The following is a 144179-nucleotide window of genomic DNA, read 5'->3' on the forward strand; positions in this document are numbered from 1 at the left end:
AATTCTCATAGGTGAAGTCTTGCAATGACAGGGACCTGGTGCTGCGGTCTGCCAAACACTTACAATTGAGCAGTCTGGCGAGAAATGGTCTTGGCGAGGCCCCAGGTATAGGGTTTTTAGCAGGTGCGCAATGGGCACGTTCAACCACAAATGCAGGGGAGAAAGGGGCATTTGGAAACAGTTCCTCAGCCACCGCTCCACAAATGCTGCAGGGTTCTGTCCCGCAGCTCGCTCTGGTAAGCCAATCACCCTAATGTTATTACGGCGCAGGCGGTTTTCTAAGTCATAATTTTTCTGCCTGGCCTGCTCCACTTGAACTTTCAGGGAGGCTAGAGATTCAGGGACAGGTGTCAAAGTGTCCTCCAATGTGGAGATCCTAGTCTCCATTTCAACCACTCTATCCTGCAGGTTCTGTAAATCATGACGGAGGAGGCCCACATAGATTCTAATTTTCTCCATTTTGCCTGTAAGCGAGGTCTTACAGGCCTGAATCAAATGCAGGAGAGCATCACCAACCTTTTTTAGTGTGGGTTTGCGGAGTCCCTCTCCCTCCAGGTTCTCAGAGGCAGCTACAGGTGCTGCGGTCTCAGGGCTGGAGGACCGAGAAGAGGCGCGGCTGGTGCTATTTTGCTTTTCAGCGCGCACAAATTCCCGCAAGCTTTTCTGCCTCAGATTTGGACTGGGCCAGTTCGGGTCCACCTTAGGAGCCATCAGGTATCTCTTGGACCAAATTATCAGCGTTTGGGAAGCCAGGATGAGGTTAAAAGGATAAAGATTTCTAACAAGGCCTCTGTAACATGGAAAAAAGAAAAAAAAAATAGCTATCTGGTTGCTATAGGCAACTTTTCTTCTGGACAAATTTTGATAAATCTCCCCCATAGAGTCCACACTGGATGCCAGGATAGCAGTTTTACTTAGACCAGAATCCTTCAGAATATCTGATTTTCTTTAGATCTACAGCGGTTGAGCAATAATAGGCTTTCTGAACCAAGACTCTGGATCCAATTTGTCTTAATTTCTGTATCCATCACTACAGGCTAGACGAGTGGTTAAAAGGAGAACTGCAGCACAAATCTTTTAACTTTTCCTGTGCCCGGGCTTCAAAAACTAAAAGAAAAACAAACTTTAATTCGCCTTCCTACATTCCCCCGATATCTGCGTCCCGTTCCTCCGCTGCTGCTCGGCTCCCTGCTTCTTCGGCTTGGAATGTCACACTGCAGTCACCGTATTGCCGGCCGCAGCGATGTGCCACCTTGTATACCTGGAGAGAGAAGGTGACACTTGCACTTGCATTGCTCTGGTTAAGTCCAGAGGAAAGTATTTATAGTGTGGAATTTATTCCCAATATGACACTGGTTTTGCTGGATTGACTCTAATTTCTAAGACATTGGATGCGCCACAAAAAAAAAACCAGACATTTTAAAAATTCTTTGGTCTTTTAACCCCTTCATGACCCAGTCCGTTTTTTCAAATCTGACATGGGTCTCTTTAAGTGGTAATAACTTTGAACTGCTTTTACCAGGCAAAGTAATTCAGAGATTGTTTTTTCGAGACATATTGTACTTTATATTGTTGGTAAATTTTTGTTGATACATGAAGCGATTTTTGTGAAAAACTCTAAAATATTGGGAAAAATTTTTAAAAATTTAATTTCTCTATGTTTGAAACTCTCTACTTGTAAGAGAAATAGTCATGCCAAAAAAATGTAGTTATGAGTTCACATCCACAACATGTCTACTTTATGCTGGCATCATTTGTTAAACATTCCTTTACTTTTTTACGACATTAGAAGGCTTATATTATTATGAGCATTTTTTCAAATTGTCTACAAAAGTTCAAAATCAAATTTTTTTGGGGAACAATAACATTTTGAATATATATGTGTGTGTGTATATATATATATATATATATATATATATATATAAATATATATACACATATATATACACACATATATATAAGTATATATATATATATATGTGTGTATATATGTGTGTATATTTATTAAAAAACATTTTTATTGTTTATTTTATTTACTTCTCTACAATAGCTCCCCATAGTGTCTAGTGCCCAAAACATGCAGTATGCAGTACCAAGTTTTGGACATTAGGGGGTATGTTGTACAACTTAAAAAAAAAAATTTGGAGACAACGAAAGTGAAAGTAAAGCATGCCGTCGGGCACAGCGCCGGCAGCTCCGGACAGGTAAGGGACACCGGGGGAAGGGGGACACTGGGGTTTCCTAGCAGAGCAGTGTGTATGATCGGGAAACACACACCACGCTGCTTAGTATTTTTATGTGCGGAACGCTGCCATCAGCTAGTCAGATTTGACTAGCTGACAGGAGCGATCGCTGTCGGGGGGGGGGGGGGGGCGAAACCCCCCCTAGGTCCCAAGGCAAGATGTCTATCAGTGAGAGCCACCATCTTACCGGGCGCAGCACTGCACTTTTAGTGGCGGCCAATATAATACATGACGTACATGTACGTCATGGGTCGGGAAACCTTCCCTTCCATGACATACATGTATGTCATAGGTCGGGAAGGGGTTAAAGGCTGCTCACAACCTCATGGAAATTGTATTGAATGGCACTGTTTTCTGTACAATAAGTAAGCAACAAACAACGATGTTGTTCAATGTTGGTCACCAGGAGTCTTGTTGAAGACTGCAGAAGTGTCTGCCATCATCACCTTGATCCTGATGAAACATTTCTCCATGCTCTCTCTATAATCACCATTATTATCTTGAAATCTGTGTAAAAAGCTATGCAGAAAGTATATGCTTAATAAATGTGGTTACTTATAGAAGAATTAACCCCTTAAGCACGCAGCCCTTTTTCACCTTAAGGACTGAGCTCTTTTTCGCAATTCTGACCACCGTCGCTTTACGAATTAATAACGCGAAAACGCTTTTACCGAATATTCTGATTCTGAGATTGTTTTTTCATGACATATTCTACTTTATTTTGGTGGTAAATTTTCGTCGTTACTTGCATCCTTTTTTGGTGAAAAATCCCAAAATTTCATGAAAATTTTGAAAATTTTGCATTTTTCGAACTTTGAAGCTCTCTGCTTGTAAGGAAAATGGATATTCCAAATAAATTTTATTTTTCTTCACAAACACAATATGTCCACTTTATGTTGCTAAACCTGAAGGGACAGATGATACAGAACTACAACTCCCAGCATGCCTGGGCAGTCCAGGCATGCTGAGAGTTGTAGTTTGGCAACATCTGGAGGGCTACTGTTTGGGCACCACTGTAACAGTGGTCTCCAAACTGTGACCCTCCAGATGTTGCAAAACTACAACTCCCAGCATGCCCAGACAGCCTTTGGCTCTCTGGGCATGCTGGGAGTTGCAGTTTGGCCCCCCTAGTGATTGCCACAGTAAAGATCGATTTACTTTCACTTTCAATTCCCCCTCCCCCCACTGTTGATTCCCTACCTGATCAGGATCCTGCAGGCTCCAGCGAAGATCCCAGGTCCCCAGGCATCTTCTCCTGCAGGTACGGCCTCCATCTTCTTCCCAGAGCCCCTCGACATCCAGGGGCGGGCAGAACTCCGTTCTGACTAATGCCAGGGGATAGGAGTAGATCACAGCTTTGCGACCTCACTCCTATCCTTTAGGCTGATCGGGGCTGTTGCTGACAACTCCGATCAGCCCTATTTTCCGGGTGATCGGGTCACCAGAGACCCGATCAGCCCGGAATTGGAGAAAATCGCATGTCTGAATTGACATGCGATTTTCTCCGATCGCCGACATGGGGGGGTCTCAGGACCCCCCTGGGCGATGTGCCAGGGTGCCTGCTGAATGATTTCAGCAGGCATCCGGCTCCGGTCCCCAACCGGCTAGCGGTGGGGACTGGATTTCCCACGGGCGTATGTATACGCCCTCGGTCCTTAAGGACTCGGAATGCAGGGCGTATCCATACGCCCTGTGTCCTGAAGAGGTTAAAGGAAAACTGTCAGAAAAATCACCTGCACTAACCAGTGGTACTGGCTGGTAGTGCGAGTGATGCTGATTAAAATGATGCTAACCTTGCCCAAATCTGTTGCTTCGTTCGTCCGTTATCTTCCTTTTTGTGAATTTGGTAATGAGGAACAAGTGGCACGAGTGGGGTTACAAGCTTGCCTTCGGGCACTGTGATGTCAGCCCGGTTAATGAATATTCATTCCCTCCCTCCGCTTCTACACTCCCTCCCTTCTGCGCATGTGCCGCTTACTATTTAATATGGCTGCCGCCGCTGGACTAGCACTGCCTTGGAGTGGACCAAAGAAGCGGCACATGGGCAATCATTGTTTGGTTTGTTTTCACCTAACTGTACCAGACAGGAACTTCAAATGTATTTTTTTCCATAGATAATGGTGAATAGTTGATGAGGTGGATTAAAACCTGTACAGAGTAAGGGTGGGCAGTTGCATAGCAACCAATCAGATTGCATCTCATTTTTCAGTGGCCATTTTAAAAATAAAAGAAGCAATCGTCCTTTTTTTTAAAATTGAGATCTTTGGAACTTTTACATTTTTTATTGGGTAAAAATATCAGCTGTAAACTTTGTGTGAACATGGCTTAAACCTGCTTTAAAGATGCTTTATAAAAATAAAAATATATAATAGTGATAAATAATAATTAATATTTAAAAAATGTTTGTTTTATTTATATACATACATTATAATACAAGTTCTGTACAATACAAGGATGCGCTCCGTGATGGCCATAAATGTTGGCACCCCTGAATTTTTTCTGGAAAATGAAGTATTTCTCACAGAAAAGGATTGCAGTAACACATGTTTTGCTATACACCTGTTTATTCCCTTTGTGTTAATTGGAACTAAACCAAAAGATGTAGGAAAAAAAGCTAATTTGACATAATGTCACCCCAAACTCCAAAAATGGTCTGGACAAAATTATTGGCACCCTTAACTTCATGTTTGGTTGCACATCCTTTGGAAAAAATAACTGAAATCAGTTGCTTCCTATAACCATCAATAAGCTTCTTACACCTCTCAGCCGGAATTTTGGACCACTATTCCTTTGCAAACTGCTCCAGGTCTGGACTCATTGCTGGCCACTTCAGAACTCTCCAGCGCTTTGTTGCCATCCATTTCTGGGGGCTTTTTGACACGTTTGGGGTCATGGTCCTGCTGGAAGATCCAAGATCTTGGATGCAAACCCAGCTTTCTGACACTGGGCTGTACAGTGCAACCCAAAATCTGCTGGAAATCCTCAGATTTCTTGATGCCTTGCACACATTCAAGGCACCCAGTGCCAGAGGCAGCAAAATAACCCCAAAACATCATTGAACCTCCACCATATTTCACTTTAGGTACTGTGTTCTTTTCTTTGTAGGACTCATTCCATTTTCGGTAAACAGTAGAGTGATGTGCTTTACCAAAAAGCTCTATCTTGGGCTCATCTGTCCACAAGACGTTTTCCCATAAGGATTTTGTCAGCAATCACGATTCAGCGTCAATCGGATCCCAGGTGATCCAGTAAAAAAAATAGGGTGAGAGGTGCTGCCCGACACGGAACCTATCACCCTATAGCAGCAGGAGTGAGGTGGCACGCCTAATGTGGGGGTGTCCCTAACGGCACCCGCTTCGCCTCTGTTCCGGAGGGCAAGAGTGGGTAGTGGGAATGTGTACCTGGACTGGGGGCCCCCAGAGCAGAGACCGTGGCGGCGGTGGCAGGAGGATCCTGCGTGTGAGCAGCAGCAGGTGGTAAGGTTAGCCTCCTGCTGTTGCTTAGCAACAACTCCCAGCATGCACAAAAGGGTATGCTGGCAGTTGTAGTTAAGCAACAGCTAGAGGCACACTGTTGCAACTCCCAGCATGCCCTTTGATAGTTTGTGCATGCTGGGAGTTGTTATGCAATTGATGGAGGCACACTTTTTCATAACTACAACCCCCAGCATGCAAAAACTACCAAAGGGCATGCTGGGAGTTGCAGCAGTGTGCCTCCAGCTGTTGCATAACTACAACTGACAGCATGCCCTTCGGCTGTAAGTGCATGCTGAGAGTTGTAGTTTTGCAACAGCTGAAGGCACACTGGTTGCGAAACACTGAGTTAAGTGACAAACTACAACTCCCAGCATGTATGGTTTGCCACTGCATGCTGGGAATTGTAGTATTGCAACAGCTGAAGGTTTGCCCCCCCCCCCCCCCATGTGAATGTACAGGGTACATTCACATGGGCAGGGGTTTACAACGAGTTTTCTGCTGCAAGTTTGAGATGCGGCACATTTTTCTGCCGCAGCTCAAACTCCCAGTGGGAAACTCGCCATAAACCCCTGACTGTGTGAATGTACCCCAAAAACACTACACTTACACACCTTATACAGCTGGAGACACCCTATTTAGGTTTTGAATTTTATCCTTCACTCTGCTGCTATTCCTGTGAAACACCTAAAGGGTTAAACTTTCTGAATGTCATTTTGTATACTTTAAGAGGTGTAGTTTTTATAATGGGGTCATTTATGGGGTATTTATAATATAAAGGCCCCTCAAATCCACTTCAAAGCTGAACTGGTCCCTGAAAAATTATGAACTTTGAAGCCCTCTGATGTCTTCCAAAAGTAAAAACATGTCAACTTTATGATGCAAACATAAAGTAGACATATTGTATATATGAAACAATATATAATTTATTTGGAATGTCTATTTTCCTTACAAGCAGAGATCTTCAAAGTTAGAAAAATGCCAAATTAAAAAAAAATTCATGAAATTTTGGAATTTTTCACAAAGAAGTGTTAAGCCTAATTGGCTTTATTTGTGGGAGTGGCGTGGGGTATATAACCACCCCTCTCCTACAGCTAGGGGCGTATGTTACGTTGGCAGTAGTGCTCCTAGTAGTCTACCGTATTAGTTCATACGTCCTGGAGTGAGTAGTCTTGTCGTTGGTGTTTCTATCCCCCGTCCTCTACGAGGTCCGTCAGGTAAGGGCCGGCTCCCAGCTCAACCTATGTCGCCATCTCCCCTTTTACTCCCAATGCGTACATTGCTTTCTGTAGTGCAGGGTACGGCTCACCCCTGGCGGGGTCGCCATCTCGCTACACTCTCGGTCCCGGACCCTCCCGCCGGCCTTGCTGCCGCTATCGGGAGTCCCGGTTTCCCCGGGGCAACCGTGTGGCCCGGTCCCCTACCTACCTCCCGCTCCGGCCTGTGGGCGCCTGCAGGCCCGGGGTGAGGAGATCTCGTGCCGGGCCCGATGCCCCGTCCCTTGCTTTGCTCTTGCAGCGTAGTGTGGGGGTGGGGTTTTTGCGGCCCCGGCTGATGACGTCACTGCAGCTTTGTGCAGCTTTGCTTGGGGAGAAGATGGCTAGAAGGGTGGAGGAGTGTTTAAACTAGGGACTTGGGGGGAGGGAACCTACAGCAAAGAGGGGGAAGATAGTGTAGATAGAGAGGTGGGAATTATAAATGTACCTGGGGGTGGAGTGGAGGAATAGGAATAGGCTTCATAGGAAAATAAAACTTACACCCTTGAATCCCATTAACCCCAATAACATAAAGGATGGAAATGTAAAGTGTATGTTCACAAATGCCAGAAGCCTAGCAAATAAAATGGGGGAGCTTGAGGCCTTGATACTGGAGGAACATATTGATATAGTTGGGGTCAGAGACATGGCTGGACTCCTCACATGACTGGGCTGTCAATCTGCAGGGATTTACATTGTTTCGCAAGGATAGAATGAACAGAAAAGGTGGCGGAGTCTGTCTGTATGTAAGAAGTGGTATGAAAGTCAGTGTGAACGATGCCATAGTGTGTGATGATTTTGAGGAGGTGGAATCACTGTGGGTAGAATTACAAAAGGAGGGAAATACTGAAAAAATAATATTTGGGGTAATCTACAGACCCCCTAATATCACTGAAGAGATAGAAGTTCGGCTTCATAAACAAATAGAGAGGGCCGCCCGGGCAGGTACAGTGGTAATAATGGGAGATTTTAACTATCCAGATATAGATTGGGGTCGGGGGTTGGCTAAAACTACAAAGGGGCGACAATTCCTAAATTTATTGCAGGATAATTTTATGGGCCAGTTTGTGGAGGACCCAACAAGAAGTGATGCCTTGTTGGATCTGATCATTTCCAACAACGCAGAGCTGGTTGGTAATGTAACTGTGCGGGAAAACCTTGGTAATAGCGACCACAATATAGTTACTTTTGACTTAAAATGTAGAAAACAAAGACAGGCGGGGAAGGCAAAAACATATAACTTTAAAAAGGCAAACTTCCCTGGGCTGAGGGCTGCACTACAGGACATAGACTGGGGGGGGAGGTGTTGTCAAATACTGATACAGAAGGTAAATGGGACATCTTTAAATCAACTCTAAATAACTATACATCTAAATATATACCAAAGGGGAACAAATATAAACGATTAAAACTAAATCCTACATGGCTGACAAATGATGTTAAAAGAGCAATAAACAACAGAAAAATAGCCTTCAAGAAATACAAATCAGATGGGTCAGCGATAACATTTAAACAGTACAAAGAGCTTAATAAAATCTGTAAAAATGTAATAAAAACAGCAAAAATTCAAAATGAGAGACAGGTGGCCAAAGAAAGCAAAACGAATCCTAAATATTTTTTTAGATATATAAATGAAAAAAAACCAAGGACAGAGCATGTAGGACCCCTTAATAATGATAATGGGGAGGTTGTCACAGGCGATAAAGAGAAAGCGGAGCTACTGAATGGGTTCTTTAGTTCTGTATACACTATGGAAAAAGGAGCTGACATTGGCCAGGTCAGTGCTGGTAACACATCATGTAATGTACTGAACTGGCTTAATGTAGAGATGGTACAAGGTAAGTTAAGTGATATAAATGTAAGCAAATCCCCAGGGCCGGATGGACTACACCCAAGAGTTCTTAGAGAGGTAAGTTCAGTAATATCTGTACCCCTGTTCATGATATTTAGAGATTCTCTGGTGTCTGGTATTGTGCCAAGGGACTGGCGCAAGGCGAATGTGGTGCCAATCTTCAAAAAGGGCTCTAGGTCTTCCCCAGGAAACTATAGACCGGTAAGTTTAACGTGCATTGTGGGTAAATTGTTTGAAGGACTTATAAGGGATTACATACAGGAATACATAGGGGATAATTGTATTATAAGTGATAGCCAGCATGGGTTTACTAAGGATAGAAGTTGTCAAACCAATCTAATTTGCTTTTATGAAGAGGTGAGTAGAAGCCTTGACAGAGGAATGGCTGTGGATATAGTGTTTCTGGATTTTGCTAAAGCGTTTGATACTGTCCCTCATAGACGTCTGACAGGTAAGTTAAGGTCTTTGGGTTTGGATATTTTAGTTTGTAACTGGATTGAACACTGGCTCATGGATCGTACCCAGAGAGTGGTGGTCAATGATTCGTACTCTGATTGGTCCCCGGTTATTAGTGGTGTACCCCAAGGTTCTGTACTGGGACCGCTGTTGTTTTATTTATTTATCAATGATATAGAGGATGGTATTAACAGCTCTGTTTCTATCTTTGCAGATGACACCAAGCTTTGTAGCACGGTACAGTCTATAGAGGATGTGTATAGGTTACAAGATGACTTGGATAGACTAAGTGTCTGGGCATCCACTTGGCAAATGAGGTTCAATGTGGATAAATGTAAAGTTATGCATCTGGGTACTAATAACCTGCATGCGTCGTATGTCTTAGGGGGGATTAAACTGGCAGAGTCACTGGTAGAGAAGGATCTGGGTGTACTTGTAGATCACAGACTACAGAATGGCATGCAATGTCAGGCTGCTGCTTCCAAAGCCGGCAGGATATTGTCATGTATCAAAAGAGGCATGGACTCAAGGGACAGGGACATAATACTCCCCCTTTATAAAGCATTGGTACGGCCTCACCTGGAATATGCTGTTCAGTTTTGGGCACCTGTCCATAAAAGGGACACTGCGGAGTTGGAAAGAGTGCAGAGACGCGCGACTAAACTAATATGGGGCATGGAACATCTTAACTATGAGGAGCGATTAAAGGAGTTACAATTGTTAAGTCTTGAGAAGAGACGTTTAAGGGGGGGATATGATAAACGTATATAAGTATATTAATGACCCATACAAAAAAAATGGAGAAAAACTATTCCAGGTTAAACCCCCCCCCCCCCAAAGGACGAGGGGGCACTCCCTCCGTCTGGAGAAGAAAAAGTCTCAAGGGGCGACACGCCTTCTTTACCGTGAGGACTGTGAATTTATGGAACGGTCTACCTCAGGAACTGGTCACAGTAGGAACAATTAACAGCTTTAAAACAGGATTAGATACATTCATGGAACAAAATAACATTAATGCTTATGAAGACATATAAAATCCCATCCCTTCCCCAATATCGCGCCACACCCCTACCCCTTAATTCCCTGGTTGAACTTGATGGACATATGTCTTTTTTCGACCGTACTAACTATGTAACTCCCTCGGCGCTGTCTCGCATCACTCACCGAGGGGAGGGCGGCCCAGGCACGGTGCAGGGTTGTTCGTCCTCCCGCCGTGCCTCGCGCTCTTCCTTCCGTGAGCCCCCCGGCATGTCTTAGGACATGACGGGGTGCCAGGGCTTCGGGGTCCCGGCGGCTGGTGCACAAGCCGCCGGGGCCACTTCGGGCAGAGTCTCCCCCGACCCTCCACGCGGCCACTCGCTGCGCGGGCACAGGGGGGAAATCGGCGGATCAGTCCAATCTGGGGGCCTGGCGGCGGGGAAAGCGCCTCGCCGCCAGGCCCAGCCCCAATAGGAGAAAAGGGGAGGGGGGGGGGAAATTACTGTGTACTAGACGGCAGCAATGGGATACTCCTCCATGTACACCTTATAAAAAAATAAGTAATACGGTAGTCAGCCACAGTTTTTACATGTACCCACAACACGTATCTTAACGTAGATATATATGTCTCCTGATGGTTATCCTGTCAATCCCTTGCCCACTGGGCAGATGCTCACATGCACGGTGCCTAAGGGGGTTATGTGGGTGCAGGGGAAGGGGCTCGGGGGGGGGGGGAATTCCTCACTCAGGGTCGATATGTCACTCCGTTTCTTTCACAAGTGCTTGTGGGGGGGTCTCCTCACGGCCAAACCGCACACAGAGCACACCCCCGTGCAGTATCGCAACAGCAGACCAATAATGCTTGCACTTACTTCTCCAGATTGTTGTTGGTTTCCAAAGCCCCCACAAGTGGCTTTCCTCTTTCAGCTTTCAGCTCCAGATATAAAAAAAAAAAAACTACGATGATGGTTAAAAGAAATATGTACACTCATATGTATGTACTTCACGAAACATGCACCCATTGATTCATGTTATCTCACCACTTGTATGATTCCACTGTTACTCGTGCACACACTGACGCTGCTACTGACACGTCTTCAGAGCCTGGCGCGTCCTCTCACCCAAGTTCCTCAGGTCTGATTCGCGTCAGTCGGGGTCCTGGTGAAGTCTGTTGTCCCTGACTCCGCTTCAGTGCAATACACATAGGCAGCGGGTCAACCATTTAGCTGACACGTCTTCAGTGGGGGCCCCTGCGTATGTTGTTCTGACTCTTCTTCAGCGCAACAGCATACACTTAGTCTCATCATTTCTACACTGCATACATCATGTCAGGCACTCAGCTGCCACCCTTCTCTCCAGTTCTTTCTAATATTTCCCTGTGTATCCCCTCAGCTGAGAGTCGGGTCGCACTAATACAGGCTCCCTATCTTTCCACAGCTTGGGATTCAACAGGTCAGTGTCTCAAATCCATCAGCTAGGACCACTCAGGCGCCAATACTGTTCTCACCAGTCATAATTTGTGTTTTTCACCTGCACCCATATCTGTCCCGGACAGGTGTCGACTGGTTTGTCGCAGCCTTTGGACATTGAGGACGCCCTCTCCGTCCCTGAAACCCCAGCTAGGGCTTCAGACCGGGGCAGCACGACCTCCTACCGTTCCTGGACTATCTCCAGGCTGATGCAGGAACTCAGGAGCAGGGGTATCCCCTTCCCGGCCACAGCAAGAAAAGGGGAGCTGTTCAGTCTGCTGAATACAGACCAAGCCCCCCCCTGGCAGGGCAAGACACAGCTATGGCACAGTCTTCCAGCACCTCTCAGCTGCATACCATGATGAGCCAGGTCCTCTCTTCAGTATTCGGGTTCCAGGCCAAACTGGAGGAGATGGAACACTCCAGGGCCACGGACATAGTCCCAGTCCCAGCAGTTCCCGTGGCTTCTACCTCTCAGGCTCCGCCTTCAGGTATGCTTTAGCCTCCTCCAAATGTCACACCTGCTCATTTCATACCGGCAGCAATTAAGAAAGACATTCTGGAAGGGAAGGATGTCAATCTGGCCCTGTTGCTAATAGCCACAACCGATGTAAATGACACTAAAACTGTTGCTTGTGGCGAGCTGGCGGTCACTTTCAAGAGCAAAGACGGCAAGCTCAACAGGAAGCAACAACGGCAAGCTCAACGGTCGTGTCTGACCTGATACAGGCTGAGCTCTCGAAAGGCTTCATGATCGGCCCTTTTGATGTACCCCCTTTTCTTTGTTGGAGGGTTAGCCCGTTGGGGCTAGCCACTGGTAAATTTTCGAATAAAAAAAGGTGGTCTCCGCGCCTTACTCTACTAACATCCCCAGCATCAATGCTTTGATTCCCTCTGACCAATTCACCATGAAGTATTCCACTAATTGATCAAGCCATACAGGCTTGAACTTAGGCAAGCCTACGTGGCTTTCCAAAGCGGACATCACTGACGCTTTCAAGCTTCTCCCCATAAAACAAGATCTCTGGCAGTGGCATGGGGTGAAAGGGGCAGGTAAATATTACTTTGCCACGAAACTCACCTTCTGAGCCAAAAGCAGCCCCTGGCTTTTCGATCAGTTAGCCACGGCTCTCCACTGGGCCCTTCAGCACGTTTCCAGCTGTCAATATACCATACACTATTTAGACGATTTTTTTCTGCTGGAACACTGATTGTAGCCCCTCAAACCTCAGGTCCTTGCTGTCTCTGTTCGAGGAAGTCGGGGTCCCCATTTCACCCCACAAAACCGAAGGTCCGTCTATTCAGCTCACCTTTTTAGGTATTGTTCTCGACACCGAGAAAATGCAAGCCAGCCTTCCCCAGGAGAAACTGGTGAGGGTCTGCGAGGTCATCCAAAAAATTTCCAAGTGTCGTACAGTGTCCAGGGTTGAGCTTCAAAGTCTCTTAGGCATGATGGCCTTCGCAATGCGGATCATACCGCAAGGCAGATCTTTCATATCAAGACTTCTGGATTTACTCCCCTCTGTTTCAGGTCAGAGGCACGTAATACACATTGACAGTGGGACCATTTTCTAGGGAACTGGAACGGGATCTCGTTCTTTGTTACCGCAGCCACGGAAATGTCCCCTACAGTGGTATCCGATGCGTCAGCTGTCGGCTTTGCTGCCCTCCACGGTTCTCACTGGTTGGCCAGTCCCTGGCCTCAGGACATTCTAATTATTTCGGACTTTCACAAGACCTCGGCCTTATTTGAGGTCTACCCGATAGTGGCAGCTGCTGCTGTGTGGGGCAGTTCTTGGGTCAACTCCACTGTCCGCTTTATGTGCGACAACATGGCCACCGTTGAACTCTGAAACAAAGGGCATTCCAGGTCTCCGCATATAATGCAATTTGTTAGAAGGTTTGTCTGGTTGTCACTCACATACAACTTCCATTTCTTATTTGTACATATTGAAGGTAAACAGAATATAGCAGCAGATGCCTTAGTCCGAGGTAACGTGAACATATTCTTTCAGGTACGCCCAGAGGCAGACTAAGTCGGGGCACCAGTTCCCGTAATGCAGTACCTACTGATGTATTAGCCAACTTCATTTCCGTAGTGAACTCTCTTATCAGACAGTCCTTAGCACCCAGCACCAAACAAGCTTATGACGCAGCTCTAGTCTCTTTCTCTTCTTTTATGCACAAACAAGGTCTTCCTGCCACTATTTCGGTGCACTCCTCCCTAGCTTATGTTGGTTTCTGCCACTTTTCTCTTCACCTTTCCCAAAACACCATCAAGTTACACTTAGCAGGTCTCCAACATCACAGGTCTCTCGCCCATCCGGAGGCACTTTCACTACTGTCAGCTCACCCTATCAAGGCAGCACTCAAAGGCATTTTTGTCCTGTCACGTCCCAAGCCTTCCACTCACGCACCAGTCACTGGGGAACTCTTCCGGTCCATGTCCTCTCTCCTCACCCTTTCGGTTTTCAACTCAGCACTGTTGTCAAAGTGGCTATTTACCTAGCCTTCTACGGTTTCTTAAGGCCAGGTGAATTCACACGCTGCGGTACAAGGTCACGTGGTCTCCTCATGAGCCAACTCTCACCACACGGGTCAAGTTTCGCTCTTTCACTACCCTCCACTAAAACATGCAGATGGGGAGCCACCATACGTTGCTTCCCCACTTTTCATCAATGGTGTCCGGTTGCTACACTCTCACAGCTTCTCCCCACTCTTTCTGGTCGCCCGCCGACAGCCCTCTACCGGTAAATGGTCTAGCACTTTCCTCCTCACAATTTACTAAATATGTGCGCACCTTAGTCAGCATCCTGGGCCACGATCCCACTTGCATATCAGGTCACTCCTTCAGGATAGGGGCAGCCTCAGCGGCTTCTAAACACAATACTCCAGCTCATGTCATCAAGAAGCTGGGACGCTGGAACTCGGCCTGCTTCAACCGCTACGTCCCAGATCCATCCACTGAGATGGCACATGTATTTAAAGTGTTGGCTTTGTAAATTCAAATAAAATAGAGGTGCACCCTACTCCTGACTCTTTGCCCTCTATAGGCGTGCCCACGTTCGCGGTATTTGGGCACACCTCATTCGCTAGCTTTACTTCCTTCTTAGGTCCTCTTGGATGACCCACAGTCCCAGGTCAGTAAGTACAGTCAATTATATTTGTTCCACAGGTCTCACTCTTTGAGCCATGACCACAAACATAATTTTGGCTTTATAATGTGACGATGTTGAAGTAAATATGACCTTTTTGAACCCTATCATTAAATTTTTTTTGAAAGGCAACATGAGTATAAAAAGTGCTTTCAGGGTCCATGTTTGACACTTTGGGGGCGGTATGTGAAACGCGTATGAGGGAGTCGGTTTTACTGTGTGATGTTTGTTCATTTTTGATACGGAGAAAATAAAGCTGCAAATCTTATATCTGGTGTCGGATCATCGTTTGTTCTTCTGCATTGAATATCAGCACTTTGCCGAGTGTGGACCCGCGCACAGAAACTGGTGGAGGTGAGCTGCACGGAATAATTACCTTGTCTACTAAAATGAATATACAGTATAGATCACCATTTGTAATTCTAGATTAACTTTTATTTACACTCACATGCTGCAGATTTCATGTTGTGTAATTAATAGACATAAATAGGTGAAACTAGCTTCAAATCTGCAGCAGATCCTTTACATGTGAACATACCTTTAGAGTGCGTGTATTTTGCTGCAGCTGATTATGCTACCTATTGATTTTAATAGGTGGCAAATTCTACCATAAAACCTGCATGTGTGAACGTAGCCTAAGAGTAGATATTCTGCTGCAGAATGTATGCCAAATGCAGAATTAGGAACTCTAACAACTTCCTTTATGTTTTCCCTTTCAGCTGGATCCACTTCTGCCTTGGCTCATTTTCTGCTGCAGAATATCTGCAATGTGTGGTGCTACCCTTAGGGTAAGTTCATCGGGGGGGGGGAGGGATTTGCTTGCGAACATGCAGTTTAAATGGGGGGGGGGGGGTCGGGCTCTGCGCAGCAGATCTTTGTCAGCAGAATTTCTGCTGTGGAAAATTCACCGTTGGCCCCATTAAATTCAATTTGCAGCAGGAGACACTCTGCTGAAGATCTGCTGTAGACTCACAGTAGGAAACATGCTGTGGGTTCGCAAGCACATCTGCCCGTGTGAACGTTACCTTATTCACACGTACAGGATCAGCTGATTTTGCTACCCATTAAAAGGGGTACTCCGGTGAAAAACTTTTTTTTTTTTTAAATCCACTGGTGCCAGAAAGTTAAACAGATTTGTAAATTACTTCTATTAAAAAAATCTTAATCCTTGCTGTACTTAGCTGCTGAATACTACAGCGGAAATTCTTTTCTTTTTGAAACACAGAACTGTCTGCTGACATCACGAGCACAGTGCTCTCTGCTGACATCTCTGTCCATTTTATGAACTGTCCAGAACAGCATATGTTTGCTATGGGGATTTCCTTTTACTCTGGACAGTTCCTAAAAATGGACAGAGATGTCAGCAGAGAGCACTGTGCTCATGATGTCAGCAGACAGCTCTGTGTTTCAAACGGAAAAGAATTTCCACTGTAGTATTCAGCAGCTAATAAGTACAGGAAGGATTAAGATTTTTTAATAGAAGTAATTTACTAATCTGTTCAACTTTCTGACACCAGTTGATTTAAAAAAAAAAAAAAAAAAAAAAAGTTTTTCACCAGAGTACCCCTTTAACTTCAATTGGTAGCATAATCAGCTGCAGAAAATGTGCAGCAGATCCAGTACGTGTGAATGTAGCTTTAGGATGTATTCACATATAAAGTATCCTGAGCATATTTGATGTGCAGGATTTGAAGCTTAAGATTTTATGATGTGTTCAGTCATTTAGTTTACTTAAAAATCTGCAGCTTCAAATCCTGCGCAACAAATATGCGCCGGATACTGTATGTGTGAATGCATCCTTAGGGTACGGTCCCATGTACACAGCCTATTTTAACGCTGCGCCTCTGGAAGTTTTGACTGGCACACATAGGGATACCCGGCAGCAGCCCTGTGTGTTCAGTGAGGTTTGGAGGTGGGGCACTGCTTGTGATGCGTGGCCCAGCCTCAAAACCTCAGATAAAACTGCAGATTTATTGCAGTGTTCAATCCTCTAATTTACGTTAATATCTGCAGAAAATCCATATTGTGTGAATACACCCTGAAGAGATGGTTGGCTTACGTAATTTACATAACTTCCGTTGACATTAATGTGAATTGTGTATTCGGCGTAGCCCAGTAAATAAGGAATTTTTTTTCCGTCACTAGACATACAGTGTCATTTCTTTATTTCAGCCATCCATGTGTTTTATGACTGTCATGTGATCACAAGCCTGACAAAAAAAGCCTTCGTTTTTTTCCTCCTTACCTTTAAAAAAATCATAACCCTTTCAATTTTGCACCTAAAAATCCATATGATGGCTTATTTTTTTGCGCCACCAATTTTACTTTGAAATTACGTCAGTCATTTTACCCAAAAATCTACGGTGAAACGAAAAAAAATAAATAATTGTGCGACAAAATTGAAGAAAAACAAAATTTTTTACATTTTGGGGGCTTCCGTTTCTACGTAGTACATTTTTCAGTAAAAATGACATCTTATCTTTATTCTGTAGGTCCATATGATTAAAATGATCCCCTACTTATATAGGTTTGATTTTGTCGTACTTCTGGAAAAAATAACTACATGCAGAAAAACGTATATGTTTAAAATTGTCATCTTCTGACCCCTACAACTTTTTTATTTTTCCGCGTACGGGGTAGTAGGGGTGGGTTAAATACACTATTTTGGACTTTTGGAATTTTTTTGCGCACACACCATTGACCGTGCAGTTTAATTAACTATATATTTTTATAATTCAGACATTTCCACACACGGCGATACCACGTTTATTTTTAAATGGGAAAAGGGAGTGATTCAAACTTTTATTAGGGAAGGGGTTAAATGATATTTATTCACTTTTTTTTTGCAGTGTTATAGTTCCCATAGGGGGCTATAACACTGCACACACTGATCTTTTACATTGATCAATGGTTTCTCATAGGAAACCATTGATCAATGATTCTGCCACTTGATTGCTCATGTCTGGATCTCAGGCACAGAGCAGTCATTCGGTGATCGGACACCAGGAGGAAATTAAGGGGACCCTCCTCATGTCTTACAGCTCTTCGGAATACCGCAATTTTGCCGCGGTGATCCTGAACAGCCCCCTGAGCTAACCGGCAATGTTTTACTTTCACTTTAGACACGGCGTTCAACTTTGAACACCACATCTAAAGGGTTAATAGCGCGCAGTGCCATGTGTTATTAGCTACGGGTCCCGGCCGTTGCTAGGTTCCAGGCCTGACACTCTGTGGCCCTGCGTTATAGAACGGGAGCGGACTCAAGACGTATAGGTACGCCCCGAGTCCTTAAAGGGGAACTCCGGTGGTTAACGTGTTTTTCCGTTTGTGACTTACCCTATTTGTTTTTTTCATTTCTATTCTTGTTGTTTAGCCTACCCTATTTCCATTCTTTGTTGTCTTTTTATCCCCCACTTTGTTTTCCTATCTTTGCTTCTATTTCCTGTTTTTTGCTGTGCTGAAAACTACAAATCCCAGCATGCCACATGCCTTGCTGGTTTGGGGTGGCTCCTTTTTTTTTTTTTGTTTGTTTGTTCTACCCTTTATCCATCCTACTATTTTCCTGGGTCAGCCCCCTTATACACTGTCATACACACACACAAAAGGGACTACAACTCCCAGCATGTGTCATTCAGGAGTCTTCAGTCTGTGGTATAACACCAGCATGCTGCCTCTGTAGTCTCCTGGGGGTTGTAGTTCACCATATCTCTGTAGGGCATACACCAGTGTTTCCCAACCAGGATGCCTCCAAGTGTTGCAAAACTACAACTCCCAGCATGCCCTGACAGCCTTTGGGCATGCTAGGAGTTATAGTTTTGCAACAGCTGGAGGCATAATGGTTGGAAAACACTGGTTTAACATGATGTGTATGCTGAATAGGCATGAACAGTGTTTCCCAACCAGTGTACCTCCAGCTGTTGCAAATCTACAACTCCCAGCATGCCCAAAGTCTGTCAGGGCATGCTGGGAGTTGTAGTTTTGCAACAGCTGGAGGCACACTGGTTTGTAAACACTAGCATACACACACACACACACACACACACACACACACACACAACAGGGACTACAACTGCCAGCATGTGTCATTCAGGAGTCCCCCCTCCCCCTTCACATATAGGGGGAGATTTATCAAAACCTGTGCAGAGGAAAACTTTCCCAGTTGCCCATGGCAACCAATCAGCTTGCTGCTTTCATTTTTATGAAGGCCTGTGAAAAATGAAAGCAGCAATCTGATTGGTTGCTATGGGCAACTGGGAAAGTTTTTCTCTGCACAGGTTATTATAAATCTCCCCCATAGAGATCATTCCCAGTATGAGATTTATCCCCCTGCAGTTCATACATCCCCAGCCCCTGCACCTTCTCATCCTCCCCTTCAGATAACACTTATCTTCTCTGTGAGATCCTTCTCCTGTGCAGACCTGCGTCCTTAGAATACAGAGCAGGGGGAGGGGAGATGTGGGGCGTGGCTTATTTCTCTTGCAGACAGAGAGAGGGGGAAAAAAAAAAGCTGTGACATCTTGTCCACAACAGACTCAGAACTGTGGACAACAGTAAAAGAAAACCCTCTGAACTACAGAACTTCCTGCCCAACAAACAGGTAAGAAAAATACATACATGCTGCCAAAATATATAACACATGTATATTGCAAAAAAACTAAACTTACAAAGAAGATGCCATATAGTAAAAAAAAAAATAACCACCGGAGTACCCCTTTAAGGGGTTTAGGACACTGGGATTTCTCATTTTCACACTTTTGTTTTCTCCTCCTCGCCTTCTAGTCATAACGCTTTCAATTTTCCACCTACAGACTTATATGAGGAATTTTGCAATTTTTTGGGGCTTCCATTTCTACACTGTGCACTTTTCGGTAAAACTGACATTTATTTTGTAGGTCCATATAATTACAATGATACCCAATGTAATAAGGTTTTGTTTTACAACTTATAACAAAAAAAATGTTTTGCATGAAAATTAGTATGCTTAAAATTGCTATTTTCTGATGCCTATAAATTATTTTTCTCTATACAAGGCTGCACGAGGGCTTATTTTTTTTGCCTTGGGATCTGTAGTTTTTATCTGCTCCATTATGTTGTCATAGTAACATAGTTCATGAGGTTGAAAAAAGACCAGAGTCCATCAAGTTCAACCTATATCCCTACTGAGTTAATCCAGAGGAAGGCAAAAAACCCTCATACTAGAGGTAAAAATTCCTTCCCGACTTAAAATATGGCATCAGAATAGATCCCTGGATCAACCTTCTGTCCCTATAAATCTAATATACATAACCAGCAATGTTATTACTCTCCAAAAATGCATCCAGACTAGAGATGAGCGAACTTACAGTAAATTCGATTCGTCACGAACTTCTCGGCTCGGCAGTTGCTGACTTATCCTGCATAAATTAGTTCAGCTTTCAGGTGCTCCGGTGGGCTGGAAAAGGTGAATACAGTCCTAGGAGACTCTTTCCTAGGACTGTATCCACCTTTTCCAGCCCACCGGAGCACCTGAAAGCTGAACTAATTTATGCAGGATAAGTCAGCAACTGCCGAGCCGAGAAGTTCGTGACGAATCAAATTTACTGTAAGTTCGCTCATCTCTAATCCAGACCCGTTTTGAACTCTTTTACAGAGTTCACCATGACCACTTCCTCCGGAAGAGAATTCCACAGTCTCGCTGCTCTTACAGTAAAGAACCCCCGTCTGTGCTGGTGTAGAAACCTTCTTTCCTATAGACGCAGAGGATGACCCCTTGTTATAGATACAGTTCTGGGTATAAATAGATCATGGGAGAGATCTCTGTACTGCCCCCTGATATATTTATCCCCTTAAGGACCAGAGCTTTTTTGCACATCTGGCCACTGTCACCTTAAACATTAATAACTCTGGAATGCTTTTAGTTATCATTCTGATTCCGAGATTGTTTTTTCGTGACATATTCTACTTTAACATAGTAGTAAATTTTTGTCGATACTTGCATCCTTTCTTGGTGAAAAATCTGTAAATTTGATAAAAAATTTGAACATTTTGCATTTTTTCTAACTTTGAAGCTCTCTGCTTGTAAGGAAAATGGATATTACAAATAAAAAAAATTTGGATTCACATATACAATATAACTACTTTATGTTTGCATCATAAAATTTATGAGTTTTTACTTTTGGAAGACATCAGAGGGCTTCAAAGTTCAGCAGCAATTTTCCAATTTTTCACAAAATTTTCGAACTCGATATTTTTCAGGGACCAGTTCAGGTTTGAAGTGGATTTGAAGAGTCTTCATATTAGAAATACCCCATAAATGACCCCATTATAAAAACTGCACCCCCAAAGTATCCAAAATGACATTCAGTCAGTGTTATAACCCTTTAGGTGTTTCACAGGAATAGCAGCAAAGTGAAGGAGAAAATTCTAAAATCTTAATTTTTTACACTCACATGTTCTTGTAGACCAATTTTTTTTAAGTGGTAAAAGGAGAAAATGTTTACTGGTATTTGTAGCCCAATTTCTCTCGAATAAGCACATACCTCATATGTCTATGTAAAGTGTTCGGCGGGCGCAGTAGAGGGCTCAGAAGGGAAGGAGCGACAAGAGGATTTTGGAGAGAACATTTTTCTGAAATGGTTTTTGGGGGGCATGTTGCATTTAGGAAGCCCCTATGGTGCCAGAACAGCAAAACCCCCCCCACATGGCATACTATTTTGGAAACTAGACCCCTCGGGGAACGTAACAAGGGGTTAAGTGAACCTTTATACCCCACAGGTGTTTCATGACTTTTGTGTGTATATATATATATATCACATCCAGCTGTTGCAAAACTAAAACTCCCAGCATGCGCTGACAGACTGTACATGCGGAGAGTTTTAGTCTTGCAACAGCTGTAGGCACACTGGTTATGTATCACTGAGTTTGTGACCTTACTCAGTGTTTCACAACCAGTGTGCCTCCAGCTTTTGCAAAACTACAACTCCCAGCATGTACGGTGCATGGTGTACAGTGACTGCTGAGAGTTGTAGTTTGCAACAGCTGGAGGCACACCGGTCGTGAAACACTGAGTTAGGTAAAAAAAAAAAAAACTGTTTCACAACCATTGTGCCTTCAGCTGTTGCAAAACTACAACTCCCAGCAGTCACCGACAGCCAACGGGCATGCTGGGAGTTGTAGTTATGCAATCAGCAGATGCACTTTAGCTGTTTGTGCAAGCTGGGAGTTGTAGTTATACAACAGCTGAAGGTACACTTTTCCATAGAAAAAATGTGCCTCCAGCTGTTGCAAAACTATAAGTCCCAGCATGCCCATAAGGGAATGCTGGGACTTGTGGTTGTCTGCCTCCTGCTGTTGCATAACTACAGCTCCCAGCATGCCCTTTTTGCATGCTGGGAGCTGCTGCTAAGCAACAGCAGGAGGCTGTCACACCTCCTACTGCTGCTCCGGGACACAGGTCAGTCCCTCGCCGCCGCTCCTGGGGCCCCGATCCCAACATTGACGCCGGGGATCGGGGTCCCCAGCTCCCGGGATCATCTTCCCGCACCCGATCACGTCCTCCGGAAGAGGGGCGGAGCGGGTTGCGGGAGTGACACCCGCAGCAGGTGCCACGATTGGTCGGCCGGTAAACCGGCCGACGAATCAGGGCGATCGTTAGGTGAATTGTCCAGCGATCTGCGGCCATCGCCGACATGGGGGGACATAATGACCCCCCTGGGCGATATGCCGCGATGCCTGCTGAACGATTTCAGCAGGCATCCGGCTCCGGTCCCCAACCGGATAGCGGTGGGGGACCGGAATTCCCACGGGCGTATGGATACGCCCTCGGTCCTTAAGGACTCGGAATGCAGGGCGTATCCATACGCCCTATGTCCTCAAGAGGTTATACATAGTTATTAGGTCGCCCCTAAGCCTTTTTTCTAAACTAAATAACCCTAATTCTGATAATCTTTCTGGGTACTGTAGTCCTCCCATTCCCCTTATTACTCTGGTTGCCTGTCTTTGAACCCTCTCCAGCTCCACAATATCTTTCTTGTACACTGGTGCCCAGTACTGTACACAGTATTCCATGTGTGGTCTGACTAGTGATTTATACAGCGGCAGAATTATTTCCTTGTCGTGGGCATCTATGCCCCTATTGATGCACCCCATGATTTTATTAGCCTTGGCAGCAGCTGCCCGACACTGGTCACTACAGCTAAATTTACTGTTAACTAAGACTCCTAAGTCCTTTTCTATGTCAGTCGTCCCAAGTGTTCTCCCATTTAATACATAACCCCAGCCCGGATTTTCCTCCCCATGTGCATTACCTTACATTTATCAGTGTTGAACCTCATTTGCCACTTCCCAGCCCAAACCTCTAACCTATCCAGATCCAGTTGTAACAGTGCACTATCCTCTATTGTGTTTACCGCTTTACAAAGTTTAGTATAATCTGCAAAGATTGTTACTTTACTATTCAACCCCTCTACAGGGTCATTAATAAATATATTAAACAGAACTTTTTGATTACTTTAATAATTTTTTTTCTATATGAAGTGACAAAAAATCTGCAATTCTGGACTTGGTATCTATTTTGTGTTTATGCCATTGAACGTACGGTTCCATTAACATTATATTTTCATAGTTATGACATTTCCACAAGCCGCGATACCACAGGTTTATTTTTGTATACATTATTTTATTTGAAAAATGGGGAAAAAGGGGGAGGGGTGGGATTGATTCAAACTTATATTAGGGATGGGACTTCTTCACATTTATTAAAAGGAAAACGAATGATTTTGCTGCCAGATTGCAGATCCATCACTGAAATCACTTGATGCAGCCTACATTTCCCATGAAGAGACTGAGTGGGGTGTTTTTCCACTAAACATGTTCATCCAATCAAACAGCTAGTGCTGGTGGTCACCTAGATGAACCTCTTAGACTATTATCCCACTTAAGGACAAAAGGGTTTTTTCATTTTTTTGCACTTTCGTTTTTTTCCTTCTCTCCTAAAAATCATAACACTTAATTTTTCACCTACAGACCCACATGAGGGATTGTTTTTTTGCACCACCAATTTTACTTTGTAACGACATCAATCATTTCACCACAAAATCTATGGCGAAATAAAAAAAAATAAAAAAAAAATATTTGTGGGCCAAAAAAAAAAACAAAAAAAAAAAACAAACACCATTTTGCAACTTTCGTGGGCTCCTGTTTCTACACAGTGCATCGTGTAGGTCCAAACGGTCACAAGGATAAACGCATTTACATAGAATTATTTTTTTAAAGTAGTAAAAATAAAACCTAACTACATGCACCAAATTTAGTATGTTTAAAATTGTCATTTTATGACCTCTATAGTTTTTATTTTTCCGTATACAGGGATCTTTGGCTCATTTTTGGCACCGTGGTCTGAAGTTTTTATCAGTACCATTTTTGTTTTGATGGGACTTTTTGATAACTTTTTATGCAATTTTGGATTTTGGTATTTTTTTGTGTACGCCATTGACTGTGCAGTTTAATTAACGTTATATTTTTATAGTTTGGAAATTTTTTCCAAATGGAAAAGGGGGGGGGGGGGGGCGGATTCAAACTTTTAGGGTCAAAGGGGTACTCCAGTGGAAAACATTTTTTAAATCAACTGGTGCCAGAAAGTTAAACAGATTTGTAAATTACTTCTATTAAAAAATCTGCTGACATCATGACCACAGTGCTCTCTGCTGACATCTCTGTCCATTTTAAAAACTGTCCAGAGTAGGAGAAAATCTCCATAGCAAACATTTGCTGCTCTGGACAGTTCCTAAAACGGACAGAGATGTCAGCAGAGAGCACTGTGTTCCCAAAATAAATAAATAAATAAACCACACTTCCTCTGTACAGACCCTAAAAAGTACAGGAAAGATTATGATTTTTTAATAGAAGTAATTTAAAAATCTGTTTAACTTTCTGGCACCAGTTTATTCAAAAAAGAAAAAAAGTTTTCCACGGGATACCCCTTTAACTCACATTTGTTAACTTTTTTGTTTTACATGCAATCTTCTAATTGCATACACTGTTCACTCGATCAATGCTCTGCTGCTCCACCCTGCAGAGCCTGGCTGGAGCATCAGACCAAAGATCAGATTGCGAGGAGGGCCCTCCCGCCAGCCTCTAAGCTGATCGGTAAAACTGCGGTGGTCCCGATCAGCTCCGCTTAGTTGCCAGCATAGATTTCTTTTCTAGGGGTTAATGCCGGGATCACCAGGATCATTGATGTCTGTTATGAGCCACGGATCCCGGCAGCTGATAGCAGTCGGGACCACCCCACTATGACGCAGGGTCAAGTCGTGACCCGGCATCATAGAAGGGAAGCGGGATGAAGGCATACAGGTATGCCCTTCGTCCTTAACGTGTTAAGTAACTCTACATGCAGTTTTATCCCTGTCTTATTTGTTTTATTAAAGAAATCTTGCCATGAGGGGAAAGTGATTTCACCTATAATCACAAGTGAGGTCTTTTATAAACATCTGAAACTTCTGGGCTGTGTTCACACGTTACATACTGTGTAGGAACAGCACCTTTTGCACATTGATTTTGGAAAAAAAGAAACGTAATGTGTGAACAAAGCCTTAAGAGAGAAGTATAACTACTAGATATCCTGATGACAGAGATTAGGGCTGGGTGGTATACCGGTTCATAACGAAATTTGTGCACTGCACGATATGAAATGTTTCCCCATACCGCAATACCGGTTGGGCCCCTCCCCCTCGGGAATGCATGAGTTATCAACCCAGCACTGCACTGTCCCCAACTAATCATATGTGACCCGCGACCGCTGTTCTGCCGCCGCCCCCCCATTAATTATCAGCCCAGCACTGCACTGTCCCCATCGAGGTAAATACTCACATATCACCCGCAAGCGCTGCCCTCCTAGTCCTCCTGTTTGTTGCGGGCCGCCGGCTCTGACACTCTATACTGTATGCTGTATCCCTATGCCGGGGCTGCAAAAGATAAACAAAATAAACTAATTCACCTTCCCCGTCGGTCCAGACCAGCTCCCTGGGGACTGTAACATCGGACAGCCGTCAGCCTATCACCGGCCGCAGCGATGTTCCGCTTCGGCCAGTGATAGGTTGAGCCCACTGTCATTTAAGCAGCAGGCTGGCTTCTTAGGCTGAACCCACTGTCATGTAAGAAGCAGGCTGGCTTCTTACACGACAGTGGGCTCAGCCTATCACCGGCCGAGGCGGAACATTGCTGTGGCCGGTGATAGGCTGATGGCTGTCCGACGTTCCAGTCCCCAGGAAGAGCGTGAGGCTGACGTACGAACGTGCAATAAAGTTTATTTTGTTTATCTTTTGCAGTCCAGGCATAGGGATACAGCATATAGTATAGAGTGTCAGCGCCGGCAGTCCGCAACAAACAGGAGAACGAGGAGGGCAGAACTTGCGGGTGACATGTGAGTATTTACCCTGATGGGGACAGCGCAGTGCTGGGCTGATAATTTTGGGGGGATACAGTTATATACCGTGGAACCGCCATAAGTTACAAAAATACTGTGATACACATATTTGGTCATACCGCCCAGCCCTAATAGAGATGTACGGAGTATATATAGGGAGTGGAGGGATCTGAGAGCTAGTAAGAGGGAGATCTGGTAGGTAACATAGGTAATTCACAGGAAGTCAGATCTGATATGTTCTCACACACTGAAGAGGTATTCCGGCCAAAGACATCTTATCCCCTACCCAAAGGATAGGGGATAAGATGTCCGATTGCGGTGGGGCCCGGAGCTGGGACCCCCGCGATCTCCGTGCAGCACCCGCATTCTATGCTGAGATGCAGCTCCAGTCTCAGAAACCTCTGTGTCTTTGGGACTTGAGATGTGACGTCCTGCCACGCCCCCTCCATTCATGACTATGGGAGGGGGCATGACGGCCGTCAGGCTAGTGAACACATGACCATGGTACTGTAATGACACACATAGATGCAGCTGCAATGGAATAAAAAAACAGAGCTGTAGGTCTAGTGACAGCAAGTGTGCATGATATGGGGCAAAAAAACTAAAACAAACGCCCACACAAAAAATTCAATTAGCTGACAAATAAGCATTTGCTTGTATGGAGGCCGATTGTTGGCTCTATTATATGTACAGATTGAAAAATGATCTGTAAAAAGGGCCATATGTCCCTTTTGAAGTTTTGCGCTTAACACCTTCCACCATTTTCATAGCCCATCTTTGGGTATCTTATTACCTGGACCTGTTGGTAATGTTTACATGTAGTTTACAGACCATTCATAGTGTATAGCAGAGAAAGACAACAGCAGCCTATTATACAGTTTCAATGTTTAATACAGTTAACAATTAAAAAATGCTTTGAAAAGCTACCTGTATGTTAAATTAATTGTTAAAATAGAGTCTGAGGTCATGTTGTGTCTTTACAATGAACTATGATCACACACGCACATTCACACCCTTCCGAGTGAAGAATTCAAACAAGTGATATGTATAATACAAGAAAGAAAACCATTGCCAAGATGGAATAAAATTCTTAAAAGCACATTTTATAGTATGGCTTGTCTGACAGGAAATGGTCGGCAACCCTTAGCTTTCCAAGGCCAAACATGCCCTAAAAATGTTAGTCTTAATTCCTAGCTTGTGTAAAATACTTAATGACTGGTGGAATGAATAAAAGGTGCAAAGGGGTAGAGGGGACTACACAGTATCCAGCGAACAAGGCACAGCCCTGTCCTCTGAGAAATAAGCCCTTATTTCCAGGATATTCGGGACAGCCTCACAATATAAATGGCGAAAGAAAAGCGGGTGAAGAGTTGTCATTCAGAAACACATTCATACCTAGGGCTATGTGGAACTTTGTGTTCTATGACCATCAATGGTAAAAAAATTTGATGTTTTTGTGCATTATCTTAAACCACCCCACAAACCACACACTAACAACTGCAAGACAAACCCAGTCTCTAGAAAACCCCTATAGCATTGATCCTTTCAAGACCAATGCCCAACTGGCATTAAGACTTTCTACTGTGCAAACTGGCACCATTGTTTCTCAAGGCTGGAGTGTTGATTACCATCAGCCTTATTTCAGTACAATGTAGTAATGGATATATAGATTATGTGATGGATAATAGGATTATGTTTCTTTAGTAAATGGGGGTATAAATCATACATATTTAATCTTCATTTTCCCTTTGGTCAACACTTCATGACTAATTCTGACCCTAGATTGCCATTTAAAGACATTGGCCCTGATTTACTAAAACCCGAGTGTTTAATGTGGAGTCTCTCTTTTTACTCTTTTTCCCCCGATTTACTAATCTGTTGCACAAAATGTATTCTGTCCTGACAGGCAGTATTGCAAAGATGATTACAGAAACATTCAATTAAAGATAGGAAAGTGAGAATCAAACACACAGAACATATTAAGATTTATGGGTCAAAAAGAATTTTAAAAAGTTGCACACAATGTAACATGTTGAAAGGCTGCAGTAACTCAGCCATCTGTCTCTGTAAATTCAGACTACATTAGCGCTACATTAGGGTATGTTCCATGTTGGGGGCAATAGTAGAGGGGCTGAGGGATTGATCACACTGGGTCTCACTTCTGAGACCCGATCAGAAGTTATTAAGCAGGGGAGTGGGCCGCATGCTCCTCCCCAGCGACGTACAGTGTACTTTTACTTATTTCCCATCGCGAGCCCTGAATGGCCGCTACTGAGGAGCCAATCAGGGCTCCCAGCGGGGTTTTCAAATAGAAGCGCTGCGGTGGGGAAAGATCTATAGAATCGCTGGGAGGGAATCTTTATATCTTTCTCCACTATTTGAAAACCCCACTGGGAGCCCTGAATGGCTCCTCAGTACCGGCCATTCAGGGCTCCCGGTGGGGAATAAAAAAATGAAAGTAAACAGTACACTGTACATGGCTGGGAAGCGGAGTATGCAGTCCGCTCCCCCTGCTTAATAAATTCTGATCGGATCTCAAAAGTGAGACCCACTGCGATCAATCCCTCAGGCCCTGTTCCATGATGGGGGTAGGATTCACTCGGTTTTGAGTAATTTCCCGACAGCTCAGAGCGGTCTGTTTTTGGTGAAGCAAAATTGACATGTTTTCCTGTGAGTTTTTCATCATACTCTGATTGGGGTTTTCCTCCAACAAAAACACGCCCCTTTTTTGGCTAACCCCGCCCATTTTGACAGGTTAAAAAAAACAAGGAATGAGGGTATTTTGTGTCGGGAAATTGTGTCGCACAAAGTGTTGCATGGGCTATGAGACACAAATTTCAGCGCACAACCTGAGCGAGAGAGAGTCGGGTTGACGTTAGTAAATCAGGGCCATTCATGATTTTGGGAGTAAGAATACAGTTTTAAAGATGACCTGTCAGCTCTCCTGACAACTGCTTTAGTAAATACAGCACTTCCTATAAAACAATGCAGAGACATTTTTTTTTTTTTTCGAACTCTGTACTGTTCTAGTCCTGTGTTATTCCTCCAGGAAATGTACAAGTAAATTCCCCACTGGGGGTTACCAAGCCATTTGTCAGTAGGGCATGGAACAACATAGTCTAACACTGTCAAAATCAGGTAACGACTCAGTTCTCAAATCATTTCCAGAAGTAGTAACACAAAGTACTAAGATGCCCCACAATTGTTATTTTATAGGAAAAACAAATTACTAAAGCAGGCACTTGGGTTTGAAAGAAAATTTCAACACAGAAAAAGAGACCCAGACCTCCAGAAATTTACCTGAACTAATGCAAATTGTCAAAAAGCTTACAAAAATGACCAGAAGGATCATGACAGATGCAAAAGCTTTGTCACATAGGTAAGGGGGATCTCTTATTCCTGCACCTGACCGGCTGTTAAGAGTCTCCAGATTAAACTTGCTTGGTAGCTAACCAGCTTTGTTTTCAAGTGGTGGTGGCAATCTTTTAGCTCCATCAAAACTGCAGAATACTGAGAGGAAACTTGTCAATTTGTCATGTTATCATATCAATTTAACATGTTATCCAATCTAAGCCTCTAAACAAGACTATGACCTGACTACCAACTATACAGCCAAAACAGTCATCCCCATTGTAGGGCATTGTGGGAGTGCAAGGTAAATAATGTCTTATCTATTAAAATCTTGCTTGGTAAGCCTATGGTTTCACCCTAGCTGGTGATCTGTAAAAACCAGATTGTAATATCCCAGGACATTATATCGACACATGCAGTCAGCCAATGGCAGGTGCTCAGTTCATATGTAGTGAGTTTATGAAAGGCCTAAAAATAGCTTCCTACATGGAGTAAATGATCTATCAAAGGACATTTTATTGTTCAAGTGAATGAAAATGTTCATTGTCTTGTCTAGCTGGAAACACTGATTAAAAAAAAATAAAACATGAACATCTCATTGCAAGTGAACTAAGTGACCCTAAGAAACGGCTGTTTAAGAACCAATAAAGGCAAGTTATAAAGTCATTCTATAAACCTCAAAATAGTATACATCAGGTCCTTTGCAGCAGCCACCTCAATTGCCAGTCAGATAGGTCAGTGAAGTTGAAATTTCATTTGCTGCTCCAAACTCCAGTGGAAATGATATTGTGTACCTATTGCGTAAGAATATCACAGCTCTGCATTAAACTTCAGAGGATATGGTGAAGTAGTTGTGTGAGCAGTACATGCCAACTCCTCAACAACAGTGCAATATCAAATATTTCTAAGACTGTTTTTGCCTTGCATTAATAGTGTATGGAGTTGAAAGCCAGAACGATAACTTCCCGCAATTCCCTTAAATGTCATTCGTGCCCTCAGGTAGAGTCCGAGCCCTCTGTTTCGATGGCAGCAGTTCCCACGGCCTCCCGGATGAAAGGGAGGCGCCAAGAGGGGGGCCAACGCAGGAAGACTGGGGGTCTGAGGGTGTAGAGAGTGGAAAAGTGCTGCCCCCAGAATGAAGGGGCGAGGCGCAGGAGCCCATCCGGACTGGACTTCAGGTCTTGGGGATGAGTGAGAGAGGGGAGCACGGAGTCAGACAGAGGGAGGGGCTCTCTGTAACAACCAAAATGGAAAGGGAGAAAAATAAAAAAGGGTAAGGGAAGAGGGAGACAAGAAAAATAAAATGAAAAAGTTATACAGGTTCTTAATACTGGGGGGATAAAATGGAGGTGAAAAAATTAACGTTTAAAAATGGAGATGCAAGAGCCCAAATGACCATGGATGGAAACACAGGACGGGCTGAGGAGAGGTGAACATGGAATGCACAAGTGATGCACATGGAAAGAGAACAAAAGAAAGGTTATTAGGCCTTCCCCAACAAAAACTTATAAAGATTTCACAATAACATAATATGCTATGAGGGGAGGGGGTGGCCTACACCAAAAGGTTTACAGAAATCCAACCGAAATCTAGACTTCATAGGACCTCTAGATATAAGGCTGTTCTTGGGGCGCAAAATACTTTTACCATGCTGATACAGTGGAAACTCACTCTAATGCAATGTGGCATCTCATACACTGCAGTTGGAGAGACAAATGAATAACCTGTTCAAAGGATAAAACAGGCTGTCCACCCAAAAACCTTACATTTCTCAAAGGGACGTACTATCAAACAAATAGAGAATCACTTTTAATCCCATAGGTGAACAGAAGGAGTAATGGTAAATGGTCATAAACTGCATCATGTAAGGGAAAAGGGTAGAGTCTGTCAGTGAGAGGAAGGTGGTGGATCTGCTTTATCAGGATTACTGGTGCAGACAAAAGCTGAAGAGCCAGCTACCTGGACACCATGGAACTTGAGTGAGACTGGCTAGAGGTGGTGGTGGCAGCACTGAGTTGTGAGAAACCACTATGGCTCGATTCTAGGCTGGTCATTGAACCCCTGAAAAAGAGAAAGGAGAAAAAAAAATGTCAGATAAGACAAAACTGCAGAACAAATTGTCACTTATTTTAGTGTAAGTTCAAATGTCAGATAGGATCTACATTTTGGGGCAGATCCCCTACATGTGAATGGGGTTTTAATAGAAAATTTCTAAATATATTGGCAGTTGTGTGAAAAACTTGCAGAACAAATAACAGGAATGTAATAGAAACTCCAAGGACTATCCCCACTGAATGACAACAAGTCTACTCCTAGGGCATCTGCTGTAGATTTCTGACATGGAAATTGATTTAAAGGGATGCACCCTAGAGTGCTAAGCACTATATGGCATTTTCATGTAATAGGTAACAAGATTTTTAAATTGTTTGCTTACAGCTAGTTTAAGCCCCTCCCCCGACCATCTCTCGTCAAGTAAATGGGGCGAAGCTGCAAAAAAAAATTAAATACCTGAAATCATCAGAGCCAATGATCTCTGTGTAGTACATGACTTTGCACTTGTGTGAGGACACTTGTAAGGAGGCGAGTACATCATCCACACGTGGGAGGCTGCTGGTGGCACAGGCTGGCATGCCATGAAATTTCCATTGCAGGATGTAGAAACCCGGCCAGCGGGTCACATGAGAACCCTGTAAAAAGGGAAATGTTTAAAAGGAAAACTCATCTGTTCACCCACACTAAACCCAATACACTTTTATATAGTGTGGGTGAACAGGAGATCGATGAGGATTTAATTGGTTAAAGGGGTACTCCGGTGAAAAACTTTTTTTTTTTTTTTTAATCAACTGGTGCCAGAAAGTTAAACAGATTTGTAAATTACTTCTATAAAAAAATCTTAATCCTTCCTGTACTTATTAGCTGCTGAATACTACAGTGGAAATTCTTTTCTGTTTGAAACACAGAGCTGTCTGCTGACATAACGAGCACAGTGCTCTCTGCTGACATCTCTGTCCATTTTTAGGAACTGTCCAGAGTAAAAGGAAATCCCCATAGCAAACATATGCTGTTCTGGACAGTTCCGAAAATGGACAGAGATGTCAGCAGAGAGCACTGTGCTCATGATGTCAGCAGACAGCTCTGTGTTTCAAAAAGAAAAGAATTTCCGCTGTAGTATTCAGCAGCTAATAAGTACAGGAAGGATTAAGATTTTTTAATAGAAGTAATTTACAAATCTGTTTAACTTTCTGGCACCAGTTGATTAAAAAAAATAAAAATAAAAAACAGTTTTTCACCGGAGTACCCCTTTAAATACTTTCCTGCACTCCAGAGATCGGTACCGGTGAAGATCTTCTATCTTCAGTGAATTGCGAGCTGGGGACAGGCCCGCCGTCTCAATATGAATATTCATTGCTGCGGGTCACGTGAGTGTTCAGTCGGCGCACCGCTCACATAACCCGCGGCAATGAATATTAATATTGAGCCGGCGGGCCCGCCTCCAGCATGCAATTCACTGAAGATGGAAGAAGATCTTCGGAGGGACAAATCTCCGGAGTGCAGGATAGTATTTAACCCAGTTTCCTGCTCACCCACACTATAACCCAGTGTACTGGGTTTAATGTAGGTGAACAGATGACCGTTTTGCTTTAAGGATGTGGGCAAATTCGGGAAAAAGACTAAAGGAATCCCCAAGTTACCTGCACGCTCTCTCCCTCCTTGCAAGTCAGTGGAGACTCTACCATGCTGTAATCTCGTCCCAGTTGCCAGGCCTTATCAATCAATTGCACATTGTTGCATACAGGAGATGAAATACCATGAGCTCCGAGTGTATCTTTTTTGGGAACCTGTGGTGCCCTCTTAGAGTGATAGATATTAAAAATAATGTCTCCTTTACACACATCAAAGTCCCAGGTGATTACAGAAGAGGCATCTACTATCTGAATCATTATCTAAATAGGAAAACACAATGAACACATTATTAATCCGTATGTACAAACCTGATTGCGCAGGCACTTAATAGTTTCGGGGAGTATACGGTGTTATCAGGTTCCTGGTTTACCATTCATAACAGCTTCCTTTGTGTAACCCCTTAAGGACCCCTATTTGCAATTTCTTTTTTTTCCTCCTCACCTTTTAAAAATCATAACCCTTTTAATTTTGCACCTAATAAATCCTTTTTTCGCCATCAATTCTACTTTGTAGTGACATTAGTAATTTTACCCAAAAATCTACGGCAAAACGAAAAAAAATTTATAAATCACTGTGCGACGAAATAGAAGGAAAAAACGTCATTTTGTAAATTTTGGGGGCTTCCGTCTCTACACAGTACATTTTTTGGTAAAAATGACACCTTCTCTTTATTCTGTAGGTCCATACAATTAAAATGATACCCTACTTATATAGGTTTGATTTTGTCGTAACTCTGGGAAAAAATCATAACTACATGCAGGAAAATGTATACGTTTAAAATTGTCATCTTCTGACCCTTTAACTTTTTTATTTTTCTGCGTTTGGGGCGGTATGAGGGCTCATTTTTTGCGCCGTGATCTGAAGTTTTTATCGGTACCATTTTTATATTGATCGGACTTTTTGAATCTCAGGCTTGGAGCAATCAATCGCCGATCGGACGCGCCAGAGGAAGGTGAGAGACCCTCCGCTACAGTCCTAGCTGATCGGGACACCACATTTTCACTGCAGTGGTCCCGATCAGCCCCAATGAGCAGCCGGGAAGGTTTTACTTTTGTTTTAGACGCGGCGTTCAAAGTTGCAAAGAGTTAATTCTAAACCGCAATCTCTGCCGCGCGCTATTAGCCCCGGGTCCCGGCTTCAGTTACATGCCAGGACCGACCCAATATGGCACGCGGTCACCGCGCGTTATATCGCGGGAGCTGGCCACGGATGTAAATTTATGTCCGTGGCCATTAAGGGGTTAATAAGTGTGTTCTCAGCCTCACTGCCACTTTGCTCCAAGCCTAATTTTCGTTTACCACTTGCATTTATGTTCATGGCCACATTGCAATTATACACCAATCCTTATAAGCATTTTTAATATTTATTGTTGCCATAAATTATGTATTTTCATTGTTTGCACTGGCACTATACTGTATGTGTATTTAAAATACATTTTCTTGACTGATTACAGGAGGTTTCCGGACCCTCAGATGTAGCAGCAATATACAGAGCAGTTTAACATGTGGATCCAGCACTTTCTGTGAAACCAGAAACCTGCAGAGTTTGACTATTTGTCTGTGTCTTCTAGCTCCACTTCATCTTCCAAACCCCTCCCCTCCCAATAGACTTCTATGGAAAGTGTAATCTCTTTACAACTGAAAACCTGTCTTCATTCTGCAGAAAGCAGAAGTTCCTTAGTGTAGAGCACATACATGAAGTGGGAGGAGGAAAGAAACCTTGTGAGTGCAGAAGGAAGTATATTTCTCTGATAGGATGCATTACAGAGTTTCTTATAATCACTTTTAAGTACTATTGATTACTGCAAAAGTTGTCTGAAATGGTGGTTACACTTTGTAAATAACAGTAGTACACAACTTGCCCTACCTCGTGTGGTGCCCCCTTAAAGACACTGGCTGACTGGTAAATGGTCTCTGTCCACAATTTAAGGTCCTCACTTTCAAGTTCTTCTGGAGTCCTGTATAGGGCTTTGGGAACCAGCCCACCTTCGGAAACTTCACACTGTAAGTCAGTGTTTGACAGGTCAGCCGATCATACTTTGCAGTGTGACTATGCACAGGCAGTACATAATGGACCTTAATTTATCAAAATGTGTGAGGAAAAACAGGAGAGATTTTGCCAGAGCGACCAATTGTAGCTCAGTATATGTATGTATGTATGTATGTATGTATGTATGATATATATCTATATATATCTATCTATATCTTAAGCTCTGGTTATAAAAAATAAAAACACACCTCAGCTGTGATTGGTTATAGGCACTCTCTCTCTCTAGTTTTCTTCTCACACAGTTTGATACATCAGGCCCAATTCCTGTAATTCTTTGGATGGTCCCTTTCTTACTCACCAAGCACTCTCCACCAAGGAAATCAGGAATTATTTCCTTGTCAATATAATCGATTAACCCTCCAGGCCCTTGATAGTCATTGCCAGCATAAATAAGGAATTTCTTTCTAGTATTCTCATCTATAAAGGGACTAACCTGAAAAATGAGAAGACCACCATATATTAATGCAAAAGAAAGTAAACAAAAAAAAGGAAGGAAAATAATACTTTGTAAAGAAAAAAAATACCAGTGTCCACAAGACTGGAAATACTCTAGGAGCCCTCAATATCAAGAGTCGTCCCAGCGTCTCTGGATAGTTGGCCTCCACCACTTCAATGATCCGGAGTAAGGCTTTGACTCCTGGCCGCCATAAATGCCTCATATTCAGCCCCTCTAAATCCACCAAACATGTCCAGGAGCTAAATAAAATGAAATTATACAAACATTTAGCAAACTTATCACAGCACAAATTATTTCAATCTATATGCGAGAAACCAGGTCATCTAGAATAGGGTCAGAAAGATAGTCCATAATATGTATGATTTGTTTTTCTTTCAATTCAGGGCCTCCCACTTCCCCATTACAATTTGGCTTCTAAACCTGTGCTTCAGGGTCAAAACACCCAAGTAAATAAGTAAATTTTTCCTTGCTTTCAGCCCTTTGGTAAGTTAACACAATTTACCATTGTAAACCTGACCTGTTTTGTCGTGTTGTGCACCAGAGTGTGTCTGTGCAAAAAAAAAAAAAAAAACCTGACCAACTCTATTTTAGAAAAATCCCAGCATATTTACTATGGTTTTCACAGAAAATGAGGAGGATTTGAGCTCTGGAAAACCCTACAGCTCAGAGCAGGTGTAAAAAAAGCAAAATGTAGGAAAAAGTTCAAAATGTAGGGAAACCTTAGTGAATACTGCGGAAAAATACCTGTCGAGAATAAAAACCCACAAAGAAAATTCCACTGCACTCCAAGTAAATCAGGGCCAATAAGTGCACAATATAGCCACCTAGTGGTTATTTTCTGTAGCAGTTTATAGTATAATGCATAGCTCATAAATAGCAAAAGAAAAAAAAAAGGTAATTATATCAGCTCACCCATAAATCCACATAGAATGGTAGTGTTCCTCACAGTACATCTCAGGCTGGAAGCTTCGGGCTGTGTACTGAAGCCGTGTCTTCAGGTGAAGTCGTTATGGCATAACAAGGAAAATAGTCCGGCTCCCACGTAGATAAAATAGAGTACTTCATTATTCCAAAATTTAAATCCAAAACACACAATGAATTAAAAGTACGTGTACAGAACGAAACGCCCCCCTGGGGGGCGTTTAGTTCTGTACACATCTACTTTTAATTCATTGTGTGTTTTGGATTATAATTTTGGAATAATAAAGTACTCTATTTTATCTACGTGGGAGCCGGACTATTTTCCTTGTTATGCCAAAAAGAAAAAAAATGGCCATAAAGAGCTATACTAGTGACCATATAGCCTCCTAAAAGACAGCATGGGGTGCAGTCAGCTGATGAATTGCACAGCAGAACAATGATAGTGATCAGAGGACCGATGCTGACAGATAAGAGACTACTTATCCATTAGACCAAATTCACTCGGGACAGATTTGCTGAAGGTTTTACCTGTGGATATGTGCAGGTAAAGCCCTCTGTAGGGCAAGTTGTATTTTAACCAATCGTATCTCTAGGCTGTTGAGTTTTTCTGCAAACTTAAAGAGACCTGCGTTGCAGGATGTCAATTTGCGTTAATGAGTAATGGGGAATTTGCACTAAATTGTAAAAATTTTACATTTCTGCCGTATGTTACATGCAGATCCGCCGCAAAAGCTCCATGTTAAGATCTCCTACTTGCGTTATCCACCATAAGGTGATTTTAGTAGTTACCTGCCAGACAGTAATGGACATGCTTAGGAAGGATCTGCGCTTGTCTTGAGGCTAAATGGCTATGTTGTGTGATTATCATAACGTTGTGGCTCTCTTTTTGTGAGCTGGGTATTTCCTGTTTGAGTTGTTCTAAAAAACTACACATCCCATAGTTCCTTGAAGTGTGAGGTCACTTTCCTCCCTCTCACATCAGTCACACCACCCAATGAAACACAAATCAGCTGCATTCCATTTAAAACACCAGTGTTTTCTAACCAGGGTGCCTAAAGCTGTTGCAAAAATATAATTAGTTGCATAATCTCTTCCACCCAGCGGTTGCTCCACCTATTGAAGCAGGACAGGCTCCCTTTGCCCACCTGACTAGTGAGGTCATGTCTTGGCCGCACTGCAACCTGGGAAAACCTGATACCCGAGTAATTTAGTATGTTAAAAATAAATAGTGGGGTGCATATCACAGAAGAATTGTGAGAACACCATCACACTCAGGTACAGACACTATATTATGAACTACACAAACTTTCTCGGAGGATCCATTGGGGGACACAGACCGTGGGTATATGGTCTTGCCGCTAAGAGGCGCTGACACTAGGCAAACAAAAAAAGTTCGGCCCCTCCTGGCAGGATATACCCCACCTACTGACAGGAGCTAATCAGTTTAGTCCTAAAGCAATAGGAGGCAACTGACAACAAAAGAACAAATACCAGCAGAAGTGCAAGGGAAACCGACAAAAAAAAATTAACAACCCTTCGCACAAACCAACGAAACTAGTACCCAAACCATGGGTGGGCGCTGTGTCCCCCAATGGATCCTCCGAAAAAGATTTTACAGTAAGCATAAAAAATCTACATTTCTCGTTCGGAACCATTGGGGGACACAGACCGTGGGACGTACCAAAGCAGTCCCCAGGGTGGGAAGCAAAAACCAAACAACTCAAAATCCAGCAGAGGATGAAGCCACTGCCACCTGCAACACCTTGCGGCCCAACTGGCGTCAGCCGATGCAAAAGTATGCACTTGGTAGAACTTGGTGAAAGTATGTAAGGACGACGAGGTGGCCCCTTACAAACCTGCATAGCCGAAGCCCTATTGCGGAGAGCCCAAGAGGCCCCCACAGAACGCGTGGCGTGTGCAGACACCCGAAAAGGAGGAATCTTGCCCTTGCGACGGTATGATTCTGAAATGGGCGAGCGAATCCACTGAGAGATGGTCACCCTGGAAGCCGGAAGACCCCTGCGACTTCCCTCAGTGATCACAAAAAAAGAGTCACCCTGCCGAAAAGAGGAGGCGACCGAAAGGTAGATCCGGACAGCCCTGACCACATCAAGGGTGTGAAGAGAACGTTCCCTGGCATTGGCAGGGGAGGGACAAAAAGAAGGAAGAACAATCTCTTCGTTCAAATGAAAAGAAACCACTTTGGGCAAAAAAGGAGGTGGACGAAACACCACCTTGTCCTGATGAAGGACCAAAAGAGGGGAACGGCAGGAAAGAGACGCCAACTCAGAGACCCGCCTAATAGAAGTGATCGCAGTGAGGAAGGCGACCTTCCACAAAAGAATACAAAGAGAGGCCTCCCTAAGTGGTTCAAATGGAGCCTCTCTCAAAGCTCCAAACACAAGATTGAGATCCCACGGAGGAGTAGGAGACCTGAAAGGTGGAGCTTGATGTGCCACACCCTGCAAAAAGGTGCGGACATGGGAATTAGAGGCCAACTGTCGTTGGAAAAGAATAGAGAGCTGATACCTGACCCTTCAGGGAACTGAGTCAAAGACTGATCCAGCCCCAACTGTAAAAAAGCGAGAAGGCACGGAAAAGAAAACATCACCGGAGACAAGTCCTGCGGTTCGCGCGAGTGAAAATAAGTCTTCCAGGTACGGTAGTAAATCCTGGAAGAAGAAGGTTTCCGCGCCCGCAGCATGATACGAATAACCTCGGAAGAGAACCATCGGGCCCTCAATACTGCGGTTTCAACCGCCACGCCGTCAAATGCAGCAAAAGTAAGTTGGGGTGGCAAAGAGGACCCTGAGAAAGATCGGACCGCAGCGGAAGACACAGTGGTACGTCTTTGACCAGCCAAATTACGACGGCGTACCACGCGCGTCTGGGCCAATCTGGAGCCACCAGAATGGCTGGAACGCAATCCGCCTTGAGTTTCCTCAGAACCCTGCATAGGAGGGAAAGGTGCGGAAACAGGTAAGGGAGATTAAAAGACGACCACGGGATGACCAGAGCATCAACCGCCATGGCCTGTGGGTCCCGGGACTTTGCTACAGAGGAGAATCTTGGAGACCTCCTCCATCGCTGAGCGACTCCGAGTACCGCCTGGGCGATTGATGTATGCAACAGCCGTCGCGTTGTCCGACTGGACACGGACCGGCCGACCCTGCAAGAGAATCTCCCAGTGAAGGAGGCAAAGAAAAATTGCCCGAAGCTCCAGGAGATTGATGGGAAGGCAGGCTTCCTGGGGCAACCAGCGACCCTGGACAGTCCGGTCCCGGAACACACCTCCCCAACCCAGGAGACTCGCATCGGTAGTGACAATCTGCCACTGAAGAGGGAGAAAAGACCTCCCCAGAAGAAGGGGGAATGGAGTCACCAAAGCAGGGAACGCCAGAGGCAAAAGTATTCGACGGTCCAGGGACAAAGGAGATTTGTCCCACCTGGCCATGATGGCTAGTTGGAGAGCCAGATAATGGAACTGGGTGAAGGGGACAATCCGGCCCAAGACCTCAATACAGAAACGAAAATCGGAAACAGGAAAGGGCGTCGCAGGCGACGAACCCCCAACTGTAGAGAGCGCCTTTTGTCCAAAAGAAGACAGACCCAGGCTGCCGCTGTGTCGAAAAGGAGACGCAGGAAAATCAGAGACTGGGAGGGAGATAGATGTGACTTCTCCCAGTTGATCACCCAGCCGAAGGAGGTCAGGGTCTGCAGCGTAATCTGAAGACTCTTCAAATTCTCGGAGAGAGACTGTGCCTTGATCAAGAGATCGTCCAGGTATGGGAGGACTGAGATCCCCCGGCACCAAAGGACAGCGATGACCGCTGCCATGACTTTTGTGAAGACCCTGGGAGCCGTGGCTAGGCCAAAGGGGAGCGCCGCAAACTGAAAATGACCCTCTGGGACAGCGAAACGAAGAAAGCTCTGATGAGCCGGGAAGATAGGAATGTGAAGATAGGCATCCCGGATGTCTATCGAAGAAAGAAATTTGCCCTGGTCCATGGAGGCCACTACAGACCGGAGAGACTCCATACAAAAATGGCGGGGACGCAGATGGCGATTGAGTAACTTGAGGTCCAGGATGGGGCGAACCGAGCCCTCCTTTTTGGGTACTACAGAGGTTCGAGTAGAACCCTAAACCCCTTTCTTCCGCTGGAACTGGCACTATTACTCCCTGAGAGAGGAGAGAGCGTAGAGCAACCTAAAAGGTTTTTGGGGATGGAAACGAATTCTATCCGATAATCCCCTGAAATTACATCTCGTACCCAATGGTTCCTGGACCTGTGCCAACCAGACATCCTGAAAAAGACAGGCGACCTCCCACCCGAGAAAGTGTACGGGTGGGGGCGCCCCTTCAGGAAGAGGCGGGCTTACGGGTACCGGCTTTGGCCGAAAAGCTGCCAGATCGGTTATCCGACTTCCAAGAAGGGCGCGCCTTGAACGAGGGAGTTTTCCGAGGGGGAGGGTGCGCCTGTTTTGACGGGCGACCCGAGGCAAGCGGCCGAAAGGACGTTGCTTTCCGACGGGGGTCAGAGCGAGGAGGCTTGTTCTGCGGAAGAAAATAACTTTTACCTCCCGTAGCGTCGGAAATAAGATCATCCAAGGCAAAAGCCGAGCAGCGTGCAGATTCTAAAGCTGTGGAACAGAGAAAATCGCCAGCCTGAGAGAGCTGGAGAGCTGCATGTACCCAAGTACATGCACGTAGCCAAGTCCCCCCTGGTAACACCAGAAAGGATACCCTAGCAAAGCTGGGGAGCCCAAACAGACACCGCCTTGGCCACCCAAACGGAAGCAAAGGTGGGAAGCAAGGAGGACCCCGCTGCTTCAAAAGCGGACTTCACCAAATTTTCCACTTTCTTGTCTGCAGGATCCTTAAGTGACGTAAGGTAAGGTAGTAGATTTGGACAGGCAAGAGACCGGAGGATCAACCTTAGGTGGCACTGTCCACTTGGAAACTACGTCCTGAGGAAAGGGGAATCGGTCTTGAACCTTCTTGATTCCCTGAAATCTTCTCACCAGGTTTCCAAGCCGCATCCAACAAAGCATCAAATTCCGCATGGGAACTGAACGCCTTTGGAGTACGCCATGAGTGGCGAAAAGAGACTTCTGGATTTGAATCCAAAGGTCCAGGGTCCTCCAGCTGAAAGTCCATTTCGGACTTTGCTGAGTAAACCTCATGATCCAGAGTGGAATCTGAACAGTCGTCCGCCGCTTCCCCTAAGGAACGGGAACCTGCGGAGGTAACCCTAGACTGAGGAGAGGGGGACCTAGAACGAGGACCCGGAGAACGGCCCCTGGAACGGGAGCACCGTCTGTAAGCCGGAGAAGAAGAGCGAGACCGGCGAAAAGAGGGGCCACCTCGAGTGCGGTCTAGAGAGGTAATTGCCTTAGAATGCTTGGAAGCGCAGAAGAATAGCGCGTCAGGAGACACCGAACGCGATCCTCTGGGGGTATCCCACAGGGAGGACCGTTCTAAAGCAGAGACCACTGACTTGGATACCATAGCCAAATCAGAGATCGACTGGGTGAGGGAAGATACCCATTCCGGAGCAGGAAGGGGCCCCACGCATTCCGCCGGAACCTCAGGGACCACCGAAACCGACGGCGAGGTCAGGAGAGAGAGAGAGAGACGGCCACCCCCTAGCTCGATCCTCATTGGCTAAGAATGACCCCCAAGCGCGCGAACCAGCTGATAGGATTATCGTGACCCCTAGGTGTGCGCGCTGCAATTCCATTGGTAACCGCCGGCGGTGGGCGGAACTTAGCCACACGATTAGCCATACTATTAACCCCCAATGAGGTACCAGCATATAACCGAGGTATAAACCCGGACAAACAGAGGAGACGCCGCCCAGAGCAAGCGTCGCACGGAGCTCCAAAAGAGAAAGTAAAAACTCTGTCGGCCGCGCGAGCTCAGTGCAGAGCAGCTGCAAGAGCAGTGGCCGGCAAAGTTATGCCCCACACAAGCGAGAAGCAGTGCCGGGGAGGGAGAGGGAACTACTGTCCCGGAGCCCCGGCACTGAAAAGCAAAAAAATGAATGAATGAATGAAAACCCCAAATAAAAAATTAGCATACTCACCTCATATACATACTCACCTGAAGAAGTCTTTTTTTTATATATATATATCAACTGGCTCCAGAAAGTTAAACAGATTTGTAAATTAAGAAAAAACTATGTGGATGTGTGCAGCTCACAACTATTACGCACCGAGGTCAAACGGGGCAAGCAACTATACCTTAATTGCTAAAAAAGGAAAACCAAAAAATACAGTGTAGCCCGGACCTTCTAGGTGAGTATAAAATGGATATACGTGGATCGTGCTTCAATAATAATTATCTTTTAAAAATAAGATTTCACCACTTCTCACAGGGCCCTTGTGAGAAGAGCATACATAATAAAAGGCAACCTAACAATGTATTAGGCAATAGTATTAAAATTATACACTTGGCATAGAGTAATAGAATAAAATAGCAGAGTAAGATCTGTACCATACAAATATATTAGAAAGTTGCTCTTCTAGATGTTTAGGGTAAATATGTCCCTTTTTACATATAGTAGCAAACAGTCTGTATTATTAGAATTTGTTACCGGTCTGTGAATTGTAGCTTAGGCGGTGAGTATTGCTCCCGCAATAGCTGAGTGTCCGTGGTGTGCACAGTTCACTGTGCGGTGCTTCCAATTGTGAGCCTGGTCCAGTAGGGTCTGAGCGTGGTGGCAGTCGCTGTCGGATAAGGCGCTGGCAGGCGCCGAAGATCGTGATGGTGTCCGGGGACTGCTGGCGCTGGCGTGCGCTGGGGTTGGTATTCCTCACCGCTTCATTAGTTGGTAGACAGGACCATGTACTGGAGGGCTGGAAGTTCACCTCGTGGTGCCGGCGTGTGACGTCAGAGCCGGGATGGCTACACCAGGATAATTGCACCGGGATGGATCTGAACTGCTGAACCGGGTAGGTAGCAGAGTGAGAGCGCAAATGATGGTACAGTTCATGAAGTGTAACTGGCCATAGAATTTGGGCACAGTTCAAGTACTACTATGCCAGTAGATAACGACTAGACGCGTTTCAGGGTTGTATAGTATAACCCTTTCCTCAGTAGTCATGATAGTTGCCATAGATCATCAGTTGTTTTATATGGGCACAAATCCCACCCCTTAACACATTGATAGATAGTAATAAAAAGCATAAATGGATTCAATGGATCGGTTCACCTAGAGAGCAGTGCTAAGTATAGAGTAGTGTGTGAATTCTGTTGGAAAGTTGTAACGATGCGTTTTCCCAAACAGATGGTTTTTTTTTATATAATAAAGAGAAATAGTATTATATAACAGACAGTGTATTAGAAATAAATAAATAGGGGAATACAATAAAATACAATAAAATAAGAATGACACAAGAAAAGTAATAAAAATAATAATAAAATAAAATAAAAATAAATGTAAATAACCATAGATATAAAATAAAATTAGTTATAGTAGTCAAAATACACTGAAAATGAGAATAAAATTAAATAAAATATAAAAAAAAGAGAAAAAATGGGAATAAGAGTTTAGATATAAGGAATATAAGAATGAAAATAAGAAAAAGAAAGAAAAAGAAAAGTAAATAAAAATAAAAATAAAAGAAAAAGAAAAAGAAAGGAAAAATAAAAATAAAAATAAAATTAAAAAATAAAAAATAAATAATTGAAATAAAAATTAGTGATGGAAAATAAAAATTGTGATCGGATGAAACAAAATAAAATATAAATAAAATAAATAAATGATTATATGAAAAGATAATAGTGACATAAAATAATAATGGATAAAAGGACATCGTTGTAGATGAATCTATAGGGGATGAGGTCAGCCCATGGGATAACCCCTTGATGATCAAATAGGGGTGTTCCAATGGGCCGAGTAAATCCCCTATAAAAATCCGAAAAGTTCGAAGTTGGAGTTGAGTCCGCCAGATTCTAATGTTGCAAATTCAAATATTTTCTTGCTTTCCGCTTTGGACATTTTCAATAAGAAACTGCCCCCTCGCCAATCTTTTTTGATTAGCTGGAGACCGGTGAAGGAGAGAGAGGACATGTCACTATTATGAACTGTGGAGAAATGTGCGGACAGTGGATGTTTTAGGTTTTTGTTTTTAATATTATTAAGATGTTCAGCTATCCTCATTTTGAGGGCCCTTTTGGTTCGGCCATTATATTGCTTCTTACATCCACATTCTATAATATAAGACACCCTTTGAATTGCAAGTTATTAGATCTTCAATTTTCCATTTAAAAGTGTTAGTTTGAGAACAGATTTCTACAATATTAAAAACAAAAACCTAAAACATCCACTGTCCGCACATTTCTCCACAGTTCATAATAGTGACATGTCCTCTCTCTCCTTCACCGGTCTCCAGCTAATCAAAAAAGATTGGCGAGGGGGCAGTTTCTTATTGAAAATGTCCAAAGCGGAAAGCAAGAAAATATTTGAATTTGCAACATTAGAACCTGGCGGACTCAACTCCAACTTCAAACTTTTCGGATTTTTATAGGGGATTTACTCGGCCCATTGGAACACCCCTATTTGATCATCAAGGGGTTATCCCATGGGCTGACCTCATCCCCTATAGATTCATCTACAACGATGTCCTTTTATCCATTATTATTTTATGTCACTATTATCTTTTCATATAATCATTTATTTATTTTAATTTTATTTTTATTTATATTTTATTTTGTTTCATCCTATCACAATTTTTATTTTCCATCACTAATTTTTATTTCAATTATTTATTTTTTATTTTTTAATTTTATTTTTATTTTTATTTTTCCTTTTTCTTTTTCTTTTATTTTTATTTTTATTTACTTTTCTTTTTCTTTCTTTTTCTTATTTTCATTCTTATATTCCTTATATCTAAACTCTTATTCCCATTTTTTCTCTTTTTTTTATATTTTATTTAATTTTATTCTCATTTTCAGTGTATTTTGACTACTATAACTAATTTTATTTTATATCTATGGTTATTTACATTTATTTTTATTTTATTTTATTATTATTTTTATTACTTTTCTTGTGTCATTCTTATTTTATTGTATTTTATTGTATTCCCCTATTTATTTCTAATACACTGTCTGTTATATAATACTATTTCTCTTTATTATATAAAAAAAAAAACATCTGTTTGGGAAAACGCATCGTTACAACTTTCCAACAGAATTCACACACTACTCTATACTTAGCACTGCTCTCTAGGTGAACCGATCCATTGAATCCATTTATGCTTTTTATTACTATCTATCAATGTGTTAAGGGGTGGGATTTGTGCCCATATAAAACAACTGATGATCTATGGCAACTATCATGACTACTGAGGAAAGGGTTATACTATACAACCCTGAAACGCGTCTAGTCGTTATCTACTGGCATAGTAGTACTTGAACTGTGCCCAAATTCTATGGCCAGTTACACTTCATGAACTGTACCATCATTTGCGCTCTCACTCTGCTACCTACCCGGTTCAGCAGTTCAGATCCATCCCGGTGCAATTATCCTGGTGTAGCCATCCCGGCTCTGACGTCACACGCCGGCACCACGAGGTGAACTTCCAGCCCTCCAGTACATGGTCCTGTCTACCAACTAATGAAGCGGTGAGGAATACCAACTCCAGCGCACGCCAGCGCCAGCAGTCCCCGGACACCATCACGATCTTCGGCGCCTGCCAGCGCCTTATCCGACAGCGACTGCCACCACGCTCAGACCCTACTGGACCAGGCTCACAATTGGAAGCACCGCACAGTGAACTGTGCACACCACGGACACTCAGCTATTGCGGGAGCAATACTCACCGCCTAAGCTACAATTCACAGACCGGTAACAAATTCTAATAATACAGACTGTTTGCTACTATATGTAAAAAGGGACATATTTACCCTAAACATCTAGAAGAGCAACTTTCTAATACATTTGTATGGTACAAATCTTACTCTGCTATTTTATTCTATTACTCTATGCCAAGTGTATAATTTTAATACTATTGCCTAATACATTGTTAGGTTGCCTTTTATTATGTATGCTCTTCTCACAAGGGCCCTGTGAGAAGTGGTGAAATCTTATTTTTATAAATAAAAGATAATTATTATTGAAGCACGATCCACTTATATCCATTTTATACTCACCTAGAAGGTCCGGGCTACACTGTATTTTTTAGATTTGTAAATTACTTCTATTAAAAAAAATCTTAATCCTTTCAGTACTTATGAGCTTCTGAAGTTAAGGTTGTTCTTTTCTGTCTAAATCCTCTCTGATGAAACCTCTCGGGAAACGCCCAGTTTAGAAGCAAATTCCCATAGCAAACCTCTTCTAAACTGGGCGTTTCCTGAGACAGGTGTCATCAGAGAGGATTTAGACAGAAAAGAACAGCCTTAACTTCAGAAGCTCATAAGTACTGAAAGGATTAAGATTTTTTAATAGAAGTAATTTACAAATCTGTTTAACTTTCTGGAGCCAGTTGATTATATATATATATATATATATATATATATATATATATATATATATATATAAGTTTTTTCCTGGAATACTCCTTTAATATTAGGTTGCACAACCTTTGGAAAAAATAACTGAAATCAGTTGCTTCCTATAACCATCAATAAGCTTCTTACACCTCTCAGACGGAATGCTGGACCACTCTTCCTTTGCAAACTGCTCCAGGTCTCTTATTGGAAGGGCGCCTTTTCCAAACAGAAATTTTAAGATCTCTCCACAGGTGTTCAATGGGATTTAGATCTGGACTCATTGCTGGCCACTTCAGAACTCTCCAGCGCTTTGATGCCATCCATTTCTGGGGGCTTTTTGATGTATGTTTGGGGTCATTTTCCTGCTGGAAGACCCAAGATCTAGGACACAAACCCAGCTTTCTCACACTGGGCTGTACAGTGCGACCCAAAATCTGTTGGTAATCCCCAGATTTCATGATGCCTTGCACACATTCAAGGCACCCAGTGCCAGAGGCCGCAAAACAACCACAAAAAAAATCATTGAACCTCCACCATATTTCACTGTAGGTACTGTGTTCTTTTCTTTGTAGGCTTCGTTCCGTTTTTCGGTAAACAGTAGAATCATGGGCTTTACCAAAAAGCTCTATCTTGGTATTATCGGTCCACTAGACGTTTTCCCAGAAGGATTTTGGCTTACTCAAGTTCATTTTGACAAAATGTAGTCTTGCTTTTTTATGGGTCTCCTGCCATAGCGTTTCATTTCATTTAAATGTTGACTGATATTCAAGCCGTCCTGCAGGCTCAGGGAGCATCAGTGTCAGCGCGAACTATCTTTGAAACTTGTTTGGGGCTGCTTAGCCACCATCCGGATTATCCTGCATTGACACCTTTCATCAATTTTTCTCTTCCGTCCATGCCCAGGGAGATTAGCTACAGTGCCATGGATTGCACACTTCTTGATAATGTTGTGCACTGTGGAAAAAGGCAAATCTAGATCTCTGAAGATGGACTTGTAACCTTGAGATTGTTGATATTTTTCCACAATTTTGGTTCTCAAGTCCTCAGACAGTTCTCTGTCAGTTCTGGTGTCCATGCTTAGTGTGGCACACACACAATGCAAAGACTAAGGGAACTTTTTATCTGCTCTCAGTGTTGATTTTTATATTGCCCACACCTGTTACTTGCCCCAGGTGAGTTTAAAGGAACATCACATGCTTGAAACAATCTTATTTATCCACAATTTTGAAAAGGTGCCAATAATTTTGTCCAGCCCATTTTTGGAGGTTGGTGTGACATGTTCCAAGTTGCTATTTTTCCTCCCATTTTTCGTTTAGTTCCAGTACAAACAAAGGGGTGCCAACATTTACAGTCATGACAGTATGTGTATTAGTAATATACATTGATTAAAAAAGGTGTATATTTTTTTGGGTGAAAGAATGCTGTCCCTGCAGCTACTGCCTGTGTATCTCTATGAGGAGTCCAAATACAGGAAGTGATGGCAGAACAAGCAGGGCTCTCTGCAGGCTCCTTGCTTGTCAATCATCCTGTTTGAGCCAAGGATGTGTCACAGAGTCTCACTGCACAGAGCCCTGCTTCCACCCTCCATACTTCCTGTATTTGTACACTTCCAGAGACACACAGATAATAGCTGTAGGGACAAAAATACACACTTTTTTTTAAACAAATGTATATAACAAATATACATATAAAATTGTATTATCAACATTATATAAACATTTTTGTTGACAGGTACACTTTAAAAGCTTTTAGAACCCACAAACGGCAAAAAGGCCAGATTTACTACTGTAATGCACCAGAATTCTGGCGTAAATTTAACCAAGTAATTGGCATGCATTACTTGCACCACATATATTATGACTTTTAAACACATTTCTGTTGTGCCCCACTATGATGTGACACTGTGCACCAAAAATGTGTAAGCCAACTTAAAGCTGGTCTACGTTTACAATGTCCTTAAGAATTCGATTTTTTTTCTGTATTTGTGTGGTAATTTGCGCCACTTACCTGATGGGTCTCCCAAATATATTGGTGTTTTCTTCACATCGCCTCAGTCCTTCCTCATTAATGGATAGCACCTAATTCCAAGCAAGAAAGAAAAATAATAATGCTCATGATTTTAAAAGCAGGACTTAAATGAGAAACACACACACACCCCATACAAACATACCTGGCACAGATTTTTATAGGACCTATGATATCATTGATTTGATTTGTTTAGTGACATTAGTAGGGAATTCCAGCAGCTATCACCATGATAAGATATAACCAACTTTTCATAAAACATTTTACAGGAAACAAACAAAAAACCCTGTATTTCAGACTGACATGGCTCACAAAGATCTGATTAGTTTTTGTTCTGTGTCCTGATTGGAGAGTTTTTTTTTTTTTTTTTTGCGCTAATCAGATATATGTGAACCTTAGCTATGTGTAAGAGCCATGTAGGCCTGAAATTCATTGGCCTAAAATGTCATCATGGCAATGGATGTTGAAATCTCCTGCTGTTACATGTGGTCCCCAGCACATAGATGCTTCTGGTCTGGAGGTGCAGTGAAGCTGCTCTATGGCTAGTTCTGCTTCTTTATTGGATCCTTACTTAGAGTGGACTTTTTCACTAACTAGAATTGTACAGCATTCTAGAATTCACTAGCCTGGATATAAAAGAACCAATGCATGCAAATGATTATATGCTACTTATAAATATATTCTTAAAAGTTGTGCCCTGTTTTGCATGTTTCTGAATCCATGCTCCCCATGTTCAGCCAGCCCTCTGCCCCATCCATATGACAATCCAGTGCATAAGATGGCCGCATGCGACGATAAACATAATTCATTGGCCACCATCCTAACACAATGTGGAAAGGAAACTAGTGGAGAAGCAGTGGAGGGGGTTACATGCCTCATCACACACTCCTACTCCCACAGCCATGTAATGGGAGGGCAAACCAAAAGGACACAGTATTCAAAGCAAGGGGGCATGACTTGAGAAATATACCAAACAGAAGAAAAGAATACACAAGTAAATAGAATATATCTATCATTAACATGCATTGCTTTCTTTAGCTGTAAAGTGGCCACCTCTAAGTAATGCTCTCCAAACTGTGGCTGCCTGGTTACTGGAAATCGCCAACTCCCAGCATGCTCTAAAGTTCAGGTACACAACTTTCTAACTAAACCTGTTTCTCTTACAGATGTTGCCTCTGTGCACCAATCCTAGAGACAGAGAGCAATGGGGTGACAGATGCATAGTAAGAGCAATTGTTATATAGGGTAAAATCTGATGATTGGTTCCCTTTTAACACTTGGCAAAGCGTTATATAGGGTAAAATATTTATCCTCACCATCCCCGAGGGATGCTCCTGCCCCCGGGATGGTGAGGTTATGAAGTTATAAACTAGTCACCGTCGTGCCCGTAAGTAGTCCCCTGGGCAGGGAGCTCCTCTCACCTAGTCCCGTTCTTCAGCTGGCAGCGACGCTCCCTCTTGATTGACGGGCCGCATAATTGCTCTGCTCAGTCTGTTCAGTGAGCAGAGCCATGACACGCCCCATCAATCAAGCGGAGGGGGCGTCGCTGCCAGCCGAAGAACGGGACTAGGTGAGAGGAGCTACCTGCCCAGAGGACTACTTGGGCGCGCAGCGGTGAATAGTTTATAACTTCATATCCTCACCATCCCTGAGGGCAGGAGCATGCCTCGGGGATGGGGAGGATAAATATTTTACCCTATATAACGCTTTCTAAAGCGTTATATAGGGTAAAATCTGATGATTTGTTCCCTTTAAACTTACGATCAGGAGGTGTTGTCCACTGTGTGCTAATGTTAGGGATATCACAGTCAACTTACATGTCTGAGTAAGGACTCTTCACCAAGGGCTCTGACCAAACCTTTTGTGTCCATCTGTCCCAGCCTTAGAACGTATAATGGACGACCATCTGTAAAGGATAATAAACATATCAATGAGTCAGGGATTGCGTGTTGTGAAGAACAATTGCTCTTTCTACCTATGAAGTGGTGGAGCTCATTCTTGGCATATGTATACAAGCCCGTTTAAAAAGGGGGTATCGGGGAGGTAAAAAAAAAAAAAAATCAACAAACTCCTCTACCTTCCCCTGGAGCTCCCGATTGTGACCTTTTCAGGTCCCCTGTAGCTCCTACTGCTTCCTACTTCTGAGAAAGCTCTCACAGCTGCCTTCACTTCAATTTGAAAACCTCCTCTAATTGATAGTGGAACCTGCATGTCACCAAGTCATAATATTATATATATTTATATATATATTATATATACTCTGCTGGATATATATATATATATATATATATATATATATATATATATGCCCAGCAGAGTAACAAGAGAGGTGGATAGGGCATAGCGCGTGGATACACAGCAGTTGGGAGGAGAAACGCAGATACTAAAAGGCTTGTGAACTGAATTAAAGTACGAGGGACGGTGTCAAGCTGGCCGGCCTGAGGGGAGTTTGTTTTGTGGTGAGATCGGAGACTGCTCCCAAAAAGTATTTTTCTTTGTATTATAATTTCATAAAAAGTTTTTGCAAATGACAGGTACATTTTAAGAGATGCAACATGGCCACCATTAAAAAAAAAAAAAAAAAAAAAAGCTACATTGTTTTCGTAATTTTCAAGTTATGGAAACAGTAGCCTAGATCTTCTAGGAGTTATTGAAATGACATAGCTAGATTCTGTGGGAAAAATCAATATATATTGTATCTGTTCACTGAGCTGCAGTACCATCAGTCCATGGACATGAGGGGCGCTGATTCCAAAAGAAAGCAGACACTTTTTTCTAAACTCTTACAGCCTCTTTAAATGCTGGATCTGAATTCAGAGCTAATTTCAGGTAGGTTTTCCAATGAAGGAAATGCTCTAAATCTTCTTTTCAATAAATGAACTAATGCTACATATTATTTAACCTGTAATGTTGTAAGGCCTTATACACACACACACCACATTTTATATACATATGAAAGCTTTACAAGGTACGAACCCTTGTCGTGATGGTGCCAGCCTCCAGCATAATAATCATGCAGAACCTGTGGAGGGTTCCATGTGCTCAGTAGGTAGTCTACTTGATGCTGTTTTCGCCAGGTGAGTGATTGGCACAAGATTTCTCTAGATTTATCAATATTAAAGTCGCGGGCACGAAGGAATCTCAGAATGTGCTCATCTTTGGGAATCTAGACAAAAGGCATTAAGATTAACCAGTATTAAGACTGTATAATAAATAATAAAACCATATCCCAAAATCTTACGGGGATGCAACCATTGTGATACTTTTCTCATAAACATCATATCTGAAGTAAGCACCTACTTTGCCCTTATGAGTTTCTTGCAGCCACTGTCGCAGACGTATGAGGCAGCTCTCCTGCAACGGTGTCAGATCTCCCAAATAACGCTTAATGTAATCTGCATCCAACTTATCTAAATAGAAAAACAGCAACAGGATAAGGACTTTATGGGACACTAACAAGGTCATTCTTCTGATCCTAGTCTGAGATACAGTATCCTTTATGTGGATCCTCAAACTGTCTGCTATAAGAGTAAACCAGGAACTATAAAGAATTATCCCAAGGACACACATTGGGGGAGATTTATCAAAACCTGTCCAGAGGAAAAGTTGCTGAGTTGCCCATAGCAACCAATCAGATCGCTTCTCAGCAACTTTTACTCTGGACAGGTTTTGATAAATCTCCCCCATTATGCCTGAAACCTGAAAAGTTGTCCAATGACCAAGTAAAGATGCTATAAGTAATTTAAAGAAATGTAACCCTGCATCTAAAACGATAAATAACGGTTTTTGGAGGAAGATATGCTTCCATGGTCTCTTGATACAAAAAAAAAAAAAAAAAGAAACCAACTACAAACTGAAAAAACAAAATGATTCAGCAGTCACATCTTTCCTCTACATCTTACATATGGTAAATTAAAGTGTACTTGCCATTAGCAAAAACTTTTAATATAAATGTAGAACATAACATATGTAAATTTGTAATATACATGGGTTAAAAAAATGTGTATATTTTTGTCCCTGCAGCTATTGCCGGTCTCTCTGTAAAGAGACCAAATACAGGAAGTGAGGAGGGGGGGGGGAAGGGCTCTGTGACATGCCCCCGGCTCACACAGCAGGATGATTCACAAGCCAGGAGCCTGCACAGATCCCTGCTTGTCCTGCCCTCACTTCCTGTATTTGGTCTCCCTACAGAGACACACAGGCAATAGCTGCAGGGAGAGCATTTTCAGCCAAAAATATACACTTTTTTTTAACCAAAATTATACTACAGATTTCAATTTAGATGTTATTATCTACATTATATAAAAAGTTTTTGCCAACGACAGGTACACTTTGACAATTTGTGGGAAACAGAAGCATGGTAATGTGACTGTACCATCAGACTACTAAGGAGTTTATAGTCTGTTACTGTGAGATCACATGGATTTCCAAAGACGCTATTGATACAAATAAAAATATATTCTTAACTTTAAATTGTTAAGTACCTTAAATTTTCTACTTTAGATAAATGTGAATAATAAAATAATTGAGTGCTTATATAGTATAAGGTAAGTGGTTACATTCCCCGAATGAATTAGATCTATGTACTGCTTTAATTAAGAAACAAGCTCATCTACATCTGACTATTTATGAGCTATGCAGAACATTCAAGCTCCAACACGCACCATCTGGAGTACTGCTGAGTGCCTCTGTAGGGCTGGATGATGTGGGAGGACCATCTCTGCTACTGTGCCCATCAGCAGAAGTCATGGTAGGTATGTTTTGTGCAGGGGACACCGCATGAGTTGAGGTAGATGTCGGACTCTCTTGCAGCTGCTTGGGGGCAGGGGTCCAGCGAGGCAGCTGTGTAATGCCCTCATCCTCCATTTGCTTCAAGTAATACTCTATGATTTCTTTACCCTAAAGATTTAAACAGCTCGTCAGCTTTGTACACACTGGTGACACATTTTAACACCATAAATGCCATGACTGGTAGCCACTTGCCTTTTTGATATTGCTGGTGTACTGTTTCATTGCAATCTTCTCTACTGTGCTCTCAAAACCAAAGAATGATTTGATGTCCAGGCTAGCAGACTGTTCAAAGCAGGTCCAGTCATCATTCTCAGGATGTACCTGCGGGTTAAATGAAGAATGGTTCTTCTATACAGTTTAACACAAACGTGTATATGTGATTTAAAAATAAATAAATCTAAATGTCTAAAAAGTTTTATTCAGTTGAGGGTCTCAGTGCTGAGATCCCCACCCAATCAGGAGAATGTCAAAACATGTCAGTTGGGTTTCATTGCCGAGACCCCCACCAATCAGGAGAATGAAATGAAGATTGCAGTAGCATGCATCCCTGACTTGTTGTGATCTCCATCCTGGGGCCATCCAGAGAAGCTTACAGCAATCTCCATCCAGAGTCTCAGTAGCATAGTCCTATTGATTTGAGATAATCCTATACAACCCACTCTTGTAATGTAGGCTTGTTGAGAAATCCCAAGTGCAACTACCATATACTTACAGTGTAACAGCAATACTCATGAATTACAATACGGCTAGCAAAGGTCTCGTTGTAAGCTTCAATGTGCAGAGTGCGGTCTCGTCTGTTTAAGGAATTTTTCTGGATAAAGTATACATAGTCTACACCAGCAATCTAAAAAATAAAGAAAAATGTTTCACCGTCTACAATAATAAAATGTTTGACTGTTTAACACTTTAAGTGCCCAAGTAGGTGCAGGGGAAGTCTAACATGTGCCCTGGCTTCTGATGGCTCCATCTTAGGCTGTATTACAGCTAGAGAGAAGCTCAGGATAGTGGTTCTTGTTGTTATACAGGCTGCGAGCCATCAGAAGTAGGGTTGGGAGCTGAGAACTGCATATACTTGCAGCTGACACCTGCCGATTGTGCTTCCACAAGATTCATGGCTTTAAAACAAGATCAAGGTGCCATTTCTAGTCAGAGATAAATATGGTTAAAGTATAAGCTACATAATAGTGCTGCTTCATTTATTCCATAGATTAGAGGAGGAAGGGTGCCAGCAGGGGAGCGTCTGTAGACATAGGAGGCAGGAGTGTTATGAAGAGTCCTCCTCCTGTCTCTATCACTGTCGATCATCCCAGAGGAAGGGACAATAGACTTTTGCTCATGTTACCCCTCCCCAATCAGAGAGCATACTTTTTTCTAGAATAGGAGTGAGAGGAGGAGAACTGGATCATCATAACCTCTGCCCCAAACTGGAAGTGGGGCTAGTATAGTTTATTATTTTATATCTCCTACCATCCCCTCACCTGTATAATTTTTTAATTAGCCCAGGAAACACCAAGTACTGTATATAAAACCATGGAAGGGAGAAGCTAAAATAACTGCATTAAAGAAAAAAAAAAAAAAGGAAATCCAATACAAGAGACACAAATATATCTTTTTGCTCTCTGCAGCATGACAAATAAAATGCTGGCTGGTACCACAATGACACTCTCTTAGTAGGAGATAAATGAAGAGTATAAAGACAGGAGCAAAACAGTGACTCTAGTCCATCTGTATGTCAGCAACATAAGCCTTCCCAGACTCCTCAATGACATATGGATAACATCCTGCTGCAGCTCAGGAGACATGTATTTTACCAAGCTTACACTCATAACACCTTGTTAAAAGCTTTTAGTTTGTATAGTCAACATACACTGTTTTCAGTTGATAAAAGGGAACCCACCATCAGAGTATGTGTTGGACTAACCTTTTTGAGGAGTCGTGGAGCATCCACATCCAGTTTGCAACGTCTCTCTACCACATGTACTGCGCCATCCTCACTAAGGAACTCACTCATTATATCACTACCAACAAACATAGGAATGAGATGACAAGTGGGGAATCGACGCTGGTAGGCCTGCAGAAAGAGGAGGGGGAAGAAAACGGTAAATTCAAACAACCAAAAAAAAAGCTGAAATAATACTGTGTCCCAGCTAAGATTTAAGTTATAACTATAAGAAAACTTTGCTCAATTTTGCACAGACTATCACACCAAATCCAGCAGCCAAATTACCGGTATTGCAGAAATGTATGTGGCTTAAATATAGGAAACCACACTAACTTTTGCAGAAGTGCCATAAACAGATTCTATTCTTACTACACTGCAGAAAAGCATAGTGAAGTGTATGAAGAATTTACCCCTTTTTTTGCAGCCAGTACTTCTAAAAAGGGGATATAGGATACAAACTGAAGTTATCAGTGCCGAGTTATGCCCCTGTAAAGTTCTGCTCTTTGGTCCAAGGATTGCATTTTGAGGAGAGGCCCCTGCTGACCTATAGAACCAGGTATTTATTCTGATCGCCATATTGGTCTCGGGAAGTAATTTTTCATCTGTCATGGGGCAATTAGCATCAGCCTCATGGGAAGTTTTAGCCTCTCTCTAAATCAACACAGTAGGGTTTTAGGTTGAACTCTATGGACTTGATGTCTTTTTTTTTCTTTTAACCTTACAAACTGTGCCATACCGCACCATGGTTAAAGACTACAAAGAAAACTATGTAAATAGACCACAGGATAGGGCATAAGCAGCTAATCGTGGGAGTCTGACCGCCGGGACACTATGATCTCCAGAACAGGACCCAGCTCAGTGAGGAGCTAGTACGAAAGACAGCAAGTGCTCCATTAATTTCTATGGGAGCACCGAACAGAATAGAGTACAGCACTTTGGCATCATCGGCGCTCCCATAGAAATTAATGGAGTGTGTGCCATCTACCAGTAGTCCCCCAGCCCCGCTACTTATCTCCTTTAAACACTAAATATACTTGAAAGATTCAAAAAAATATATAGTAGACATTAAAAGAGCTTTCCATTTACATATAGTAGGTACACTTTGATCCATTCATCGCATAGCTTCGGCCTTTCTGCCATATAAAAGAAAATCTCTAAGGAAAATCAATAACCAATATTTCTCATCAAAATACCCAGTATGCAACCTTTCAGTTATAGCGTTAGCGGGGGCACATGAACATCCGTTGGAGCAGATTGATCATCCCCTCCCAAAACGAGGACCGCCCCAGAGTATGTGCCTCCGTAAGATGATACAGTCCCATCCAATAAAGTCTCACAGGTTTTAGATAAGAAAAAAGATGAAAAACTCAGTAAGCTTGCCATTATTGGCTGTATACAGGCCTGTCTTCCCTTATGACATAGTGATCTCATGGTATTGACGGTGTGGGTGTACATACAGTGGTCCAAAGTATATAACACCAGGGACAGATAGCACACCCCTGATATTTCCCAAATAAAAAAAATAAAAAAAGAGATAAGATAGCATTCAAAATACCCATGGCCTTGGAAAAAATCTATGTCACCAAATTTGTTGTCTATCCAATTGAGTCTTAACAGAGATTGCAGTCATAGTACCAGTGCTCCATGTTCCCAGAATATATTATTTGAACAAGTCCATTACTGTGCAGTTTCTATTGTACTTTTAAAACGCTCACTTGGCCATGTTCACTACAGCTACTTATTCTCCTTGACTGAATTGGGTCATAAGAGGGAACACAGCTGTACACCGCTTTGGGACATAAAAGAATAGAGGGAAAGGGGCATGTGAGATGACAGAAGGGAAAAGTCACCGACAGCTCTTGGGAAGAATATTATTGTGTAGAAGGATAGGACATTAGGCCCAGAAACTTAGAAAACCCACTGGCAATGTTAGAACTCTACACACGGTAGAATATTTCCACTGCAGATTACTAGAAACCCCCAGTAAATAAAAATGTTACCGCTGCTACATTGAAAGGGGTGAAATCCAAAACAAATGTGTAACATAACTCTGTGTCCCATAAGGAAGATGTGGATAAGAGTGCATTCACATAATACTTTTGGCATACGGCTGCCAGATATGACGGGGAAATTTAAAAACCAGTAGCCGCCATATCCCCGCCGCATCCTATTCATTTAAAATGAGCTGGTCGGAGTCAGATTGCAACTCCGGTCTGCTCATTTTTGCACCATAGTCCGTTTTGATGCCAAGCTGAAAACCGTGGTATGCTGGGATTTTCAGTATGGCAATAAAACTGATACAGTGCAAAAATGAGCAGATTGGAGTCGCAATCTGATTCCTTTGCCACCAGAGTGTGGGATACGACACTGCTGCTTAGCTCAAAAGCTGGTCTGGCACTAAACTTGTGCTAAGACTTGAAACAATCAGGAATCTTCAGCCATATTTCTCTTCATCCAAGGCAGCTGCTATAAGACTGTCAAGCTAGTTGAGGCATATTCACTTCACTCTATTGCTTGACACCAGGGCAAGACTACAATGCAGTCAATTCCTCTGGTGGAATGTTTGCAGTGTGAACAAGCCCATGGCAGTGCAAGCCCAGTGTCGCTCTCCCACCCCCTTCTGTCGAGGCATCCATACAGATGCTCAGCAAGTTCTGCGCACGAGATATATGCATTTTTTTTTTTACCCCCCCAAAAAAATGTTAGTCTAATTCAGATCTAATGTCTGAATTTTGTGCCCTTTGCTAAAAAAACGAATATAAAAAGGACCAACAGTACGAACATGTGTAAAATAAATTTATTTACGCTAAAACACGAACTGATAATGGCCATGAACACAGCTGAAATTTATGTATAAAAAAAAACCACATAAATATAAAAAAAAAACACGTATAGTGTTGCAGAAGTTGATGCTCCCAAAACACAAATGAGGGTTAAACTTCCCTGATATACAACATTACAACCTGGCTTGCCTCTATCGACACTGTATTGATTGGCTTAGGGGTGGGGAAATGTTCTCGAATACTGCATTGGAATCGGATTTGGTTCACCCATGGTCATTGGCGGGTTTATTACATACCAAATTAGGTGCTATCCCTAAGGGTATAAAGGGCTCTTGCATAGTGAGGGACACAGTGGCAGCGTGGAAGAAGGGTCGCTCGCTGATGCGACTGCCATTTTCACTTAGTAAGCATATGCCGCTATGGACCATGGCTGAATTCCCCATGGGTAGGGACAACAGCATGTTCGGAGTGTGGAGAGAGGCTGGTATTATGAAGGTCCAACACCTGTTGAGCCAGACGGAAAATAGATACTTATCCTTTGAGGAATTGTCCTCAGCCTACTCTCTTGGCCCCCGAACACTTTCTTCCATACCTACAATTAAAAGCCTTCCTGGAACCTAGATTGAGGGACTTTGCTAGAGAGAGCGTACCCAACTCATTTGACCTCTTTATAACATCAGACACAGGTTTCCACTCCCTGGCGGGACTATATAGACATTTACACAGAAGGGGGGAGGATACAACGTTTCAGTCCATGTTTCGTTATTGGGAGGAGAAGTTAGACAGGCGGGACCTAGCACTTCCCATAGTAGAGGGTTGGACGAAGGTTTGCAAGGCTGCCATTAATGAAGTTTGGAGGGAAACAGTTTAACCCCTTAAGGACTCAGGGTTTTTCAGTTTTTGCACTTTCGTTTTTTCCTCCTTACCTTTTAAAAAATCAAAACCCTTTCAATTTTCCACCTAAAAATCCATATTATGGCTTATTTTTTGCGTCGCCAATTCTACTTTGCAGTGACATTAGTCATTTTACCCAAAAATGCACTGCGAAACGGAAAAAAAAAAATCATTGTGCGACAAAATCGGAAAAAAAAGATGCCATTTTGTAACTTTTGGGGGCTTCCGTTTCTACGCAGTGCATATTTCGGTAAATTACACCTTATTATTCTGTAGGTCCATATGGTTAAAATGATACCCTACTTATATAGGTTTGATTTTGTCGTACTTCTGGAAAAAATCATAACTACATGCAGGAAAATGTATACGTTTAAAAATTTCATCTTCTGACCCCTATAACTTTTTTATTTTTCCACGTACAGGGCGGTATGAGGACTCATTTTTTGCGCCGTGATCTGAAGTTTTTATCGGTATGATTTTTGTTTTGATCTGACTTTTTGATCACTTTTTATTCATTTTTTAATGGTATAAAATGACAAAAATAAGCTTTTTTGGACTTTGGAATTCTTTTGCGCGTACGCCATTGACCGTGTGGTTTAATTAATGATATATTTTTATAGTTCGGACATTTACGCACGCGGCGATAGCACATGTTTATTTTTTTTTTTACACTTTTTTTTAGGGGAAAAGGGGGGCGATTCAAACTTTTATTAGGGAAGGGGTTAAATGACCTTTATTAACACTTTTTTTTTTTACATTTTTTTGCAGTGTTATAGGTCCCATAGGGACCTATAACACTGCACACACTGATCTCCTATGCTGATCACTGGCGTGTATTAACACGCCTGTGATCAGCGTTATCGGCGCTTGACTGCTCCTGCCTGGTTCTCAGGCATGGAGCAGTCATTCGTTGATTGGACACCGCTTTGACCGCCGCTTCTAAAGGGTTAATACTGCACATGGCTGCGATCGGCGATGTGTGGTATTAGCCGCGGGTCCCGGCCGTTGATGAGCGCAGGGACCGACGCGATATGATGCTTCATATAGCGGGAGCCGGCGCAGGACGTAAATATACATCCTGCGTCGTTAAGGGGTTAAGCTCATGCACCACGCCACGTATGGGTTCACTTTCCCTAGGACCCCTGATCGTCCAGACCGTATTGAAAATAACCCGAAGTGTCATACCTACAGGTCTGACTTAATGCATGGCCTGGTGGGATGTTCTGCTGTCAAATGCTTGTGGGTATCGCTCTTTGAGATTCTGCGGGGTAAATTACGAATCTCTGTGCTGATAGATCCGGCGCTGGTGATTCTTCATGTGTCCCGGGAGGGTAGTGACCTGACCCTTCTGATTCACTTGTTCATTTTAGTAACTAAACGATGTCTACTGGCTCATTGGCTGAAACCCTCATTGCCGTCTATTGCGGAGATTTTTCTACAAATGAAGAAATACCTATTTTTTGATGTCACTGATCTCCGACGCTCTAAAGCAAAATAGGTGAAGGCCTTTTTTAAGAAATGGAAGTCTTTTCTGACTTTCTTCTGTACAGATGACGAAATTAGGAGGGTGATGGAACAGTTTAGAGATACATCATGGTATCTTACACGCTCTATTTCAGGGACTTTGGGAAGGTTAGAATTATAGACTGTTTGTTTGGAGGGTCATTCTTCTGATCCAGGGCTGTCAGGTGCTGGTGAACCCAGACTGCGCTTATCTTTTGATATCTGATACTGTTATGTCATAGGCTTATGCTTTCTTTTCGTTTACTGGATGTCTCACGTATTGGACCGAATAATTACCATTGGGGGGATTGGGTTGCCTTGGGGTTTTCTTGGGGCAAGTGAGGGGGGTTGTTAGGAGTCTTATCGAATCTTGTTATAATGTTGTGTACAGTTTTGCATCAGATATCTACTTTTGTAATTCTCCCAGGGTATTGTCCTGGTAAATATTCCTTTATACTTGTGAAAATCAATAAAAATAGGTTTAAAAAAATAAATAAATAAACAAACAAACATGTAGCCCTAGGTATTATGACCAAGTAACAATTACTGATGTGATGGATAAAAATAAATAAAATGAGTGATTCATATAAATAAATCATGACTGATACTTGGTCATCATAATACTTAGGGCTACTTTGAGGACTGCTCCTGTCTGTTACCTATTTCTGGTCTCTGTACTATCCTGTGTTTACGCATTTTGCAGTTAACCTCAGTATTCCCTAGACAAATCTTATCGTGAGCTGCACAGCACATTCTTTCCTGTTCATTTTTATAGAGGAAATCTACTATAGCTCGCAGCTCGGGTAGACTTCTACGAGAAGGGCTCGGCAGCAGCTAAAGTGCAAGATCCATTGAAGGGGTACCCGGGCAACTAAACCCATAAGCCCATTTTCTAAATATCAGTCATTAGCTATATAGAGCAGTTTCCCTGTTTTCAGCTGTCACTTACATGCAGGGAGTGAGAGAAAGAAGTTATAATACGATCCTGCTGGTCTCTGGGCAAAGCCCTTACTGATACTAACCCCCACCCACCTGGACGACAAACACCATGTGATTTATGTCTTCACAGCCACAACTCCCCTCCCTGTGTGAGGATCTTGCTGGCAGAGCAGCCCAGTCTCCTCAGCACATAATGCTGCTCTTTTCCTGCTGTAGATCTTATCACTGATGGCTGCCATTCAGAGCATAGAATGATTTATTGATGGGGGTAAGGATTGTTTGAAAGAAAAGACTTGTACAGTGTGTGCTGCAGACTGTGTATACAACACAGCACGCACACAGATAGTAAACAATTGGCTAGCAGCCATTACACAGAGCCACACTGACTGCTGGGAGTTGAAGTCTGGGCTGCAACAAGGAAAAATAATATTGAGGCGACAACAGGGGTCACAGGAGCTGGCAAAAAGTCACATGGATAACTACTGGGGACACAGAACAGGTATTGTGGTGGCTTTGGGCATTTTTATTTTTATTAACTTTCCCGGAGCACCACTTGGAGAGCCACATACCAAATCTAACAGCAGAGAAATACATTTATTTTCCAACTGTCCCCAGCCTGCCTAATAAAATTCAAACACTAATTTTAGTGCTTGTATCAGGCAGTGGTCTGCCTGTCTAAAAAGGGACCCACCACCAATAGCTGGTGTAATATGGTCTCATTCTAAAAACTTGTCTAGACCACAGAACCCCTTTTTATTTCTGTAACTGAAGGACTTCATCTACACTTCAGTAGAGAGGGAAAAAAAGGTAATATCTTTGCATGGTGCCAAGCAGGTCACGTCCCATGTTTACTAAAAGAATTGCCATAACCTCAGTGACACTTATAGGAGAGAGTCAATGTGTTCTGCTTGTGTTCTCAGTCAGCTGAGCTTTCCCATCAGCCTCACCCACCCTGAAACTTCCTGTTGTCAGCTGAAGGATGAAGACGACAAGTTACAGAAATTTCTTCAACAAGTCTGCCAAAGCTACTTGTACATGTTAGATTAATGGTGGGATCCTAACTCGCCCCATGCTTTGTTATTGCATCAAATATCCAATGTCAGAGGAGTCCTGCATCAGCTTGTGTTACTGACTAAACATACATGTCACAGCTATCCTAAGTATAGGCGTTTAATATCTATATTCCTAAAATAAATTATAAATTATAATATTATAATTATATATATATATATATATATATATATATATATATATATATATATATATATATATATACACACACACAAAAAAAAACTTTAAACTTCTTAATGACATGGCCCATTTTGGCCTTGAGGACACAATAAATTTTCATATTTGCGCCTTTGTTTTTTTCCCCTACTCTCCTAAGAAGCTTAAACTTTTTTTCCCCACCTACAGACCCATATGAGGGCGTGATTTTTGTGCAGCCAATTGTACTTTGTAATAACACCTTTCAACATACCATAAAACGTACCGTGAAACCAAACTATTTGTGGGTGGACAACTGCAATTTGGGGGGGGGGGGGGGTTGGTTTTACACAGTGCACTTTATGGTAAAAATGACATAGTAACATAGGGGGAGATTTATCAAAGCCTGTATAGAGGAAGAGTGGTGCAGTTGCCCCTAGCAACCAATAAGCTCGCTTCTTTCATTTTTCACAGGCCTCTTTAAAAATGAAAGAAGCGATCTGATTGGTTGCTATGGGCAACTGCACCACTCTCCATCTACACAGGTTTTGATAAATCTCCCCCATAGTTCATAAGGTTGAAAAAAAAAAAAAAGACCAGAGTCCATCAAGTTTATCCTATATCCCTAATGAGTCCCTACTGAGTTGATCCAGAGGAAGGCAAAAAAACCCTCATACTAGAGGTAAAAATTCCTTCCCGACTCCAAATATGGCATCAGAATAAATCTCTGGATCAACGTTCTGTCCCTTAAATCTAGTATAGGTGACCAGAGATTATATTATTCTCCAAAAATGCATCCAAACCCCTTTTTTGAACTCTTTTACGGAGTTCACCATGACCACCTCCTCAGGCAGAGAATACCACAGTCTCACTGCTCTTACAGTAAAGAACCCCCCCCCCCCCCCCCCCCCGTGTCTGTGCTGGTGTAGAAACCTTTTTTCCTCTAAACGTAGAGGATGCCCCCCCTTGTTATCGATACAGTCCTGGGTTTAATAGATCATGGGAGCGATCACCGTACAGTCCCCTGATATATTTATACATAGTTATTAGGTCTCCCCTAAGCCGCCTTTTTTCTAAACTAAACAACCCTAATTCTGATAATCTTTCTGGGTACTGTTGTCCTCCCATTCCCCGTATTACTCTGGTTGCCCGTCTTTGAACCCTCTCCAGCTCCACTATATCTTTCTTGTACACTGGTGCCCAGTACTGTACACAGTATTCCATGTGTGGTCTGACTAGTGATTTGTACAGCAGTAAAATTATTTCCTTGTCATGGGCATCTATGCCCCTATTGATGCACCCCATGATTTTATTTGCCTTGGCAGCAGCTGCCCGACACTGGTCACTACAGCTAAATTTACTGTTAACTAAGACTCCCAAGTCCTTTTCCACGTCAGTCGTCCCAAGTGTGCTCCCATTTAATACATAATCTCAGCCCGGATTTTTCCTCCCCATGTGCATCTCCTTACATTTATCAGTGTTGAACCTCATCTGCCACTTCCCAGCCCAAACCTCCAACCTATCCAGATCCATTTGTAACAGTGCACTGTCCTCTATAGTGTTTACCACTTTACAGAGTTTAGTATCATCTGCAAAGATTGCTACTTTACTATTCAACCCCTCTACAAGGTCATTAATGAATATATTAAATAGGACAGGACCCAAGACGGACCCCTGTGGTACCCCACTAGTAACAGTCACCCAATCAGAATAAGTACCATTAATAACCACTCTGTTTCCCATCACTGAGCCAGTTACTTACCCACTTACACACATTCTCCCCCAGTCCAATCCTTTTAATTTTATGCACCAATCTTATGCGGCCCCATATCAAACGCTTTGGAAAAATCCACGATTGCCCCTGGTCCAGTCTGGAGCTCACCTCCTCATAAAAGCTGATCAGGTTAGTTTAAACAGGACCGATTTATTCTGTAGGTCAATATGATTAAAACAATACCCAATTAATATATAGTTTTTCTATTATTGTACTGCTTTAAACAAACTTTTTTACAAAATTGGTATGCATAAAATTGTCCTTTTCTGGCCCCTAGAACTGTATTTTTCCATATATGGAGATGTATGAGGGCTCATTTATTGCGACGCGATCAGTAGGTTTTTTTTGTAAAACTGCAAAATAAGTATAAATTTAATTTTTTTTATTAGGGATGGGGATTTTTATATAATTTTAGAGATTTTTTTAATTTACACTTTTTAAGTCCCCATTGGAGACTTCTAGATGCAATCATAAGATTACATTCACTGTAAAATGCTATGCCTATGGCATAGCACTACACAGGGGGATCAGCGATCCACTGATATAGCCTGGCTAAGCCAGACTGCATCAGTGACTCGGCGGCAGGTAAGGGGACCCTCCTCTACCATTTTAGCTCATCATACCCCTATGATCACATTACAGGGGTGTGATGAGCACCACTGAGCAAACGGCAACCTTTTCACTTTAGATGCCTTTAGGCATTGATCACTGTGTCCAAACGGTTAATGATGTCGTTAGCAGTGAACGTCTGGCTACTGACAGTAGCAGACACTTACTGCTCGTGCGTCAAAGGGCAAGGGTATATATCTGTATGCCAGATTTCCCTAATGGATTAAAAGCATCTGTAATTCTAAATCTGTCTGGTTTTTGTTATATTTTCTTTGCTCTCACTGCTGTTAAAGGAGTATTTCAGGAATTTTATTTGACTGTGCTACAGTAGCTGTAAAGTTATTGTAGTTCATAATGAAGTGTGCTTACCAATGTGATACGGTCTTCTGTGATTTTCGCCCCAATATTTATTTTTAGCAGCATATAAAATGACTCAGGATTTTCCAGGTTGCTGTGCGGCCGAAACAAGACATCACTAGTCAGGTTTGCAAAAGGAGGCTGTCCTGCTTCAACGGGTGGGAGAGAGATAATTCGGCAACTAAATGTATTTTTGCAACAGCTGAAAGCACCCTGGTTAGAAAACACTGGTCTTTTGAATGGAATTCCGCTCATTTGTGCTTTAGTGGGTGGGGTGGCTGATGTGTGGGAAGAAACAGGCAACTATGGGATGTGTAGCTTGAGAGAACAAACCCTAACAGAAAATACCCAGTTCACAAAGAGATAGCCATCTCCTCTCCCTAAAGTGTTATTAGTGTAGGAAGGCTGGGGACAGTAACAAATTTAATAATTCCACTAACCCCTTTAATGTTGGAAAGAGACCATGACATAGTTAGGGGTAAGAAAATAAACAAAAAAGGGGGCCGCTGCTGGCACTGCTCCTGGTGGAAAAGAAGCTCTGTAGACTCTTCTCAGTGTTTAAAAGTGGTTTATTGGTAGCACAAAAGCAACGCGTTTCTGGTCCGAACTGGACCCTTCGTCTGGCAAAGTGCACAAGAGGAAAGAACGTTTCACCATTACAGACAGATTCTTTACTGTAAGAGTAGTGAGACTATGGTACTCTCTGCCAAGTGATGTTTTGATGTCTGACTCATAAATAAGTTTAAGGGGGGCCTCTAGATGTTTTTCTGAAAAAAAAAAAAAATTTAAATTATGGATTCTAGACTTGTGAATAGAACAGTGATCCAGGGATTAATTCATATTGCCATATTCCCTTGGATCAACTCAGTAAGGCTTTAGTGTGCATTTGGACTTTTTATTGAAATTTATTTATTTTTTTTTTTAAGAGAAGAAAAAAAAAAAATCACACTTTTTACGTCCAAGTCTTGTTCTTTTATAGATTGTATAGACACAAGCCTTTATTTCCAGATGATACTATCCCGACTCCTGATCTTTTATGTTTCAATAATTGCTCTTTGATTACGTGTATATCATTACTAACACCTTTAAACTAGATATGTTTATCGTATTTATGTTTTGTATGTATGAACGTATTTTAAGCTGTAATTATTCTGTTGACACCATCCCGCCTTACCCCTTGATCAGGAGACGTTGGCTTGCAGGTAACGCAATCTTCAGTGCCATTTTTTCCTCTGTGCTCTACATTGTTTCACTGTATCTACAGGCTCCTAGCCTTAGCATACCAGTTTAGACACTGCTGGCCTGCAGCCCAAGATTCTCTATGTAGCCTAGAAATAGGGGTGATAGGCATTCAAGGTGTACACCAGGTGACAATCCATATTTATTTGGAGCCTCTCTATGCCCACAGAATTACAGAAGGCACTGTCCTCTTTTCTTTTGCTTCTTTGATAGGGAAGGCTTGAATTTACAGTTCATTCGATGTGTGGATCCTCTGGAGGAGGCAGAAAGCATCACAGAATGCAGGTACACAGCCCAGGCTCTCTCCCTCTTTTCTGCACACAGCATTGGCCAAGTCTCACTTCCTACTTTTTGTGTTTCTTCCTGGTCTGTTACTACAGACATTTTCCCTATCAGGGATTGGACAGCAGACTGCAGATATGTGAAACACATATTGGCACTTTATGGCTTTTTTTTCTGGAGTAATTTTTTAAGTGAAACTAAGTGATCTACAAATGTGTTAGTCTGAGGTTTTTTGATAGAACAGTGACTAAGTAAAAGCATATACTGAAGTGGAAGCTATATAGGGCGTGTATAGAAGCGGGTATTTATAAAACATATCCATGTCAAAATTTTCATAAAGCAGCAGAGTCAAGCAAAAAAACTGAAAAAAGTCATTAGATAAGAATTTACACATAGTATGCATAAACCATTTAGTAAAAGTCTTGAGCGCTTTATTAGTAAATTAATCTATATTCTTAGTATAAAGCTGTATTTCAATAAAACAACTTATAATTGTCTGATTTGCAAATGCATGAACATGATAACATTAGCAATAATAGACCAGACAAGAATCCTGAGACATCAGAACAGCACCGATAAGATGATTTCACACTGTGGGTCACGCCAAAACACATGGGTCATGTGACCTCGTCCATTACTAAATAAATGCTCTATGTCCTGGCTCTCAGGAAGCTCAGAGGAAAGTGAGAACACAATGTCCTGGTAAGGGCTCGCAAAGCAGCTGACACACACACACTGGTCTCAGACAAACCCAGCCTCCTACATTCCACTTCCTGAGCCACCCACAAACATTAACAGCATCTGAAGACTTTCCAGTCACTACGAGGAATCAATCGCACATAATGTAAATTTACGTCATGTTTCAGGGTAAAAAACACATTTCTTCAATGCTGTATGTAAGGCCAATATGGCTCCTGAACAACAGTATGAAAATGGGCCAACATCCCTATCACAGAAACCAAGGCATGCAATGTGCATACACCACATATCGGAGACAACAGGATCCGCATACTAAGTTATATGTGCACATCCAGAATTCTTCTGACAAAGAGAACTTAAACGCTTCTGGAATGTGGGGCAACTGGAAAGCATCCATTGTTCCGTCAGTCCCTGGTGATATAAGAATGACTGCACACATTAATAGAATACTAAACTAAAGCCTTGCATTATTCATTTCTCTGTTAAATTAAACACAGATAATGCATTAACACAAGAAGCCGTAAACTTAAACAATGGTACATAGACAAGTTATTTCACATAAGGCACCAAAACCATGTAACCATTATGCTTTCAATTCTAAGGGTTAAAATGGCCAAAGAGACAACAACTGTGCTAACAAAACAAAAACAAAAAATAAATAAATAAAAGCTTAATACATATAGTGTGGCAGTTAACTGCAAAAGGTCAGACCCTGTCCTAGCATCCTACACAGAAAATTAACTTGTATAAATTATAACCCAATGAAGCTATGACTTGCCTACCTTTTAGAATGAACCAAGTCTATATGCCCTATTTAGATATACTCACACTACAGGAAAGTGGAAGAGTGTGGTTTGGTTATTTGCTTGAATTACCACCCAAAGTAGGGAGCAGCTGCAAAATACAGATTCTTGGTAAGGAGGGCTTGTTCACATAGCAGTTGTGCTCTGGTAAATGGGGCTCCAGGGATGCAGACAGCTGCAGAATGTAATACCTGTAATCAGGGCTGTGGAGTCAGAGTCTGGCTAAATTTTGGGTACCTGGAGTCGGCAAACAATGCACCGACTCCTACTAAATTTAGATTGGAATAAAAAAATAAAAAAAACAAGTTTAAATGTCCCAATTCACAAAAAGTTATAATTAATGACTTCTCTACTTTAAGAATAAAGACAAATGCATGCAGTGCCTCACATAACCGCAAAATGAACACGTTAAGTGACCGTGAAGAAGCATGCTTTTCATGTGCTTTACTATATGGCACGCAACGCACAATTAGGAGCGGCAATACTTATACTTTCCATAGTGTTGTGTTCTGCTGTTACAGGGAACCCATGAGTAACCTAGCCTCTCACTGATAAGGGATTAAATAAATATGTTTTTTGCAGGACTAGAGACACTTGCATAAGTGAAGGGAATGGAGGGTCAATAGTTCAAGAATGAAGCTGTAAACCATTGGAAAAACTGCTGCCATTCAGCTAAGGCTATAAAAACTTGTAAACTCGATTGTTAGCTTAAAGGGGTACTCCGCCCCTAGACATCTTATCCCTTATCCAAAGCATAGGGGATAAGATGTCAGATCGCCGGGGTCCTGCTGCTGGGGACCCCCAGGATTGCCGCTGCGGCACCGCGCTATCGTTACTGCACAGAGAGAGTTCGCTCTGTGCGTAATGACGGGCGATACAGGGGCCGGAGCATCGTTATGTCACGGCTCTGCCCCTCGTGATGTCACAGCCAGCCCCCTCAATACAAGTCTATGGGAGGGGCGTGGTGGTCGTCATGCCCTCTGCCATAGACTTGCATTAAGGGGACGGGCCATGACGTCACAAGGGGTGGAGCCATGACGTCACGCTGCTCTGTCCCCTGTATCGCCCGTCATTACGCACAGAGCAAACTCGGGACCCCGGCGATCTGACATCTTATCCCTTATCCTTTGGATAGGGGATAAGATGTCTAGGGGCGGAGTACCCCTTTAAACTTTAAACATGACTATGGGATTCTACTAGGGAAATAATAAATGCCCCTTCCTGGATCCACCCACTGCCCTATCTTCAGCAGCAGATCAGAACACAAACTGTTCAATACAGTAGACTGTTGGCTTCCCAGCCAGTAGTCCTGTTGTAATGACATCTTCCTTTCCTTCAAGGAATGTATAAAATATATTCGCATATTAATACAGAGGAGTCGGGGAGTTGGAAGTACAGATAACTCCAGAGTCGGAACATTTATCTACCGACTCCACAGCCCTGCATGTAATACTCCAGCTCTCCTGTAGAGGCCACTGCTGGAGAAGTGTGCAGCTGCTCACCTCTTTCCCTGGCAATTACAGGTGATCAGTGAAGATTTCAGTTGCGGGATCCTTAGCGATCAACTGACTGCCAGTGGGTCTTCCTTTCCATTTTTATGTAGTAAACAGAACAACTCTTATGCCTTTGAATACAGCTAAACAGCAATAACACTTACAATATAAATGAATAAAAAAGTGGTACTGTTTCTGCAAGCAAAAACAAAACTGAGTGTGTATGTATGTATATGTGTGTGTGTATATGTATGTATGTATATGTGTGTGTGTATATGTATGTATGTATGTATGTATATATATGTGTGTGTGTGTATGAGTGTGTGTGTGTGTGTGTGTGTGTGTGTGTGTGTGTAGTAAATTAACTGTGCATACAAGGGTAATTTTAAAATAAAAAATAAAAAGAAATTTAACGGAAAGAAAAATGTGGACATAATCAGAATCTGTTTTAAGAGGCAGCACATTTCTCTGACACCTAAAAGTACAGCGTATATGAAAATCCGATTGCTAAAGCTGCAGGGGATTTTCCTGGCAAATTACAGGAAAAAGCCTTGCAGTCTCAAACCCAAGTGAAAAGCTTTGCAAATCTACTTTCCTGGCTGTGCGCTGGATTTACATGACATCAAAGCAGGCAGATCTTGGATGTAGACCCTAAAGTCCTGTATTATTTTGAGCTGGGACAGAAATAACTTGGCTGTAGTAGATGCAGGAATCACATACACCGGGTGCTCAGTATTAGTAGTCTCCCAGGAAATTCTAATACATCCAAGTAAATACCATATACATTAATAAAAGCAGCCTAGCAAATGTGCGGAACGGCTTCATTCAGAGTACATGCTGAGAGTGAACATCACCTCCACGATGGGAGGACATGCTTCATTTATAGATTTCTATCATATGATGAGTAACTTACAGCCATAATTAACTCAAAGCTGTATTTATACACCCGGACGGGCGACTGGTATTTCTGCACCATGGTGACTGGGTCTTGTGGAACGTCAGGAACCTGCAGCGGGAGAAAAACAGATCAATGCAATATAAGAAAGCCTTGATGTAACATGTTCTTATACCTGTAAATAGCATTAAAGGACTATTCTTATCAATAATAGTGGTCATGAACCGGGACCCCCTATTGGTAAAGGACCCACAGTACCAGTAAAACCATGTAGATCCCTCACAGATTTTACAGTTTTAAAAAGGTCAGGCCTATTCAGGACAACTACAGGAGACACAACTGTTTAAAGATGCTTGCTTATACCGACATAGGGTATGCCCATACACACACACACTATTACCTTAAATGGGCACTGTCACCAACTAAATTTTTTGATATGTTGTGGTACTTATGTACTACATCATCTCTAATATACTTTTATTATTTTTTTTTTTATTAAAATGCTTTAATTTACATTTGAAAACCGGCCACTAGGGGTCTCCCTCCTAGTGGCCAGCTGCAGTCTGGCGTGACGTCACGCCTGAAAAAGGACTGATGCGGCCGGGCATTGGTCCTTTTTCATTCAGCCTGCGCTCGCTCCCTGCCTGTCAATCAGACAGACAGGGAGCGAGCGCATTGGCTCCCCGGCCACTGGCTGGGAGGCCACTCCTCCCGCACATCGCCGCCGCACGCCCGCTGCCGGACTCTGCAGTAAGTGTAATGAGGGAACGGGGTGTGCGGGAGGAGGGTTTGTGATGGAGGGAACGGGGTATGGCGCGGGGGGAGGGAGACTGAGGGGACGGGCTAGCGCCACATGTAACTAATAGTTTATCTACACAGGGTGCCTCCAGCTGTTTCAATACTACAACTCCCAGCTTGCCCTGACAGCCAATAGATGTCAGGGCAAGCTGGGAGTTGTAGTGGTGAAACAGCTGGAGGCACCCTGTGTAGATGAACTAAGGGCGGAAGTCCCCCCCAGCAGGCATCAGTGACGTGGTGCCTGCTGGGGAAGTCTGCCTGGTAGTGTGCACACTGCCAGGCATACAAAAGGCATTTTTAATATAGTAAAAATAAAAATTAAAAGCAGGGAGGGGGTTAGGGATAGATTGGCAATAGGCAGGGACAGAAAAAAAAAATAGGATGGTGGGAGCTACCCTTTAACCTTTAGAAACGGATTGGAAAATACCATTACTGAGAATATAAATATAGAAGCCTTGTTGCATACATAGATAAGGCTGGGTTCACATGGTTAGAAAACCAAGTGTGACAGGTCTCACTCTTTCTATGGGATTCAGATACTAGCCAGAGTGTCACAGAGGTCAACAGATAAGCTATGTTTACTTGGCACGACAAGCTATAAAACCTGCACACAGTATAACCTAGTTCAAAGGGAAAGGCATTCTCTACAAAACCCATCGATTTAGAAGAGGCTATGACATTAGGACAAGGCTGTCAGGTGGTCAGATGGGAATGTTACCTGCGATTAACCAGTGGGAAAAAAGGTTCCTGATCTGAAAGATTCAATTACACTTTACACAGTTGTCTATTCACCTGAATAGGCGCCATGCAATACCTTTTTTCTCCAGCAGAGGCTTATGTGCAGCCCTTTGATAACTGACCGCCACCTGTGGTTTCAGAATCCAGTCCCCCAGTAATTTATCTGCCTGCAGGTCCTTGTGGGGGTCAGCCAGCAGAAACACCCCTGGACACCATTCCTTTGGCAAGAGCTGACATAGCAATCAATAGAAAACAGTATCGATATGTGCTTTGGATTTCTATTTTATTCTCCCTCAAAGCGCAGCGTAGGTTGGATGATTGTTCTCTATGGAATGGTATCTCAGGTGACTAACCTGGACTCTAAAAGCAAGCAGCATTATGTTTTTGTATTTCTAGTAAAGTACATGGAGTTCTGAAAGCCCTTAATGAATGTTTCATTTCTAGCTAAAAGCTTCCGTTTCTAAATCTCAGGATTAGCGAGAGCACAACAATCCGGAAACTGCCAACCAGGGGTATATCTAGAGGTGACATAGGGCAGATATGTAACATCACACTGGTTCACCACAGCTAGAAATTCACACATGTTACTACAGAGATCAAGGTTTATAAAGCCCTGTTCACACAGCTGCAAAGTGAATGAAACTATGTCAGAACACTCACACCCAGATAGATGAATCTATACTGAAAAGTATACAAGAAAACTGACTGTATATAACACTGCTTTTTGTAGTGGTGCTTGCGGTCGCTTTCCAATTCCTCCCTAGTTTAAGGGTACATTCACACGTGCGGATTTTCGCAGCATATTTCGCTGCGGATCCACTGCTGAAGTATCCGCCGCTATATATTGCCTGTATATGTGCCTGTTCGGAGCGGCATTACGCTGCTCCGAGCAGACACACGGCGATGTGCGAGCCGCTGCGCGCATGCGCGGCGACTCGCACATCGCAGTGTCTGCCGCTCCGTGCAGGTACAGTTAAGGGCACCATACAGGAGGTCCTTCAACGGCGGATCTGCAGCGTAAAATACGCTGTAAATCCACACGTGTGAGCGTACCCTAAAAGCTTTTGTTTGCTAATAGAGAAAAAAGTAATTGTTTACATTCAAGGGCTTCCCTAGTAAAGTATTATATTAACCCCCTAATGCAACAGGGCATTTTATTCTTCCTCCACTTCTTTGAGCCATAAGAGTATACACATGTACAGAATCATGCTCATATTTGAAGCTGCAAATTTTATAGTAAATTATGGAATAGGTTTAAATCTGCAGCTTCAAATCAGATACAGAGCCACATTAGGACTTTTTTCATAGGTCCAATTAGTGCTGGGCAGTATACCTGTATGAACCGGACACAGTTTTTTTTTTTCTCCCACGGTATGGATTTTTGCCCATACCACTATACCGGTCGGGCCGCTCCCCCACCCTCCGAGTCAATAAGAAAAATTAAACTTACCCGTAATGGGGGTGGTACGGGCCATCCATCCTTCCTGTAGTGTCCGGCGGCATTCCGGGTGGAGGGTGAACCGGTCCGGGCTGTCCTTCTCCGGGGGTCCTCTTCTCCACTCCGGGCAGGCTCCGGCCTAGTACGCTGCATAGACGCCGCTACGTCCGTGACGTCAGGTGTGTCACTGCGCAGCGGCGTCTAAGCACCGTTACTAGGCCGGAGCCTGCCCGTAGTGGAGAAGAGGACCCCTGGAGAAGAAGGACAGCCCAGACCGGTTCACCCTCCACCTGGAATGCCGCCGGACACTACAGGAAGGATGGATGGCCCGGCTCACCCTCCCCGGACGATCCCTGCAGCAACTGGGAAGGCGAGTCAGGGGTCTTGGATGGACAGGGGTCTGTATAATATACTATACCTACAGTAGGCCCTCCAGCTGTTGCAAAACTACAACTCCCAGCATGGCTGTCCGGGCATGCTGGGAGTAGTAGTTTTGCAACAGCTGGAGGCACCCCTAGTTGGGAAACACTGACCTATACTATACACTACTATATAGTCCAACATGCTGGGAGTAGTAGTTTTGCAACAGCTGGAGGCTGTAGGGTTGTTTGTTACATCTATTTAAAAGGGTACTCCACTGCCCCCGTGTTCAGATCATTTAGTTACAAAAGCCCATTTAGTTCCGCTACAACCAACTCAATGCAAGTCTCAATGTAAAAAAAATAAATACCGTGAAATACCGTGATACTTTAGAAAAAAAACGCGATACTCATTTTTGGTCATATCGCCCAGCACTAGGACCAATTGTACTTTGTAATGTAATCCTTCACTTTACCACTTTACCATGAAATATACTGCTAAATGAAAAGAAGAATTTGTGAAGTGAAAAAAAAATAAATAAATAAAAAAGTGTTCGGAAGGTGTGTTTGCATTTACACTGTTTACCGTGCAGTAAAAATACTTATCTGTATTCTACGGGTTGGTGTAATTACAGTACGCAGTTTGTATAGTCTATGTATTGTCTAAACTGAAAGAAAATATTTTTTATTTTTATTTTTTTTGACAACTATTTTGTCTATGTGGAGGCCCATTTCTTGCACCATAATTTATCGTTATTTTCTGTGTCAATTTTGACATTGATTAGACTTTTTGGTAGTACTCAGGGGTACTCTGGTGGAATTATTATTTTTTTTAATCAACTGGTGCCAGAAAGAAACTGATCGTAAATTACTTCTATTAAAAAATATTAATATTTCCAGCACTTCTCAGCTGCTGTATACTACAGAGGAAGTTCTTTTCTTATTGCATTTCTTTTCTGTCTGACCACAGTGCTCTCTGCTGACACCTCTGTACATGTCAGGAACTATTCAGAAGAGGAGAAGGGGCTCAGTCCATGTGGAGGCACTGGTGACCCAGGCCTAGTCTGTAGTGTACACACTGCGATACACATGGGGATATATGCAGAGCATTGCACGCTATCGCCTGTAGTACAGACACAAGGGTGCAATGCTCTGCACATACCACCATGTGTTTAGGAAAGTACAGATACAGACAATGGGGTCACCCGTTAGCAGCAGCGGGCTGGATTGGAAACATGTTGCGGGTGGGAGTGGAACAAAAACTGAGTGGGAAGGAATGGTTAGAAATCCGGCAATATTTCTTTTCAGTTAAACATTAGGACCTTTTTTTATGTATAGGTTTATTTTACTTATTCTACCCATGACAAAATAGAATAAAAACCTTATCAATAAGCGATATGTACCTCAAAACTGTATTAGTGAAAAAGTCAACTCAATCTCAAAGGAAAAATAAAAGCTATGGCTCAGAGGAGACAAAAACAAATATTAATATTGTCAAATAAAGGTTTTGCGCAAAAATAGAAAAAAAAATTAAATTAATACATTTATAAATTTGGAATCGCCATTGTAGTACTGACCCAATGAATCAAGTTAAAGGGGTGTTCCAGGGGATAAGTTTCTGATTGCAAAGAGGGTGTCTAAATTCTGGGATCCAGAGAATGGGGACCTGACTCTCCCTGTTGGATGGCGTGGCAGGTTGGCACACACTCCATTCTTGTCCCGCAAAAAAACAAGCCCTTATATGGCTACTTTGACAGTGAAATAATACAAGTTCTGACTTTTAAAAGACGAGAATGAAAACCATAAAGTAAAATCATTGTTATTAAAAGGAAAACGTGCAGGGGGGGGGGATGCTTCATTTTTCAATATATGCAAATCATTGCCGATACCGTTAACGGCAAAAATCGTGAATATCGGCCCATGATATCGGGCAAACCGATAATCGGTCGATCCCTACTTACTACACCCTTACTGCAGCTCTGCTGGAATGAAGCTGAGCTGAAGCCGGTTCCGGGTGTACACAGGAAGCCGGAACATGTCACATACAGAGCGGGGAGGAGAGGGAGATGCTGCGGGAGGGCATGAATATGCATAAGCCGGGCAGTGCTGCGGACGAGCGGCACTGATGTCACAGCGCCAGATAGAGGCAGTAAGGTGAAGATGATTTGCATATATTGAAAAATGAAGATAACGGGTGAACGGCTGGACAGATCCGGGCCTGGAAGGCATCATATTGATCAGCGCCCCCCCCCCCCCCCCCCCCGCACTACCAGTCAGTACCTCTGGTTAGTGCGGGGAGGGGGTTAGTGACAGTTTTCCTTTAAGAACTAGAATAGAATCTCCAGAATAAGATAAATCTCACCTAAAATAAAGATAAAGAGGAATGCAGAGTCCAGGACTATATGGAGGCTTCGCACATCGCTCTTGAAGGTGCAGGGTTCATGTAACACATCTGCAGAGAGAAAAAGGAGATAACATTATTGATAAGAAGGATCTCTATTCTACCAGCAGGCAGCAGCTCTCTCTCTCTTACAGGCAATCCATGTGTGGTGGAGGACTGTTCACACAGCATGCACCCTGCCCAGAACATACACACAGCTGCAGCTCCCCACCCCTACTACACACACAGCCATCTTCAGAGTATTATGTAAATTACAGAATTCCTGATCATGGCCAAAACAGCTATGTGTACAGTGAGAAAGACGTGTGGAGGCACGGGAAGATCTGCAGGGGCAGTTCACACTTGACATAAAGGAATCCATGGCACTCATTTGAGCAACGCCTTAGATATGCACATATTTAAGAGCTTAGGAGAATCCTTCAAAAGCCCATCATGGGGAGTGTCGGTAAGGGAACACAGATTTGCTTGTACAGATTATTCTCTAAAGATGGCTGATCCTTTAGGACTGCTGTCATATGACAATGCTCAGCGAAACATGGTGGGACGATCTTACTAAACTATGCATTTTCAATTGGCTTTAAGCTCAGATGTATGGGCCAGCTTAAAGAAGACCTGTGTATACACATAGGGGGAGATTTATCAAAACTTGTCCAGAGGAAAAGTTGCCCAGTTGCCCATAGCAACCAATTAGATTGCTCCTTTCATTTTTAGGAAGGCCTTTGAAAAATGAAAGCGATCTGATTGGTTTCTATGGGTAACTGGATAACTTTTTCTCTGCACAGGTTTTGGTAAATCTCCCCAATACTGTATATGTTTTGGGAGCCTTGATCTGATATAATACCTTTTATAGCATGTCGATCACCACCCCAAATCATCGGAAGGGCTAAAAAGCACTAACACTCAGATAAACCTACTATAAAAAGGAAACCTGAACCACTGGTCCTCTTTAAGGGCAGTGTCTCACTACAAATCTCATCCACACTAGAAAATCCATGTAGAAATTTACCAGCAGATTTCATAACAGTGACATCAATTTTGTGATCAGAAATGCTGCAGATTTTCACTTTTTGGGGGACATTTATCCAAACCTGTGCGGAGGAAAAGTGGAGCAGTCGCAGACGCTTTCTAGAAGAAGCAATCAGATTGGTTCAGTTGTCCACAGCAACCACTTTCCCTCTGCACAGGTTTTGATGGGGAAGCCAGTAGATTCAGTGGATTTTGCTACAGAAACACTGCGGATGTGCAGCAAAATCTGCATGATTATTAGTACGAACTAGATCAGATTAATCTGACCAACACTATTAGCATTTTAGGATATGTATTACAGCCATAGCACCAGAATCCCCAGCAGTTCTACTCATCTATATGTACATTTCTATAGAATTTAAAAGAACCAAGGGGGATCTCGTGTCCCAACCATAATAGAATGATGTAAAACTAGTCTGAAAGGAGATATCCATGATCGGAAAATACAGATATGAAGTGAATATGGATAAGACAAAAAAAGACTGGCTGCTTTCTTCTTCATACACTGCCATTTGTCCATAGGCTAAATATGGTAGCCCAGCCATATTCACGTCAATGACCAAAGCAGGAGACGGACGCAAAGGTTTGCCATTCCTATTATAAATCATTTAAAGGAGGATCTTTAGCTGCAACTTGTTTCTATGTAAAAAGGTCAAATCTGTTCCCAGCTAAATGACTGGAGCCCCTTGAAACTTGCTAAAAAAAACTGAGGCCGCTGACTGGCTGCAGTGGTCACCTGACATCCGCTGCTCCTGTAACAGGAATCAGCATAGGAATGTAGGTTAGTACGGGTACGTTCACACATACAGGATACTGCGCAGGATGTGTAACTGCCGATTAGAAGCTGTGCCCAGTCATATAGTTTACATTGAAATCTGCAGCAGAAAATCCTGTGCATCAAATCTGCACATGATCATATTAGGGACCAATGCAGCCGTCAGCCTATCACCGGCCGCAGTGATGTTCTGCCTTGGCCGGTGATAGGTTGAGCTCTGTCATGTAAGAAGCCGGCCAGAGCTCCTTACATGACAGCGAGCTCAGCCTATCACCCGCCGAGGCAGATAATTAATTCCCGAGGGGGAGGGGCCAAACGGATATTGCGGTATGGGGAAAAATTCATATCGTGCAGGACAAAAATGTCAGTATTTGGTATGAACCGATATACCGCCCAGCCCTAGATCCTATACGTGTGAAAGTACCCTGTTTTTTCAAAGATGGACACGCCTTATGGAAAGGCTGACAAAAACCTGGGCAGGCAAGTGTGTGTGTGTGTGTGTGTGTGTGTGTGGGGGGGGGGGGGGGTGTTGAGGTACTATGCCTGCAAAGAGCTATGTGAACAGAGAGAAAACAGCATCTTAGCAAGGCAGGGTTAACATCACAGAAACAGCCCTAGGCTAAGCAGTGAATGGGTTGTATCAGGAATCAGAGGGAAACCTGATTTACTTTTCAGGCACAGCATAGACCCCCTGGAGGAGGCAGACAGACCAGGTTCTCTCTCCTGCAGAAAGCACTTTTTAGGCCCCGCCCACAATTCCTGTGTTCTGTCCTGGTCTAGTGGCTGATTTTCTGGAGTAAATAAAAAGTTGGTCTCCTTTAATGCGAATTGTATTAGAACACTGCTATGAGTATAAGATTATACAATACAATACTTCACTGTGCCTCCTCCATGGAAGTGCACTGCACTCAAAGAGCGCAGTAGAGAAGGCACAATGATGTGCATCACTACATGTTCCTCCATAGGCAGCCATGTATGGACAATAATTTGGAACCGAGCAGGAGCGGAGCCAGGTGATGCAAGAAAAGGGGCCACACAGAAGCCTTGCAGTTTGTGTAAGTCAACTATTCTACTCAAAGCAGTGTTATAATAAAATGTGTGTTAAGTGACCAACCCCCCCCCCCCCCCCCCCCCAAGGGATTTACTAGTATGTTTAAAATAAATCTCTTAGGCTATTAAAATGTTAAGTTGTTTGAGATGACAATGGCCATTTAACTAGTTTTCCCATCAGTTTTCTACCATTTCATGAGAAACATATTGGGGGAGATTTATCAAAACTTGTTGAGGAAAAGTTGACCAGTTGCCCATAGCAACCAATCAGATCGCTGATTTTATCCTTCAGAGGTAAACTTTTCCTCTGCACAAGTTTTGATAAGTCTCCCCCATTGTATTTTTAAAGATAAACAGGATGCCAGTTGACTTCTTTCTCTGTTTCCTCTTGAGCCCCTGGACTGGTCTAACTAGGGCCCTAAAAATGCAGTATTTTTTGTATTCCTGTAATATAGCACTCTATTGTATTCCTTACAGTAACACACTGCAGCGGATGAGTAGTCTACAACATACTGATGGGGCTGGAGAAGTAGTGGTACTCCCTGCTGTTCTATCAGGCCCCATTCTGTTGGAACGTAACCTTCCAGCTGACGTAGACACTGAGCAGGAGCCAAGCACTAAAGTCTGGAAAGCTATTTGAAGCATACACTGAACTGAGAAGAGAGGACAGACAGGAATGCACCACCATCATTCTTAAGGTGCATTGTTTCCATCAACTCCTGGGACTTGTCCAGCCCAGCCATAAATGATATTGCCTTTGTCAATCACAACACAAAATAAGAGTTTTATAGAAATTTTAGGTTGGGACTCAGTTTCTGAGCGTGGTCTGTAAGAGTGGAACTGAAAGTTAGAAAACAGAGTTTGAAAGCAGGAGTTTGAGATCGCTGTGAGTGTTACTTTGCTTACACTGTAAGGTCTACTAAATCCCCATAACTAGAATGGCCTCCATGTTGGAAAATGTTGTCCGGTGTACATCTTGTACAATGTATGTAATCCTTGCACAGCAGTTTGAGGGTGCATATTGTTGTGCGAGTTGTTCATTTGGAAGCCCAGATCCTGGATCTAGAGGAGCGACTGGCAACATTGAGAAGCATTAACAACATGGAGAGGAGTCTCCTGCTCACTGAGCAGGTACTCTCTGGGGTAGAGGTGGGGGAGGATAGTGGGACGGAGGTTCAGGACAGTCAGGCAGTTAGCTGGGTTACAGTTAGAAAACGGGGTAGAGGGAAGAATGTCAGGGAGGCTAGTCCTGAACTGGCACACCCCAACAAGTTTGCCCGGTTGGCAGATGAGGGGGATGCCATTACAGAGCTAGCAGTACTGCAGCAGGATACCGCCTCTGACCGCCGGGTGGGGGTGGGGGGGGGGGGGGGTCTGCTCCAGTAAGGAGGGAGGGAGGAGTGCAGGGCAGGCTAGACAGGTACTGGTAGTGGGGGACTCTATTAGGGGGACAGACAGGGCAATCTGTCACAAAGACCGGGATCGCCGAACAGTGTGTTGTCTTCCTGGCGCTCGAGTTCCGCACATCGCGAATCGGGTTGACAGGTTGCTGGGTGGGGCTGGAGAGGACCCAACAGTCATGATACATATTGGCACCAATGACAAAGTAAGAGGTAGGTGGAGTGTCCTTAAAAATGATTTCAGGGACTTAGGCCGCAAGCTTAAGGCAAGGACCTACAAGGTAATATTTTCTGAAATATTACCTGTACTACAAGCCGCACCAGAGAGGCAGCGGGAGATCTGGGAGGTAAACAAGTGGCTCAGAAGCTGGTGTAGGAAGGAAGGGTTTGGGTTCATGGAGAACTGGGCCGACTTCGCTGTCGGTTACCGGCTCTACCGTAGGGACGGGCTGAACCTCAATGGGGAGGGTGCAGCTGTGCTTGGGGAGAAGATGGCTAGAAGGGTGGAGGAGTGTTTAAACTAGGGACAGGGGGGGGGGAGGGAACCTACAACATAGAGGGGGAAGATAGTGTAGATAGAGGGGGGACGGGACTTAGTAATGTACCTGGGGGTGGAGCAGAGGGGGGGGGGGGGTTAGAAAAGATAATACGGATAGGCTTCATAGCAAGAAAAAACATACACCATTGAATTGCATGATAACTAACGCCAGAAGTCTGTCCAATAAAACTGATTAACTGGAGTGGTTGATGTCTGAGGAGGATTATGACATAGTGGGTATAACAGAGATGTGGTTGGACGATAGCTGTGACTGGGCGGTCAACATACAGGGTTATAGTCTATTCAGGAAGGATCGGACAAAACGAAAAGGGGAGGAGTTTGTCTGTATGTGAAATCAAGTCTGAAGGCCGCACTGCGGGAGGATATACGGGAGGGGGGCGATAATATGGAGTCATTATGGGTAGAAATATATGGAGATTAAAAAAAAAAAATAATAATAATTCTGATAGGGGTTTGCTATAAGTCACCAAACATAATGGAAGAGTCAGAAGATCAATTATTGAGGCAAATAAACAAGGCAGCAAATCAGAATGAGGTGATAATAATGGGGAACTTTAACTATCCTGATATAAACTGGGAGACAGATCTGTGAATCTCATAAAGGAAACAGGTTTGTGAGTATAATTAACTCCTTAAGGACTCAGGGTTTTTCCACTTTCGTTTTTTCCTCCTTACCTTTTAAAAATCATAACCCTTTCAATTTTCCACCTAAAAATCCATATTATGGCTTATTTTTTGCGTCGCCAATTCTACTTCGCAGTGACATTAGTCATTTTACCCAAAAATGCACGGCGAAACGGAAAAAAAAAATCATTGTGCGACAAAATCGAAAAAAAAAACACTATTTTGTAACTTTTGGGGGCTTCCGTTTCTACGTAGTGCATATTTCGGTAAAAATTACACCTTATTCTGTAGGTCCATACGGTTAAAATGATACCCTACTTGTATAGGTTTGATTTTGTCGCACTTCTGGAAAAAATCATAACTACATGCAGGAAAATTTCTACGTTTAGAAATGTCATCTTCTGACCCCTATAACTTTTTTATTTTTCCACGTACAGGGCGGTATGTGACTCATTTTTTGCGCCGTGATCTGAAGTTTTTATCGGTATGATTTTTGTTTTGATTGGACTTTTTGATCACTTTTTATTCATTTTTTTAATGGTATAAAAAGTGACCAAAATACGCTTTTTTGGACTTTGGAATTTTTTTGCGAGTACGCCATTGACCGTGCGGTTTAATTAATGATATATTTTTATAGTTCGGACATTTACGCACGCGGCAATACCACATATGTTTATATTTTTTACACTGTTTTATTTTTTTTATGGGAAAAGGGGGGTGATTCAAACTTTTATTAGGGAAGGGGTTAAATGACCTTTAACAACACTTTTTTACATTTTTTTTGCAGTGTTATAGGTCCCATAGGGACCTATAACACTGCACACACTGATCTCCTATGCTAACTGGCGTGTATTAACACGCCTGTGATCAGCATTATCGGCGCTTGACTGCTCCTGCCTGGATCTCAGGCACGGAGCAGTCATTCGTTGATCGGACACCGAGGAGGCAGGTAAGGACCCTCCCGGTGTCCGGTCAGCTGTTCGGGACGCGGCGATTTCACTGCGGCGGTCCCGAACAGCCCGACTGAGCAGCCGGGTCACTTTCAGTTTCACTTTAGAAGAGGCGGTCAGCTTTGACCGCCGCTTCTAAAGGGTTAATACCGCATATCGCCGCGATCGGCGATGTGTGGCATTAGCCGCGGGTCCCGGCCGCTGATGCGTCGTTAAGGGGTTAAAGACAATTATCTGTCCCAAATGGTGCAGAGCCCGACCAGAGGGGGCGCCCTACTAGAATTAATATTACCAACAGACCTGACAGAGTAACTAATGTGCAGGTAAAATGACACGTGGGAAATAGTGATCATAATATTATACATTATAACTTGTTCTGCAATAAGGGAATCTCTCGAGGGGCCACAAAAACAATGAACTTTAGGAAGGCAAAGTTCGATCAACTCAGAGAAGCCCTTAACAATATAAAATGGGATAATGTCCTCAAAACAAGAATACTTGGCACTAAATGGGAGACTTTTAAAGATATCTTAAATTATCACTAAATATATACCTTATGGGAATAAAAGGGTCAGAAATAAAAGAAAACCAATATGGAGCAATAAAAACATTAAAGGGGCAATAAATGACAAAAATAAAGCATTTCAAATACTAAAACAGGACAGCAGTGAAGCAGCATTAAAAAGCTATAGAGAAAAATGTAAAATATGTTAAAAAACAAAACAAATAAAAGACGCAAAAATAAATACAGAAAGACTCATTGCCAAAGAGTAAAACTAACCCCAAAATGTTCTTTAACTATATTAATAGCAAAAAGGTCAAAAAGGAAAGTGTGGGCCCCTTAAAGGGGTACTCTGGCGATGGTGTTTTTTTTGGCATAGTTTAGTTTCTTTAGGGTCATTCCTATGCCTATGGCAAAGTTTTTCTAGCTACTTTGCATTCATTGAAAATTTACCTTTTGTTTATGCAGGAATTCTTGTTCATTGCCTTTTCCATGTGCTGGCGACCACTTTTTTTTTTCCCCCCTGTCGGCGGCCATGTTGTGTTCGTGACGTAAGGGTCTCCTTCCTCTATTTTTTTGCCCAGCCGAACCCCGCTCATGGCTCTGTTCAGTGGCTCCTGCCCAGAAACGCCCTTGCTGCAGTTTCTTGGTTGACAGGATGTACTTTGTCCAATCCTTGTTTAGAGAGTGCGGTCACGTGAACCCTGTTGTTCACGTGAACCCTGTTTTCACAGTGTAATGTTTGGTTGGCCGGCAGCCAATCGGAGGGACTTGGCACAGTCGGCCCCACCCCCTGACGCGACCGAGGGATGTGCAGGGCTGAGCTTACGTGCGGTGCTCATCCCCGCTCCCCCTGCAGCTGTCCCTGGTTCGCAGTGATCATAGCCAGGGGAAAGTTCAGAAACTGCTCATTGGTCAATGCAACAGCAACAACACAGCTAGCAAGTTAGTCTACCCAGCATGTGAGTATCACGATGCCGCCCACATAAACATCACACAAGGGCGGAACCAACTAGGGAAAAAAAAAAAAAAGGGGCTGCATTCTACATACAAACAGGGGCATGACTACAGAAAAAAAACTGCCCATAAGGGCGTACCTTCTGGAGAAGCATCAGCCCTAAAAAATAAATAAATAAGCCGACGCAAGATCTCATGGGAACTGTAGTTCCCACACACCAAAAGACAGGAAGACAGAGAGGTAAACAAAAGGCTAACTATAGAAAAACCAAAAAACGCAGCAGCAAGGACAGCAGAGACCGTAGCAAATATTACAGGTTAGCAGACTGCTCTACAACACGTGAAACAGTGAAAATGACAAATATACCGCCGGAGTACCCCTTTAAAAAATGATAAGGAAGAAATTATAAACGGGGATCAGGAAAAAGCAAATATATTAAATTCTTCTCCACTGTATTCACCGAGGAAAATGAAATGCCAGGTGAAATACAGTGTGATAAGGTAAACTCCCCAGTACAGGTCACCTGTCTAAGGCTGGGTTCACACGACGTTTTCTTAAATACGGCTCCCGTATACGGTTTGGAGGAGGGGGGCGGGGCTAAATTGTGGCGCCCGCACTCAGCCGTATTCGGGAACCGTATTTAATGCAAGTCTATGAGCCGACCGGAGTGAACCGCAGCCTCCGGTCGGCTTCGTTTTCGGCCGTATGCGGTTTCCCGACCGCAGGCAAAAACGTGGTCGACCGCGTTTTTGCCTGCGGTCGGGAAACCGCATACGGCCGAAAACGAAGCCGACCGGAGGCTGCGGTTCACTCCGGTCGGCTCATAGACTTGCATTAAATACGGTTCCCGAATACGGCTGAGTGCGGGCGCCGCGATTAAGCCCCGCCCCCCTCCTCCAAACCGTATACGGGAACCGTATTTAAGAAAACGTGGTGTGAACCCAGCCTAACCCAGGAAGAAGTACAGTGCCGCCTACAAAAAAAAAAAAAAAATCTAAATAGACAAATCACCAGGTCCTGATGGCATTCACCCCCGTGTTCTAAAGGAATTAAGTAATGTTATAGACAGACCCCTATTTTTTATATTCCGGGACTCTATAGCAACAGGGACTGTTCCCCTGGACTGCCGCATGGCAAATGTGGTACCAATATTTAAAAAGGGGACAAAAGGTGACCCCGGGAATTATAGACCTGTTAGTTTAACCTCTGTTGTATGTGAATTGTTTGAGGGTTTTCTAAGAGATGCTATTTTGGAGTATCTTGATACAAATAAATGTATGACTCCATATCAGCATGGCTTTATGAGGGATCGGTCCTGTCAAACTAACCTGATCAGCTTCTATGAGGAGGTGAGCTCCAGACTGGACCAGGGGGAATCTCTGGATGCTGTATATCTGGATTTTTCCAAAGTATTTGAAACGGTGCCACATAAAAGGATGGTGCATAAAATTAGAAGGATCGGGCTGGGGGACAATGTGTGTAAGTGGGTAAGTAACTGGCTCAGTGATAAGAAACAGAGGGTGGTTATTAATGGTAATTATTCTGATTGGGTGACTGTTACTAGTGGGGTACCACAGGGGAACGTCTTGGGTCCTGTTCTGTTTAATATATTTATTAATGACCTTGTAGAGGGGTTGAATAGTAAAGTAACAATCTTTGCAGATGATAAACTCTGTAAAGCGATAAACACAATAGAGGACAGTGCACTGTTACAACTGGATCTGGATAGGTTAGAGGTCTGGGCTGGGAAGTGGCAAATGAGGTTCAACACTGATAAATGTAAGGTAATGCACATGGGGAGGAAAAAATCAGGGCTGGGATTACGTATTAAATGGGAGAACACTTGGGACGACTGACATAGAAAAGGACTTAGGGGGTCTTGGTTAACAGTAAATTTAGCTGTAGTGACCAGTGTCAGGCAGCTGCTGCCAAGGCTAATAAAATCATGGGATGTATCAATAGGGGCATAGATGCCCATGACAAGGAAATAATGCTACCGCTGTACAAATCACTAGTCAGACCACACATGCAATACTGTGTACAGTACTGGGCACCAGTGTACAAGAAATATATAGTGGAGCTTGAGAGGGTTCAAAGACGGGCAACCAGGGTAATACGGGGAATGGGAGGACTACAGTACCCAGAAAGATTATCAGAGTTAGGGTTATTTAGTTTAGAAAAAAGGCTTAGGGGAGACCTAATAACTATGTATAAAAATATATCTGGGGACTGTACAGAGATCTCTCTCATGATCTATTTATACCCAGAACTGTATCTATAACAAGGGGGCATCCTCTACGTCTAGAGGAAAGAAGGTTTCTACACCAGCACAGACAGGGGTTCTTTACTGTAAGAGCAGTGAGACTGTGGAATTCTCTCCCGGAGGAGGTGGTCATGGTGAACTCTGTAAAAGAGTTCAAAACGGGTCTGGATGCATTTTTGGAGAGTAACAACATCGCTGGTTATGTATACCAGATTTATAGGGACAGAACGTTGATCCAGGGATTTATTCTGACTGCCATATTTGGAGTCGGGAAGGAATTTTTACCTCTAGTATGAGGTTTTTTGCCTTCATCTGGATCAACTCAGTAGGGACTCATTAGGGATATAGGTTGAACTTGATGGACTCTGGTCTTTTTTCAACCTCATGAACTATGTTACTATGTGCACTGGGAGTTTTAGTTTTTTTTGTTTTTTTTTTAAGGAGAAAGGAGATCACACGTTTAAAAATTCCTCTAAACTGTGGAAACACCTCAAATACAAAGTCTTTTAGCTGATCAAACAATTCAGGTGGGGGGGGGGGGTGTGACTTAAAGGGGTACTCCCGTGGAAAAAAAAAATTTAAGCAACTGGTGCCTGAAAGTTTAACATTTGTAAATTATATCTATTAAAAAATCTTACCGTAATCCTTCCAGTACTTTTTAGGGCTATTTACTACAGAAGAAATGCTTTTCTTTTTGGATTTCTCTGTCACGACCACAGTGCTCTCTGCTGACCTCTGCTGTCCAAACATATGCAGCTCTGGAAAGTTCCTAAAATGGACAGCAGGGGTCAGTAGAGAGCACTGTGGTCGTGACTTCTGCTCCGAAGTGAGAGAACACCATGTGCATTTGAAGCCTGAATTAGGAATTTGCATAGGGGTGGACGTTGGGAATCACTGGCGTAGAAAACCCCTAACAGGGTGCCTCCAGCTGTTGCAAAACTCCCAGCATGCTTGGACAGTCAACGGCTGTCTGGCAATACTGGGAGTTGTTGTTTTGCAACAGCTAGAGGCTCCATTTTGGAAACAGTGGGGTACCAGACGTTTTTCATTTTTATTGGGGAGGGGGGCTGTGTAGGGGTATCGTGTATATGTAGTGTTATTTACTTTTTGTTTTATTGTGTGTTAGTGTAGTGTAGTGTTTTTAGGGTACAGTTACACGGGCAGGGAATTACAGCGAATTTCCCGAAAACTTGCAGCCTGATACTCACTGTAAGCCCCTGCCCATGTGAATGTGAATGCAGTCTATCAGTGCATGCTGGTAGTTATAGTTTTGCAACAGCTGGAGGCACACGGGTTGGGAAACACCGAGTTAGGAAACAGACAATGTTTCCCAACCAGTGTGCCTCCAGTCGTTGCAAAACCACTACTCCCAAACATTCTCAGGCATGCTGGAAGTAGTAGTTCGGCAACATCTTTAGAGCTAGATGTTGCCGAACTACAACTCCCAGCATGCTTGGAGTTGTAATTTTGCAACATCTGGAGGACTACAGTTTGCAGACCACTAATCCCAATCTGTGCCCTTCCAGATGTAGCAAAACTACAACTCCCAGTATGCCAAAACTGTCCAGGCATGCTGGGAGTTGTAGTTCTGCAACATCTGAAGGGCCAAATGTTACAGAACTACAACTCCCAGCATGCCTGGACAGTAAGGGCATGCTGAGAATGTGTAGTTTTGCAAAATCTGGAAGGGCACAGTGGTCTCCAAACTGTGGACCTCCAGATGTTGCAAAACTGCAACTTCCAGCATGCCCGGACGCCAAGGGCTGTCTGGGCATGCTGGGAGTTGTAGTGTAAGGGGACCAGATGGAGCAGTCCAGATCGCTTTACGGCGGTCTGGACTGCTGTAATGGTCCCGCGCCGCCGAAGATCCACTCACCTGTCGCCACCGCCGCCGGGATCCGGGTCTTCAGGGACAAGGTAAGTATCGGGGCCGGGCCTCAGCACTCCCCCCCCCCCCGCCACCCCCCCCCCCCTGCGATTGGTCGGTTAGCTGACCGAGGAATCGCAGGGGATAGGAGGAGGTGGCAGGCTTGCCACCTCGCTCCTATACTTCAGCAGGGTCCTGGCTGTCTGTGACAACCGGGATCATGCAAAATTACCGGGCGGTCGGGTCCCAGAGGCCCGATCAGCCCGGTATCACCGCAGATAGCAGGAGCCTAAATGGCCCCCCTCAGCGTTTGCCCTGGATGCCTGCTGAACAATTTCAGCAGGCATCCGCTTCCGATCTCCGCCCTGCGAGCGGCAGAGACCGGAATGGCTCAGGACGTATGCATACGTCCTTGGTCCTTAAGTACCAGGGTCCCAAGACGTATGCATATGTCTTGGGTCCTGAACAGGTTAACAAACATATTTGGTATCGCCGCATGCGTAAATGTCCGAACTATCAAAATATAATGTTAATGAATCCGTACGGTGAATTCAAAAACATTTTTATAAAAAATTATCTAAAAGTTTTATATATGCAAATGTTGTATCTAAAAAAAAAAGTACAGATGACGGTGCAAAAAATTAGCCCTCATACCGCCCTATATACGGAAAAATGAAAGAGTTATAGTTGGTCAAAATAGGGAGATTTCAGATTACTGATTTTGTACAAAAAGTTTGATATTTTTTTTAAGCGGTACAAAAATATAAGAGTATCTAGCCATGGGTATCATTTTAATCGTATTGACCCACAGAATAAAGAACACGTCTTTTTTACCGTAAAGTGTACAGTGTGAAAACAAAACCCTCCAAAATATGCAAAATTTAGGTTGTCATTAAAATTTCCTCCCTAAAAAAAAAAAAAAAATTTTTTTTGGGTTCGCCGTACATTTAATGGTAACATGAGAGGTTTCATTACAAAGTACAATTGGTCACACAAAAAACAAGCCCTTATATGGAAATATAAAAAAGAGTTATGGATTTTAGAAGGCGAGGAGGAAAAAACGGAAACACAAAAATAAAATTGGCCTGGTCCTTAAGGTGTAAATGGGCTTGGTCATTAAGGGGTTAAACCGCACGTCAATGGCGTACACGCAAGAAAATTCCAAAGTCAAAAATAGCGTATTTCTTGTCATTTTATATCATGGAAAAAAAATTAAAATAATAAAATTAGGAAAAAATCTAAAAGTCTAATCAATACAAATGGTACCGCTAAAAAGTTAAGATTACGGTGCAAAAAATTAGCCCTCATACCGCCTCGTCTGCGGAAAAATGAAAAAAAAAGTTAGAGGTTCCAGAAGTACAACAAAATCAAACCTATATAAGTAAGGTAACATTTTAATCGTATGGACTTACAGAATAAAGGTGTAATTTTTACCAAAAAATGTGCTGCATAGAAACGGAAGCCCCCAAAACTTACAAAATAGTGTTTTTTTCTTCAACTTTGTCGTACAATTATTATAATTTTTTACGTTTCGTCGTAGATTTTTGGGTAAAATTACTAACGTCATTACAAATTAGAATTGGTGGCACAAAAAATAAGCCATCATATGGATTTTTAGGTGCAAACTTGAAAAGAGTTATGGTTTTTTTTTAAAGGAAAGGAGGAAAAAACGAAAGTGCAAAAACTGAAAGACTCCAGGTCATGAAGGGGTTAAACAAAAAAATAATTCTGTTTTATTTGTAAGTAAATTAGAAATATTTTTATTTACCATAAGGAGTGAAATAACAAAAATTAGTTTTAATGAGATCGCCCATTTAGAGTCTATTCACACGTACAGTATTCTGCGCAGATTTGATGCGCAGGATTTCAAGTTGTGTTCAGTTTACATTGAAATCTGCAGCAGAAAATCCTGCGCATCAAATCTGCACAGAATACTGTACGTGTGAATAGACCATTAAAAGGTAATCTGGTAACCTGTTGTTTTGAACCCTCAAAATGGCTGACAGACCTAATCCAGGACATGAAACATGGTAGGGAACATCATCTTCTGTTGTATAATAGGTTCTCCTTAAAGGGGTACTCCGGTGCTCAGACATCTTATCCCCTATCCAAAAGGATCGGGGATAAGATGCCTGATCGCGGGAGTCCCGCCGCTGGGGACCCCCAGGATCGTGCACGCGGCACCCCGTTTGGAATCAGTCCCCGGAGAGTATTCGTCCCGGGTCTGATTACCGGCGACCACAGGGCCGACAGCGTGTGACGTTATGCTCCGCCCCTCAATGCAAGCCTATGGGAGGGGGCGTGATAGCTGTCACGCCCCCTCCCATAGACTTGCATTGAGGGGCGGAGCGTGAGGTCACACTGGGGCGGAGGCGTGACGTCACACGCCGCCGGCCCCGTGATCGGCAGTAATCAGACTGATTACAAACGTGCCGCGTGCAAGATCCCGGGGGTCCCCAGCGGCAGGACTCCCGCGATCAGGCATCTTATCCTCTAACCTTTAGATAGGGGATAAGATGTCTAAGCACCAGAGAACCCCTTTAAAGCGTCCACCCCCAGGGCACGCACTATAGTGGTGCATTGTGACGCTACAAGATGCTGTTTTCGGGCATGAAACCTGCGTGACAGGAACTTCAGTTATGTTTTACTCCCTACATGGAAGTGTCAGCAGTTCTAAAGGCTCAAAAGTGCTGACAGAATCTCTTCAACTCTATAAAAAGACATGAATACATTTGTAGAGAATAGTTATATGTAAACTGAAAAGGTAACATCACACTATAAAGAGTAGACTCACCCCTGTATATTGGTTTATTCCTTATACGGCATCCGCATTATCTACACTAGTATTGGAAAAGCCACTCACTTCATACATGTTTAGCGCCAGTATTGGTTTGTGAGACAGAAGCCCAACCCCTGCACTTGTCGCCACCACTATTTTAATATTATATATAAATATATATATATATATATATATATATATATATATATATATATATATATTTATTTATTTTTTTACCATAACCATCTCAATTATACCCTAGGGTAGGGCTGGGCAGTATCGCCAAATATGTGTATCGCGGTATTTTTGTAACTTATGGCGGTTCCACGGTATATAATGATATTCCCCCCCCCCCCCCAAAAAAAAATTGTTATTAGCCCAGCGCTGTCCCCATCGGGGTACTACTCACCTCACCCGAAAGTGGTGCTCTCCTCGTCCACCTGTTTGTTGCGGCCACCGGCGCTGACACACTATAGCTGTATCCCTATGCCCGGGCTGCAAAAGGTAAACAAAAATAAAACTTTTACGCAAGTTCCGACATTGACCGTACGCTCTTCCTGGGGACGTGAATGTCGGACAGCCATCAGCCTATCAACAGCCGCAGTGATGTCCCGCCTCGGTCGGTGATCGGCTGAGCCCACTGTCATGTAAGAAGCCGGCTTCTTACATGACAGTGCGCTCAACCTATCACCGGCCGAGGCGGAACATCGCTGTGGCCGTTGATAGGCTGACGGCTTTCCGACATTCCATTCCCTAGGAAGGTGGTCCGCACCGACGGGAAAGGCGAGTTAAAGTTTATTTTGTTTACCTTTTGCAGCCCGGGCATAGGGATACAGTATAGAGCAGTGGTCTTCAACCTGCGGACCTCCAGATGTAGCAAAACTACAACTCCCAGCATGCCCGGACAGCCAACGGCTGTCCGGGCATGCTGGGCGTTGTAGTTTTGCTACTTCTGGAGGTTGAAGACCACTGGTATAGAGCGTCAGCGTCGGCGGCTGCAACAAACAGGAGGACGAGGAGGGCAGTGCTTGCGGGTAACATATGTGAGTAGTACCTTGATGGTGACAGCGCAGCGCTGGGCTAATAATTGGGGAGGCAGAACAGCGCTCACGGGTCATATGATTAGTTCCCCGATAAGGGGACAGCGCAGTGCTGGGCTGACCATTCATTCCCGAGGGGGAGGGGACCAACCGGTATTGCGGTACGTGTTAAAATTCATATCGTGCAGCACAAAAATGTCGGTATTCAGTATGAACCAGAATACCGCCCAGCCCTACCCTAGGGTTGTGTTTCCAAACCAGCAGATACAAATCACCTTCAGTCCTTTGTCCTAGTAACAGTGCCCTCAGAGCAAAACCCATCCAGTGTCTTCCAGTGACTTCTAATTCAAAACTGCAACCACACAAACCTAGGGCATAGATTGACAAATCCTGGGTGCCAGGACCCCATGGCATCTGAGAATTTCATCGTGTACCATGTCACCTTATGGATGGATGGGGGGAGGGGGGGGGGGGGAAGACGACCAGGCAGCACAGGGAGCAAGAGAATGGTGAGGGGGCGGTGATGTTCTACATTTAATAGAGAACGGGGCGGCAGACAATGTGTTGTCAAGCCTACACAAAGCAATCTAACTATATACACGGGATAAGTGGGTTGGTGTTAGCATTGTACTAGCTGTGCAAAATATAACTAGGAAAATTGTAAAAAAATAAATAAATAAATATAAAATACATGTTTAAACAATCATCTCTATGAGGAGCGATTAAAGGAGTTACAATTGTTTAGTCTTGAGAAGAGATGTTTAAGGGGGGATATGATAAACGTATATAAGTATATTAATGGCCCATACAAAAAATATGGAGAAAAACTGTTCCAGGTTAAACCCCCCCCAAAGGACGAGGGGGCACTCCCTCCGTCTGGAGAAGAAAAAGTTTAGTCTGAAGGGGCGACACGCCTTCTTTACCGTAAGAACTGTGAATTTATGGAACAGTCTACCTCAGGAACTGGTCACAGCAGGAAAAATTAACAGCTTTAAAACAGTTGAACTTGATGGACGTATGTCTTTTTTCAACCGTACTAACTACCGTATTTATCGGCGTATAACACGCACTTTTTAGGCTAAAATTTTTAGCCTAAAGTCTATGTGCGTGTTATACGCCGATACCACCCCAGGAAAGGCAGGGGGAGAGAGGCCGTCGCTTCCCGCTTCTCTCCCCCTGCCTTCCCTGGGGTCTAGAGCCCTGCTGCCGCCGCTTCTCTCCCCCTGGCTATCGGCGCCGCTGCCCGTTCTGTCCCCCTGACTATCGGTACCGGCGCCGATAGACAGGGGGAGAGAAGGGGCAGCGGCACCCATTGCCGGCGCCGCTGCCCCGTTGCCTCCCCCCATCCCCGGTGGCATAATTACTTGGGTCGGGTCCGCGCTGCTGTAGGCCTCCGGCGTGCGTCCCTTTCGTCGTTGCTATGCGCTGCACGGCGCATGACGTCAGCGCGCCGCGACGTGCATAGCAACGACGCAGGGGACGCACGCCGGAGGCCTGGAACAGCGCGGACCCGACCCAGGTAATTATGCCACCGAGGATGGGGGGAGGCAACGGGGCAGCGGCGCCGGCAATGGGTGCCGCTGCCCCTTCTCTCCCCCTGGCTGTCGGCGCCGGCACCCATAGTCAGGGGGACAGAACGGGCAGCGGCGCCGATAGCCAGGGGGAGAGAAGGGCCGGCAGGAGGGCTCTAGACCCCAGGGAAGGCAGGGGGAGAGAAGCGGGCAGCGACGGCCTCTCTCCCCCTGCCTTTCCTGGGGATGTATCGGGGTATACACGCGCGCACACGCACCCTCATTTTACCATGGATATTTGGGTAAAAAACTTTTTTTACCCAAATATCCTTGGTAAAATGAGGGTGCGTGTTATAGGCCGGTGCGTGGTATACCCCGATAAATACGATATATGTAACTATACTATCTCAAAACTTGAAAAATTGTGCTTTATTAAAGGGGTACTCCACCCCTAGACATCTTATCCCGGGGGTCCCGCCACTGGGGACCCCTTCATCCTACCTTGCAGCACCCACCTGTAACAGCTTCCAGAACCGCTGGAGGTCCTCAGACTAATACCATCCCGACCCCGGGGACGCAAGATCGTGATGTCACAACTCCGCCCCCGTGTGACGTCACACCCTGCCCCCTAAACGCAAGCCTATGGGAGGAGGCATGACAGCTTTCATGCCCCCTCCCATAGACTTGCGGGACCCCCTGCGATGAGACATCTTATCCCCTATCCTTTGGATAGGGGATAAGATGTCTAGGGGCGGAGTACCATTTTAATTTAAAAAAAAAATAAAAAAAATGTAAATCTTTGCTCCTAACTTTTTTTTTTTTCTCTAGCTCCTAGATTCAAAGCAAATTTGTCAAGTTGTAATATAGAGCAGGTATAATCATTATAACCGTAATGTCCCCCATGATCGATCCCTCCCGGCAAGGCAACGAGGGCGCAGACATTATCCGCAGTAAGAGTATGTTTACATGTGCGCAGATTTACCCATGTACAGGTGATGTCTATGCATCATACATCAAGAACTCTGCATGAGCTGTTTATAGCATTTACCCAGACTAGAATATTAATGACGCGAATATACGCACAACACAAAGCATCACGGAGGAGCGGTCAAGGCCACATATATGATGAGCGAGCTGCCGCCATAGGGAAAGTCAACAATTCTGAAGCATTTTAGTCCTGTGTGAACACAGCCTTAGTCAGCACGTAAACATCTGCGTAAGAAAACTTCTACATTACTATAGAACTACACATCAGAAATTCACAGATCCAAAAAATGATGACTCAATGGACAGCAGGAAATACACATACATTATGTGTGTGGGTAAATATATACACACATACATCCACACACAAACAAACATGGCCGTAAATGTTGGCACCCCTGACATTTTCTCACAGAAAAGGATTGCAGTAACACATGTTTTGCTGTACGCATGTTTATTCCCTTTGTGTGTATTGGAACTAAACAAAAAAAAAAAAAAAGGGAGAAAAAAGCTAATTGGACATAATGTCACACCAAACTCCAAAAATGGACTGGACAAAATTATTGGCACCCTTTCAAAATTGTGAAAAATAAGATAGTTTCATGGTGGATGGTGGATAAGCAGCCCCAAACAAGTTCCAAAGATATTCAAGCTGTCCAGCATCAGCGGGAACTATCCGTCAACATTTAAATGAAATGAAACGCTATGGCAGGAGACCCAGGAGGATCCCACTGCTGACACAGAGACATAAAAAGCAAGACCACATTTTGCCAAAATGAACTTGAGTAAGCCAAAATCCTTCTGGGAAGACGTCTTGTGGACAGATGAGACCAAGATAGAGCTTTTTGGTAAAGCACATGATTCTACTGTTTACCAAAAATGGAATGAGACCTACAAGGAAAAGAACACAGTACCTACAGTGAAATATGGTGGCGGTTCAAAAATTTTTTTTTGGGTTGTTTTGCTGCCTCTGGCACTGGGTGCCTTGAATGTGTACAAGACCTCATGAAATCTGAGGATTACCAACAGATTTTGGGTCGCACTTTACAGCCCAGTGTCAGAAAGCTGGGTTTGCGTCCGTGATCTTGGGTCTTCCAGCAGGACAATGACCCCAAACATACGTACAAAGCAGCCAGAAATGGATGGCAACAAAGCGCTGGAGAGTTCTGTAGTGGCAGCAATGAGTCCATTGAACACCTGTGGAGAAATCTTAAAATTGCTGTTGGGAAAAGGCGCCTTCCAATAAGAGAGACCTGGAGCATTTTGCAAAGGAAGAGAACATTCCGGCTGAGAGGTGTAAGAAGCTTATTGATGGTTATAGGAAGCGACTGGTTATGGGTGACAATTATGTGCAGCCCATTTTTGGAATTTGGTGACATTATGTCCAATTAGCTTTTTTTTTCCTCCATTTTTTGGGGGTTTAGTTCCAATTCACATAAAGGGAATAAACAAGTTACTGCAATCCTTTTCTGTGAGAAGTAAAATGTCAGGGGTGCGAACATTTACGGCCATGAGATAGAGATCTACACACACGTCTATTAATATACATTACAAATACAGTAGCTATATATGTCCGAATATGTCCACACAGGACTAACCAGATGCGGATTTCACCAATTCAATAACAAACTCGAGCATTCAGTTCACACAGAGCCGTCCGTGCAGTCCAGTGGTAAAACAAATAGCAGGCTGTATACATCTCTCCTCATGGCTCTCTTTATTACAGAACACGCACAGGCCTCTATTCACCGGCACACGTCAGTTAACGCTCACACCGGACATCACCACAACGAGCGCCGGTAACACACTCACCTTGAGACTTCCGCCCCGCCGGGCTCCGTTGCCCTGCTTCACCAGCCTCCTACACCTCAGTACTGCGCCTGCGTCGAAAGGCCAGGGTGAGACGTCAATAATTAGAATTTTCCGCTCCGCCCCCCTTACGCCTCCGTTCATTGGGCTTGGTCATGTGACGTCGGAAACATCACGCGGTGGGCGAGGCCATCGGCAGCCAGTGGCCCCTCCCCGTGAATGACGTAGCAGGTGAATTTATATGAATGAGGTTATATGTGCAGCAGGGACGCACTATATACGTGTCCGGTGTAGAGAGTGCTAGCTGGGGTGCGGCTCAGTCATGTGTATAGCAGCAAATAATACCATGCGCATGTAATATGGCCTCATATAGGTGTATGAGCCTTGTATGGCCTCCCATTATTTTAGAGCCACGTGACGAGAGTGTTGTTCAAGGCAACCAATCAGAAATCAGCTTTCACTTTTTGAACTGCCCTGGTGAAATGAAAGATTAACTGTGATTGGTTACTGTAGGCAACAAACAGTTTACCCATTGGAGCAGTGTTTTCCAGCCAGTGTAATTCCAGCTGTCTGGGCATGCTGGAAGGTGTAGTTTTGCAACAGCTGGAGGCACACAGGTTGGGAAACACTACCTTAGGATATGTTTACTCCTAACTGTATATCTTGTGGATTTTATGCTGCAGATTTTAGGAAATGTTCACAGATTCTGTCTGAGCGTCCACTTCTGAAATCCTTCGATGCTAGTACCATGCGGACCTTTGCAATGGTGTGTGTGTGTGTGTGTGTGTGTGTGTGTGTGTGTGTGTGTGTGTGTTCGAACTGTCTGCGAACATTGATCCGCAGCATATACAGGTAACATACCCTTAGGGTCACACGTACATATTTTTATACCCATTGACTTTAATAGGAAGCAAAATCCGCTGCAGAAAGTATGCAAAAAAAATAAAAAATACACATGTGAACGTACCCATAGGGCTCGTTCACACGGACGGATCCGCCGACGATGGACCCTACAGTGTTGCCTCCATCTGTGCCTGATCATAGAGGCAATCTGCCGCTAGGAGCAGACATGCTGCAATGTGCGAGTCGCCGCGCGCATCCGCAGTACACTCGCACACATTGCGGCCGCTCCCCCTGCTTTCTGAGCTAGGCAGTGAGCAGTAACAATGTGTGCACGGATAATGCGCATGGCGACTCGCTCATCGCAGTGTGTCTGCTCTTAGCGGCGGATTGCCGGTATGAGCAGGCACAGATGGAGGCAACACTGTAGGGTCCATCATCAGTGGATCCACGGCGTAAAATAAACTGCGGATCCATCCGTGTGAACGAGCCCTTAGACAGTTTTAAATGGGCTCTGTCAGATACAAAAACTTTTCATATGTTGTAAAGCATGTATAACCAATAGGTTTTGCAATTGCTTTCATTAGAAAATTTTCAGTATTTCAAACTGAAAAAGCCAGTCAAAGAACTGCTCCCCCCCCTGCCTGCTTGGACACGTACTAGTCCTGCTGTGTCCATGCATCATCACCTATGTCTCGGACACACTTCCTTGATTGACAGCTGTGACCGCAGGGCTCACATCTGGAGGAAAAATCCTCCCACTGTCAGCTTGTGTCCTGCTACTGTCAGTGAGGACATGCTGGGAGTTGTAGTTTTGCTAATGCTAGGGGAGATGTGAGCAGACAGCATACTGAGGGAGGGGCGGAGACCTGCACAGTGAGGCCACGCCCCTCCCTTTGAGAGGAATTCACACTAGTGAGCTAAATTTAAAGTAATAAAAACAATAAAGGTGCTGGACACATAAAAATTAGATGTACATGGTCAGGATTAGCTACTGAGTGATATATATAAAAAAAAAAAAAATTGTTGGATCTGATGGGTATATTTACGTCCTCTGCCGGCTCCCGCAAAGTGACCCCACGTCATATCGGGTCGGTTCAGGCGGCCATCAACGGGCCGGAACCCACGGCTAATACAGGACATCACCGATCACGTTGATGCCCTGTATTAACCCTTCAGACGTGGCGATCAGAGCTGACTGCCGCATCTGAAGCGAAAGTGAAACTATCCCGGCTGCTCAGTCGGGCTGTTCGGGACCGCCGCAGTGAAATCGCGGCGTCCCGAACAGCTTACAGGACACCGGGAGGGACCTTACCTGCCTCCTCGGTGTCCGATCGGCAAATGACTGCTCCGTGCCTGAGATCCAGGCAGGAGCAGTCAAGCGCCAATAACACTGATCACAGGCGTGTTAATACATGCCAGTGATCTGTGTAAGAGATCAGTGTGTGCAGTGTTATAGGTCCCTATGGGACCTCCAGAGGTTTCAAAACTACAACACCCAACATGTTTTGCAACATCTGGAGGTCCGCAGGTTGAAGACCACTGATGAAGGGATTGACAGGCGGTGATGATGAAGGGGGGGGGCATAATGACGAAGGCCGCAGTGGTCTTCAGCCTTCGGACCTCCAGAGGTTTCAAAACTACAACTCCCAGCATGCCTGGACAGCCGATGGCTGTCTGGGCATGCTGGGAGTTGTAGTTTTGCAACATCTGGAGGTCCGCAGGTTGAAGATCACTGATGAAGGGATTGACAGACAATGATGATGAAGGGGGGGGGATGATGACGGGTGTCTGGATGATTACATGGGAGGGATGATGTATTTCCCACCCTAGGCTTATAGTCGAGTCAATAACTTTTCCTGGGTTTTTGGGGTAAAATTAGGGGCCTCGGCTTATATTCAGGTCGGCTTATACTCGAGTATATACGGTATGTGGTATCGCCGCGTGCGTAAATGTCCAAACTATGAAAATATATAGTTAACTAAACCATACGGTCAATGGCGTACACGTAAAAAAATTACAAAGTCCAAAAAAGCGTATTTTTGGTCACATTTTATACCATTAAAAAATGTATAAAAAGTGATCAAAAAGGCCGATCAAAACAAAAATGGTACAGATAAAAACTTCAGATCACGGCGCAAAAAATGAGCCCTCATACCACCCTGTACGTGGAAAAATAAAAAGTTATAGGGGTCAGAATAGGACATTTTTAAACGTATAAATTTTCCTGCATGTAGTTATGATTTTTTCCAGAAGTGCGACAAAATCAAAACTATATAAGTAGGGGATCATTTTAACCATATGGACCTACAGAATAATGATAAAGTGTCATGTTTTCCGAAATATGCACTGCGTAGAAATAGAAGCCCCCAAAAGTTACAAAATGGCGTTTTTTCTTCGCTTTTGTCGCACAATGATTTTTTTTCCCGTTTGGCCGTGGATTTTTGGGTAAAATGACTAATGTCACTGCAAAGTAGAATTGGTGACGCAAAAAATAAGCCATAATATGGATTTTTAGGTGGCAAATTTAAAGGGTTATGATTTTTAAAAGGTAAGGAGGAAAAAACGAAAATGCAAAAACTGAAAATCCCTGAGTCCTTAAGGGGTTAAGAACTGTTATATGGTGGGACCAGGACATGACAAAGAAATTCAAACCTGCATGTGTGACCCTACCCTAATGTAGAGGTATACGACAGTATACAAATGTCCTCAGATATTTGATTCTTCGGGAAAGTTTTCTCAAAACCTGTGTAGAGGAAGAGTGGTGCATTATTCTGTGTTATAGTGTGGGTGACTAGCTGTAAAAAGAGGTGTTAATTACCGTATTTTCCGGCATATAAGACGATCCCCAACTTTTACAGTTAAAATATAGAGTTTGGGATATACTCACCGTATAAGACTACCCCTCTACCGCAATGTACGGTACCTTACCAGTGATTGGCTGGTTGTTGTATACGCAGTATCCTCGGTTTAGGTCTCTTATATTTTACGTAGAGCTCCCACACTTGTACATTATATTCCTTGTTGTATACAAAGCCTGCTTGGATTGGTCAGCTCTCCCTGCCTGCCCAGCCCTCCCTGTCTCCAAGACTATCAGAGCGGTACACATGCCTCTTTCACCCGTCTGGCCCGCCCTTGTATCCTATTACCGTACCTCCTTCTCTGCCTCTCAGATCTCGCACATGCGCCATTGTTCCCCACCACATTAGGTTGTCAGCATAGTTCCCCACATTAGGTTGTCAGCATAGTTCCCCACATTAGGTTGTCAGCATAGTTCCCCACATTAGGTTGTCAGCATAGTTCCCCACATTAGGTTGTCAGCATAGTTCCCCCACATTAGGTTGTCAGCATAGTTCCCCCACATTAGGCTGTCAGTATAGTTCCCCACATTAGGTTGTCAGTATAGATTCGCACACATTAGGTTGTCAGCATAGTTCCCCCACATTAGGTTGGCAGTATAGTTCCCCCACATTAGGTTGGCAGTATAGTTCCCCCACATTAGGTTGGCAGTATAGTTCCCCCCCCCCACATTAGGTTGGCAGTATAGTTCCCCCCACATTAGGCTGTCAGCATAGTTCCCCATTAGGTTGGCAGTATAGTTCCCCCCACATCAGGTTGGCAGTATAGCTCCCACCACATTAGGTTGGCAGTATAGTTCCCCCCAACATTAAGTTGGCAGTATAGTTCCCCCCACATTAGGTTGGCAGTATAGTTTCTCCCACATTAGGTTGGCAGTATAGTTCCCCCCACATTAGGTTGTCAGCATAGTTCCCCCACATTAGGTTGGCAGTATAGTTTCTCCCACATTAGGTTGGCAGTATAGTTCCCCCCACATTAGGTTGTCAGCATAGTTCCCCCCACATTAGGTTGGCAGCATAGTTCCCCCATATTAGGTTGGCAGTATAGTTTGCCCCACATTAGGTTGGCAGTATAGTTTCCCCCACATTAGGTTGGCAGTATAGTTTCCCCCACATTAGGTTTGCAGTATAGTTCCCCCACATTAGGCTGGCAGTATAGTTCCCCCATATTAGGTTGGCAGTATAGTTCTTCCCACATTAGGTTGGCAGTATAGTTCCCCCACATTAAGATTGCAGTATAGTCCGTCCCCCCCCACATTAGGTTGTCAGCATAGTTCCCCCCACATTAGATTGGCAGTATGGTCCCCCCACATTAGGCTGGCAGCATAGTTCCCCCCACATTAGGTAGGCAGTGGCCCCACAGACATACAACATTCAGCCATATACAGTGTATGGCTTGAGGCTGTATGCCTGTGTACTGCCCCACTTCAGTGCTCTGACCATCGCTCCTCCGGTCAGGAGTCATGATCTACTGCTGCCTGTAGGCCATAGCAGTAGGTCCTGGGACCGGAGGAGCGGTGGTCAGAGCACTGAAGATGACGTGCCGCTGGCAACTTACCATACGCACATCCTCCTCCTAGCTGCTCCTCTCCCCTACTAAGCAGAGAAGTATGAAAGACAAAAAGGGACAATGCGCCTATCTATGTGCCGTTATCCTTATTACAAGTGACAGGTGAGGAAGCGTAAGGAATGCTCTCACCTGGTGGTGTTATGCTGAGAGCATAACACCTGTTGCAGCTTGAAGGGGCCCAACTGGTGTGGGTAAGTGGAAATCCACGGTGTGCTGCCCGGATCCACCCGTCCGGCCGGACGGTCTGAGAGTATGAGAGGTAGCGGGGAAAAAGGAATCCGATCCTGGCGCTCACCCGTGCGGCAGCTGAAATCATTTCCTCAGCTGCCGCACGGGTGAGCGCCAGGATCGGATTCCTTTTTCCCCGCTACCACTCATTCTCCCCTTCTAAGGGCACACGCACGGGATGTCAGTGACGTCCCTGCGTGCGCTACCTCCTGGCGGATCCTCCGTTTTTAAAGTTAAGGCGGGGCCGCAGAACGGTAACCGGGGCATAATTTTGCCCCGAAAAGATCTTTCGGTTACACAGGGATGTCCCGAATATGACGGGGAAATTAATCTCGACCTGGACGCCCTGGGTATGGATAATCCATAACCCGGGCATCCCGGCCGACTGCAGCACCTGCCCTATAAGACGACCCCCAACTTTTAAACACATTTTCCCAGGTTAAAAAGTCATCTTTTATGCCGGAAAATAGGGTACATATTTAGGTACTATAAACGGTCTGTCTATCTATTCTATCTATCGTCTAGAAGGAAAGCAGCACTCCTAGTTGTAATGATGCATGGGTGCCTCCCTGTTGTTGATCTGGGTCAGAGATCTGAGTTAGGTATCAAAGTAGAATTTTTTTTTCACTAACCTGGAGTTCCACTGCTTGAGATATATATATATATATATAGCAACTGCACCACTCTTCCTCTACACAGGTTTTGGTAAATCTCCCCTTTGTTTTTTAAAGAAGTGTGCACATTTACATGCACATTTTACCCAAAAATCTACGAAAAAACGGGGAAAAAAATAATCACTGTGTGACAAAATTGAAGAAAAAAAAACACAATTTTGTAAATTTTGGGGGCTTCCATTTCTACGCAGTACATTTTTCTGTTAAAATGACACCTTCTCTTTATTCTGTAGGTCCATACGATTAAAATGATACCCTACTTATATAGTTTGATTTTGTCGTACTTCTGGAAAAAATCATAACTACATGCAGGAAAATTTATACATTTAAAATTGTCATCTTCTGACCCCTATAACTTTTTTATTTTTCTGCGTACGGGGCGGTATGAGGGCTAATTTTTTGCGCCGTAATCTTTTTTTAGCAGTACAATTTTTTCATGATATAAAAAGTTACCAAAAATACGCTATTTTGGATTTGGGATTTTTTTTGCGTGTACACCATTGACTGTGCAGTTTAATTAATTATATATTTTTATAATTTGAACATTTCCACATGCGGTGATACCACATATGTTAATTTTTATTTACACAGTTGTTTTTTTTTATGGGAAAAGGGGGGGTGATTTAAACTTTTATTAGGGAAGGGGTTAAATGATCTTTATACATTTTTTTTTTTGCAATGTTATAGCTCCCATAGAGGACTATAACACTGTGCACACTGATCTTTTACATTGATCTTTGCTATCCCATAGGATTTCACCATGGTGGTCCCAAACAGCCCACTGGGCTAGCCGGGGGTAGTTTAGTTTCACTTTAGATGCGGCGATCAACTTTGAACGCCACGTCTAAAGGGATAATAGCGCGCGGCACCGCGATCAGTGCTGTGCACTATTAGCCGTGGCCCCACGTTATAGAAAAGGAGCGGACTCAGGGCGTACCTTGGTCCTTAACAGGTTAAAGTGTAAAAAAAACAAATAATAATCCCTTCCCCCAATAAAAATCTAAATCGCCACTTTTTCCCCATTTCCCCCCCAGAAAGTGTAGAAAAAAAAATATAAAATTAAAACATATTTGGTATCGCCACGTGCATAAATGTCCGAGCTATCAAAATATAAGGTTAATGATCCTGTACGGTGAACAACGTAAGTGTAATGTTTTTTTTTTTAAAAAAAGGTCCAAAATTGCTGCATTTATTACATGATATTAAAAAAAAAATTATAAGTTTTATATATGCACATACGGTATAAAAAAATAAATAAATAAATCACGGCTCAAAAAAATGAGCCCTCATACCTCGGCTTATATGGAAAAGTTATAGGTTGTCAAAATAGAGGGATTTTAAACGAACTAATTTGGTTAAAAGGTTTGAGATTTTTTTAAAGCGGTACAAAAATTCAAAATGAGAGACAGGTGGCCAAAGAAAGCAAAACTAATCCTAAATATTTTTTTAGATATATAAATGCAAGAAAACCAAGGACAGAGCATGTAGGACCCCTTAATAATGATAATGGGGAGGTTGTCACGGGCGATCAAGAGAAGGCGGAGCTACTGAATGGGTTCTTTAGTTCTGTATACACTATGGAAGAAGGAGCTGACATTGGCCAGGTCAGTGCTGGTAACACATCATGTAATGTACTGAACTGGCTTAATGTAGAGATGGTACAAGGTAAGTTAAGTGATATAAATGTAAGCAAATCCCCAGGGCCAGATGGACTACACCCAAGAGTTCTTAGAGAGGTAAGTTCAGTAATATCTGTACCCCTGTTCATGATATTTAGAGATTCTCTGGTGTCTGGTATTGTGCCAAGGGACTGGCGCAAGGCGAATGTGGTGCCAATCTTCAAAAAGGGCTCTAGGTCTTCCCCAAGAAACTATAGACCGGTAAGTTTAACGTGCATTGTGGGTAAATTGTTTGAAGGACTTATAAGGGATTACATACAGGAATACATAGGGGATAATTGTATTATAAGTGATAGCCAGCATGGGTTTACTAAGGATATAAGTTGTCAAACCAATCTAATTTGCTTTCATGAAGAGGTGAGTAGAAGCCTTGACAGAGGAATGGCTGTGGATATAGTGTTTCTGGATTTTGCTAAAGCGTTTGATACTGTCCCTCAGAGACGTCTGACAGGTAAGTTAAGGTCTCTGGGTTTGGAAATTTTAGTTTGTAACTGGATTGAACACTGGCTCATGGATCGTACCCAGAGAGTGGTGGTCAATGATTCGTACTCTGATTGGTCCCCGGTTATTAGTGGTGTACCCCAAGGTTCAGTACTGGGACCGCTGTTGTTTAATTTATTTATCAATGATATAGAGGATGGTATTAACAGCTCTGTTTCTATCTTTGCAGATGACACCAAGCTTTGTAGCACGGTACAGTCTATAGAGGATGTGCATAAGTTACAAGATGACTTGGATAGACTAAGTGTCTGGGCATCCACTTGGCAAATGAGGTTCAATGTGGATAAATGTAAAGTTATGCATCTGGGTACTAATAACCTGCATGCATCGTATGTCTTAGGGGGGATTAAACTGGCAGAGTCACTGGTAGAGAAGGATCTGGGTGTACTTGTAGATCACAGACTACAGAATAGCATGCAATGTCAGGCTGCTGCTTCCAAAGCCGGCAGGATATTGTCATGTATCAAAAGAGGCATGGACTCGAGGGACAGGGACATAATACTCCCCCTTTATAAAGCATTGGTACGGCCTCACCTGGAATATGCTGTTCAGTTTTGGGCACCTGTCCATAAAAGGGACACTGCAGAGTTGGAAAGGGTGCAGAGACGCGCGACTAAACTAATATGGGGCATGGAACATCTTAGCTATGAGGAGCGATTAAAGGAGTTACAATTGTTTAGTCTTGAGAAGAGACGTTTAAGGGGGGATATGATAAACGTATATAAGTATATTAATGGCCCATACAAAAAATATGGAGAAAAACTGTTCCAGGTTAAACCCCCAAAGGACGAGGGGGCACTCCCTCCGTCTGGAGAAGAAAAAGTTTAGTCTCAAGGGGCGACACGCCTTCTTTACCGTGAGGACTGTAAATTTATTGAACGGTCTACCTCAGGAACTGGTCACAGCTGGAACAATTTACAGCTTTAAAACAGGATTAGATACATTCCTGGAACAAAATAACATTAATGCTTATGAAGAAATATAAAATCTCATCCCTTCCCCAATATCGCGCCACACCCCTACCCCTTAATTCCCTGGTTGAACTTGATGGACATATGTCTTTTTTCGACCGTACTAACTAATAACAGAAAAGTATGTAATCATGGGTATTATTTTAACCTCTTAAGGACCAAGGACGTCATGGCGTTTTCCGGTCCCTGCCGCTCGCCGGGCAGAGATCGGAACCGGATGCCTGCTGAAATCCTTCAGCAGGCATCCAGGGCAAACGCCGAGGGGGGCCATGTAGGCCCCCCATGTCGGCGATAGCCGCAAATCGCAAGGGAAATTGCCCTTGCGATCTGCGGCGATACCGGGCTGATCGGGTCTCTGCGACCCGACCGCCCGTTCATTTTGCATGATCCCGGCTGTCACAGACAGCCAGGACCATGCTAAAGTATAGGAGCGAGGTGGCAAGCCTGCCACCTCCTCCGATCCCCTGCGATTCTTCGATTAGTTAACCGACCAATCGCAGGGGGGGGGGGGGCGGTTACTTCCTCCCGCCCTGCCCGGCCCCTGAAGTTCGGAGAGGACGGGAGGAAGACAGGAGGACGCAGCGGGGGACGGGGGAGTGCTGGGGAACGGCCCCGGTACTTACCTCGTCCCTGAAGACCCGGATCCCGGCGATGAAGACGGCGGCGACAGGTGAGTGGATCTTCAGCCGCGGTCGGGCCCTTTACAGCAATGCACGTCGCCGTAAAGCTGTATTGGGACCCTGTATACTACAACTCCCAGCATGCCCAGACAGCCCTTGGCGTCTGGGCATGCTGGGAGTTGTAGTTTTGCAACATCTGGAGGTCCACAGTTTGGAGACCACTGTGCCCTTCCAGATGTTGCAAAACTACACATCCTCAGCATGCCCTTACTGTCCAGGCATGCTGGGAGTTGTAGTTCTGTAACATCTGGCCCTTCAGATGTTGCCGAACTACAACTCCCAGCATGCCTGGACAGTTTTGGCAAACTGGGAGTTGTAGTTTTGCAACATCTGGAAGGGCACAGATTGGGAACCACTGTATTAGTGGTCTGCAAACTGTAGTCCTCCAGATGTTGCAAAACTACAACTCCCAGCATGCTGGGAGTTGTAGTTCGGCAACATCTGGCTCTAAAGATGTTGCCGAACTACTACTTCCAGCATGCCTGAGAATGCTGGGAGTTGTAGTTTTGCAACAACAGGAGGCACACTGGTTGGGAAACATTGTCTGTTTCCTAACTCTGTGTTTCCCAACTCGTGTGCCTCCAGCTGTTGCAAAACTATAACTACCAGCATGCACTGTGCATGCTGGGAGTTGTAGTTTTGCAACAGCTGGAGGTTCCCCCCCCCCTGTGAATGTACAGGATACATTCACATGGGCAGGGGGTTTACAGTGAGTATCAGGCTGCAAGTTTGCAATGCCGCAAATTTTGCGCGGCAGGACAAACTCGCAGCGGGAAACTCGCTGTAATCCCCCGCCCGTGTGACTGTACCCTAAAAACACTACACTACACTAACACAAAATAAAAAGTAAAAAACACTACAAATACACATACCCCTACACAGCCCCCCTCCCCAATAAAAATGAAAAACGTCTGGTACACCACTGTTTTCAAAATGGAACCTCCAGCTGTTGCAAAACAACAACTCCCAGTATTGCCGGACAGCCGTTGACTGTCCAGGCATGCTGGGAGTTTTGCAACAGCTGGAGGCACCCTGTTTGGGAATCACTGGCGTAGAATACCCCTATGCAAATCCCTAATTCAGGCCTCAAATGCACATGGCGCTCACACTTCGGAGCCCTGTCGTATTTCAAGGCAACAGTTTAGGGTCACATATGGGGTATCGCCGTACTCGGGAGAAATTGCCTAACACATTTTGGGGGGCTTTTTCTCCTTTTACCCCTTATGAAAAGGTGAAGTTGTGGTCTACACCAGCATGTTAGTGTAAAAAAATAAATTTTTTACACTAACATGCTGGTGTTGCCCTATACTTTTCAGAGGTAAAAGGGAAAAAAGACCCCCAAAATTTGTAACGCAATTTCTCCCGACTACGGAGATACCCCATATGTGGGCGCAAAGTGCTCTGGGGGCGCACAACAAGGCCCAGAAGGGAGAGTGCACCATGTACATTTGAGGTGATTTGCACAGGGGTGGCTGATTGATACAGCGGTTTTGACAAACGCAAAAAAAACAAAACCCCACACGTGACCCCATTTCGGAAACTACACCCCTCACGGAATGTAATGAGGGGTGCAGTGAGAATTTACACCCCACTGGTGTCTGACAAATCTTTGGAACAGTGGGCTGTGCAAATTAAAAATTTCGTACAGCCCACTGTTCCAAAGATCTTACAGACACCAGTGGGGGGTAAATGCTCACTGTACCCCTTGTTATGTTCCTCAAGGGGTCTAGTTTCCAAAATGGTATGCCATGTGGTTATTTTTTGCTGTCCTGGCACCATAGGGGCTTTCTAAATGCGACATGCCCCCGAGCAAAATTTGCTCTCAAAAAGCCAAATATGACTCCTTCTCTTCTGAGCATTGTAGTTCGCCCATAGTGCACTTCAGGTCAACTTATGGGGTACCTCCATACTCAGAAGAGATGGGGGTTACAAATTTTGGGGGGTATTTTCTGCTATTAACCCTTGCATAAATGTGAAATTTGGGGGGAAACACATTTTAGTGAAATTTTTTTACATATGCAAAAGTCGTGAAACACCTGTGGGGCATTAAGGCTCACTTTATTCCTTGTTACGTTCCTCAAGGGGTCTAGTTTCCAAAATGGTATGCCATGTGTTTTTTTTTTTTTCTGTTCTGGCACCATAGGGGCTTCCTAAATGCAACATTCCCCCCAAAAAACATTTCAGAAAAACATACTCTCCAAAATCCCCTTGTCGCTCCTTCGCTTCTGAGCCCTATACTGTGCCCACCGAACAATTTACATAGACATATGAGGTATGTGCTTACTCGAGAGAAATTGGGCTTCAAATATAAGTATACATTTTCTCCTTTTACCCCTTGTAAAAATTCAAAAATTGGGTCTACAAGAACATGCGAGTGTAAAAAATGAAGATTGTGAATTTTCTCCTTCACTTTGCTTCTATTCCTGTAAAACACCTAAAGGGTTAAAATGCTGACTGAATGTCATTTTGAATACTTTGGGGGGTGCAGTTTTTGTAATGGGGTCATTTGTGGGGTATTTCTAAGATGAAGACCCTTCAAATCCACTTCAAACCTGAACTGGTCCCTGAAAAATTGTGATTTTGGAAATTTTGTAAAAAATTGGAAAATTGCTGCTGAACTTTGAAGCCCTCTTCCAAGTGTCTTCCAAAAGTAAAAACACGTAAATTTTATGATGCAAACATAAAGTGGACATATTGGATATTTGAATAAAAAAAAATGATTTGGAATATCCATTTTCCTTACAAGCAGAGAGCTTCAAAGTTAGAAAAATGCTAAATTTTCAAATTTTGCATCAAATTTGGGGATTTTTCACCAAGAAAGGATGCAAGTTACCATAAAATGTTACCACTATGTTAAAGTAGAATATGTCACGAAAAAAACACTCGGAATCAGAATAACTAAAAGCATCCAAGAGTTATTAATGCTTAAAGCGACAGTGGTCAGATGTTCAAAAAATAGCCGGGTCCTAAGGTGTAAAATGCCTGGGTCCTTAAGGGGTTAAGGCCAAAATGGGCTGTGTACTTAAGGGTGTTAATGGCAATTCTAGGATTCCAGCATCATAAAACTGTGGTTGCCCACTTACCTATCACAGTGTTTACAACGCTCCAGAAACCTGCGTGTAGTTGTTTGGTGTAGACAGCACTCACTTCCTCTGCACTTGTTTTCATAACCAAGCTTCAGAGGTCACAGCCTGAAAATCTTCACACATCAGCAGGTTTAGCAGTGCCAAATGTTCACTTACTGTACAGTGACCTCCTGGCTCTAGGCTCACAAGAGCATTTCCTTCTGCTGCACTGCGACTATGTAGAAATTACAGTAGAACTATAATAAGGGGAGGGGAGTGCTATGGGATATTATTCCTATTAGCACTTGATCATTTTCCCATAGTACTTTTACTGTAAAGAAATCAAATTCTGAACCCTCTCTAGAGGAAATCCCCTGAAAACTTGCCCGGAAGCGTCAAACAATACTTGTAAATTTCCTGTACAAACAAGAGTTTAATCTACACGAACGCCCCTACTTTATTTCTCCATGGGCACTACCAATATAATATTCATGACAAGTTAGAGGTAATAACAAACCCATATCATAAAAGAAAAAAAAATTCCCAACCTTCCCATATCGGAACACTTTTCTCCATAACAACCCTTTAAATGCTGAGTTTCAAAACAACTTTATTTGATTGCTTACGTTTTTAAAGTGTACCCATCCTTAACAAAAACTTTATATGTATTATTGTAATACTTTGGTTAAAAAGTATGTATATTTTTGGGTGAAAAATGCTGTCCCTGCAGCTGTGTGTGTCTGAGAAGACCAGATCCAGGAAGTGTGGGTGGACAAGCAGGGCTCTGTGCAGGCTCCTGGCTTGTCAATCATCCTGATGTGTGAATCGGTGGCATGTCATAGAGCCTCAGTGCACAGAACCCTGCTTGTCCACCCACACATCCTGCATTTTGTCTGCTCAAGTGACACACGCGAAATAGCTGCAGTGACAACCAGCGGTGTGGAGTCGGACGACATTTTGGGTACCTGGAATCGGCTCCTACAAAAAGTTATAATTAAGGACTTCTCTACTGTAAGAGTAAAGACCAATGCATGCAGCACCTCACGTAACCACAAAACAAACACGTTAAAGGGGTACTCCGGTGAAAAGGAGTCCTAGGAGACTCTTTCCTAGGAATGTATCCACCTTTTCCAGCCCACCGGAGCACCTGAAGGCTGAACTAATTTACGCAGGATAAGTCATCAACTGCCGAGCCGAGAAGTTCATGACGAATCGAATTTACTGTGAGTTCGCTCATCTCTATTTATAAAAAAAATGCCCCTTCCTGGATCCTCCCACTGCCCTATCTTCAGCAGCAGATCAGCACACAAAAAGGAGAAGGCAGCAGCTTCTGCCCAACTACCTCTCTGCTAGAAGAGCTTAGAAAAACTTGGTGGAACAGCTTCTTGGATACAACTGTAAGTGTTTATAAATACATAGGAGTCTGAGTCGGAACATTTATCTACCAACTCAACAGCCCTGGTGACAACACACAAATTTTGTAGAATGTAGAAAACAAATTACTCTTAGGCTAAGTTTCTACATATTTTTTTGTGGGGGGGGGGACCACAGCATTTTCCTGTGTATGTTTTTTTTTTCTTGCATTTTTGACCCCTTTGACCTTTTTCAAAATTTGTTGGGTGCCAAAAAAAAAAAAATTCAATAAATTTTGGGTTTCACTTTTTACTACTACTACTCCCAGCATGGAACAGATTGTGCAAATAGACACCCGATGCGATTGTCCCATCTATTGCAGAGAGGCTCTATACATCGCTGACATCTCTGCTCTGTACTCCGGCCAGTGATGTGAATAGAAATTCACCGCACTCATTCATATTTTCCACCCAGAGTGGGGATTGGCCAGATGGGAATAGGAGTAATTTCCCCAAATATTTGTAAACCCCCCATCTCTGAGACTGGAAATATTCCATGTGTGGACGTCAAGTGCTCTGCTGGTGTACTACAATGCTCAGAAGAGAAGGAATCACATTTGGCTTTTGAAAAGCAAATTTTGCTGAAATAGTTGTTGGAGGCATGTCCCATTTAGGAAGCCCCTATGGTGCAAGAAAAGCAAAAAAAATAAAAAGCCATACTATTTTGGAAACTACACCTCTCAAGGAACGTAAGAAGGGGTACAGTGAGCCTTAAAGTGTACCTGTCATAGTGCAAAAAATGAAAAGTGATGTTACTCAGGACCCAATCCTGATCATGTGCATATCATTTGTGTGTCTCGGACCTATATATATATATCCAGAGATATAAGCATTTATCTGCTGTGAGTTACTTTTTCATTGTGCAGACTGGAGGGGGCGTGTCTTTCTGTCTCCCTCACAGAGCAAGCCTGGGCAGTCAGCCAATCAGTACTCTTTACTCAATAACCCTTTGCTCTCTGGTTTTATGCTGTGTCATAGGAATATACTTTGAGCTTGCCTGCAGTAATCAGAAGACATTATGGCGAATTCATAACAGGATAAGATGTATAAATATAAGAATAGATCTTTATAAAAATTAGTGCAAGGATTTTTTTTAGATCAAATTACATCCCACTGGTGTTTGACAGATCTTTGGAACAATGGGCTGTGCAAATGAAAAAATGTCAGACACCTGTGGTGTGTAAATTCTCACTGCACCAGTTATTACATGAAGGGTGTAGTTTCCAAAATGGGGTCACGTTGGGGGGGGTTCTGGCACCATGGGGGCTTTGTAAATACATGTGGCCTTCCTCTGAGCATTGTAGTGCATTAGAGCACTTTACATCCACATATGGTTATGTTTTTACTCAGAAGAAATGGGTTAAAAATTGTAAAGGGCTTTCCTATTCTCCCTTGTGAAAATGTAGGGTAACACCAGCATTTTAGTGATAAAAAAAAAGTGTCTTAATTTTCACATCCAACTTTCACAAAAATTTGTCAGACACCTGTGGGGTATTAAGGCTCACTATATCCCTTGTTACATTCCGTGAGGGGTGTAGTTTCCAAAATGGGGTTACATCTGGGGTTTTGCATTTATGACAGAACCGCTGTAAAGTCAGCCACCCCTGTGCAAGTCACCAATTTAGACCTCAATTTACGTAGTGCGCCCTCAGCGCATTTAACACCCACATATGGGCATCTCCCTCAGGAGAAATTGCGTTACAAATTTCTTTGGGGCGGGTTCTTTTTCGTTTTGCCACTTGTGAAAAATAGAAGTATGAGGCAACACCTGCATGTTATTTTTACACAATTTTTTTTTTTTTTTTTTTTTAACACTAAGATGCTGGTGTAGACCCCAACTTCACCTTTTCATAAAGGGTAAAAAGGAGAAAAAGCCCCCAAAATTTGTAATGCAGTGGCTGTACAGCAATACTGGGAGTTGTTTTTAACAGCCAGAGGATCTGTTTTGTAAACTGTAACATACAAGACGTTATTGGGAACACCGTAGGGGTATATGTAGTGTTTTACATTTTATTTTGTGTAGGTGTAGTGTTTCTAGGGTACATTCACAATGAGCTTCTCACTGGGAGTTTGAGTGCAAACTTGCAGCAGAAAACTCACTGTAAACCCACAGGACTCTAAGCAGGACTCTGATGTTATTTACAGCAAGGCCAAAACAAGGGCATGCAGTCTCAAAACTGGAACCAGATACAAGAGGACACAAGATTGTCAAAAAGATTTTATTTGTAAAGCATCTTAACTCCCAAAAGGTCCCCAAATAGAGGTTAATAGATCAATTATTGCAAACAAGCTATGCATGTACAGACACCTTATATAGCACTACTGCCTTTTCAACATCAGGGAATTTTGGTATTTGACAAGTTAAGTGAATCCCACACCTGTATTCAAACCTTAAAATTCACTTCCTATATGGATTATCTTATGGGGGATGGGGTAGTCCACTCAGGCAGCATGTTACAGAGCTGGAGGAGCTAAGCAGACTGATCTAGTTGTGAGAAAATGTTCCAAAATAGCTTATATAAACCTCTGCTCATTCTGGACAAGTAGTCATGAGGGCGATCAGTGATTGACAGCCCTCTATATGCACTCAGATCCCTGTTCATCATTGCCCACTTGACTACTTAGACTAGAGTAAGCAGATATTAACTTTACTAAATGAGAAATCATTTTGGAACCTTTCCTACAACACTAATCAAGCTACTCCACTCCTCCTGCTCTATAACATGATGCCTGCAACTTTTGCAGCCCCCATAATAGAAGGCAGTGTATTAGTTTAAAAAAAACAGCTAGAAAAAACAAAAGCCAGCCTATTTATCACATAACCCTCTATATACCATGGTTTTCTTCAAGAATGTTCACACTGGAAATTCAGCACTAAATTTTTTAAGAGGAAATTCCACTTTACACCAAGCCACAATCTGTCATTTCTGTTCTGGCATCAACTTTTTCCTAACTGCCCAATGATATTTTTAGAGCATTTTCTATGACCGTTCTGATAAGGAAGAAAACACCCTACACAATGCTTCACAGGCTATGATGCACCTTTTAGAGTCAGTCACCACTCAGTCATTGAACAGACTGCACCTGGCTGTGCATTCTATAAATATATCCCACCATTGAACATTTGCAAAGTTATTCTTCAATCAGAAAAAATATAAACTCTGCAACTTGTATTACTCTGGATACACAGCAGGACTCTGAAAACGCAGAAACTTCCATCATCCTGGACTCCTGTCTAAGACTCATCTGGCTTGTCCAGAGGTGGCCCACATGGCTGCAGCATCTTCTCCATTAGGTTAAACCGCACTCTAGCCTTACTTTCATTCTCTGCCACAGAAAAGTAGTTGAGGAGGTCAAAGTGGCCCATGTAGGAGCAGTAGGAGTCCCGGTGCTGGTTCACCAGCCATTCCCACTTTGTAGTGTCCGCGTGGCCAGTGCCTATGTACTTGGACTGCAGATGCTCCAATTGGCTGTGGATGGTGTATCGGTCAGTCATGATTAAATACTACACTTGACCTGCAAAAAGAATACAGCCTATAAACAAACTACATTTATTCAGTGGACATGAAGATATATGCGGCAAACTGGTTTTTGCGCACAGCCTACACCACCTAATAGAACACGTACAAATGTGCCAGAGCACAAAGCTCTGCAGCTCACTGGTTTCTATAATTGTGAAAAATTTCAAGTCTTGCACATCACTTTGGCAAATTTTGAGCAACTGTGCAAAAAAATAAAAAAATAAAACACACCATGCAAACATGGGCAAAATCTATACTACCTCATACATTGATAAGTGTCCCCCTTAGTGCAGCCAACAGGATGAATGTGAAACAGAAAAGGGGATGAATACCACAACTACCTTGGTAAGCACAACATACACGACACCTTTAGTTTGCTGGATTCCTGCAGCCACAGGTTGACCAAGACTGACTAAGCTCCCTGAAAGGAGAAAACTAATGTGAACCCACTCATATTCAGTAAGCTTTGATTTTTTGGGTCACTCTTTCTCCTCACCTATACCCCAATACCCATATTTTGGTCTTTTGCGTTTACGCCATTAATCAGGTATGCAATTTAATAGTTTAGAGAATTACGCATGTGGCAATACCAAATGTTATTTTTTGCAGTGTTTATTTGAAAAATGGGGATTTTTTTTTTATATTTATAAATACTATTTTTCTGCCCCCCACCCCCTGGGGGCCCATCAGTAGATTGCTTACAGAGATCGCAAATACTATTGCATTTTTCCATGTAATTGGCAAATGATTGCCATGGTCTGCCAAGGCAGCCTTCTGATAACCGATCCATGGAAGCCCAAGCAGCATGGATAAGGTCCCGGGCTTCCATTACAACCTATCAGAATCCTGTTATGCAATCATAGGGTAGTGGCACCACTAGGGATGACTGTTATTTAATGTTTAACTGCAGTGATTGCCATTGATCACAGCATTTAACTAGTCAAATGAAAGAACAACCTTTGAAGTTCACATCTGATAGAGCATCTGCTGGGAATGATGCAGACCCGACATGTGGTCACGCATCATATTACATTCACCTAAACCATGACATGCATGTCATGGGTCAGGAAGGGGTTAAAGGCCAAGTTCATCCACAAACTGAAGAGAACGTTACTACATAACATGGTTTGCCTTGTGGTTTAATCCAACAGTTTGAGGGATATGCATCTGCACATTTTATGTTTGCATGTTGTGACCTGCACAGAGGGGGGCCGTATATCAATGCTGTAATCATGTATACACAAGTGACCGCCCTACTATATGGCTCAGTGCTATAGCAGCTTATTCTATTCACTGGGACTATATAAAAAGATAGTTTACATTGTTTTCACTCAATACAAGTACAGCAACCATCCACGCTCCACATTAATATAAAGGCAGCATGTTGGTCAACAATACAGAGATCTCCCAAGACTGGTCAAGGGTTCCCTGCGCCATGTCAACCGTTTTATTTTGCATCCCAAACTGAAGGAAGTTTCCAAAAGATTAGAGTCCCCTTAAATCATGGGATGCATGGTACCACAACCAAACCAAGACTAAACAAAGGAAGTAGCCATATCAGAGGACTTACCTTGGCCAAACACGTACTAAAACTAGTGTAGTGTATTCACCTGAAAGAGGAAAAATAAGATTAACTTAATGGAACCTACTGTACATTCACGACAACAAGTAGCATTCAGAGCTAGGAAACAGGCAAAGAATACCACATAGGAAGAACAGTAAGTTTTACCATGGTGCCTGTTGTCCACAGATAACTGAGGACTATGCACAATGGTCCAGTACAGTGACCCCCCCCCCGACCTACAATCATTTCAACATACGATGGCCTCTCAGAGGCCATCGCATGTTGAAGGCAGCATCAACATACGATGCTTTTGTATGTCAGGCCATGGCATAAATGGCTATCCGGCAGCGCAGACTGCTGCAGCTGCTGCTGGATAGCCGTTTACGGTGCCCCGTGTGCTCCCCTACCTGTCCTCGGGGCTCCGGCACGTCCTCTTCAGGGTCCCCTGCATCGTCGGCGCTCTCCATCAACGTCATCACGACGCTGCACACGCCGTCCCGTCATCCAATAGGAGCGGCGTGATTGCGGCAACTGAGAGCGCGGATGCCGGGGAAGCAGAGACCTTGCCGGAGAGTCGGGGACACCCCATAGACATGGCGACAGCGATGGGGGGGGGGGGGGGGGGGGGGGGGAGACATTTAGGGCACCGGTCCGGAGCTGCAGGGGCACAAGTATAACCTCCAATACCAGTGGTCTTCAACCTGCAGGCCTCCAGATGTTGCAAAACTACAACTCCAAGCATGCCCAGACAGCCGTTGGCTGCTGGGTGTTGTAGCTTTGCAACATCTGGAGGTCCGCAGGTTGAAGACCACTGTCCTATACTTTACACGGATCCCTCAACATGATGGTTTCAACAAACAATGGTTCATTTGGAACGGATTACCATCGTATGTTGAATGACCACTGTATTACCGACCGGAGACAAGTGTATTTTTAAGTTTAGACCAATCATAGCTCAGCTTCCATCTCATTGCTTTGGTAAAATAAAAGATGGGCGCTGGTTACTACCAGTACACCCTGGTCCCTTTACCGATGCTTGTGAAGCGTGTTAGCAGGTAGGGCCCAGAAATAATGCCAGGCCAATGCCCAGCATTAAACTTTTAGACACCACAACCAAAGTTAGAGCCTAAAATGTGGAGTTAACGATCCCAGCAGCACAGGGTTCCGATCAGTGGATGGCAGGAGGGCTCTTACCTGTGACCCTGCCATCTGATCAGTCCTCTGCTGCTCCAGGAAGCTTCAGCAGCAGAAGATGGGCCCCTATAGGGACTTAAAAAAACCTTTATAAAAAGCTACAAACTCCTGTACACAAGGATATCACTAACCCTAGTAAACACAAGATAACATCCTCTTAAGTGTAAAGTGCACTGCATAACACTCCCCACACCATTTGTCTTTACATTTAAAACCCTCACATGGCTTTTAGGAGGAAAAGAACAAAACAGACTGTGTGCACAAGACTAAGACTTACTCTCTTGCAAACTGGTTATTACAAGGCATCATGGGATTTGTAGTCTGCTACAAGCCTAATAAAGAGTCCGCTATTGATCACAGCTTATTAAAACGATACTAAACCCCCACAGCCCCCGTTATATCAATGCCCCGCCACAATGGAAGAGGGCAAACCATGACTGTGCGCAGTATCATACATGAGCATAAGACACTAGGAGATGCCCACACCTGTTACTGCCCGGGGACTCCCCGGGAGTTTTCTCTAGGTCCGAGCGGGGCCGCCAAGTACCACAACCAGGAGCCGTAACCCAGACCACACAACAGACACACACACAACTGACCATTACCTTATCCGCTGCAAACACACGTGTAACTGCAAAATGGCGGCGCCGGACTCTCGCTTATGAGCGAGGCTTTTCCTACGTCATCACGTAGACTCACGCAGCAACCAATCGTCGAGCGGCTGTTAGTAGCGCATGCGTGAACATTCACCAGTTGACGTCAGTTGTGCCGCTTGTTCTTACATGGCGCGGGAGCTGAGTCACGTGGTTGAGAAGAGGGCGGGCTTCAAGCTGTATGTGTAGGCCAAAGCGCCTCCAGCTGTTGCTAAACTACAGTAGTTTTGCTGGGAGTTGTAGTTTAGCAACAGCTGGAGGCGCTCTGGTTGGGAAACACTAGAGAAGGCATAGGCCGTGGACATGACAAATAAAAAGGAGCACATACAACCTTTGCCTTTCAGGCATGTTGGGAGTTGTAGTTTGCAACAGCCTCAGAATGAGGACTGCGTTAGGCCAGTGTTTCCCAAGCAGTGTACCGACAGCTGTTGTAAAACTCACTGTGCAGACTTCAGCCCCCTCCTTCATTATGCTGTCTGCTCACATCTCCCCTAGGGTGAGCAATACTACAACTCCCAGCATGCACTGACAGTGAGGACATGCTGTGAGTTGTAGTTTTGCTAATGCTAGGGGAGATGTGAGCAGACAGATGCTGACATCTCCCCATAGCATTAGCAAAACTATAACTCTCAGCATGTCCTCACTGTCAGGGCATGCTGGGAGTTGTAGTATTGCTAACCCTAGGGGAGATGTGAGTGGCAGGCGGGCAGAGAAGTGAGCTGCAGTAAAGTGAGAGGCGTACTAACTACTCCGGGCGGACGTGTACGTAGCGGCGGATATACATGTAAGCGGCGTCGAGCAAACAAGCGGCAGTGATGGCCGGATAAGTGAGCGGCGGCAGCAGCGGGGGCTCATATACAGTCATGGCGTAAATGTTGGCACCCCTGAAAGTTTTCAAGAAAATGAAGTATTTCTCACAGAAAAGGATTGCAGTAACACATGTTTTGCTATACACATTTATTCCCTTTGTGTGTATTGGAACTAAACCAAAAAGGGAGGAAAAAAAGCTAATTGGACATAATGTCACACCAAACTCCAAAAATGGTCTGGACAAAATTATTGGCACCTTTAACTTAATATTTGGTAGCACACCCTTTGGAAAAAATAACTGAAATCAGTCACTTCCTATAACCATCGATAAGCTTCTTACACCTCTCAGCCGGAATCACTCTTCCTTTGCAAACTGCTCCAGGTCTCTCTCAGAACTCTCTTAGGCTCTCAGAACTCTCCAGCGCTTTGTTGCCATCCATTTCTGGGGGCTTTTTGACATATGTTTGGGGTCCTTGTCCTGTGGGAAGACCCAAGATCTCGGAATCAAACCCAGCTTTCTGATACTGGGCTGTATAGTGCGACCCAAAATCCATTGATAATCCTCAGATTTCATTATGCTTTGCACACATTCAAGGCACCCAGTGCCAGAGGCAGCAAAACAACCCCAAAACATCATTGAACCTCCACCACATTTCACTGTAGGTACTGTGTTCTTCTCTTTGTAGGCCTCATTCCATTTTCGGTAAACAGTAGAATGATGTGCTTTACCAAAAAGCTCTATCTTGGTCTCATCTGTCCACAAGACATTTTCCCAGAAGGATTTTGGCTTACTCAAGTTCATTTTGGTAAAATGTAGTCTTGCTTTTTATGTCTCTGTGTCAGCAGTGGGATCCTCCTGGGTCTCCTGCCATAGCGTTTCTTTTAATTTAAATGTTGACGGATAGCCCGCGCTGACACTGATGCTCCATGAGCCTGCAGGACAGCTTGAATATCTTTGGAATTTGTTTGGGGCTGCTTATCCACCATCCGGACTATCCTGCATTGACACCTTTCCTCAATTTTTCTCTTCTGTCCATGCCCAGGGAGATTAGCTACAGTGCCATGGGTTGCAAACTTCTTGATAATGTTGCGCACTGTGGACAAATCTAGATCTCTGGAGACGGACTTGTAACCTTGAGATTGTTGATATTTTCCACAATTTTGGTTCTCAAGTCCTCAGACAGTTCTCTTCCCCCTCTTTCTGTTGTCCATGCTTAGTGTGGCACACACAGACACACAATGCAAAGACTAGGTGAACTTCTCTCCTTTTTATCTGCTTTGAGGTGTGATTTTTATATTGTCCAAACCTGTTACTTGCCCCAGGTGTGTTTAAAGGAGAATCACATGCTTGAAACAATCTTATTTATCCACAATTTTGAAAGGGGGCCAATAATTTTGTCCAGACCATTTTTGGAGTTTGGTGTGACATTATGTCCAATTTTCTTTGTTTCCTCCCTTTTTTGGTTTAATTCCAATACACACAAAGGGAATAAACATGTGTAAAGCAAAACATGTGTTACTGCAATTCTTTTCTGTGAGAAATACTTAATTTTCTTGAAAACTTTCAGGGGTGCCAACATTTACTGACATGACTGCATATAAATATAGACGTGGCGCTCCGCATCAGCCGACATCAGCTGTTTTCTCTGTGTACTCCTAGCATCAGTGATGAAGGAAACAGCTGATGTGGATCTCTGGTGTGGGGAAAACTCCCGCTGGTCTTTACTTACCCTTTGCTCGCTCCCAGCGACTGTGCCTTCCTACAGGCAGTGACAGGCTGGGAGCGAGCACAGCATAGCCGTATCCAGAGTGTCCACGCATCATCACGACACTGCCTCTGGACTCAATGGTGTCCCAGCAGGTATGGGGACCCCTTGTGGCCAGTTTTTTAAGCCATGATTTCTATAAAAAAATAAATATAATTTTCTTATGAAGTATATTAGGCTTGTCACGTGTATTCTGCCTGTAACAGCTTCTAAACAGTGCCTAAGCTGGCGCTCAAGCAGGGATATATAAACTCACACATAAACACACATGAACTGCACAAACGTAACTTTGAATACCTGTATCAACTAGGGGTGTCCCAATACTGGTATGATACCAGTGCTGATACCAGACATTTGCACAAGTACTTGTACTCCTGCAAACAGGGTCAGCTCAGGCAAAATATGCTGCCCTCTTGGTGGGGGGGGGGGGGGGGGGGAGGAGGCTTTGTCTGCCGCAAGAAAGTTACAACCAGCATCCAAACCACTCGCTCAGCCAGCATGGGGCATGTCAAAGGGCGGGCCAATGGGCAGTCAAGAGGGCGGCCAAATTAGCTTTTGCCTAGGGTGGCAAAAATCCTTGCACCAGCACTGCCTGCGAATGTCCCCCATACCCATCCTGATACCTGCAGACCTTAAAACAAATAAAAATCCCTCTTACCTTTCCTGCACTCAGGGCCGCCATCAGGGGGGTACAACCCATACACCTGTAAGGGGCCCGGAGCCTCAGGGAGGTCCGGCCGGCCCTCGACCTTTTTTTGTGTGCGTGTCAGTGAGTGAATGTCACCCTCTGGCAGCTGGGGGCCCGAACACACATGCTGTCACTCTCTGGAAGTCTGTAGGGCGCCGCTGCTGCACATACCGTCAATTGTCCTGTCATTCATTCATCCAGGGAACCGCTCCGGCCCTATAAGAGCAGCGCAGAGGCTGCCTGGGAGAATAGACGTGCAACGTCACTTCATACTGAGAGAGAGGAGCGGAGCAGAGGGGGATGTGCCGCTTCCTATGTTGGTGCGTGTAAAGCCTGCAGGCAGGTCCTGACTGTTATCTTCTTACTGGTATGATTTTCTATATTATCTTCTCCTCTTCCGACAGCATTTATCTCTCCTATCCCATCATCAGTCATCATAGAAGTGAGGGGGGATTATATACATGTGAGGGGGATCATATACATGTGAGGGGGGATTATATACATATGACGGGGGATTATATACATGTGAGGAGGGATTATATACATGTGAGGGGGGATTATATACATGTGAGGAGGGATTATATACATGTGAGGAGGGATTATATACATGTGAGGGGGGATTATATACATGTGAGGGGGGATTATATACATGTGAGGAGGTGATTATATACATGTGTGGAGGGATTATATACATGTGAGGGGGGATTATATACATGTGAGGGGGGATTATATACATGTGAGGAGGGGATTATATACATGTGAGGGGGGATTATATACCTGTGAGGAGGGGATTATATACATGTGAGGAGGGGATTATATACATGTGAGGGGGGATTATATACATGTGAGGGGGGATTATATACATAGTTACATAGTTAGTACAGTTGAAAAAAGACATACGTCCATCAAGTTCAACCAGGGAATTGAAGGGTGGGGTGTGGCGCGATATTGGGGAAGGGATGGGATTTTATATTTCTTCATAAGCATTAATGTTATTTTGTTCCAGGAATGTATCTAATCCTGTTTTAAAGCTGTTAATTGTTCCTGCTGTGACCAGTTCCTGAGGTAGACTGTTCCATAAATTCACAGTTCTCATGGTAAAGAAGGCGTGTCGCCCCTTGAGACTAAACTTTTTCTTCTCCAGACGGAGGGAGTGCCCCCTCGTCCTTTGGGGGGTTTAACCTGGAACAGTTTTTCTCCATATTTTTTGTATGGGCCATTAATATACTTATATACGTTTATCATATCCCCCCTTAAACGTCTCTTCTCAAGACTAAACAATTGTAACTCCTTTAATCGCTCCTCATAGCTAAGATGTTCCATGCCCCATATTAGTTTAGTTGCGCGTCTCTGCACCCTTTCCAACTCCGCAGTGTCCCTTTTATGAACAGGCGACCAAAACTGAACAGCATATTCCAGGTGAGGCCGTACCAATGCTTTATAAAGGGGGAGTATTATGTTCCTGTCCCTCGAGTCCATGCCTCTTTTTATACATGACAATATCCTGCCGGCTTTGGAAGCAGCAGCCTGACATTGCATGCTATTCTGTAGTCTGTGATCTACAAGTACACCCAGATCCTTCTCTACCAGTTACTCTGCCAGTTTAATCCCCCCTAAGACATACGATGCATGCAGGTTATTAGTACCCAGATGCATAACTTTACATTTATCCACATTGAACCTCATTTGCCAAGTGGATGCCCAGACACTTAGTCTATCCAAGACATCTTGTAACCTATACACATCCTCTATAGACTGTACCGTGCTACAAAGCTTGGTGTCATCTGCAAAGATAGAAACAGAGCTGTTAATGCCATCCTCTATATCATTGATAAATAAATTAAACAACAGCGGGCCGAGTACTGAACCTTGGGGTACACCACTAATTACCGGGGACCAATCAGAGTACGAATCATTGACCACCACTCTCTGGGTACGATCCATGAGCCAGTGTTCAATCCAGTTACAAACTAAAATTTCCAAACCCAAAGACCTTAACTTACCTGTCAGACGTCTATGAGGGACAGTATCAAACGCTTTAGCAAAATCCAGGAACACTATATCCACAGCCATTCCTCTGTCAAGGCTTCTACTCACCTCTTCATAAAAGCAAATTAGATTGGTTTGACAACTTCTATCCTTAGTAAACCCATGCTGGCTATCACTTATAATACAATTATCCCCTATGTATTCCTGTATGTAATCCCGTATAAGTCCTTCAAACAATTTACCCACAATGCACGTTAAATTTACCAGTCTATAGTTTCCTGGGGAAGACCTAGAGACCTTCTTGAAGATTGGCACCACATTTGCCTTGCGCCAGTCCCTTGGCACAATACCAGACACCAGTGAATCTCTAAATATCATGAACAAGGGTACAGATATTACTGAACTTACCTCTCTAAGAACTCTTGGGTGCAATCCATCTGGCCCTGGAGATTTGCTTACATTTATATTACTTAACTTACCTTGTACCATTTCTACATTAAGCCAGTTCAGTACATTACATGATGTGTTACCAGCACTGACCTGGCCAATGTCAGCTCCTTCTTCCATAGTGTATACAGAACTAAAGAACCCATTCAGTAGCTCCGCTTTCTCTTGATCGCCCGTGACAACCTCCCCATTATCATTATTAAGGGGTCCTACATGCTCTGTCCTTGTTTTTTTTTGCATTTATATATCTAAAAATATTTAGGATTAGTTTTGCTTTCTTTGGCCACCTGTCTCTCATTTTGAATTTTTGCTGTTTTTATTACATTTTTACAGATTTTATTAAGCTCTTTGTACTGTTTAAATGTTATAGCTGACCCATCAGATTTGTATTTTTTGAAGGCTATTTTTCTGTTGTTTATTGCCCTTTTAACATCATTTGTCAGCCATGTAGGATTTAGTTTTAATCGTTTATATTTGTTCCCCTTTGGTATATATTTAGCTGTATAGTTATTTAGAGTTGATTTAACCCCTTCAGGACCAAGCCCATTTTGGCCTTAAGGACCAGAGCGTTTTTTGCACATCTGACCACTGTCACTTTAAACATTAATAACTCTGGAATGCTTTTAGTTATCATTCTGATTCCGAGATTGTTTTTTCGTGACATATTCTACTTTAACATGGTGGTAAATTTTTGTGGTAACTTGCATCCTTTCTTGGTGAAAAATCCTAAAATTTGATGAAAAATTTGAAAATTTTGCATTTTTCTAACTTTGAAGCTCTCTGCTTGTAAGGAAAATGTATATTACAAATAAAAAAAAAATTTTATTCACATATACAATATGTCTACTTTATGTTTGCATCATAAAAGTGATGAGTTTTTACTTTTGGAAGACACCAGAGGGCTTCAAAGTTCAGCAGCAATTTTCCAATTTTTCACAAAATTTTCAAACTCACTATTTTTCAGGGACCAGTTCAGGTTTGAAGTGGATTTGAAGGGTCTTCTTATTAGAAATACCCCACAAAAGACCCCATTATAAAAACTGCACCCCCCAAAGTATTCAAAATGACATTCAGTCATCATTTTAACCCTTTAGGTGTTTCACAGGAATAGAAGCAAAGTGAAGGAGAAAATTCACAATCTTCATTTTTTACACTCGCATGTTCTTGTAGACCCAATTTTTAAATTTTTACAAGGGGTAAAAGGAGAAAATGTATACTTATCTTTGTAGCCCAATTTCTCTTGAGTAAGCACATACCTCATATGTGTATGTAAAGTGTTGGGCGGGCGCAGTAGAGGGCTCAGAAGGGAAAGAGCGACAAGGGGATTTTGGAGAGTACGTTTTTCTGAAATGGTTTTTGGGGGCATGTTGCATTTAGGAAGCCCTTATGGTGCCAGAACAGCAAAAAACCCTCACATGGCATACCATTTTGGAAACTAGACCCCTTGAGGTACGTAACAAGGAATAAAGTGAGCCTTAATACCCCACAGGTGTTTCACGACTTTTGCATATGTAAAAAAAAATATTTTTTTTTCACTAAAATGTGTGTTTCCCCCCAAATTTCACATTTTTCCAAGGGTTAATAGCAGGAAATACCCCCCAATATTTGTAACCCCTTCTCTTCTGAGAATGGAGGTACCCCATAAGTTGACCTGAAGTGCACTATGGGTGAACTACAATGCTCAGAAGAGAAGGAGTCATATTTGGCTTTTTGAGAGCAAATTTTGCTCGGGGGGCATGTCGCATTTAGGAAGCCCCTATGGTGCCAGAACAGCAAAAAATACCCACATGGCATACCATTTTGGAAACTAGACCCCTTGAGGAATGTAATAAGGAATAAAGTGAGCCTTATTACCCCACAGGTGTTTCATGACTTTTGCATATGTAAAAAAAAAAAAAATAATTTCCACTAAAATGTGTGTTTCCCCCCTAATTTCACCTTTTTGCAAGGGTTAATAGCAGAAAATACTCCCCAAAATTTGTAACCCCATCTCTTCTGAGTATGTAGGTACCCCATAAGTTGACCTGAAGTGCACTATGGGCGAACTACAATGCTCAGAAGAGAAGGAGTCATATTTGGCTTTTTGAGAGCAAATTTTGCTCGGGGAGCATGTCGCATTTAGGAAGCCCCTAAGGTGCCAGAACAGCAAAAAAAAAAACACATGGCATACCATTTTGGAAACTAGACCCCTTGAGGAACGTAACAAGGGGTACAGCGAGCATTTACCCCCCACTGGTGTCTGACAGATCTTTGGAACAGTGGGCTGTACAAGTTTTCATTTTATGGACCACTGTTCCAAAGATCCGTCAGACACCTGTGGGGTGTAAATTCTCACTGCACCCCTCATTACATTCCGTGAGAGGTGTCGTTTCCGAAATGGGGTCACATGTGGGGTTTTGTTTTTTTTGCGTTTGTCAAAACCGCTGTAACAATCAGCCACCCCTGTGCAAATCACCTCAAATGTACATGGTGCACTCTCCCTTCTGGGCCGTGTTGTGCGCCCCCAGAGCACTTTGCGCTCACATATGGGGTATCTCTGTAGTCGGGAGAAATTGCGTTACAAATTTTGGGGGGCTTTTTTCCCTTTTACCTCTTGTGAAAATTTAAAGTATAGGGCAACATCAGCATGTTAGTGTAAAAAATAAAAAATGTTTACACTAACATTCTGGTGTAGACCCCAACATTTCCTTTTCATGAAGGGTTAAAGAAGAAAAAGCCCCCCACACCTTGTAACGCAATTTCTCCCGAGTACGGCGATACCCCATATGTCGCCCTAAACTGTTGCCCTGAAATACGACAGGGCTCCAAAGTGAGAGCGCCATGTGCATTTGAGGCCTAAATTAGGGATTTGCATAGGGGTGGACATAGGGGTATTCTACGCCAGTGATTCCCAAACAGGGTGCCTCCAGCTGTTGCAAAACTCCCAGCATGCCTGGACAGTCAACGGCTGTCCGACAATACTGGGAGTTGTTGTTTTTCAACAGCTGGAGGCTCTGCTTTGGAAACAGTGGCGTACCGGACGTTCTTATTGGGGGAGGGGGGCTGTGTAGGGGTATGTGTATATGTAGTGTTTTTAACTTTTTATTTTATTTTGTGTTAGTGTAGTGTAGTGTTTTTAGGGTACAGTCACATGGGCGGGGGATTACAGCGAGTTTCCCAGCGCAAAATTTGCTGCATCTCAAGATGCGAGAAACCCACTGTAAAAGCCTCGCCCATGTGAATGTACCCTGTACATTCACGGGGGTGGCGGGGCGGGGGGGGCTTGCATCAGCTGTTGCAAAACCACAACTCCCAGCATGCATGGTCTGTTAGTGCATGCTGGGAGTCATAGTTTTGCAACAGCTGGAGGCACACAGGTTAGGAAACACTGAGTTAGAAACAGACAATGTTTCCCAACCAGTGTGTCTCCAGTTGTTGCACAACTACAACTCCCAGCATGCCCAGACAGCTGAAGGGCATGCTGGGAGTTGTAGTACGGCAACATCTGAAGGGCCAGATGTTGCTGAACTAAAACTCCCAGCATGCCTGGACAGTCAGTGCATACTGGGAGTTGTAGTTTTGCAACAGCTGGAAGAGCACAGATTGGAGACCATTATACAATGGTCTCCAAACTGGGGCCCTCCAGATGTTGCAAAACTACAACTCCCAGCATGCATGGTCTTTAGTGCATGCTGGGAGTTATAGTTTTGCAACAGCTGGAGGCACACAGGTTAGGAAACACTGAGTTAGAAACAATGTTTCCCAACCAGTGTGTCTCCAGCTGTTGCAAAACTACAACTCCCAGCATGCCCAGACAGCTGAAGGGCATGCTGGGAGTTGTAGTTCGGCAACATCTGAAGGGCCAGATGTTGCTGAACTAAAACTCCCAGCATGCCTGGACAGTCAGTGCATGCTGGGAGTTGTAGTTTTGCAACAGCTGGAAGAGCACAGATTGGAGACCATTATACAATGGTCTCCAAACTGAGGCCCTCCAGATGTTGCAAAACTACAACTCCCAGCATGCCCAGACAGCCAAAGGCTGTCTAGGCATGCTGGGAGTTGTAGTTTTCAGACTCCTAGAAGCAGCAGTGAAGATCTTCTCTGCTGCTTCTGAGGACCATATACTTACCTGCCGGTCCCGTCGCTGCTCGTCCACGTGGCCGGTCCCGCGCTGCTCCTCGGTCCCGCCGCTGGATCAGGTAAGTCCGCCGGTCCCCTCCTGTTCCCCCCCGTGTGCCGCAGGTCCCCGCGAGCCCCCGCAGCCATCGTCCCCCGTTCTGCCCGACTTCCAGGGGCGGGCAGTGCGGGGGATCTGAACTTTCACCCCAGATCACTGTGATTGGTCCACAGGGACCAATCACAGTGATCGCTGACCAGGACCATCAATTGATGGTCCTGGGGGTGAAGCAGAAGTTGTCCCCTGCTGGAAACAGCGGGACTTCTGCCAGTTAACCCGTGCGATGCTGCGCATCGCCGGGTTAACTGAATGTCATTTATAAACGCCGGGATGCGCGAACGCACTGCACAACCCGGCGTTTATATATGACATTCTGCGGGAAGGGGTTAAAGATGTCCCATTTACCTTCTGTATGAGTATTTGAGAACACCTCCCCCAGTCTATGTCCTGTAGTGCAGCCCTCAGTCCAGGGAAGTTTGCCTTTTTAAAGTTATATGTTTTTGCCTTCCCCGTCTGTCTTTGTTTTCTACATTTTAAGTCAAAAGTAACTACCGTATATACTCGAGTATAAGCCGAGTTTTTCAGTACGATTTTTCGTGCTGAAAACCCCCCTCGGCTTATACTCGAGTGAACTCTCCACCCGCAGTGGTCTTCAACCTGCGGACCTCCAGAGGTTTCAAAACTACAACTCCCAGCAAGCCCGGGCAGCCATCGGCTGTCCGGGCTTGCTGGGAGTTGTAGTTTTGAAACCTCCGGAGGTCCGCAGGTTGAAGACCACTGCGGCCTTCGACATCATCCAGCCCCCTCTCACCCCCTTTAGTTCTGTACAGTACTCGCCTCCGCTCTGCGCTGGTCCGGTGCTGCAGGACTGTCCGGAGAGGAGGTCGTCCGGTGGGATAGTGGTTCCGGGCTGCTATCTTCACCGGGGAGGCCTCTTCTAAGCGCTTCGGGCCCGGCCCCAGAATAGTCACGTTACCTTGACGACGACGCAGAGGTACGTTCATTACCAACGTACTTCTGCGTCATCGTCAAGGCAACGCCTCTATTCTGGGCCCGAAGCGCGGAGAAGAGGCGCCCCCGGTGAAGATAGCAGCCCGGAACCACTATCCCACCGGACGACCTCCTCACCGGACAGTCCTGTAGCACCGGACCTGCGCCGAGCGGAGGCGAGTACTGTACAGAACTAAAGGGGGTGAGAGGGGGCTGGATGATGTCGAAGGCCGCAGTGGTCTTCAACCTGCGGACCTCTGGAGGTTTCAAAACTACAACTCCCAGCAAGCCCGGACAGCCGATGGCTGCCCGGGCTTGCTGGGAGTTGTAGTTTTGAAACCTCTGGAGGTCCGCAGGTTGAAGACCACTGAGGGCGGATGATGACAAGAGGATGATGAAGGGGGGGGGGGGTGTGGGATGATGAAGGGGGGTGGGGATCATGACAAGGGGATGATGAAGGGGGGTGTGTGGGATGATTGCAAGGGGATGATGAAGGGGGGTGGGGATGATGAAGGGGGGTGTGTGGGATGATTACAAGGGGATGATGAAGGGGGGTGGGGATGATGACAAGGGGATGATGAAGGGGGGTGTGTGGGATGATTACAAGGGGATGATGAAGGGGGGTGGGGATGATGACAGGGGGATGATGAAGGGGGGGGTGTGGGATGATGACAAGGGGATGATGACAAGGGGATGATGACAGGTGATGATGATGAGGGTCTGGATGATGACAGGCGGTGATGATGATGAGGATGTTAATGACGGGGGTCTGGATGATGACAGGGGGGGATGATGTATTTCCCACCCTAGGCTTATACTCGAGTCAATAACTTTTCCTGGGATTTTGGGTTGAAATTAGGGGCCTCGGCTTATACTCGGGTCGGCTTATACTCGAGTATATACGGTATATTGTGGTCGCTATTACCAAGGTTTTCCCACACAGTTACATTACCAACCAGCTCTGCGTTGTTGGAAATGATCAGATCCAACAAGGCATCACTTCTTGTTGGGTCCTCCACAAACTGGCCCATAAAATTATCCTGCAATAAATTTAGGAATTGTCGCCCCTTTGATGTTTTAGCCAGCCCCCCGACCCCAATCTATATCTGGATAGTTAAAATCTCCCATTATTACCACTGTACTTCCCCGGGCGGCCCTCTCTAGTTGTTTATGCAGCCGACCTTCTATCTCCTCAGTGATATTAGGGGGTCTGTAGATTACACCAAATATTATTTTTTCAGTATTTCCCTCCTTTTGTAATTCTACCCACAGTGATTCCACATCCTCAGAATCATCACACACTATGGAATCGTTCACACTGACTTTCATACCACTTCTTACATACAGACAGACTCCACCACCTTTTCTGTTCATTCTATCCTTGCGAAACAATGTAAACCCCTGCAGATTGACAGCCCAGTCATACATGTGAGTGGGGATTATATACATGTGAGGATGGGATTATATACATGTGAGGGGGGATCATATACATGTGAGGGGGGATTATATACATGTGAGGGGGGATTATATACATGTGAGGGGGGATTATATACATGTGAGGGGGGATTATATACATGTGAGGGGGGATTATATACATGTGAGAGGGGATTATATACATGTGAGGGGGGATTATATACATGTGAGGGGGGATTATATACATGTGAGGGGGGATTATATATGTGAGGGGGGATTATACATGTGAGGGGGGATTATATACATGTGAGGGGGGATTATACATGTGAGGGGGGATTATATACATGTGAGGAGGGATTATATACATGTGAGGGGGGATTATATACATGTGAGGAGGGGATTATATACATGTGAGAAGGGGATTATATACATGTGAGGGGGGATTATATACATGTGAGGAGGGATTATACATGTGAGGAGGGGATTATATACATTTGAGGAGGGGATTATATACATGTGAGGGGGGATTATTCATGTGAGAGGGGATTGTACATGTGATTTTCCTTTTCTCACTTACTTCACTGAGAGGGGTTTCTCCGTCCTAAAACCCCCCTCAATCCTGCAAACCTTCGAACTTCCCGAAGCATAGCAGCGAGCTGGCCAGGAAGGTAATTATCCAACATGCCACCTTCAGTGTTCAGACCACTGTTCTTCTGGTCCAGGGACCTACTGGAGGAGCAGTGGTCGGAGCACCGAAGCATGGCAGTACACAGACATACTGTATATATAGCTGGAGGCAGTATATCTGTGGGGACACAGAGGGGCTTACAACTATATATGGGGGCACAGGGGACCTACAACTATATATGGAGGCACAGGGGGCCTACAACTATATACAGGGACACAGAGGGGCCTGCAACTATATAGGGGGGAAGAGAAGCCTACAACTATATATGGGGGCACAGACGGGCCTAAAGCTATATATGGGGGCACATAGGGACCTGCAACTTTATATTGGGGACAATGGGCCTACAACTGCATATGTGGGCACATAGGGACCTACAACTATATATGGGGGCACAGGGGGCCTACAACTATATATAAGGGCACAGAGGGGCCTACAACTATATACAGGGACACAGAGGGGCCTGCAACTATATAGGGGGGGGGGAGAGGAGCCTACAACTATATATGGGGGCAGAGATGGGCCTAAAGCTATATATGGGGGCACATAGGGACCTACAACTATATATGGGGGTACAGAGGGGCCTAAAGCTATATATGGGGGCACATACGGACGTACAACTATATATGGGGGCACAGGGAGCCTACAACTATATATCAGGGCACAGGGGGGCCTAAAGCTATATATGGGGGCACATAGGGACCTACAACTATATATGGAGGGCACAGGGGGCCTACAACTATATATGGGGGCATATGGGGACCTACAATATATATGGGGGGATACAGGGGGTCTACAACTATATATGGGGGCGCATAGGGACCTACAACTATATATAGGGGCACAGAGGGGCCTACAACTATATAGGCCTTGAGCTGTGTAAGGGGCCCAGAAATTTCTGATGGCAGCCCTGCACCTACCTATTGGGGGTTTCTACTTATTAGAGGGGTTCCTTATCCATCTTCTGGGGGCTTCTACCAAATAGGGCAGGGGAATTCCATACCTATTTACTGGGGGCTTCTACCTAATAGTGAGGTATTAGCTACCTACTGCAGGCTTCTACCTAAAGGGGGGGGGGATTCCCTAGCTAACTATGGGGCATATTAATTATAAGTGGCGGTGAAGGCCTTATGTTTGAATAGACCTTCACAAAGAGTGTCCTCTGCTGTCTCATGAGAATAAAAAAGGTATTGAGACATTCCTAATTGTAACAATAGCTTCAAGAAAGGATCTGTTGTGCATGGTCACACTTTTTGTTACATCTTAGGCCCCTTTCACACTACCGCTATGCCTCGTCAAATACGGCTGTCAAACTTTTTTTTTGCAGTTTGACAGCCATCATTTTGACGGTTCATAACGGGCAATAACGGGTCCCGATGGACCCCATTATAGTCAATGGGGTCCGCCAGACGCTGTTTTTTTCTGAGAGAATAGCCGGAGAAAAAGACGGTGCAAGTACTATTTTTTCACCCCCAATCCGCAATCTGAAAATAGCAGGCTTGCTCCTCAACTAAATGCTTGCAATTTAAAGGCTATGTTCACACGGCAAAATTTTCAAGGGGAATTCAGCAGAAATTTTCTGCTTGGAATTCCACTGCAGCAGAGTCTAATTGATTTCTCTGCTTCGGATTCTGCTCAGAAATGCGCCTGATAGAGGGTAATACATTTCCAAGCAGAATCCGCAGAAAGAATAGACATTTCTATTCATTCTGCGGTCACCGGAATTAAGATTTTTGAAGCAGAAACTCTGCTGTGTGCACAGTGCAGCAGAGAAATCAGTGAGATTCTGCAGTAGCGGAATTCCAAGCAGAAAAAAAGACATACGTCCATCAAGTTCAACCAAGGAATTGAAGAGAATGGGTATTGTTACGCCGAGCGCTCCGGGTCCCTGCTCCTCCCCGGAGCGCTCACGGCGCCTCTCTCCCTGCAGCGCCCCGGTCAGACCCGCTGACCGGGAGCGCTGCACTGACATGGCCGGCGGGGATGCGATTCGCATAGCGGGACGCGCCCGCTCGCGAATCGCATCCCAAGTCACTTACCCGTCCCGGTCCCCGGCTGTCATGTGCTGGCGTGCGCGGCTCCGCTCTCTAGGGCGCGCGCGCGCCAGCTCTCTGAGACTTAAAGGGCCAGTGCACCAATGATTGGTGCCTGGCCCAATTAGCCTAATTAGCTTCCACCTGCTCCCTGGCTATATCACCTCACTTCCCCTGCACTTCCTTGCCGGATCTTGTTGCCTTGTGCCAGTGAAAGCGTTTAGTGTTGTCCAAGCCTGTGTTACCTGATCTCCTGCTATCCATTTTGACTACGAACCTTGCCGCCTGCCCCGACCTTCTGCTACGTCTGACCTTGCCTCTGCCTAGTCCTTCTGTCCCACGCCTTCTCAGCAGTCAGCGAGGTTGAGCCGTTGCAAGTGGATTGGTCCCGCCTGACCCAGGAAGAGAGGAATCGCCGCAGGGAAGAAAATCTTTGTCTGTACTGTGCCAGTACCGAACATTTCTTGGTGGATTGCCCTATTCGTCCTCCACGTCTAGGAAACGCACGCACGCACCCAGCTCACGTGGGTGTGGCGTCTCTTGGTTCGAAGTCTGCTTCTCCACGTCTCACGGTGCCCGTGCGGATTTCTCCTTCTGCCAACTCCTCCCTCTCAGCCGTGGCCTGCTTGGACTCTGGTGCCTCTGGGAATTTTATTCTTGATTCTTTGGTGAATAAATTCTGCATCCCGGTGACCCGTCTCGTCAAGCCGCTCTACATTTCCGCGGTCAACGGAGTTAGATTGGATTGCACCGTGCGTTACCGCACAAAACCCCTCTTAATGTGCATTGGACCCCATCACGAAAAAATTGAATTTTTCGTCCTTCCCAACTGCACCTCCGAAGTCCTCCTCGGTCTGCCATGGCTCCAGCTTCATTCTCCCACCCTTGACTGGACCACCGGGGAGATCAAGAATTGGGGCTCTGCTTGCCACAAATGCCTCTCCTCTCCTCCCAGTCCCGTCAGGCAAGCCTCAGTGCCTCCTCCTACACCTGGAGTAGAGAGAGAGAAAAAAGTGGAGAGAGGACAGCGCCTCGTGTGATACCGTAAAAACAACGGACCCCAGTTAGAAACCCTGGCAGGGTAAACTCTCACCTGGTGACCCTCTTGAGGGTTATGCGTATCTCCCCGTTTTCAGGGGTGTTGGAAGTGTCCGTGCTGCAGCCGAGGTGCCTTGACTGGTGTCCTATGCAGGAACCCGTAGGATAATGGATTGTGGAGAGAAAAAGGAGGCCCTTAGGTCCGGCGCTGCTTGGTCCACAAAGGTTCAGTCGAAATAGTGATGGAGGTTAAAAGTGGTTGCTCGCATGCAATTGGAAAATTGTTTTATTTATTAATTTTAAATAAACCACTTTTAACCTCCATCACTATTTCGACTGAACCTTTGTGGACCAAGCAGCGCCGGACCTAAGGGCCTCCTTTTTCTCTCCACAATCCATCCTCCTACACCTGGTCTCCCCAAGGCTTATCAGGACTGTGCCTTGCCTCCTCTTGGCCCCCGTCCTGGTGACACCCTGCCCCGTGTCAAGCTTCACCCTCTGCCCTCCCTCCCCATTCCCACTCCTGCTGTACTGCCTGCCTTTGAGGAAACCCTACTATCACTCCAGGTGTCCTCGTCCCATGTGAAGCAGTTGCCGGACAAAAAAAGGGGGAGACCTAAGGGGGGGGGGTACTGTTACGCCGAGCGCTCCGGGTCCCTGCTCCTCCCCGGAGCGCTCACGGCGCCTCTCTCCCTGCAGCGCCCCAGTCAGACCCGCTGACCGGGAGCGCTGCACTGACATGGCCGGCGGGGATGCGATTCGCATAGCGGGACGCGCCCGCTCGCGAATCGCATCCCAAGTCACTTACCCGTCCCGGTCCCCGGCTGTCATGTGCTGGCGCGCGCGGCTCCGCTCTCTAGGGCGCGCGCGCGCGCCAGCTCTCTGAGACTTAAAGGGCCAGTGCACCAATGATTGGTGCCTGGCCCAATTAGCCTAATTAGCTTCCACCTGCTCCCTGGCTATATCACCTCACTTCTCCTGCACTTCCTTGCCGGATCTTGTTGCCTTGTGCCAGTGAAAGCATTTAGTGTTGTCCAAGCCTGTGTTACCTGATCTCCTGCTATCCATTTTGACTATGAACCTTGCCGCCTGCCCCGACCTTCTGCTACGTCTGACCTTGCCTCTGCCTAGTCCTTCTGTCCCACGCCTTCTCAGCAGTCAGCGAGGTTGAGCCGTTGCTAGTGGATACGACCTGGTTGCTACCGCCGCAGCAAGACCATCCCGCCTTGCGGCGGGCTCTGGTGAACACCAATAGCCTCTTAGAACTGGTCCACCGGCACGGTCCACGCCAATCTCTCACTGACACAGTGGATCCACAACCAGCTAGCCGAATCGTGACAGGTATGGTTTGATGAAGGGGAAGGGATGTCATTTTTTATTTCTGCATAAGCATTAATGGTATTTTGTTCTAGGAATGTATTTAACCTTTTTTTTTTTTTGAAGCTCTCAACTGTTCCTTCTGTGACCAGTTCCTGAGGTAGACTGTTTCATAAATTCACAGTTCGTACTGTATGGTAAAGAAGGCATGTCACCCCAATTTATTAAATAAAAGTATTCAGTCCATATGCAATTGCACTTGATAAGTAATCGGGGAAGAAGGGCCTTTGTAAGAGAGGTGGCCAAGAACCCTATAATAACCTGGCAGTGCGGGTGGCACAGATTAATATGATACCTTCCGTGTCCAGATCTGTCGCTGCGTTCCAGAAATATCTGTATTTTACTGTATATGTAAGTGAGCAACCTTGGACATGGTGCCAGCAGCGCTGTTCGTTCAGCACTCGGTCCGGCTTCTCTTTTACATATTCAGTAAGATATCTCCGGAACGCAGCGAGGGATCCAGACACGGAAGGTAACATTTTATTCAGTGTCACCCGCACTACCAGGCATTACCACTGGTTAGTGGGGCTGAAACTAGTGACAGATTTTCTAAAAGGGAAATTCAGATGAGGCAAAGTACAATGATAATCTTAATAAAAATCCAAATCAGAGTGGGCTGGGCTTGACTGGAAATTTACCTTCCAGCAAAACAATAACCCGAGGCACATAACCAGGACAGCATAGGAGTGGCTTAGGGACAACTCTGTAAATGTTCTTGAGTGCCTAAGCCAGAGCCCTGCTTTGAACCAAGTCAAGCATAATAGATTGCATCATCATTTAACTGTTAACGACCAATGACATGTATAGCACTGTGGAGGTAGCCGGAGGGCTTACCGCTCTTCATTTGCAGTCCATCACTCTGCATTTGATTGAGCCTTTCTGGAGCAGGCTCAACCAAATGAGCGCAGATCACACAGATCAATGGAGTTGTATGGAACTGCATTGACTGTATTTCCCCCCTCCCCCCCATGTGAATTTACAGGGTAGATTCACATGGGCGGGGGTTTACAGTGGGTTTCTCACTGCAAGTTTGAGATGCAGCAAATTTTCAGCTGCAGTTCAAACTCCTAGCGGGAAACTCTCTGTAAACCCCCACCTGTGTGAAAGTACCCTAAAAACACTACACTACACAAAATAAAAAGTAAAACACTACATATACATATACCCCTAGACAGTTACCCCCCCCACCCAATAAAAATGAAAAATGTCTGGGTCCGTCCCTATGCAAATCCCTTATTTAGGCCTCAAATGCCATGATGCTCTCTCACTTCAGAGCCCTGTCGTATTTCAAGGAAACAATTTAGTGTCACATATGGGGAATTTTCGTACTCGGGAAAAATTGCCTAACAAATATTGGTGGTCTTTTTCTCCTTTTATCCTTTATGAAAAGGTAAAGTTGGGGTCTACATCAGCATGTTATTGTAAAAAAATTTTTTTTCACACTAACATGCTGGTGTTGCTCCATACTTTTCATTTTCACAAGACGTAAAAGGAAAAGAAAACCCCCAAAATTTGGAGTACAAGAATACCCATTATGTAGGGGCTCAGGAGTGAGAGCGCACTATGGCTGATTTGGGTGGCTGATTTTACAGCGGTTCTGACATAAATGCAAAAAAATAAATACCCACATGTGACCCCATTTTGGAAACTACACCCCTCCCGGAACATAACAAGGGGTATAGTGAGCTTTAACACTCCACAGGTGTTTGACAAAGTTTCGTAAAATTTGGATGGGAAAATGAAAAAAAAAATGTTTTCACAAAAATGTTTCATTTTTACAAGGGAAAATAGTAAAAAAGCCTCCCAAAATGTGTAACCCCATTTCTTCTGGAGTTACACAATTTGGAACTGAAGTTATAGGTGCCAGGATTGTCCCAGCCCAACACTTTCCAGGGGAAGTACCCCACACTGAAAAGAAGGAACAATCCCAGAAAAAGAACATACCCCATATGTGGATGTAAAGTGCTCTGCGGGCACACTACAATGCTCAGAAGAGCAAATTTGTCCGGTATTGAAGGCCACGTGTGTTTACAAAGCCCCCATGGTGCCAGAACAATGGACCCCCTCACGTGTGACCCCATTTTGGAAATGGACAGTTCCTGACACGGACAGAGGTGTCAGCAGAGAGCACTGTTGTCAAACTGGAAAGAATTGCACAATTTTCTCTGTAGAATAAAGCAGCTGATAAGTACTGGAATGTTTCAGATTTTTTAATAGAAGTAATTTACAAATCTGTTCAATTTTCTGGCACCAGTTGATTTGAAAACATTTGTTTTCCACTTGCTTCCACCGGATTTCACCTTTAGCCCCTTAAGGGTACGCCCTGGCTCCTTGGTACTTAAAGGACATCTGTACTGATGAATTTTACATATTCCTGTGCCCGGGCTGCAAAAAAAAACTTTGACTCACCTTCCTACTTCCCCCGTTGCTCCAGTATCGGCCTCACAATCCTCCGCTGCGATCCTCATGCTGCTTCCTGGGGATGGGAACGTCACAGAGCCTTCAGCGTATCACTGGCCGCAGCGATGTCCCGCCTCTGCCGGTGATAGGCTGAGTGTACTGTCATGCCAGACAGAGCTCCTTACATGACAGTGCGCTCAGCCTATCACCGGCCGAGGCAGGATATCGCTGTGGCCGGTGATACGCTGACGGCTCTGTGACGTTCCCGTCCCCAGGAAGCAGCATGAGGATCACAGCGGAGGACCGTGTGGCAAATACCGGAGCAACGGGGGAACGTAGGAAGGTGAGTCAAAGTTTATTTTTGCAGCCCGGGCACAGGAATATGTAAAATTAATCAGTACAGATGTCCTTTAAGGACCCAGGGCGTACCTGTACGCCCGTGGGAATTCTGGTACCTGCTGCGCGCAGGGCGGGGACCAGACCAGGATGCCTGCTGAAATCGTTCAGCAGGCATCCCGTGACAATGCCCAGGGGGGTCTGGAGACCACCCCATGTGAATTCACACCGGCGTTTTGCGGCGATTTGGGTCATACGGGTCGCGGGTGACTCGATGACCTGGAGTTAGATGGTGATCGGCGGTGTAGCATACACCGCCAATCACCTCCTGTAGCTGGGGGGAGGGGGCGATCCCATCACCCCCCCCCCAGGAGCGCTGCTATTGGTTGGATGACCAATAGCAGCTGGCAGAGGAGGGGTTAATGTCCCCTTCTCTCAGTTCTGCTCGCCTACCCCGTTCAGTCAGGGGGCAGAGCTGTGAGAGAGCCATGGACCCCTTCCTCTGCCGAGATCTGTGCCCCTCAGTGCTGAAGAAGTGTCCATTAGTTCAGGGTGAGCTTGTCTGCATGGACAGGTAGGAGGTTGAAAAAAAAAAAAAGTTAATAAAAGTAAAAGAAAATTCCCCCCCCCCCCGACCCCCTAATAGGGGTCAGCCGCAGATTTTGCACCTTATTAGGGGTTCAGGGTGCTGCATTTTGTCCCCCATTTATTTTTGGGCCGCAGCATTTTTTTTTTATAACGGTGTGTGATTTATATATTATATATTATCACACACCGATATATATAAAGTTCACATCAAACACACACACTACACACTTCCTCGCATGTCCCCCCCCCCCCCCGGGTGATCCCGTTATGACCAGCTTTACAAAGTGACCACAATTCATGGTAACGGCAGCTCACCTGTCCCTGTGCGAGGCACCACAACAACGGTCCTCAAACCTGATTGTATTCTGGACTACAATCAGTATATGGGGGGAGTTGATCTCTCTGATCTAGTCCTCAAGCTATACATGGCCATGTGGAAAACACGGGTATGGTACAAAAATGTTGCAGTCAACTTGGTACAGGTTGCCGTGTACAACTCTATTGTACTGTACCAGTAAACCGGCAATACATGGACATTCTTCCAGTTCCATGAAGTCCTAAGGGCCGTGATCTTTGTCGACCAGGAAAAAGCAGGCCGGAGTTCCCAAGGAACTGAAGTTATAGGTGCCAGGATCGTCCCAGCCCAACACTTTCCAGGGGAAGTCCCCCACACTGAAAAGAAGGAACAATCCCAGAAAAAATGCAGTGTGTCACAAGAGGGGGATACGGAAGGACACCACCACTCAATGTTACATTTGCCCCAATCATCCAGGCCTCTGCATTAAAAACTGCTCAGGGAGTATCACACTTCCATGCAGTAGTACATTTTCCCTATTCAATTTAATTTCCCAGAATTTGACCCCAATGTACCAAGTCCAGAGTACATTCCAAGTTTTTTTTTTAATTAAACTTTATTTATGATTTCAAAATAAGTACAAACAAGCTTCGAGAGTAGAAGCCAAGTACAGAAATAGTAACAAAAACAGTAGAACATAACAGTCCCATAGCAACTACACATAAGTATAAGATCTAGTGCTAGGCAAGTAAGCAATAAGCATAATAATAGTGGTCGGCCAAGAATAGTGCAAAGCCGTAACGTGGTAGAGAGACCATCAGGTCAGTGAGGTTGGGAGGACGTCCCTTCAATTGAGGCACCAACAGCATGTAGCCAATGCTCAAGTAAGGCAATTCAACTCTTAGCACCACATTGTTTGGTTATCATAGTTTCACGGGTGAGGTTATGGTGAACCCCAGCCACAATGGCAGGAAGACCCGGCACGTCAGTGGATTTTCAGTTACGGGCAATAGAGGTTCGCATTACTGTAAGAATATGGTACAGTATAAGGGATGGCCCCATCGTAACCTGCTCTAAGGTCAAGAATAGAAGGGCCACCTCTGGACCCCAAGGGAAACAGCAGTCCAGAAGGGTGTCCAAAAAGGTCTTAATTCTAGTCCACAAGGGGCGTATTTTCCCGCAGGTCCACCATATGTGCAAAAGCGAACTCAGGTTTCCATTGATGAAGAATGGCCCCACTATCTTTGTACCCCATATACCACACCATACCATCAATTTTTGTGTTCCAACAGTCTTGGAGGGATCTATCCAATGTGGGTTAGTGTCAGACCAATAGTGATGGTTTTGTTTGTTAACTTCACCATTCACATAAAAGTTTGCCTCATCACTGAACAAAATCTTCTGCGTAAACTGAGGGTCGCGTTCCAATTTTTATTCTCCCCATTCTGCAGCACCTTAAACTATGGATACTGGAAGCCTGTGCTAGCATTTCTCTTGCGGTGTTGCTATCAGTGTGTGAAGAGTGGGAGAAGAGGGTTGCATTGACAATCTAACACAATGGGCAGCACATTGAACACATTTTATGAGTGGTCAGAAACTTGTAAATAACTCCTGAAAGAATAAAGTTATGTTAAAAGCAAGCACATCATTGTTTTTCTTGTGAAATTCCCAATAAGTTTGATGTGTCACATGACCCTCTTCCTATTGAAAAAACAAAAGTTGGATTCAAAATGGCCACCATGGTCACCACCCATCTTGAAAAGTTTGTGGTTTTGTGGGTTGTGCAGTTGCAGGTGTGGTTTGGTCCTTAAGTGCAGTAGGGAATGGTTGGGGATTTTAGAGTGTGTGCAGTCAGAGGAATGGGAAATTGGGAATGGGGGGGGGGGGGGGCAGACATGCAGCCAGACATGATGATGCCCAGTAATGTGGGGGCTGGGGGGTGATGATACACACATGAGGCACAGTAAGGGGGGAGGGGTAATAAGGCAAAAAGAAATCATATCAGCCTCACCACCCCCCCCCCCCACCCCAGTGGCATTGCTAGGGTTGGTGTCACCCAGTGCGGTACAAGATGGTGCCACCCTATACCCCCCCCCCCCCCAAAAAAAAAAATGTATTTTTGCCTTTTGTGATAGACACCCACTGTGAAGTATGTCTGGGAATTACTTCAAGTATAATAATCAAATATACTAATTGCCAAGTAAGTGGACATTGCTGAAGAAGTTTTAAACGTGAAACTACAGCTCCCAGTATGACCTAAGAAATGGTAAGGGTATGCTGGGAGTTGTTGTTTCACCCATCATTACTACAAGGGACTACAGCACTGATGGGACATAGTGAAGCAGAATCAGTGACTTCAGATGACGTCTTCTCTGTTGTCTTACCTTATCTAATAATGCTTCCACACACAGCCCCCTCTAAATATAATACTATCACACCACACCCTATGAATATAATACTATCACAAACTGTACCCTCTAAAAATATAATACTACCACACACTGTGTCCGCTGAATATAAATCTACCACACAATGTGTCCTTTGAATATAATACTACTACGCACAGTGCCCTCTAAATATAATACTGCCACAGACTGTGTTCCTGAGTATAATACTGCCACTCAATATACCACCTAAATATAATACTAACACACACTGTGCCCTCTGAATAGAATATTGCCACTCAATGTACCATCTAAATATAATACTACCACACACTGCACCCTCTGAATTTAATATTGCCACACACTGCACCCTCTGAATATACCATCACACACTGCATCCTCTGAATATAATACTACCACACTCTTTACCCTATGAATATAATACTACCACATGCTGTAAACAACAACAAAGACGTGGTCTCAAATTGCTGGTGGTGATCAACCCCAAATGCAGTAGTGCATTTATGCTGGGGGAACAGATCCTTCCCTTGTGGTCTGTTGCTAGGGGCATAAAAATGCATACAATGGGAGATGCCTGCAGCAGACTACAAGTGTCACAATAGGATCCTACACCAGATAGACGGTGTGCATGGGTAACAATAAGAATAATACAAAAATGTAGGTGCACTACTGTGGTAGATGTAAACAATGACATTGGCTAACCCTCAACACTGATGTTAAAATTGAAACATTAGCCAGTATATCCTTTTATGAAGGACATACCTGAGCCCGAACACTAACGCCAATACCACATGCTGTACCCTATCAATATAATACTGCAATACACTGTACCACCTAAATATGCTACCACAAACTGTACCCTATGAATATAATACAATGACATGCTGTAGCCCATAGAAAGCAAGCCCCCAACCTTCAAATGTGACTCAACCACACAGGTAGCTGGGCGAGGTACAGAAGGATGAGGCAGAGGCTTAGTCAGATTTAGCAGAAGTTCAAGGCAGGCCGCAAAGTGGCATAGTCAGATAACGTAGCGGAAGGGTCAATACACGGGCAAACAACAGACAAAGGGAATGCTTAAAGGGTACCTCTCATCAAAAAAACTTTTGATATATTATAGATTAATGTATGCAGAATAGCTTTACAATTGCATGTTATTAAAAAATATGCTTCTTTCTATTTAATTTTCCACTTTGAAGAAATGACCACTAGGGGTCTCCCTATCAGTCCTGGCAGCAAGCATTTCAGACTCATGCTGGAGTCCTAAACACTTCTAGCTGTCAGTCTGCTTTGTTCACAAAGGAGAACACTCAGAGCTGCCAGCCTGCTTTGTTCACAGCCTGAGTGTTTAGGACTCCAGCATGAGTCAGAAATGCTTGCTGACAGGACTGATCGGGAAAAATACAATAGAAAGAAGCATATTTTTCATTAACATGCTACTGAAAAGTTATTCAACATTCATTAATCTAAAATATATCAAAAGTTTATTTGATGAGAGGTACCCTTTAATCTCAGGCTATGGGGCACTGAAGATCTGGCAGGGAAGAGGGGGCGTAGCTGCCTTAAATAAACTAGCGGAATGACGAGGCACCAATCAGTGGTGCACTGGCCCTTTAAATGTCAGGCAGCCAGTGCACGCGCAACCTAAGAGGCGGGGGCGCGCACGCCGGGAACCAGAGACCAGAGCGGGAGCAGGTAAGTGATGGGTTGCGATTCACATGCCGGCTCATCCCACAATGTGAATCACGGCCTGGGCAGGAGAGTGGGACGGTGAGCGCTCACGGTCAGAGCGCTGGACCTGAGCGCTCACCGTATGTAATGCACAGTAATGTGTGGGCTGGGGGTGATGCGGCAGACATGAAGACATGATGAGGCACTGGACTGTGGGGGTTGGGGGGTGATGAGGCTGATATGATTCATTTTAGCCTTATCACCCATCCCCCCTTACTGTGCCTCAAGTGTGCATCATCACTCCCAACAAGCTGGTGTCACACGGTATGGCCCGCCCCATCGTCGCTACGCCACTGCCCAACCCATCACCACTC

General features: G+C 44.1%; 2 protein-coding genes and 1 non-coding gene across 9 annotated transcripts; all 3 read right to left on the reverse strand.

Moving 5' to 3' along the window:
* Nucleotides 1–27156: 27156 nt before the first annotated feature.
* Nucleotides 27157–97639, reverse strand: SEC14L1 (SEC14 like lipid binding 1). Of its 6 annotated transcripts, XM_056550698.1 has the most exons (19): nucleotides 97312–97639; nucleotides 92374–92459; nucleotides 77173–77262; nucleotides 71496–71588; nucleotides 55981–56130; nucleotides 54772–54903; nucleotides 54252–54380; nucleotides 53933–54167; nucleotides 52569–52678; nucleotides 52245–52434; nucleotides 51086–51174; nucleotides 49251–49321; nucleotides 35895–36066; nucleotides 35669–35803; nucleotides 35188–35322; nucleotides 33330–33581; nucleotides 32146–32324; nucleotides 31597–31698; nucleotides 27157–30870 (listed from the first exon to the last, which is right to left on the reverse strand). In XM_056550698.1, exons 4-19 carry the CDS (start codon nucleotides 71556–71558, stop codon nucleotides 30633–30635), a joined length of 2382 nt encoding a protein of 793 aa, XP_056406673.1. In that variant the 5' UTR covers nucleotides 71559–71588; nucleotides 77173–77262; nucleotides 92374–92459; nucleotides 97312–97639; the 3' UTR covers nucleotides 27157–30632. The 6 variants fall into 6 exon arrangements, with proteins under 6 accessions (XP_056406673.1, XP_056406671.1, XP_056406675.1 ...); XM_056550696.1 differs by lacking the exon at nucleotides 92374–92459; XM_056550700.1 differs by lacking the exons at nucleotides 92374–92459; nucleotides 97312–97639 and adding an exon at nucleotides 97235–97266.
* Nucleotides 97640–113991: 16352 nt separating this feature from the next.
* Nucleotides 113992–118779, reverse strand: SF3B5 (splicing factor 3b subunit 5). Of its 2 annotated transcripts, none has more exons than XM_056550056.1 (3): nucleotides 118671–118779; nucleotides 116878–116917; nucleotides 113992–115302 (listed from the first exon to the last, which is right to left on the reverse strand). In XM_056550056.1, the coding sequence occupies exon 3, from the start codon at nucleotides 115280–115282 to the stop codon at nucleotides 115022–115024; it is 261 nt and encodes an 86-aa protein (XP_056406031.1). In that variant the 5' UTR covers nucleotides 115283–115302; nucleotides 116878–116917; nucleotides 118671–118779; the 3' UTR covers nucleotides 113992–115021. The 2 variants fall into 2 exon arrangements, with proteins under 2 accessions (XP_056406031.1, XP_056406032.1); XM_056550057.1 differs by lacking the exon at nucleotides 118671–118779 and adding an exon at nucleotides 118552–118622.
* Nucleotides 118501–118640, reverse strand: LOC130297834 (small Cajal body-specific RNA 16). The gene has a single exon (XR_008849701.1). It is a non-coding gene; the product is annotated as a small Cajal body-specific RNA 16 (non-coding RNA).
* Nucleotides 118780–144179: the final 25400 nt, after the last annotated feature.

Source organism: Hyla sarda, chromosome 13 (assembly GCF_029499605.1).
Source record: "Hyla sarda isolate aHylSar1 chromosome 13, aHylSar1.hap1, whole genome shotgun sequence".
NCBI classification, from domain to species: domain Eukaryota; kingdom Metazoa; phylum Chordata; class Amphibia; order Anura; family Hylidae; genus Hyla; species Hyla sarda.

Excerpts from the sequence above, each read along its gene's own strand:
- SEC14L1 (XM_056550696.1), bottom strand. The coding sequence starts at position 71,558 with ATGGTGCAGAAATACCAGTCGCCCGTCCGGGTGTATAAATACAGCTTT. Across the intron at positions 51,175-52,244 it reads CTGGCACCATCACGACAAGG|ATGGTCGTCCATTATACGTT; the intron begins GTTCGTACCTTG and ends TATCCTTTACAG. Across the intron at positions 30,871-31,596 it reads TCAAGTTCCATGGTGTCCAG|AGAGCCCCTCCCTCTGTCTG; the intron begins GTAGCTGGCTCT and ends TGGTTGTTACAG.
- SF3B5 (XM_056550056.1), bottom strand. The coding sequence starts at position 115,282 with ATGACTGACCGATACACCATCCACAGCCAATTGGAGCATCTGCAGTCC.